The 144,179-nt window shown below is 41.0% G+C and overlaps 4 protein-coding genes across 5 annotated transcripts; 2 read left to right on the top strand and 2 right to left on the bottom strand.

Annotated features, from left to right (window-relative positions):
- Window positions 1–532: 532 nt before the first annotated feature.
- On the top strand, window positions 533–48,317 carry slc4a3 (solute carrier family 4 member 3). 2 transcript variants are annotated; one of them, XM_079358474.1, is made up of 22 exons: window positions 533–709; window positions 10,737–10,920; window positions 12,463–12,716; window positions 12,906–13,093; window positions 15,276–15,505; window positions 24,407–24,552; window positions 25,652–25,832; window positions 26,094–26,229; window positions 32,729–32,915; window positions 33,694–33,799; window positions 34,294–34,478; window positions 35,210–35,429; window positions 36,192–36,407; window positions 36,494–36,642; window positions 36,732–36,926; window positions 37,079–37,270; window positions 37,961–38,050; window positions 38,132–38,298; window positions 38,393–38,646; window positions 39,965–40,134; window positions 43,638–43,811; window positions 46,117–48,317. In XM_079358474.1, the coding sequence occupies exons 1-22, from the start codon at window positions 656–658 to the stop codon at window positions 46,192–46,194; spliced, it is 3,756 nt and encodes a 1,251-aa protein (XP_079214600.1). In that variant the 5' UTR covers window positions 533–655; the 3' UTR covers window positions 46,195–48,317. The 2 variants fall into 2 exon arrangements, with proteins under 2 accessions (XP_079214600.1, XP_079214601.1); XM_079358475.1 differs by lacking the exons at window positions 533–709; window positions 10,737–10,920; window positions 12,463–12,716; window positions 12,906–13,093; window positions 15,276–15,505 and adding an exon at window positions 20,051–20,585.
- A 2,807-nt stretch (window positions 48,318–51,124) lies between these two features.
- LOC306833312 (receptor activity-modifying protein 1) lies at window positions 51,125–59,441 on the bottom strand. The gene is made up of 4 exons (XM_079358477.1): window positions 59,224–59,441; window positions 58,261–58,309; window positions 56,880–57,018; window positions 51,125–54,552 (listed from the first exon to the last, which is right to left on the bottom strand). Exons 2-4 carry the CDS (start codon window positions 58,304–58,306, stop codon window positions 54,294–54,296), a joined length of 444 nt encoding a protein of 147 aa, XP_079214603.1. The 5' UTR covers window positions 58,307–58,309; window positions 59,224–59,441; the 3' UTR covers window positions 51,125–54,293.
- Window positions 59,442–64,009: 4,568 nt separating this feature from the next.
- On the top strand, window positions 64,010–81,816 carry igfbp2b (insulin-like growth factor binding protein 2b). The gene is made up of 4 exons (XM_079358476.1): window positions 64,010–64,388; window positions 73,080–73,231; window positions 77,195–77,335; window positions 81,298–81,816. Exons 1-4 carry the CDS (start codon window positions 64,034–64,036, stop codon window positions 81,454–81,456), a joined length of 807 nt encoding a protein of 268 aa, XP_079214602.1. The 5' UTR covers window positions 64,010–64,033; the 3' UTR covers window positions 81,457–81,816.
- Window positions 81,817–89,859: 8,043 nt separating this feature from the next.
- igfbp5b (insulin-like growth factor binding protein 5b) lies at window positions 89,860–103,856 on the bottom strand. The gene is made up of 4 exons (XM_079357211.1): window positions 103,133–103,856; window positions 94,112–94,326; window positions 93,762–93,881; window positions 89,860–93,192 (listed from the first exon to the last, which is right to left on the bottom strand). Exons 1-4 carry the CDS (start codon window positions 103,464–103,466, stop codon window positions 93,049–93,051), a joined length of 813 nt encoding a protein of 270 aa, XP_079213337.1. The 5' UTR covers window positions 103,467–103,856; the 3' UTR covers window positions 89,860–93,048.
- Window positions 103,857–144,179: the final 40,323 nt, after the last annotated feature.

Raw genomic sequence — 144,179 nt, forward strand, 5'->3', positions numbered from 1 at the left:
CAGACACGGGCTCTCGTTGCTCGTCAACGCCCTCTCTGTCGCCATGGCAGCTGATAAAGACACCACTGAGAGCGCCATGATTGCACGATAATAACTGTGTTCATTAAAAAGAGCCTCATGTGGGAGGAAAGCGGTAATAAAATGATGTATCAGAGATTGGTGTTACTAAGCGTAAAGGAGATGGACGTTTTAGGATTTCTGAAATAAATGTATTTAAATGAAACAACATTGACTCTAAGATGCGTGTTTTCTGTTTGTGAGTATGTGCGTGTGTCGGTTTATGTTTCAGGGTGATTTCATTATATGTTTCTCCTGTCGATTGTCTTGCAGGTTATGCCACCCCAAAGGCTTCCTGGATCCCCAGCCCTGAAAGAGAAAGGCTGATCGCCGCCCTCCCCCAGGTTCTTCTGCACCCAGTCCTGCCTCTCTTCTCCTGCTCACTCCGCTCATCCAACTGTACATACCACACCCAACCCCGTCCATCCTTTACCTCTAAGACTGTTCACCCTTTCACACCCCTCTCCCACAAATCCTTTCCCACAGCCGCTCCATCTCCAGTCTCTTCTTATTCCAGCCACACAGGCCTCCTTCCCTGCAGCCCCCCCTGTCCTCACCACAGAGCTATTCTTCACCCACTGGCTGAACGCCGGGACCCATGGCTACAGGAGGTCATGCCCCAGAGATAGATGTGTTAATCAATCTACAAGAGGTAAGAGTTATTTTAAGGGGTTCATTCCATTTTAAAGTGTTTTACTGTATGAGGTTGATATAAGATCCCCATAGAGCTCGGGCCAAAGAATACTTAACCTTACATTTTGTAAGCAAAGACAAAACTGAGCTCCATTGCTGAATGACGAATTGGTTGTTTGCACAGTGAGGAGATTCTGTTGCATTTTGGCCAGCAGCTTTTTCAGGATGTTAACTATCCAGGTAAGTAGTTTGAGTGGCCCAATTATGTGAAAACGCAAGCAGCTTTCAGAGTGATTCGAACTCCTATCAGAGCGTGGAGGCCTTTCAGGAAATTGTTGTGCTTGCGTATGTGCTTTTTTTTTTTTTGAAGATATTTATTGTGAGGCCTTTATTAGAGAGACAGCACGGCAGATAGAGTGAGAAATCAGAGTGTGTGTGAGTGTGTGTGTGTGTGTGTGTGTGTGTGTGTGTGTGTGAGAGTGAGTGAGTGAGTGAGTGAGAGAGAGAGAGAGGAGGGGGGGGGGGGGGTCATGCAGAGAAAGAGCTGCGGGTCGGTTTCAGACCCGACTGCTTTGAGGACAACAGCCTCTGTACAAAGAGTACATGGAGCTTGATCTCAGTTTATTTGGCTCTCTGCAGTTCTTCATGGTTTATACCTGTGTTTGCAACATGCTCCTTATGACTGCAAAGTTAATTCCCCAAGTCATTCCACTTAGCTGGCACTAAAAAAAAAACAAGGGTAGTGTCGTGGATTTTTGTCTTTGAATGAAGATCTGAAAGCAAAGTCTTTTGTCTCTGTTTATTTTATTGCATAGAATAACTTTGTGCAGAAAGGGGTATCATACAAATCACAGGAAGTGAGTGCCTCGCAGAATCCCGGACAATCCCGTTTGCGCTGAAGCTTTATAGTGTTAAACCAGAGTTGTACATGTAGATGTTTCATTGCATCTCTGTGATTGGTCTTCTGTAATATTCTGAGACACCATCCCTGTCTAGTGTGCCCTGCAACAATGACTTCATGAGTTGTTATCTGAATCGAAACTGGAGTTGTTTCAAGAAAAAGGAGACAAGGTTGTTGAAAACAGGGAGTCGAGGTATGTTGAGAACAGGAAGTCAAAGTTTACACATCTGATGTATCTCAATATGAAGCACCTGTGAAACGGTTACATTTTGTGCAGACAGTATCAAATTGTATTTTTCCACTACAGTAGCGATAGCTGGCTGAAGCTTCATCTGACTGCATCTAAATGGAAAATGAAAGCATTTGAATTTTTGTTGCATTAAAGTTTGACTTTGGCCAAGCGTCATGTTGCATCAACTATAAAATGGCGGTTAATTACACAGGCCTATTAAGCTAATAGACTGGTAACCCACCGACCTCATATTAAAGACTGTGTCTCTAATAACAGTAGTTAAGTACTCTAAAAAAACATGTTCATATGTTTGTTAGATAATTACTTTTCATTACAAGAGAACTATCACTTGATCGAGTCACAATGCTAACATGAGCTAATCCCCTTCAGTTCCAAATGTAATGAAATAAAAGTGTGATTTATTCTTTTTACTGCATCATGTGTAGTTTTGCATTACTAAAACACAAGCGGCCGCCTCCTTTATTGAAAATGGAGCACAGGCAGATGTGCAAAAAACACTGCAGTTTCTCATGTGTCCACTTGAGGCTTGATCCAAAAGCCCCAGAACTCCCATTTACACCCATTTTAAAAAGTCTGTTTTGAGAAATAAATAGCTCATGTCTTCATCTGTACACACTGTACAGGGGTGAGTAAAAAAAACAAAAACACAAGTGATCTGTGTTGATCATATTAAGGCTAGGAGTTAGATAATTCATGTTGCTGTGAATTGTAGGTGTAAGTCAGGAGGATTAAGGCTCACCAGTTGGTGTTGTCACTGAGACAACGTCCATGTTTCCTACAGTCCATGTTAGGGGGGAAGGGAAGGAAACGGATGAGCTTGGACAGTGAATGCCACCAAGGACAGAAAAACTAAAGTTCTCTCAGACGGCTGAGAAGGAGAGTTTAACTTTGCATGAAGTAAGCAGTATGCAAAAGAGCTGCTGCACATGAAATCATCTACGGACAGTCCTTTTGGGGCTTTAATGTTGGCAGTGTGGTTGAACACTTGAGTGTGAGAAGCGTTCACGAGCTCGTCTAACAGACAGCCCTGACAAAATGCTTTGTGTCTGTGTGAACTGTGAAATCACACCATGTCACATTTTCATACCACTGAGCTGCTAATTTGGCGGTTCATATCAGACCAGGGTACAATGTCACGGGATCACTTGAGATTTTTTATTCTGAAACAGAATAATTCTTGGATGTGGTGTTTCCCGTTTCTAAAATCTTGTTGTTTTTTTTTTTCTCAGCTGGGTCTGGGATTTCAGAAAGAAGAAGAATTTGGCTTTATCCTTTTTATTCTCCTCCCCTCAGGTCAGAGCTGCCCTTTGAAACAGCTCTTGTATTAGAAATGTGCAGAACAAAAGGGCTGGTTATGTTCTTTCAACCGGCACCTTCAGTATTTCAGAGTAAAGTAAAAGAGGCTCTGCTGCATGCTCATGTGTTTCAGAAGAAGAAGAAGATATCCTTTGTTCATCCTGAAAGGATGTTACACTTTGTTATTGAGACATCCTAAATACACACACACACACACACACACACACACACACACACACACACACACACACACACACACACAGAGTTGTCAGAGGGATGGGGATGTTCCTGAGCTCGAGGTGGCTCTGGTGCCTTGCTCACCGAGAGCTGAAAGAGGGCTTAACCCTTTAAAATCCAAAGATAGAAAAACATTAGGATTTTTTGTTGACCTTTCAGATGTTGTTTTAGGAGGCCTACAGTACCAACATGGTGTTGATGCGTCACATTTGAACATTTGTTTGTTCAGTTGTGTATGATCTTTTCACTTTCAAAGTATAAGAATCTTTACATTTTACTGATAGATGAAGCAAAATGGAGTTGAAAAATCCTGCAAATAAAGTTAAAGTTGTGACAAAGTCTGGACAAAGGTCATAATCATTCTTGAAAAGTTGTAGGTGTATTTGCAGTATATAGCGTAGTTCACGTTTGTTACTGATAAACAAGATATTTGTATATTTACATGTTTCTTAGTGCAAAATGTACTGCCAGATTTCATTTAATACAAACAACATGTTTGTTTGTTTTTTTCACAGAGGTTTAACTACAACTCAAAAGATGATATGACCAGTAAAGATCTCCTAAATAAGGACACAGTTGAAAATGTCCTTTAGCATCACAGATACTTTTTTATGCCTTTAAAGCCTGTTCATCAAACGGAAATCTACAAGTACATGAATCCCCTGAACAACACAGTATTGAAGCACATCATTGATTTGCAGACAGCCAGGCCAGCTTTGTGAAAGAGATCTTGATCTCTATGGGTAAATGATCTGGTTTCATTTCTCTCGTTGGTGTCCCAATAAAAGGACGAGTCGCTCATCTGTCTGAAGAAAATCTGCTGCTGAAGTCAAATACTGAAGATAAGTATTTGTTTTCAGACAGAACACAATCTGCCAACCAGGTGGGTGATGTGTTATTATGCACATCAACAGTGTGCAAAACAGACTGTGACGTGATTGGAGGAAACAATAATGTAAATGCTAATGCTTGGCTAACTGAATAAACCCGCCCTCAATGATGGAGACAGTCCCTCATGAACTCACACAGCCTTAAGATTAATGGTTGAAGATGTGTGGCTGCTTCACTTTAGTTTAAATATCTGGGGTGTATTCCTAATTATTTCTTAATGATCAAAATGTCCTTTAAAAGATGAATACTATGCTCAGAGTTTAAATTTAGATGTTCAGAGGTTCACTCTGCGTCTTGATATTTGTAGATTAGAAATAAAGAGCAAGCCACAGAAAACCTGTTGCTGTGTTCGATTTTACTCATGCATTCATTCAACAGAAGAGAAGGACAACTTGCTCAACTTCGATTGTACATATAACATGCAGGAATAATGCCTGTATTTTGAAATAATTGCTCATAAACATCAGCTGTGCAGCAAGAAGCAAAGCTAAACAGTGCAGCTGATATTTATGTTAGTGGTGTTTGTTGGTCTGGGAAGTGGGCCAGCTTGCTTCTATCAAAGAGGAGAGATGAAGCGAGTGGGAAGCAGCTTTTAAACAGCGAAATAAAAATCATGAGGCAACAGAAAGCAGGCTAATCACAGGCAGAGGCAAACAAACACATTGTATTTTCTTCAGCATCAATTGTAATAAGTGAGATAATTAGTATAAGAATATGTTTCATATTGTAAATGGATTCTGTTCACTTGGCACTGGACTTTATGGTCTAAATAATAAATCTGCTGTGACATATTGTTACATGCTGTAACATAATGGAGCCTGAAGGCATCAGCTCAGATAGAGGTCTCAGCGCAGAGACGGGGGACAGCTCTGGGATTTAAAGGGAGCATTCATCGAGTTATTTATCGTGATGGCAGAGCATTTAGCTCGGATATCAACAGCTAGAGTTTAGATTTGTTCAGAATAAAGAGTATCTTTCTTACCTTATGAAAATTATGTTGTTCTGCTTTATATCCATTGCATATTGAGATGACTCTATCTAAGGGGCCGACAGGTGCAAATGCTCGGCAAACAACTTCTATTAAGTAAAGCATGCAGCAGCCTAATAGTTATGTCAATAAAGAGGCTGTAGTCCACATCGCAGCGGTCCTGGGTTCCAAGCCAACCCTGGCCCTTCTGCTACATATCCTCCCCCTCTCTCCCAATATGTCCTGTCTCTCTTTGACTGTCCTATCCAATAAAGGCGAAAAGACCCCAAAAATATAATAAAAAAATATATATACAGCAAATTCAGATGTATGTTTCAAATACAAAAGCAAATGCACACTTACAGCAGCTTAAACACTCAAAAAAAGCCAAAACAACTGCATTAAAGGTCACTATTTTTCTCTAACCCTTATACGTCTTTCTACAAACCCCCCCAATGATGAGAAAAGTTCATCCACTCCGTCCTCTGCCTGCTCCACTTTTCAGTAAATGTGTGCTCAAACAGGCCATTTGGAGGTTTTCCCTTCATGACATCACAAAGGGCAGTGTCTGATCAAATACAGGATCAGAGTAGATTTACAAAAAGAAACTTCACATACATGGTTTGAGAAGCTCTGAAACTGATTTACACAGTTTGAAAAGGTGAATAATATGTGGCCTTTAAAATCAAATACAATGTTCAGAAAACAACTGCTAAACAAATGCTAAAATTCAACCTTTTCTACAGATGTGCTCCAGGCATGTGGACACAGTTTCTTATTGATAGAAGAGTGTGAGGGACACCAGGCATTGAATGGGAAATTCTCATATTTGAGACAGAATAAAGTCAGTGTGACAGCAGCAAGCGGCCTGAATGAACTCCATGTTAAAACAGTATTTCACCTCTTCTACTCCAAACGAAAAAGAAACAAATGAAGGTTGTCCTGATCACCAAGGGCATACAAGGCAAACACATGAAACACACACAGCTGCTTTCATATTAGTCAGCAGCTGATAAATATTTAAATGCCTCTCTCTGGCTCAGCATTCCATTAGATATGAAATATTAATGTTGCAGTAGAAGTTGGGCAGATCACAGGAAAAGGTGAGGCAGCAGGTTTTTTAACTGAACATTGACTCGGCTCAGGGAAAGAAAAAAAAAAGGCTTAATAATAGTAGCTTTACTCTCCCGTAATTGATTGGAGGCCTTGAAGCAACCACACATTTGAAACAACATGAATCAAATATCACTGTGTTTGAGGTAAATGGACACCACCACCACTTCAGGTCTCACTGTAATCAGACAAGCTTTCATCCTGCCTTCATTATAGCGATATTTATATAAGCAGATTAACATCCCAATGATGGCAGGACACAGTTGAGTGGAATTAGTTCACTCCTTTGTGCCTGAGCTTTTACACACCACATCAAAGGATTCACAACAGTGACTGCAGGTCATTTATTTTTTAATTTTTTACCTTGCATAACAATCACTCAGGCTATCAAGTGCCACCTAAAATAGTGACAAAATGTCCACACACTTAGCCCTCACTTTCAAATGTGACATTCATGAATCATCCCTCTGCAGACAGATCCTGGGATTACTCCTAACATAAATTCAAATCTGCAATCTGAAACTGTGTCCATGGTCAGTGTGGGTCAACTTAAATGATTATTCTGGAAATCACAAAATAGTTCCTTGATATGAAACAAAGAATTTCACAAGACCACTTTAAGCCTCTATGTAAGCCGTTAGAACCTCTGAAATATACAGTAGGCTCTTCTTTCAGAGCAGTGGAGAGCTGTCCCCCCCACCCTCCTCCTTGCAGCCTTCTGACTGTTCGTCCTTTTTAGGGTTTGTAATAGAGAATGCTAACGTTGAATGGTTTATTTATGTGAGGATTGTTAGCCAGTGTCCTTTGTCGTGGTAGTTTCAGAGGGTGATAATAAATGACTGAAGCAGAGAGGGTCAGGACCTCCTGTCTGTGTCAATGAAGCTAACTCAATACACAACTCAAGCAATGACTGGACTCACCTCTTCCTGGTTGTCTTTTCAGCAGGTGGGGGCGGAGTCTAAAGGGAGGGGGTGGGGCTTAAAAGCTTGATGAGGGAGGTAGAAGAGAAACAAATAAACAATTATATTATTCACATTTTAAGTGTTAGTGTTGTAGTTGTAAATGTTTACTGAATAATTATTTCTTGTATTCTATTTTTGAATTAGTTTGACATGAATGTTAATTGTTCCACAAACCACCTCAATGGTTTGTCAGTGAGAGTTTATAAGGCAGCTGCCTTCTTTTAGTGTAAGTTTGGTGTCGGTGTCTTACTGTGCGTGTTGTCCTGCTGTACAGGAAATCTTGAGACCTCACCCTAAGGAACAGACCCAGACCTGCTCTTTCATGCATGTAGCACAAAGCAGAGGATTTTCTGTATGAGACTTGTTCAAAACTACTGTGAATACTCGTATTGTGTGAGGCATGGGAGGCTCAAGGAGAAGAGCGTGCAGGAGGAGGAAGACTTTTCTGTAATGACTGCTTCTGTGTTGATATCACTTCAACATTTGTTTGTACAAATAGTCACGAAAAGAGTGAAAAGCAATTTACAGGTAAGCAAATATCAGTCTATATTTGCATAGTGCCAATTGATACCACGTATTATCTCAGGACACTTTACATAAAGAGAAGGTACAGTATAGACTGTGCTCCTTGTGATGTTATTTACACAGAGCCAACATTAATCCTCCATTAGCACAGCACCTGCAACATTTAAGTTACAGAGGCAAAGAATAGTCTTCCTTCAAACAGGCAGAAGTCTTGAGCACCAGGCCAGACTCATGTTGGACAGACATCTGCTGCAGCTGTTTTTAGTGTAGGATAGGATTTAGGATACATATAGAGTCAACCATGTCAGGTTGAAGTTACTTTATTTGTACCAGGGCTGTGACCCCATTGGTAGGCCTCAGAGGAACTACTATACAGGGTGGCCACTAGAGGTTATCCAAAACAATAAGTATTCTTTCATATTTCCTTTTAGTTTCTCTACTTATTATGCTTCTTAAAAAACAGTTTTCGCTGCATTGCCATAGGTCCACTTTACTATAGAATGTATATATGTTCTCCTCGTTGGATATAGGCCTTTCCGTGTGCAGTTTGCATGTTGTCTCTGTACTTCTGTGGCTTCACTCTGGGTACTTTAGCTTCCCCCCACAAGCTAAAGACATGCTCGATAGGTTAATTGGGTTAAATGATCTGTAGTTGTGACTGTGTGTCTCTAGATGTCAGCCCTGTGATTGGGACTGCAGGTGGAAATTAGCACAAGTGCTACAACCTGGTACAATGCATCTCTCCTTTTTGAGGTTAATGTATATTGTACACTGCCCCTGTTCAAATAAATAAATAAATGAAAAAATAGATGAAATGACTGATGAACAGTCCAGAGTGTACTCCGCGTCTCGCCAAAGGGGCCAGACCTCCACTTATCCAGAAAAGCCTCATCTGGGTCTCAAGTGTTGATCAGAGGAATGTCCACTGAGGTCATTTTGTGACCTTAAAGATTTCTAGGTTGAAAATTGGGCGTCATTCTAAAGTCTCCATTTAGGTTATTAACAAAACTTAAATGCCTCAAAATAATGAACAAAGCTACAGCCCTCAGTGCAGCATACTGTCCCCCCCTTTCTACTCTCCAATATTCCTGCTCACATCCTGACTCCACCACCTGGGCTGGGGTCGGCGTCCTCCTGTGTCCCTCCACCCAATCTGACTTCAAAGCTGAGATGAAAGAGTTTAGAGTCATCGGCTCAAATAGAGCTGCAGCAGAGCATCACCAGGTTCAGCAGAAATCCCCTTATTGTAATATTTCTCTCAGCTCTCAGTTATTATCATCAGTCCCTCAAACATTACATGAGGAGTATTTGAGTCAGGCTCTTAAACCGTGCTTACAAGAACAAGGTGAGACCAGAAGGGTGTCAGAGGTAGAAATTAAAGTAGAATTGGTTTTCAGAAATATAGGGCACCTTAAATAATGAACAGAATTGAGCTGGCCGGTCATTAAAAAGCATGCTTTTACATCTTGCTCCATTCTGTCCTTTTATATTCTGTCTGGCTTCTTCTGCCTCGACTCTGTGCAGATAGGTAGCTGAGATCATTAAACCCATCCTGTCCCTTCATCCCACTGGTAATTAGGGAGTAATGGAGCCTTGGCACGGAGAAATCAGAGACCACAGAGCCAGAGTGCTTACCGTGCCAGCACCACTCTGAGGTGGAGGAAGCCGCCTGTCGTGGTGATTTGACCTATCAGAGGTACCTAACAGCTCCAGCAGGACACGCCCACCAGCCCTGACTGTCTCCAGGGGCCGTCTAGTGCATTAGTTCTTTGCTGCTTGGCACTTTGTTGTATTGATTTCATGTCCTGTATACATAAGGTGGAGGATGTACAGACACCTGATGCCTATTGTACTCTATAGGAGGTATTCTAAAACTCAAATTGTCGATGATCTATGAAGATATAAAGTGGAAACAGGTTTGGGGCAGATATTGTTAAAGGCCAGATTTGCTTGAGATATTTACAGTCGAATGAAATCCAGCTTTATTTATAGAGAACTATTTTAAAACCATTCTTTTTTGTCTTCAAAAACCGTGGTCACAGTTAAATAGGTAAGGGACAACGCCCGACAGAAGTGTCCATCATCATTAACGGTCGACGTTATGGGACAGAGCTGAAAAAACAACGGTCTCCTGTTGTCTTCTGCCTCGTCTTTAGTTAAAAACAACAACTTTAGGTGGCGCCGATAGCGCAGCGGCAGCGCGCGCGCACCATGTTGCGAGGCTTTGCTCCTCGCGCGGGCGGCCCGGGTTCGCGTCCGGCCTGTGGCCACTTTCCCGCATGTCTCTCCCCACTCTCTCCCTGTTTCCGACTCTATCCACTGTCCTATCAATAAAGGCAAAAAGGCCAAAAATAAACCTTTAAAAAAAACAAAAAAACAACAACTTTAGTTTTCCGTGCACTTTGAATGCTTTTTTGAACTTCCTGTTTGACCAGTCTCACAGTAACAAACTGAACATGCGTAACAAAGTTGGTGATGAAGCTCTTTTCCATATTTGCTCCTTCAGGATCATTCAGGATTATTGTTATTAAGTTCCTTTAAGACCCAATCTTCTCCCTGTGTGTCTCTTATTTCTGATGTCAGAGTCAAGCTGTGTCATGCTAACAGAGTGGCTGCTTGCATTTCCAACTATAGGCCAGTGCTACAATAGAGCAATCAAATGACAAGTCATGTAATCATGTGGTCCATATTCAGCGGCTGCTTTCTGCTTTCACTGATTTCCTCATTCGTCACAATGAATAAGATGTCTCCTAAACTGTATCAAAGATTTGTGAACACATTGAAGCCCTTTGTCTCTCAATCTTACTGTACATATTCTCCTCATTGCCCTCAGAGTTGACTTTCTCCCCCTATACTTTGGAGAGTGTGGTGTAAAGATCTCTTGTTCTCTCCCTTCTCCAGGAGAAGGTGGAGGATGATGATGATGAGGAAGAAGCAGTGGAGGAACATGAAGAGGAAGAAGAGGACGAGGAGGAGAACTGGGAGAAGGCACTGTCTGTGGAGCGCTTTGGAGACATCATCAGTGACTCCGCCTGCAGCAGTGGAGACAAGATGGGCCGCCACTACACGGAGAAAGACTTTGAATGTAAGCAGAACACATTTGACCTTCAAGGACGACTCGAACAAATGTGTTTTCATGAAGTTTTGAATCTCTTATTACCAGAGTTTTCCACCAAAGTAGTATCCTGACTGACACTTGAAGAAGCTCAAAGAAAGTTGCAGGGAAGAAAAAGGAGCAAGATGATTTTTTAGATAGATTTAAAAAAGCTTCAAGTCAGGTCAAACAAACAAGAGGTGACTAAAGGGCTTCACAGACAAAGGCAAAATAAAACAGGCTAAAAAAAACAGTGTCAGTGATGATTTTTTACTCAGAGAACGTAAAAACACATAAACGTGAAAATTTATGAATAAAACAAAAAGCAACTAATTTCAAAGGATGAAGAAAAAACGACAGGCTGTTCATATCATAATCTATTTACAAGTGTATGTCTTTATATGTAGTATGATAAACACAGCCATATATAATCTTCTGACCTTCTCTGTCACTCACAGGTTTAGTCTGAGAGCGGCACAAGATGTCGTTCCTGAGAGTCTATCAGTGGATTAGTATGAGGCAGATCATCACATGCTCTGGTTGGAGATAACAGAGGCTATTATCGGAGCGCTTTCTTTTTCATGTTTATTAAACAGTGCATCTCTATCATTGTGTGATAATTAAAATCTAAAGCCTTTGTTTGTGTTGTGTCTTTCAACTATTTAATAGGGAATTAAGGGGGGGGGGGGGGGGGTGCACATCTCCTCTGGGAATAGCACCCTGTTTATATGAATGGAACTGAAGGGCTGCAGTGTTTGTTAGTGTACGTCAGCGTTAGAGGAAAACTCAAGAAAAAGGTTCTTGAACTATTAAATATGTGTGCATGTAAATATTTATTTGCAGGGTCACTTCTGAACTGTATCAACAGACGATTATCTGCTGTGTGTTCACAGAAATATCAATATCATGGCTGCCCTCATACTCATTTAGAGGTGCTTTTATGTATTTAGAGTTTCCCCATTGGCTTTGGACTACTATTATGAAGCCTTGAGTTTTATGATCTAACAGTCAATATTTTGTGATGAGAATATCATTACAAAGTTAATAAAAAAAAAAAAAAAATGTTATGGGGCATTTTGACCTCATTAGTTGGAGAGAGACAGGAAATGTCTCTGACAGGACCATGGCTGTGTGAATGCAGACAGAAAAAAAGTCCCCATGGTGCGTAGTTCTCAGGGAACTTCGTGTGGAATAATTCCTCTTCAAAAAGTCTCCAGAACGGTTTGGTCTGAAAAAAGCTACGTTTGGAGTCGACTTAACACTAGTGGTTAAGACCATTGGTTTGCTAGGAAACTGTTTACCAAGGTAGTGAATGGTGTTCTGCAGACTTTTTACAACCATGAAGTTTTTCTCTGCTGCTTACTCCAACTTCTCATATATATTCCATGCTCACACGCTTAGCCTGAAAAGAGCTGAGATGCACCACAAAGCAGCAAAGAATCCAACGCTGTATGACACCGTTGACAAATTGGTTTGGTGGAATTCGAACATTCGAGGTCATAATGGTCTCTGATTTTATTCTTCTTTGTTTAGATCACCGACACACATTTCATCATACGCACCACCCTTTGTCCACCCACCTGCCCCTGCCCCAGCGTTTACGGAAAAGGGTACACAGCTCGGACAGAAGGCGGAAAAAGAAACGGAAGAAAAAAAAGACCTCCTTGCCTCCATCTGATGTTACACCCACAATCCACGAGGTAGACGAGGAGGAGGCGGAGTCTGAGACCGACAGACAGGGGGCGGCAGCTGCCCGGAGCACGGAGCCACCTGATCTCCAACCGCAGGTAAAATCACACAGAGGGGAAAACATTGGCCTGTTTATATCGTTGCATGCAAAACATGAGCATGTCTAACTGTGATTGTGAAAAGTTCCCTATTAAACATGACAGCTAGCTCTGGTTTTGCACACCCTGCAGGTAGAACCACCTTAAAGCATATCCCTCCCTTCTCACTGCTTTTCCTCTTCCTCTCAGTTTAGTTTGGGGAGCCAAGAAGACTTGGAGGAACCCCTCCCGCTCTCTGCCTTCCACATGGAAAATGAAGAACATCCATTGTCAAAGGAAGGCACACCCACTGTGATAAAGGGAGAGGCTTGTAATGGGGGAATTGCTGTTCTGGAGCAGGATGAGGAGGTGGATGGTGAGGAAGCTTCCTGCAGCAGGTACGTTATTGTGGTTTCTGAGGTGGCTCTGTTTGTCAGTGTGGAATGACAACAAAGACAATGCTGCACATAGAAACACACACTGATGTAGTTAAAATGAATGATTTAGGACTTGATGCAACAATCCAACATCAACACTTCAATCAAAATGAATCCAATACCCGCTGTTTTTTACATGAAAGGTGTCACCTACAGCGACGACCCATAGGTCTGTGTGACCTATAATGAGCGCAAACCTCTCCTGCCAAGCATCCTGCAGCTAATTGTTTTGATTTATGGCCACCAGAAAATGTAGTGTCACACCCTCCTTTTCCCAGCAGCAGCAGTAGATTTCAATTGAGAACCGGAGGGTCTAAGGTTCAAATCCCGGTGCGGACGAAGTCTGGAAATTGGTCTGGTAACTGGAGAGGAGCAAGGCACCAAACCCCCAAGAGCCCTAGCGTGCTCCCCTGTGTAGCAGGCCCACTCTGACATTCTCTCCATTAGTGCACGTGTACACGTTACTGTTTTTGCAAATGTGTGTGTTTCAGCCTGAGTGGGTGTAGCATGTCTCAGTAACAGAGTGTAAGAGTAATTAATAAGAATATCTTCTCTTCTTCTAGAGAACTCTTCTTCTTCACAGCACAGTTTAAAAAAATCACTAGAAACAGAAGTCGGGATGAATGCCAATGTTTCTTAAAGTTAGCTGGACGTAAAATAATACAATATTCTAACATGTTTTCAACTTTATGAGACAATAATGAGGCAATATTTGTTTGGGCTGCAGAAGCAAGATTGAATGTCTGCTGTGACAATCAACATTAATGCTTTGAAACTGCAGTGTCTGTTCTGTTAGCGATAAGTTGCTTGAAGTAGTTTTGATACATTCGATAAATGTCTATCTTTTTAATTCAGCTCCTTCAGGTTTTGATCTCCATAAACTCTTGTAGCTGTCAAAAATCCTCTCTTAAGCTGCTTAGTGCTCATTCAAGCTCACCTGCTAGCTGCTAACTACTAGCTGCTAACTGCTAGCGGTGTCTCTTTTCTGTTGGTTCATGTTGAGCTACTGTAAAGCAAAGCTGTGGTCAGTAAAACAAAACAAACAAACACGACCAACCTAAAGACACTTAAAATCCTTGTCGGGCTGATAGAGTTGGAGGATCAGTCTGGCGGAGTTTCACAATGAGCAGCCTCGCTGGTCAGCTCAGGCTGATATTAAAAATATTGATCCAGCAGCTTTGTGTGATGTTTTTTTCTTTCTTTGTTTCACTCTTCTGTCTTTTCACCGAGGAGTGTTTACTGTTACTGTGAAGGGAAGCAACATAACACAGAAGTGTGTTGCTATGGTTACCCACAGTTTATTACTCTGCGCCATATGAGCTACTTTAATGTCTCATTCAGTATGGTTACACTGACAATGTTTATGGTGGGGGGTTTTTTTCAGCTGCATGCCAGACAGAGCTGTGTATTTGTCAGATGTGTTATGATGGACTCGGGAGATGGATACCAAAGCTGGATCAGGAATGATTCAATTCTCATTTAAAGGTCACCTTGCTTTCTAAATTCAGAGTTGACCCTGTGCGTCGAAGGCATCTGTTAAATATAACACAGGTGCTGTGGCGAAGGAGCCGAGCAGCAGGCTGGAGCAGCCAGATGTTGTCTCTATTTGCACACATATAATCCAATACCATATGCATGTTAGCTCTACATTAGCAGTCTTAAATGTGTCATTAGGAATGTGAACGTCAGGCAGACCCGAGACCCGTTTATACGGCTCCTTAGGCTGTAATGATTCAGCGATGGCTCCAGCTGCTGTGTTTTACATAATTATAAAAATAATCCAGGTTTGGAGGTTAGAGGCCCCACAATGCTTCAGGTTTCTGAGTATGCAAATAAGAGCACACAAACAGCATGGAGCATGTGCCATGTCGGATTACGTCGCTGTGATTGAGTGACCACAGCAGTGGATGATGACTCAGAGGGTTTATGAGGGGTTCCTGGTTTGCTGCTGTGTTGTGAAGCCCTCTGCTGGTCAAGTGACAACATTTCAACCAGAAGGGGCAACACAGCTTTTCTACCAGCAGCAACAATTTAGTTCTTTTTTTTAAACACTTTCTGAATTTCTAACAGCCGATAACAGGATTCTTAATGGTATATAAGCTCACTTTAAGTGAAATACATGTTTCTGTTCTCTTGTTGTCAGTGCCAGTACCGAAGAATCAGATCCCTCAAGTTCAACTTCGACCCGCGGCTGGTTCCGCAAGAAGCCTGTACACCATCGTCTTGCAGCCACCCAGCGGAGCAACTATGACCTACGAGAGCGAATCTGCATCGGCAGCATGACCGCTCATGAGACAGCCGTCTATCAACAGGTCCCCACAGACGAGGCCGAGGCCCAGATGTTGGCCAGCGCCGATCTGGATGACATGAAAAGTAAGGAACAAAAGTACCTCAGGGCTTTTAGGTGAATGGAAGATCTCATCTTTTTGGTGACAGAGGTCTTTCAGATTTTAATAATAATATTTTAGGACCTAGCATCTTAACTCGTAAGTAATTGGTTCTTTATGTTTGAAGTTGACAGGGATGTTGTGTTTGTGTGTAACAAGGGGCAGGTTTCTCAATATTTTCATAAACTATGATACAATATCAAGGCCTCAAAGATAGTGCACACTGAAAATACTAATGCACTAATACTAATGACTTATGTCAGCTCGTGCATCTGACGTCATCAATGCTTCTTACCATTCTTCTGTCATTATGATGTCTGCATGTGGCACAAGAAGATGATCGTCCGCAGTCTCAGTTTGACCTCTAAACCCTGACTGGCTCCGCCTTTTTCCCAGCAAGGGAGCAAACACGTAATGTGCAAAGCCCAAGATTTTTAGAATGTTTTGAAACACTGAAAACAGCAGAAATGCTGGAAGAAATTCAGCCTCCAGAAAGACGCCTTCCTGTAGTCTGCCCGAGCCGTCACTGCCTGAATACTTCAGATTATCAGAGAAGGTCATTTGTAAGACAAGTAATGTGTTCGCTGTAAACACATTGGTAGCGGCTGTGGATCAGTGGTAGAGTCGGTCGTCTCTCACCAGAAGGTTGGGGGTTCGATGTGAAAAATCAATGTCTGAAAGATAACACAACACATTCCAATCTCTGGGAAAAGGTGGGAAAGGCAGATATCCATATCTGAAATGTATCAGATAATTAAGAAGGCTGCTGATAAGAGTGATTGTATTTTGAACCTTAATCAAATGGACGAAAATAGATCATGAATTAGTTTCTTTGTTGTGTTGTATTTAGACTTCAGAGTGAAGACATCTCTGGACCCCTCCACTGACTCATTTATCTGTCCTCACTGCTACTGAGAAAGAAAAAGCTTTAGAGCGTGGAGATAGGAGATGATTTCAACTGTTGCTAAAAGTACCTTCATAGATGACTCAGGTTCACTCTTCACCCACGCTACAGCACTGTCGAGGGATCATTGTGAGGTGTCTTTTTCCTGCACGGTTGTTTTAAATCAGCCACAGACTTCTATACTAGAACTCCTTTACAGAAGCAAATTGAAAGTGTCACTGTTGCTCTGGTATTTATGAAGAGAGTGCAAACACAGGTCTATGTGTTTGCACTGAGCATGAACATTTCTCTGTCAGAGTAAACCATGTGGAAAGTCTCTGGATTTCCAAAAATCAGATTACAATACAAATTTGTTTTTGAAAAAAACAGCTGCAAATTGTATCCAGAAAAATGGCTTCATGCTGGTTTCAGCACCCTCCAGTGGCACTTTAAAGAAATGCAAGTCAGTCTGTTTAAGCACAGACAACACATTAATAATTCAAGTAAATAATGGTGATTTAAAAAGGTGCAATTTATTTCTCACCTATTTCCTTCAGTTTTGTAAAATTTAAGCCAACATTTTGTTTCTGTCTCACTTCATGGTTGTTTTTCTTAATGTTTTTTAATATTAGTTATGAGGTACTCATCACTTTCCTTTAAGGGGTTTGAGTCGGCAGCCACTGAAATTTGCTCTGCAGCTTTTATCTGGTGAGTCTCCTCAAAATACCTTCAGCGCTGATGCTAAACAGTTCAAGCTTTAGTTAATTACAGAAACGTTAAATATAGAAACTGGCTTTAAATATTACTCGCTAATCTGACAGGACAAGAATGTTACTGTTTGATGTTTGGAGAGTAGGAGACATTGGTTGTCAAACGGCACTTGGAATATCTCTGACGGTAGAAATCATAAAGGTAACAGATCTGAACAAAAATTAGATTAAGGATTTTTTTTTTTAATCCTTCAAATGTTCGATTATCAGAAGCATCTTTTAAGAAGTTTCTTCATGAGGCTCAATAAAAGAAACATCAGAAAATCAATATCTTATAATATATAATAAATATCTGATGTAAGTTAATGAATGTACTGAAAGATGTGTAAAAGATGTAAACTTGGACATCATCCATTGTCAGTCTGGCAGCCCTGATGTTGACACTTGACAAGCTTTCTTACTGCTGCTGAAAAGTTGGCTTCACTGTGTGCGTCCAGCATTGTGTCTCATGAGACGAGTGTACACAGTGCCTGGCCCATGCGCACACACACACACACACACACACACACACACACACACACACACCTACACACACTCACACTGTTAAAAAAAGCTGCTAACACAAAAGCTGAAAGGAAGGAGGACAGAGAACCTGCAGTATCTACACACCGTTTCTGTAAATGATCTCATATTTACAGAATACTTTTTGCGATGAGCTCTAATGCATCAACACAATGTAATACTGAACGTGTTCAATGTTTGGCTTGTTGGTGTATTTACATGGATGGGGAATTAGCTGCAGTACAATGGTGATTTTTAACATTTTTATCAGATAGTTCCCATAGGTCTCCCAACACCAGACGTTAGGCTTAAAGCTTAAAGCCAAATATTTGTAAAAGGCCACAATTAAAAAAGGATTTCTTTTAGAAGCGCCGTAGAGGCTTCAGCGCCCTCTGCTGGACACTGTGTTTCATTTTACTTTAAAATACTGAAACATTTAGTACATCAGGTTCTGTTCATTTTTGTCTGTTGGAAAAAGCTATTTAAAACATGTTAAATGTGGACAATAAGATAGAAATAGTTTCCTGGCTAAGATCTATTTTGGGCCTTTTAAGCTTTTATGTGATGCAGTGGAGGGAGTGAGAAGTCACTTTTTTTTTTAACTTGCGCTGCCTGTTTGGAGGAGGATAGCCTCTCTACATGGGGCGCACCTTACCGCTAGGCAATCTGCGGCCCCACTTTACATAAAAGTTAAGATGCTCAATAAAATTGATCACAGCACATGGATGGAGAATCATCCAATTATATCGCTCATCACTACAAATAATCCAAAGAACTACAAAACAACCAAGAATGAAATAATGGACCCACACAACAAGAGGAAACCAAAACCTTGCCATAGCAGGACACATCAAGTAACATCACAAAATATTATGAATAAGCTGTTCAATTAATGTTAAAATTAGTGACTTTCAGTGTTTACTTGTGTTTCAGTTTAAATGTCCTGTTTCTTATGGGGTAAGGTTTTTCTTCCTCACATGCTGTTGAACATGTATCCATGCTGATGTTTAAAAAATCAAGTATTAATTCACAATCAAACATCCTAGACATATCTTTGTGAGAAGAATAAAAATCTGTGAGAAAAAAACAAAAAGAAAAAACAAGAGAAGCCGAGGCAGAAAGAGGGAGGTAAGCCCTCATGTTGCCAGACAAAAAAGTCTCTCCCAGCATCCAGAGGCTTTAATTAACAGGGGCTGCAGTCGATTCCCCTTTAGCAGCGACCCTGCCTGTGGCTTTTCCTGATTCACCAGAGCAGAGTAATCATTGACTGTTTGGGAACCACAGGGCACCTACAGTCCATCACAATAAGCTATCGGATTTGTAGGAGGTGATGGGTAACATTGACAGGCTACATACAGTAAATCCCCTCAGTACAGTAGATCCCTCTGTTTCAGTTTAGTCAAGGGACTCCATAGACTCATAATTCTGCCCAATTTCAAATAAAAATAAGATGCCAAAAAAAGTCAAGTTAAAAACGGTAAGAGTTTTAGCCAGTGACCTATACAGGGTGAATCGTTAACAGCCAGTGAAAAGTAAAAATTCTTAACTTTCGAGATCTATGAAACTTTATCATTTTGTGCTAAGTGACTGACTGATCTCATTGGGGCGACTGTACAAGTATAATCACATTGTTTTCAACATTAAATTCAATGTTTGTTCTCCTTCTTAGACTGAAAAGAAGTGCAGGATTTCCCTAAACATGTCTGCAGCGCATGCAAACCCAAACACATTCGTACACACACAGAAATGCACGAATGTCTGTGACACACACCAACACATTATTCAAGCAAGCTGAAAGCAGTCCTTTGAGGGTCTAAGAGGAGTGCACTTGATCTAGACAAGTCAGACCATTTACTCGACAGAGGTTTCCATGGTGACCAAGGGACAGAAAATGTGCAGCATGCTCTGATATTTATCAGCAGCATAATAAATCAGTACAATGAGTCCCGTCAGTTACTGTAGGTTACTCTGGTGATGTTTACATATGAAGGGCTCTCAGTGTTTGTCTGTCCTCTTTTTGTTCACTGCTTCTTTTAGTTGCATGTAATTCAGGGAGGACTACAACCATCAGAACTTGACTTTTACCCTTCTACAAATCACATGATGGGGATGTGATAGTGGACTCTATGGAAACAAGAGGCATGAACTCCTCTTGCCTGATTCACTTAGTGTTGGTTTTCCAATGGCCAGAAAGATCAATGGGCTGGGGACGTCGTTAGAAAAGGGCGGAACAGCCATTCAGCTGACAGGCTGGTCTCACAAAGTAGACCACCCCTGTCAATACCTGCTTTAGATGGTGCAGATAAAGTGTTTTTTGCTGCCATTTTACATCTCACCGATTGTGGATCTAGCAGGGTGTGGCTCCAACTTTGTATTTTTTATTTTTTTTTGCTTCATACAACTATTTCACATATTGGACTTTAACGAAAGTGTTTTTTGGATGTCAGAGGCACCAATACCATTTAAGACTTGGATGTTGGCGCTTGTTTTTGAGGTGTAGACAATTTTGTTTTGCTTAATCAGAGGTACGTTAGAGGCCACTGCCAAGACCCAGTCTCATTAGAACAGTGATCCAGGAGAACCATCGTTCATGAGTCGGAGCCCTGGATGAGCAGTGTGTCCACTTGGAGGAGGATAGGAGGAGGTACCGGCAGCGGAGATGACAGACGTTGAGGGACAGGAAAACCAGGGACAGGGCTCCTCTGATAAGAAGCTCAGCATTGAACATCATGGACAAGAACGTAGGTGCAGTACCCAGAAAGGCACCCCCAAGAAGCACCAACATGAGCCCCACAGCTCATCGTCCAATGCTGAGGGATTGGAGGATTTTGAAGAGTTTGTTTTGGATTTTGACGACTATGACTTGCTTGAGTCAATCCAAACTCAAGTGGAGTCATCAATCGAGCCTATCCGTAAGTTTTACATAGTTGTGCTTCTGTTTTTGATGGGTAGAATTCTCATTTTGTTCATTCAATAAAAGAGCTTAAACCACTGGAGATTTGACAGTCGTAAATGTTGTGTCAAGCTGTTGATGACTACGGTTGTTATGTAATCAAAAAGCACCCAGATCTCCAAATGGATGTGCATTATATTCTGATTTTACATGTATAATCAATGATGGGGGGCTGCTAGCTTAATTAACCGCAATAGAACTCATTCATGGCCACACACAGAACAAGTTTGTCCAAAGTATTGAGTGAATTGACATGATGCCCGACTGCTGCTATTTCCTGCTTTCCTATTGATCCAGTTGCCCCCATTCTGCAGGTCCATTTGTGATCAGCCACTGTTTGTGTGGAAAGACATTTCATTGACCAGCAAAGTGTAGTTCAGCAAATCCAGAATAAATGAAGTTAATCAGCCCTTAATACCTATGATTGCCCTCAGAGTCTTGCCTAAAGTCTGTCAAGAAATATAATCCATGTGTATTATTGCTTTCAAAAACTAAGTCTGCTGAACCTTTGTAATGACATCACTTGGTATGAAATGGTTTGGCGAAACTCAGTTCTGATTGGCTGCTGGAAAAAAAATTGATTCCTCAAAACGGATATCCACACTTTTGAAAAACTGCGACGGCTACTCAGTCGACATCTACAACTGGTAGAAATGTTGGCATCTTAACTGGTGTTGAAATGTTGGCATCAGAATTCGGACTGATATTTGTTGTCTCTCTGATCACTGTTTCAGTTGAACCCCATTTAGAGTTATTTTACAATGGCCTCAGTGAATTGAAATAGCTGCATGGTGTCCATTTCATCCTGACAAGGGACTTATCAATTTCACTTAAATTTACAGTTCCCTGTTTTTATTATTGCAATGAATAAACAATATCAGCATCTATAGAAAAAAATCATAGAAAAAAAAGGCAAGCAGTCAAAGCCTCGATTCACCATTTATTTCATTTAGATAATAATTTTATTAATTGGCTGGATAGCTTGCTAGTTTTGTTTTGCCATACACCTAATTGATCTTTAGAGTGTGTCAAATGCATACAATGTGACTGACTTTGGATCTTGCTTGCGTCCCTTGAACTATCCAGCTGAGAGTTGAGCCAAAGTGCTGAGGGGTATGAAAGTATGAACTGAGGGGGCTCTCCCATTGTCACTGCTGTCTCAGACCAGTTGAATGTAAGCGCAAGAAACTGTGGTTAGCATTAGCTTTGCTAGCTTTGAAACTGATTGTTAGACTTGAAATTCGGATCTTTATTTTCAATTTTTTGGCAAGTGACAATAATGGAAGTAAGACATTGTTCTTTAAGGTGTCATTGATAAAGGCATGGGGCCCAGAACTTTAGCGTACAGAGAGTAGAAGGGTTACTTCAAGTGATTCCACTTCTTTAACTTGGATCATAAGTTGGTTTAATTTGAGTGATGCAATGAACTTGTGTCACCCTGTCTTTAACTTGCTCAGAGCTTTTAATAATAAAACTGTTTCTCCCCTGCCATATCAGATCCCCTGCTGGCTCAACCCTCGAACTCGAAAAAAGACGGGACAACCAACTCTCCCAAGAGCATAAAAGGGTTAGGGCCAAATTGAAGGCCAGTTGGGATGCAACTCTGTTGACCAGAGCTGAAAGCAGTTATTGTGAAAGTTAACTATTTTGGATCAGGTCAGTTAGTACACAAGCAGAAAATAGGCATTAGCCTGTTTAAAGGAGGTGACACAATTTGAATCGTACAAACGACTTACTAGGAAATAAACATTTGGAGACAGATTCACATAGACAAAAATGAATTTACGGTGGTTTTTCAAGAGCTTTAGTGTTATTACGATTAACATTGATACTTGTGTTTTGTATGCTGTTTGAAATGCAAATAGTTAGGAGATATTTAACATAAAATTCAAATCTAATATATATTGCCATTTCTGTCATGCATTTCCCTTTAAACTTAGGTGTAACTCACAGGTCTTTACTTGGTGTATACATCTCTTTTTAAGTTGCCAGATTCCCTTTCATTTGGTACACATTACAAGTAAAACAATACAAATGATTATTTGTATTACAGAGAAGCTACTAAGGTTAGTATTGCAGAAACAAAAACTTTTGTTGTCTTCTTAGATTTAATTAGCAAATGAGACATGTACTATGATTGGATACAACTCTGAAAAAGAGCCAATAGGAACACAATTTGTGGACAACATGATACCTGGCACTGGCAGACACATTTCCTTGTGGGATTTTAATTATGGAGGGATTTTTTTACAGGGGAGGTCATTGTTGGGATATATTTAACTTCTGAAATCCACATAAATCAGTGTTATTAAAATGGGATGGTTGGTTACACAGGGATTGTTTAGTTGAACTAGAGTATAATTATTCTAAAGAAAAAAGGTGGCTTGTCATTGACCCAGTTTAACTATCAAATTGCCCAATTAGGTCCCATCACAGTGAAGCAAAAGGATTTGCTGTCTGGTTTACTGTCCAGAAATAATTAACATTCCATCAATGTCCCAATTAATGCCTGGAAACTTTGAGCTGCAGATCAAATTATATATTTTTTAGACTTGTTATGGGGCTTTTATGCCCCAGAGTAGGAATATATGATCCAAAGGTCAAACAACACTTCAATGGGAGAAAAGTCAGTACAATCGAGTCCCTTTCAACTACATTTTATTTACCTAGTTCATGCCCTTTCCCTGTGGCGAGAAAAATGTGCTCATCAGATCAGCTGGAGCAGTTCACCAAAGGACAGTCTTAAGAGCTTTCCCCTCGGGAGAGTCTGAAAACTGAAACACAGCATAACTTCATCTCGATTTCCATTTCTCTCTGTTTCCCTGAGGAAGGCATGACGCAGCAGGACGGAACACTTTCTGCAGTTATTACACACACACACACACACACTTAGTCACTCTGTCACCTCATGTAGGCCCGGCCGCTCATGTAGAAGATTAAAAAAGACAGTGTTTATTTAGTCAGAAAATTAATTCAGTGTTCGGCTGCTCAGATGGGTCAAGAGCAGTTCTTTCAGTTCACAGTGAAATGTCAGTTTCAAAACCTGCCAACAGATAGTTTACAGTTACCAACCCAATATTACAACTTAACCTCACGTAACCTTTTACATACTGTGACTTCTACTGCCCTGCAATGCTTCCTGAGTTACAACATATTGCCTAAATTTTCCAATTGACCAACTTTGAATGAAAACACACCGGCCCTCGAAATGGTTTGCAACAATTTGACTAAATTATTACCGTTTCCTCAAATCATATGAAACCATATGAAATTGCCACCCCTAAAACACATTTCCACACAGGTGGTTAACCTTTTCTCGTTTCCGAGTTAATTTATCTAAATCAAACAACTTCCTGAGCTACCCACAGTTAAACAGTACACATGGCAAGATACTTTCTCTAATTTAGAGACCTCCTTGTTGCGCTAAACTCAATAAATTATGATTTGTGGAAAAGGAAATTGCAAATGAAATCACTATTTTTGAACTGACAAATGTCTACGAAAAAAAAACGGCTCTTCTGTAACAGTTTCCCATGGCGAACATACAGCAGACTCTCACTCACCCAAGGAGCTTTCACCTTCAGTTAGTGAATATTCCTCTGTCAGCTGGAAATTAGATTCTTGATTTTCCAGCACGGAGCACATTTCCTGAGTCAGAAAGCACGTTTATTATCTGGTTTTCTGTCCTAAAAAGATTTTTTTTTTAATTGAGTTTCGGTCACACTGACCCAGCATCTTTTGACCTTTTGAATTGGACTTGAAATACATTTTGCTTTTCAGGTCACAGATTTGAGGACAACCCCGGGTTGAGACGCCACCTGGTGAAGAAGTCGTCCCGGTGTCAGATGAACCGGAGCAGCAACAGTTCCACACCACTTTGCAGCTTAAAAAGGAAGAAGAGAGCAGCAGATAAGAAGACTCATGAGGTTTGCTGTACACTTTCTTTCCCCCAAAACATAATGAAAAAACATTTAGATAGCTAAAAACCGTCACTAAGCTGACAACATACAGTAACAACACACATTTTCTGTAGTTTATAAGATATTTTATTATCTTTAAAGCAGTGTTATGGGCAAATCATTATCGGTTTACATGTTGGGGAGACATTGACATTAAAGATCTCATATTCTCCTCATCTCCACCTTTCAGTCTGTTGAAGCTACAGAGTATAATTGCATGATTTCCAGATTAAACAAAACTCCTTATTTATTTCTACTGGCATCTGTAAAAAGCCTTATTTCAGCCTCTGCCTGAAAAGGTTTGTTCAGCTGCTGTCCCTGCCCCCCTCCCCTTGTGCCCACTTTCTTCTGATTGGCCAGCTCTTCTGGACACTGCAGGGCTACCAGGAGATGGCAGCTGTGCAGTGCTGGTAGAAGAGAGCCTTTGTAACAGGTTTCAACCGCTTAGATAGAAGCTTAAAGCCGTTTCTTGAAATTCTTAGTTTCATATCCGGGATATAATGTGTGATTTGCAGAACAAGCTGTATAGGGCCCTCTACTTATCTGGGGATTACTCCAACGTATGTTTATCTCTCTTGCTCATGTTTAATGTGGCCACCCTGCATTATAACACTTAATGAGAGTTTTAAAACAGGTATCTATGGTCAACTTTGAGGGAAGTACTTTGGTCTTCATCAGCATCCTTGATAACTTTCTGTTTGTTAACTTCATCATCCATTTTGGTGCTTGGGAGGCACTGAACAGAGATATCAATAGTTTTTAGATTAAAAAAAACGACCTTTAGCCTTTCTTCTATCCTACTATCTGTCTGAAGAAAATAAAAACAAGAGAGTCGACAAATGTCTCTCCAGACCATTCGCTAAAGCACTTTAAACTGGATCCAAACCACTTAGTTAAGTCAGTCCCCATAAACATGTGTGGACTGTGTCATTGGATTAGCTACCTTTGAACTCGGTTCGCCATCAGATTGTGTTCTGCTTGTTTTTAAACAATGGATACATGAAGTTTTCCCATTTTATTTTGACAAGCTGTATGTTCGAACTACCCTGTTCTACTCTATCCTCAGCTATTTGTTGAGCTGAACGAGCTGATTGTGGAGAAGGACCATGAAATGCGTTGGAAGGAACGTGCTCGCTGGATCAAGTTTGAAGAGGATGTGGAGGAGGAGACGGACCGCTGGGGAAAACCTCATGTGGCCTCACTCTCTTTTCGCAGCTTGCTGGAGCTTCGGCGCACCATCACTCATGGTAAAAAGCTCCAGAATACATGCAAGGGATACAAAATAACTCACAACACCATTGTTACCTCTACTATTTCCACATGAAGCTAAAAGATAATCTACATTAATAAACATGACATCAAACAGACATTGTAAACTAACAACCCAGTGTGTTTTTGTCTGAATTTCTCAAACATTAAAACTGTCTAGATTTAAATCTTCCTCTTCCTGATTGTATCTGGTATGAGCAATGAGTTTAGCCCTTTGTCGTATTGTCTTCTTTCATTAGGTGCCATCCTTCTTGACCTTGAGCAGAACTCCCTGCCGGGCATCGCCCATCTGGTTGTGGAGACGATGATTATCTCTGATCAGATCAGAGCTGAGGACAGACCGAGTGTTCTCCGGGCGCTGCTTCTCAAACACAGGTTAGGACCTGGCTAACTATCACTTTCATATTCTAAAATCAAATTTGATGTACCCACCTCACAGAGAGCATTTTTATCATCCATTTTTTTGAGCAAAGTTATCGAGTTATGCCTCTAAGCCAGGGGTGTCCAAAGTGCGGCCCGGGGGCCATTTGTGGCCCTCGAGTGGATTTTTTGTGGCCCTTGACTTCAAATAGAAGAATCAGAAGATTTTGGCCCCAGGCCTCATCAGATGGCATATTTCGTTCTTTTTTTCTTTTTCATGTTAGAGTGGGAGACCTATAAAAGCCTGACTATTCTTTCCAAAAAATTAGAACACAACAGTTTCCCACTGCAATTAGTTATTGTGTATTTACATTATTTTTTGAAGAGGTCAAAGTACAAAAAGTTCCTTCAAATATTTAAAAAACAAACAAACAAAAAAACCCTGTGGCCCGTGAGCGATTCTAAGGCGACAATTTTGGCCCGCAAGAAAAAAAGTTTGGACACCACTGCTCTAAGCAAACAGTGTGGAGAATTAAAGGCCTCATATGTCAATTTTGGACAAAAACATTGACACACATTTACTCCGTGTTCATCATAAAGGAAAGCAAAACAGACCAACAAATGAGCTAACCTCTCTTATGATTCAAGTCCAGTAGCAAATTATTTTAACGTCACACATTCTCCTCCTGTCCAACCAGTTTAAATAAGTCTCAGATCTACTTAAAACATATGTGAAATTTATTGTTCTAAATCCAAACTGATCCTGTATTTGATCATGCCTATAAACCCCTCAATTTCAGCCCTGCTCTGAACAGGCTGTTTCTGTGTCTGTAGCTTTAAATATGTAAATGAGTTGTGTTTAACCACACCCCTCTATGGAAGGGCTCGGGTGGCTCAGGCTTTCCTGCTCTATGTCCTATTGTTTACGGTGAGAAGGTAGACTAAGAGGGCAGAACAAAAACCTAGCTGTGGGAGTGTCACCCACCTGGGGGAGGGGCTACTGCCCTTTGTGATGTCATGAAGGGAAATTTTCAAACAGCCTGTTTGAGCACACATTTTCTGGAAAGTGGAGCAGGCATAGCACAGAGAAGATGAACTTTTCTCATCATTAGAGGGTTTGTAGATGGACTCGGGACACATGCTAGTGTTAGAGAAACATGGGAAAGTGTATTTTGCTGAATTTGTGTCCTTTAAGAAGTGCTGCATAGGTCTGGACTGTATTGATGAGTCACCCCAAAAGGGGTACATTCATGTAAAATGATTCTACCAAAGATGCTTAACTGATCCTGTTTCTGACAGAGCTGCTGTGATTCATTTGATTCATTGCTTATACTGGCAATTTTATCTGCCATTAAAGTACTTTAAATTAGATTATGCAAACTATTCTATCCTGCAGCCGCCCGTGGGAGAAGCTTTTTCATCGGTTTTGTGCGTGCCAAGGTTGATTTCCAGGACTTTATTCTTAAATTATATGTTTGGTGGAAGTCTGCGAAGGAACTCCTTGTGGTTTCGGTCTGTGGGATTGTAACCATGTGAGCAGATCTTGATTAATCCACAAAAAATCCCAATCCCATTTAATACCAACGTTAGAGACATGTCTTCTGAAAACATCTTTACCTTTAATTCAGCTTGTTTCTGTTTCATGCATTCAAAAACCAGTCAGTGTATTGTGTCGGGGATGCAGCTTTGTTTACATTATGCACATACATTTCAGGTATGGAAGGTTGAAGAACAAAAAGCACATCTCTCCTCTTCCTCCACGTGAATCATTGTTCTGCTGTTGAGTCTGTTACAAACGGCAAACTCTGGAGAACTGAGAGGGGAATTTCCGTATTGTGACATTTAACAACACTTGGCTCTTCATGGGGTGTACTTCCCCGGGGTTGACTAAGATTCAGATGGCAAGACCGTGTTAAAGCTGTACTGGGTCCTAAATCCTACACCTTTTGAATTAAAGTTTGTTGATGAGCAATTGTGTAAACCACCTGGTCAGTTTGATGTCTATCTTTGTAAAACTTGCTTGTCAGGTCCATTTTTTTCTGTCAGCTTTTTCTTTTATGCACATATCAGCGACTGTTTCGGTCCGATTCTAATAACTACAGAAGAAGAATGAGATCCTCTCTGAAGATATCCTTTATTAACCGCATGAGGGGAAATTACATTCACACTTTGTGACTGGAACAAGCCACACACTCATGCACAGACAGGAGCTTATTGACATGCACTAAGTGAGGGCGCATGAAAATACGCCCGGGCAGTTGGAGGTTCAGTACCTTACTCACCTCATCAGTGCTCAAGAAGTGAAGTGGCACCTATCCAGCTACCAGACCAATTCCTAGACTTGGTCCACATCAAAACTTAAACTGGCAACACTCTGGTTCCCAACCCAAGTCCCTACAGACTGAGCTACTGCTGTATTCTGCTTTAAGGTTTAAGCGTGAACAGGTTCATTCCAGTCAGTCAAGTCGAATAATTCAATGCACTGTCGGTGAACCAGGAAAGTGGATAGTTCTCACTGGATACCACTACTAGCTCAGGTGTCTGGATCTTACATCAAGCACTTGTTTACGACAGAACATTCAACCATTTAAAGTCTCACAAAACCTCGTAGGCATGGTTACATCAGATCCTGCACACTGCTACTTTCGAAATCAAATGAAGCATGTGGATGTAAAACATGTGACATGGCATCCTCTACGCCGGTCCCCTCTTATTGATTGGCAGCTGCATTGACATGCCAGCTAAACTGACCTAACCCACACAGCCAATGGAATAATGTGCTCCATGTAGTGTGTTATAGATCTGTCAGAGTTATATAAGGAAAAAAACGGTCAACTAAATGTCGACTGTCAAGTTGAATTACCAAGAGGAAAGATAAGTCATGCCTGCCAGATGCAGATGTTGTTACCATGCTCACTCATTCTCCAGCATGTTTTATTCAACATTACTGTGAAAGGGATTGGGAAGACATTTAAAGTCACGTAGTTGAAGTCGTCTGACTTGGTTTATAATCTTTTAAAAAAGCAACATAATTAACATAATGGAAGTTCAAGATGGTCAAAAAATTAAATTCATGCAGCAAAGACTGGAAAGACCCACCCTCCCCACCCAGTGGTTGGCTAATGCTATCCAATGTCACACCTCTTGTTATTGGGTTAGCGAGTAACAGAATTCGATGAGGCTCAGACAGTTATTCACAATTCTCTTTTGACCAAGACTTAATCTGATAACTCAGCTGGAGGGGAAAGTGGCGTTTCACCAATAAGGATTTTTAAGAGTGTATTGAGTGAGAGCTAATCGTAAGGTCCAAACAGATAAAGGCAGCACATCTCAGATTCAAAGTTCAGGAAGACAAAACTTGTATTTCACCAGTTTACTCCTCTCACATCACAATAAACTGAAATAAACATAAACATAAACTACTGTTTTTTCCTCCTTAAATCGGCATTATTTTTTTTCATCATAATTTGATTCATTTATCTCAGTTGTAGAAATTGTCTACCTCAAACCTCAAACATGCCAATGACATCAACAAAAAATAAATGACCACTTAAAGCCCATTCAGCTGGGGAAGGACCAGTGTGCTGTGTTTAATGTCACAAACACTTTATACAGCAATGAAAATCTATTTCCAAAATGGAAACATTTGACTAATCTATTCAGAACTCAAGGTGTTGGCTGAGTCCAGAGTGGCTTACCTTTTGGTCCAGGTGTGGATGTTGGTGCAGGCTGCTCAGACAGCTCATGTTTTTTTTTCTTTGAGTGGAGAGTTAGTGTTTGTGTCACTGGGTTACATTATGTTTAAACACACTTATTGATTACAGATGTGCTTATTGAGCTGAGTTCAGGAGCTTTAGATTGTCTCAGCCACATTCCTCTGAAGGATAAAGTTGCCACAGTCAACAAACATTTGTTCTGATTTTTTCTTTTTTGAGCCTGAACACTTCTGGGCCTCTCCGTTCATCTTGGCTTAAAATGTTTATAATTTCATTTGATCAAAACAACCCTGGGGTAAAACTGTGTTGACAGAGGCTTTTGTCAACAATAAATGTTCACTCACACATGCAGAAGTTTCATTCTGAGAAGAATTCATTGTATGCTCATGTCTCTGTGTTCAGCTCTCCTGTGCTGCTGATGCAGCAGTCTCTGCCTGGCTCCCCTTCTGTTAGGCCAGAATGGTACAGCTCGATCAGAGACAGTAATAAACAAATGCATGGATAATATTTGGTGTGATGATGCTTGAAAAGTACATTACATATCACATACAAACTTTGCAGTGTCACTAACATGCATGGATTGAATTGGGATGGATTCTGCACACTCAAAGTGACACGACAGATGAGCATAAAATAATCCAGCCATCACAAATTTGTAGCAGAAGGCCTTTATGACTTTGTACCAGCTCTAACAGCCTTTTCACATAAAATTCCCAGCATGTCACTGGCTGCTTCCAAAGGGGGGGAAAAAACCTCTCTCAGTCATCATCGGAGTCATCACCAGTGTGAGATATCCGATTTACGACGTGGAAAGAAACACACTGAGGCGACGCTCAAATTTAGCTCATCGCTTACTCGGAACACTTTAAAGATCCTTTGGAAACATCCTGAACACAATTCATTTCAGAGTCACACCTCGTTCTTTTGTCTCGACCACTGTCACGTCCAATTTGGGGCGCCGTCTTATTGGACCATGTGGGCCTAATGAGGGAGGTGATGTCACCATTGGGCTGAAGAGGAATAAAGCAGTGTTAAACAGGAAAAAAAACTTGGCGAGTGTGACATAATAAATACTCTTGGAGTGGAAATGTACTTACTCTTAAAGTCACATGCATAAAGTAGAGATAATAAGCCTTCACAGATTAGTGTCTGACTGTTTTATTGCTGCTCTAATGCAAATGTCCCATTAGGAAAAATTACCGCTTCCACTCAGGCTTTGTCATAAGTGCTTTATAATGAGCTTGTTTTGAAAAGTGGATTAATTTAAGAGGCATTTTGCTGATGACTTTCCTAAATGTATGACTTGCATTACAAGTTCATGAGGTAAAGCTCCGAAACATGTCGAATTAATGGGAGGTAGATTACAAGAACAGGACGCACAGCTGTGCTAGTCAACAGCACTGTAGTCCAGACTTCCTGCAGCCACGTCAATTCAAATGATTTATGATAATAACTTTATCTTTTTTTTGTAAATGTGATTTTGGACTTTGCCTTTATGTGATAGGACTTTAGCATCCCAACTTTTTCTGTCTTTACTGATGAGGCTGCATTCCTCTTGAGGCTTCTAAAAAAGAGGAAATAGTACAGCAGCTGATCTCCATGGCAACTAAGCCAACTAACCAGTTATTCCTGAAGGCAGAGAGTGGCACTATGTTGTCTATGAGAGTTCTTTTAAAACTCTTTACACGTAACAGAGTTCTTACTGCCACTCCATCAAGCATCCGTCATGGCGTGACATTGGTGCCTGTGCGTTTTCAAGTTCCCTCACAGCGTCTGATAGCACACAGCAGGAGCGCCACATACACACTCAAGACACGCACACATGACGTCCTGCCCTTTTGTTTTTGTTTTGTTGTTTTGTTTTACCTCCCATGACAGATAAGGAGGAGAGCAGATTTTTTTCCCCACAGTTCAGCCTTCGTGTGTTACATATTGCACGTGAGGCGTAACAGGGTCGTAATGATCCCGCCTTCCACCGGCGATGAGTTAGCACCGATAGTCCCCACTGTACTGTGATGTGATTAGCTAGTCTACTGCCATTTGATTCTATGGAGAAACCAATGACGGCTAGATGGATGTATTTTGTTGATTCCAAGCTGGGAAATTATTGTGTTTCAGCAACAAGTCGAGGGTGTGATTCTCAATGCTGTGGTGTCTCTCGTAAGAACACGTTGAAGGTTTGAGCAGTCACACTTCATTTTTTTTTTACGCCCAAAAAAATCCAACCCAAACATTGATCGTTTACACGACACACAAAATCCACTCTCCTGAGGAGAACATATATCCTGCAAAAGAAGCCCAAACCTCGAGTCAAACGGTACCAGACGTCCAGGGTGGAGTTCAGCAGAAAACAGGATGCATGTAAAAAAGGCGAATAAATAGAATATATCTCAGGAAGACTTTATCAAACATATTCTATTGAGAATATGTTGATGTGTGTTGAAGATAAAATACATTATAGTTTTGCGTTTGTTTATTATTCAATTATAGAGGCACTATTTAATCCTATCCTAACTTTATTATTCCTCTGATTGCTCGTACTGCGCTACATGTGTTTGATTGTTTAGTTACTAACAGATTTGATTGGAGTTCAATATTTTATCAATTATAAATGCTACAGATATGTAGCATTTGATGATCTTTATTTTGTTTGTGATTCCCATGATCCTCAGCTTCACCTTGAAATGCCAACGCGGTCCCTCTCAGCGTCGTAGCATGTTGTTGCGCCGTGTCCAGAGATGGCCTCAAAAAGCTGCTCGTATGAATTGCACTTGTGTCTTTCTCTACTTCTCCCACAGCCACCCGAGTGATCTGAAGCATCGCTTTCACCGCCACCACTCAACCAGCAGCCTCGGTCATGGCAGCTACAATCACAACCACGTCCAGGACACCAGCCTGCCGCTGGTGACAGAGGACCACGACGAGCACCAGGACGGCAAAGGGCCCGTATACGACCCGAAACAAGACGTGTTTGTCAGCCTGTTTGTAAGATTCCGTTCAATCTGGCATTCTTTTCACCTTCACTCTGCGGCATTTCTCATCCTTCACACGTCCTTTATTCTTCACGTCCTGGAAGTGGAGATCTGAGAGTTTTGAGAGCTGGAGGGTGATAAATTGTGACACAGTAGAGCCAGTGCAGGCAGACAGCGCAGTGCATACGATTCGCCAAAAGCCAGAGTAACGAGTTTTGACAAGAATCCACAAGGATAATTGAACTCAGCTATCTACGTGGACAGAGATAAAAGCGATCTGGAGGTGTCTCGTTCGACTTTATGGTTTGAATTAAGTTCTAAGAATCAGCAGTAAGCAGAGATTTAAGCATGATTACACTGGAGTCCTGATGTGAGGCCTGTGGCTCTCACATTGTTCTTTGAAACCCCCTCCATGAGGTCAGAAGTCGTGTAGGTAGTTCTTGAAGTCAAAGAAAGTAAGCCTCTCTGCGCCACATGTGTTGAATTATGTTCTTAGTCAGCTTACAGGTGCTCCTAGTTAAAGCTTCTTGATGCATTAACTGTGAAATCTTAATGTTCCCCACAGCTTCAAATGTTGGCAAATTTAAAACAGCCTATGAAAATAATTCTGTTCAGACATAAAGAAGCAGTCATGCACTTACTTAAAAAGAATTGTTTCGGGCCATTAGATTATTATTGTTTGAACATATATTGCTCTTTTCACATTATTGCTCCCATGCTATATAATGGTGTCACATCACGTTGGTCGGAACAATAATGGGGATAATCCTGCTTCGGTTGCTTTTTCCAAGAAATCGCTCCACCCTCTGCCTCCTGAGAGCCATCCGGCCGCAGCCAGATCCATGAAACTGCTCGCCAAGATTCCCAAAGATGCTGAAGCTGTCATTGTTTTAGCTGGTAAGCTCTGTTAGTTTTGACAAAGTTCATTAATCGGAGGAATATGCCTTTTATTTTATTCTTTTTTTAGACATGTCCAGGGGATAAATCTGTTTGTAGTAAATGTTACTTTGGACTTTGCCTCGAATGCAAAATAAAAGAATATTTCATGACAGTATAAAACTAAAATGTCATGACATCGTCACAACTGTTGTCGATCTGTGGACATGGAGAGATACTTTTCCCCCCGTTTAAAGTTGTTCCATATTGTAGCTTTAAGGATATGAAACGTTTCACTCTAAGCCAACAGGCTGTCTTCATTGAGCCTTGAAAGTTAATGACATGATTAAATAAAACATGTCTGTGGAAATATTTAGAATTATCAGTATTGGAGGAACAATCAGCTGAATCGTCTTCAAATATTTTGTCAACAAAAACAAATCAGCCAGCATTCTAGGAAGTGAACGTTCTCCATTCTGTGAACCTGTTGTGGTGCTTCTTGGTTTCCTTCTCAGGCTGTGTGGAGTTTCTGGAGCAGCCAGCCATGGCCTTCGTCAGGCTGAACGAGGCCGTCCTTCTGGAGTCAGTCCTGGAGGTTCCCGTCCCTGTTCGCTTTCTGTTCGTCCTGCTTGGTCCGAGCCAGTCCAACATGGACTATCATGAGATCGGACGATCCTTCTCCACTCTCATGTCTGACAAGGTAGCTGTGAAGCCTCACAGATGTCACCTTACACTTCAAGAAAGGCATTGACACTATCTTTTGAGTTTATTTGCTCATAAACATGTTATTATATTTCAAAATTACGTCATTTAAAATAAAAATAAAAAGATGAAAAACGAGCTGAAATCATGACGAGAAAAAAGGAACAGGGACAACGAGGAGTAAGAATCAACAACAAACGTAAGCCTCGTCATTTCCCTCAAACTGAAAAGGTCTCTAAAAGTGATCAGCTCAGAAAATTAATCTGATAACAGAACTCCTTAACCTGGGGCAGCAGTAATCCAGTCTGTAGGGACTTGGCTTGTAGTGTTGTAGTGAAATTGTAGTGCGGACCAAGTATGGAAATTGGTCTGGTACCTGGAGAGCTGTCCTCTGTCCTAAGTACTGCACCAAACCTGTCCATAAGATCCTGTGTGTGCCTATGTGTGTGTGTAGCACGTCTTAGTGTAAAGTTAAATTTCCTCTCCCAGGATTAATCAAGTATTTAGAATAGTAAATCTTCAGGGGTGAGCTACATATTCAGTTTACACAACCTTTAAAAATCACCAGAGAAGTTCAGTCAACAGCAGTACTTTCCATCCACTAATAAGGCACTAACTCACAGTCTGTCAACTGTGACTTTATATATGCACAGTTATAAATGACAGAGCATCTCCATACAGCTTCGCTTTAACCTTCTATTGATGATGTTTAATTGTTCCATGTTGTAGAGTTTCCACGAGGTGGCCTATTTCGCTGACGACAGACAGGACCTCCTGAATGGTATCAATGAGTTCTTGGACTGCAGCATCGTCATTCCACCCTCAGACGTGGAGGGCAAAGACCTCCTGAAGACGGTGGCAGACTTCCAGAAGCAGATGCTGCGCAAGAGGAAAGAAAGAGAACTGAAGAAGCAACAATCGTCCGCTGGAATCGAACTGAACAACAAAGGTAGTCTGTTAGGTCTTTAAAGAGCCCCGTTTTCCAGCCAAGGATTCAATTACTTCTTACGTTTCAACAGTGCTAGCTCTAAAAACATGGATTGATCCCTGAAGTCTGACTGCTTTAAAACTGTGTTTAGACCATTTCTCGTGTTTGCAGTGTGAGAAACTGAGCTGTTTAAGGTTGATACAGTTCGAACTGTGACCCACTTCATTCGTCACATGAGGGGGAAATCCTTTTATACCGTGCTGTTGAGATATGCAAAGAGGTCAGAGTGAGGGGGGGGGGCTGCACAGAGTTGTTAGGTGATCGATTCTTTGCTCAAGGGCACCCTGGCAGAGCTGAGGATGCAAGTGGCATCACCAGTGGCAAGACCAATTCCCAAACTTGGTCTGCGCCAGGAACCCAAAGAAACCGTGTTTTTTTTTTTTTCCATTCAAAAGTAGCTTGAACATGACCGTGTTTTTATCTTTAAGAAGTTTTATTTACATTTTCACAAATTTTCTGAAATAGTATAACACAGTAGGAAGTGACACTTACTCCTTTTCTAATGTCACTCAGCCTTAAACACACCAACGACAAAGAAATGCAGTAAATCAGATCGCAAATCAGTTTGTATGTTTGTCCTTAATCACTCTTCAAAATCCGCCGCTCTGCGGTGTTTAAAGTCTCTCTCAAATGGCAGCAGGTTGTGTACATGTTTAGAGGCTGACATGTTGCCTTTGAAACAGGATATGGAGTATTACGGTGTTTTCTTTCTCTACCTGTTAGAGGTGAGTCCAGAGGAGGAGGAGGAGGGGGACCAGGAGGTGGACCCATTAAAGCGCTCAGGGATCCCATTCGGAGGCCTCATCCACGACATCCGCCGTCGCTACCCGCAGTACATCAGCGACCTCAAAGATGCCCTGGACATGCAGTGCCTCGCCGCCGTCATCTTCATCTACTTTGCCGCCCTGTCGCCAACTATTACCTTTGGAGGCCTGCTGGGTAATCTGACACGACAGGACAAAGGTGTCTACAGGTCATGTGATTCTCCAACCTGTGCTCTGAACGTGTTCTGTTCTGACATGCAGGAGAGAAAACAGAGGGGATGATGGGAGTGACGGAGCTTATCGTGTCCACTGCCACTCTCGGAGTGATCTTCTCGCTGCTCGCTGGTCAGCCCCTCCTCATCATCGGCTTCTCAGGTCCTTTACTGGTGTTTGAAGAAGCCTACTATAAGGTACTCCTCTAAAATCATGGACGTTGTAGCATGTAAGCAATGACTCGGGCAACATGTGGCCACATCTTTTTTTTTCTTCTTTCTCTCAGTTCTGTCAGGCCCACAACTTTGAGTACCTGACCGGGCGGGTGTGGATCGGTTTCTGGCTCATCTTCATCGTTCTGGTGATCGTGGCGGCAGAGGGAAGCTTCCTTGTTCGCTTCATCTCACCCTTCACCCAGGAGATCTTTGCTTTCCTCATCTCCCTGATCTTCATCTATGAGACTTTCTCTAAGCTCTTCAAGGTACCACATGTTGGCAAAGTCGTGTATTCATTATGAAACCAAAGCACAGAAACATATAACATTCAAGAAGCACTTGTAATACTTAGAGTCACATGGACATAAAAGCCAGTACGGCTTGTAAACACTGGGTGAACTGTTCTGCTTGTCTGCAGGTGTTCCATGAACATCCACTGATGGCCATATATCCCACTGACTCCACCCCCGCCACAGAGCTCAGGGACTACGAAGGCCCCGTCTTCAACCAGCCCAACACTGCTCTCCTGTCTCTGGTCCTCATGATGGGCACTTTCTTTGTCGCTTTCTTCCTCAGGAAATTCAGAAACAGTCGCTTCTTGGGCGGAAAGGTAACGCACCTACGAAGTCACTTTAAATACCTGGATTTAGGATGACATCCTTCTTCTGGTCATTGGAAGGCACTTTGTTGAGTTTCAATGTGACCCAAGTGATGTTGACGATTTTTGTCCCAAACTGGAGTGCATCCTTAATGTTGCACAAACATGTTTAATGTGTATTCTTTCGTACAAAACGATTTCAACTGCTTTTCTGATCATTTGGAAACCTGCGTTGTTCACAGTGGAGCCCTAGTTAAACAGAGCCCTCTCACTGTAGGGCTGCAAGGTGCTGCAGTGGTTAGCTCTGTCACCTCACAGTGAGGAGGTCCCTGGTTCGAATCCCCGTCTGACATGAGCCTCTCTGCGTGGAGTTTGCATGTACTCCATGTGTGCGATTGTGAGTGTGGCTGCTCGTCTGTTTCTACATGTCAGCTCTGTGATTGACAGTCCAGCGTGTTCCCGGGCCTCTCAGCCGATCTCAGCCAATGACAGCTGGGATCGACTCCAGCGCCGCCCCCCCCCCCCTCGGTAAAAAAAAGAGTTTGGAAGTTTAAAAGGTTGTTTCAGTGCTAGTTTCCATCTGTTGTCCCGAGGCAGGTAACAGAGAAAGACACATTACAAATAAGAATACAAAGGCACAAGTGACACTAGACAATGTGACAAGAAGCATGCTGACGTACGACTTTCTCTTCAAACCTCCAGGCCAGGAGAATCATCGGCGACTTCGGCATCCCCATCTCTATTTTATTCTCAGTGCTGGTGGATTATGCCATCACAGACACTTACACTCAGGTGACTTTAGTCTCAAATATACAGCTTCAATGAATCGGGACCATGTTTGACTTTGATCACATTACTTCTCTTTACTTTTAGAAACTCGATGTGCCGTCGGGCTTCTCCGTCACTTCCCCGGACAAGCGCAGCTGGTTCATCAGTCCGTTCGGGGACAAGCAGCCGTTTCCTACCTGGATGATGGGCGCCTCTGTTGTACCTGCACTTCTTGTCTTCATTCTCATTTTCATGGAGACTCAGATCACTTCGTACGTACACAAGATTATCTGAAGTGGTGATGCAACACTGAGGTTCGTTCCTGTCTAATTACGCAAAGTGACCTGTTTCGTCCCAATGTGTCAGACTCATAGTGAGTAAGAAGGAGCGCCGCCTGGTTAAAGGCTCGGGCTTCCACCTGGATCTCCTGCTCATCGTCATCCTCGGGGCCTTCTGTCCTCTCTTCGGCCTGCCATGGCTCACCGCCGCCACCGTACGCTCCGTCACTCATGTCAACGCCCTCACCGTCATGAGCAAAGCCACGGCGCCAGGCGAGAAGCCCATGATCCAGGAGGTGAAAGAGCAGAGGCTGACCGGTCTCTTAGTGGCCGTTCTTGTTGGTAAGCTAACAAGGAGAAATGGAATTGATCTGCACATGATAATGAAAAGGTCTATGTTTAAGACTTTTTTAAAAAGAAGGTTTTGTTGGGTTACAGGTTGGTACAGAAGATAGATACATAAAAGATAAAATAACTCTGAGAGTGTCTCACTGCTGAGTCATGACATACTTCTTTACTTCCTTTCCTCCACTACTGAAACAGGATGGATAGGAGAGAATCAATCACAAGACAGAAGGCGGGACATAACGCAGGGATGCATTTGATTGGATTGCTAGCAACGACAAAGATCTTTAATTGGTCAAAATGATAAGTATTTAACTGACAGGTTCAGGAGGAGTCATCAGACAGAGACACCACAGTGATTTGGACGCCTGACAGCGAGGGAGGTTCCGGGTTCGAATCCGCGTCTGTGGAGTTTGCATGTTCTCCCCGTGTGAGCGTGGGTTCTCTCCGGGCATTCCGACTTCCTCCCACAGTCCAAACACACGTTTGTTAGGTTAATCAGTGAATCTCCAATTGGCCATAGGTGTGAAAGAGTGGCTGGTTGTCTGTCTCGACATGTCAGCCCTGTGACTGACCGGTGTTACAGATCATGGATGGATGGATTCAACGGAAAAATGTACATGACTAAACAAAAAGATATGATAAGAAGATCATGTATCTGTTCGTGCGTTGTACTTCTCCACATTATCACAATGCTGGAATTAGAGGCCGTACTGTGTCTGAAGCAAACAGGAGTTCAAAGGTACAACACGGCGCCTCTCCTGCTTCGGCATGTCTGGGCTTTCAATCTGCTAAAAGTACAAAAAAAAGATTTTAGATTCTGTTTATGAATTCTCATCAAAATGAACCAACATCAACGGTTAATTTTCCAAATGAGAATAGTCAAAGTGAGGCAGCTCTGTCTGACATTTCCACATTGTTTTTCTCCTTTGGCCTGCGCTGTTTTTCCAGCAGAATATCTTGTTTCAATTAAGGTGGTTCCCAAAGTCATCCTTAAGTATAGCCTGATCCGGTTTGGGTACACAGCCGTAATGACTCATCGTGATTGTTGAGCTTTTATTTGATTGAAATGCTGTTCGGATCAGGAGTAAGACCTTTTGGATTAGCTCGCGTAGTGTTTCAAGCGAGGCAGCTGAACAGTGGATAGGTTTCAAATAAACAGCAATTACAGGCTGTTTATCAAGAGGGCTGTTCACATCTTGAAGGAATAATGCTCCCCACACTTGTATATTATTGTACATTCTTGTATCATCTGAAAAAGAATATCTGTTGTCATCCAAAAAAACCTCATCGTTAACCACATCCCATCCGTCAGGTATGTCCATCGTGATGACAGACGTGCTCCGCCTCATCCCGCTGGCTGTGCTCTTTGGGATTTTCCTCTACATGGGGGTCACCTCTCTGACCGGCATCCAGCTGTACGAACGCATCACGCTGATGGTCACGCCCGCCAAGCATCATCCCGACCACATCTACGTCACTAAGGTAACGCAAGCAATGCGAATGTTTACGTGCCCTGGTCTTCTGTTATTAGTGGTGAGATGGGAAAGCCAAACCCATCAGAGCGGTGACGGCAGCTCAGTTCAGGCAGCGTTTGGTTTGAGCTCGGTTTGATCAACCAAACTAATTCTTCAGGCTGTCTTCTACATTACAGATCATTCCTCAGGTTTCTACGGCGACGCGAGTTTTTATGCTATTTACGTGCAGCAGATGTCAAGTCTTTACCGCCAGAGGAAAAACAAGCAGGGCAGACGACTGGAACAGAAGATGAGAGATTTCTAAACTTCTCCATGTTGAGCATGAATTATGACCTGAATATCTTTTTCTTAATTTGGCCCTCATAAGGTTTGGCTAAGGTATGTATGAGGTGTCAACCCACAGCCGCGGCGATGAGGACTTCTGCCTCTGATTGAGCTTTCAGCACCCCAACATAGTTTTGGTACGTAGCCTAGTGCTGTAGTCAAGATCCGAGACATTTAGGGGCGTGTCACCTACTCAGACTGTAACAGCAGGAAGGTTGTGGCTGAAACTAGGGGATAAAAATTAAAAATACAATGCACAGTAATGACTTGGAAAAATAGCCAATCAGGGATGGTTATGGATCAGTCTTGACTTAAAATCCGGAGTCTGAGAAACAGTAAGAAAGCTTTCCATTCTGAGACGAGACCTTCAGTAACAGTAAATGCACTTGAGCTCGTCGAGATCGTTTCTAGTCTCAAAGTGCTTTTCACTCGGCAGGTCACATCTACACATTCACACACTGAAGCCAGAGGCTGCTCTGTATGTAACTAACCCCATTCACACACATCGATACTCCACTAGCAAATTAGCAGGAGCAATTCAGGGTTAGGCGTCTTGTCCAAGGACATGTCGGACGTGTAGCGGCAGGAGCCGGGAATCGAACCAGCTGCACGCCAGAAGCTGAACACTCCTCCTCCTCGAGAGACGATGACTCTACCACTGATCCACAGCTGCTGGAAGTGGTCCTGAGACGTGTGTGGAGGCCTTGACTGATTCCGAGTACTACAACACTAACTTAGCGTACGTTAATAAACAAGATGTAAAAATGGAAAGGCTGGTTTGCACTTCTCCCGACATCACTGCCAAACTAAAGTGTGACGTAGAAAAAAAGTCCCCGAGGCAGGTTTTGTTGGCGTTCATCGTTCCTCAAAGAGTTCTGTTGTTGATGAGCTTGAAGTGTAAGTTATTTAGACTGAATCCAGTGTTTTTGTTTCTCAGTGTAAAACGTATCCCTCACTTGATGTAAAGTCAGACAGATGATGTGGTTTATCCACAGTTAGTGATTTGATTATAAAAGTTCCTCTCTCTGTTGTTGTCGTTTGACTCGTACAGTTCAGCCAAAAAACACTTTCTATGGGAACTCAAGGAGGGAACTGAAAAAAGATTCGACACATCATCTTCAAATAAACTGATGAAAACATTTTTCCACTGCTCAAGAACTGAGCCGTTCTTTCCGGATCACTCCCATTGGACGCCTGTTCAAAAAGGGATGTTTGTGTTGTTTATACGGACCGTTAAAGATGAGTCTGTTGTTTGAAGATAATACAGTGTGCAGAGGGACAGTTTTAATGAAATACTGAAACTTTGAAAGGCCATCGATGTTCAGTCAAAAAAAGAAGACATGTGTTTTCTATCCTGCTGAAAGTCCACAATGTCTGGGCTTCATGGAGGACGTGACTCACACGTCAACAGATAATACTTTTAAGGTAAAAGTATAAAATGTAATTATGAAGGAATTTAAGTGATTTGGTCTTTCAGAAAGAGGCACACAGATGGCGTGGCAAAACAGCCTGTCAGCGGTGGTCTTGATATAGAATCTGCAGTCTGCCCAATCTGAGACCGAGACAAGGTCGAGTAAAAATGTTTTTGATCCTGACGAGAGCGAGACCTTCAAAAATCTGTGGCGAGACCATGACCGTCTCTGAGTACTACAACACTACCACACAGTAGCACACGCGATATGGAAACATGCCCATTGTTTGGGTTTTTTAATCAAAGAAAAAGAAGAAGAATGGGAGGATGTCATAAAACGTCAGCTAGGAAGTTACCATAGTAACAAACGTCATATACCAAGTATAGGAAGGGGAGAGAAGGCCGCACACTATTTCAGTTACAAAGAGGATTTGTTAGACAAGGTTTGGGCCGGTCAGGCCTCTGTCAAGTCATGAGCGTACTGACAGGATGAAGTGGCTGATAAAGCCCTCTGTGAGTATATGCACACCTGATGTGTGTCAGCCACTAATTAGCAGCAATCAGTCATTTGATCACATACAAGCTTGGAGACGGAGAGAAGCTCATTTACATGGAGGTGTATTTTAAAATCTAAGAAGCAAAGTGAAAAACTTTTTTTTTTGACATAAAGTAACCAATGACAAAGAAACAATACAACTTACGGGATAAGAGGAAGAAGATCATATCCAGTACACTTCCCTTTGCAAAGTAACCATCAGGAAGCCTGCAGCGAATTCAACAGGAATGTGTATCACTCTCTTCTAAAGTGAGCCAAGGGAAAAACCAATCAAGTAAATGGACGTGATCTTGTCTGGCACTTTTCTAGACAGCTTAAAGCACACCTCCACATTCACACCCTGATGGCTTTGTAAAGTGTCCATCAGCATTAACTCATCCAATCGTACACACCCAGCAGTGGGAGTAATGTAGAGTTAAGTGTTTCGTCCAAGGACACGTTGACGTGTAGCTGCAGGAGCTCGGGTTGGACCTTCCGGTTCAGAGCCGACCGACTGAGTCACAGATCCCCTGTGCTGCTCTGACAGAGGGTGTTAAACATCAACTTCCTGCGGTTCTTTTCTGAGTTTACACATGAGCTGAGTGGAAAAATATCACCAGCTTTAGTTTTGAACGTGGTAACTTGAGTGAATAGAATCAATACAGCTGCCTGATCCCTGCTGTAATAACGGCCCTGAACGAAAGGCCACAGTGGGAACTCCACTCTTGTCTTACTCTGTGTTATATTCTCTGTTCTGGGTTTGTTTGTTCTGTGGTGGGACTTGTCTGTTTAGACAGTAAGCGCTGCTGTGAAAAAGAATTTCCCTATGAGGACAATAAGTCAATTCAATTGTTTTCATTCCCTCAGGAGTCAGATTGAAGATTAGGAAAGTTCACACATCTGAGCAGTGAGCAGAAAATAGTCACGAGTCAAAACCAGTTTGATTGCATTCATAAATGTCCTGTTAATGGTGTTAGAATGTAAATCAATGTGCATATGTCTCATTATAGACACATTTTGTTAAATGTGAATAATGCTTTAAACAGCAGAAACAATTTAGAGAATTTCTCCTGCATATTTCAAATGAACCCTACAACACAGAGTTTGTCCACTAGATGGAGCCAAAAACACAGATGATTTCCTTCCTGCAGGAGGGAAACTTTTTCTCTTCCATGTGTCTTTTTATTCCAGGGTGTATCATTTGTCTTCTCATGAACTGGCAGTGACTGTGTCTCCTCAGGTGAAGACTTGGCGCATGAACATGTTCACCATCACGCAGCTGGCTTGCATCGTGGCCCTCTGGGTAGTGAAGTCGACCGAGGCGTCGCTGGCGTTCCCCTTCGTCCTCATCATGACGGTGCCGCTGCGTCGCCTCGTCCTCTCCAGGATTTTCGAGGAGCGCGAGCTGCAGGCGGTAGGTTTGGAAGCAAGAACTGTCCAGGAATGTTTGAATCTCTGCCACAACTCTCTGATCCCACGTCGCCTCAGGATGCTTACTTTACAGCAAATTTAACATTAGATGGATGTTGGCATGTGTCTGCCTAACACTAACAATCCATAAAGAAATGCTACAAATGATTTCCTCCCTTATGATCATGGACAGCTTTCCCATCCAAATATGTTCCCAGGATATGCAAATATTTTCCTTTTCTTCTCTGAGTTTTAACCAGAGAAAGCCTCACAGTCCATCCTGAGGCAGCGCTTCTTGTTTTCCTGGTTAGATCGCCCAAACCCATACATGTCAGCACTGTGACATTAAAACCTTCCCATTCCAAAATGTCAATTTATTCAGGAGCTAGGATAAACAGCCTGCTTCTGCCCCGACCACCATTCATGGCGTGTTCATCCAAAGGTCTCATGAACCCAGTGTCGCTTTACACAACCATTTCCTACCTGCAAATCGTTCCCGCTCTACAAGCCCAACTCAGTTATCAGCAGACGGCTGTTCATTACCAGTCTGGTTCTGCTCGAGGTTTCTTCCTCTTCAAGGTGTTTTTTCTTTGCTACTGTAACTTTTCTAAAATCTGCTTAGTGCTCATGTTGGAGAATGTTGTGTCTTTTATAGATAATATAAGAAGGAGTAAGGTTTTTAACCTGCTCTTTTGTAAAGGATCACGACTTATAACGTTTGTTACGAATTGACACTAAACATGATGATGTGTGTGTCCCATCAGGATATTTTATCAAGTATTTATTAATAGTAAGTTAACTACACCCAGTGTATCACAGTCAGTACAACCGTAGTGTAGAGCAGCTGGAGATTCAAAATGGACGCAAAGCTATGTACCTCTGCAGACCAGTCGTGAAAAATGTACCGTAAATTCCGTACTATTGAGCGCACCTGGATATAAGCCGCACCGGCTAAAAATAAGTAAATAAATGTATTTGTACATATATAAGCCGCACTTGATTATAAGCCGCAGGTGTCCACGCTATAACAAGAGCTATTTACACAGACGTAGGCTACCGGTAACATCCGCAAATACTGTAGCGTCCGTAAAAGGACGACGAGAGCGTTCAAATAATAACTTTTAATAACCCGATCACTGTCGGCCGTGACCACGCCGTTTACAGCAGAGAGCAACACATAACTTGCCGTAACAATCCAACTCTCTCCCCCAGCGTTCTCTCATACAGCCACTCAACACGTTCTCGCTGGTGCATTCACTGACTCTCCACATAATCGGAATTATGAACACATTATCAACTACTGACTTTACAACATGAACCGTTACAATACGAAGCCTAGCCGACGGTGTCTGTAACACGGCTGATGAAAAAGATGACCGTAATATATTTCACAAGAAAAAGTCCATCCATTCACTGCCTCAGAATGACTTCATTACTCACTTCCTCAGTCTCTGTTGTCGCTGTCAGTGTCATCTTAACGTGCAGCAGCTCTGTTAGCTTCTTTGACAGCCAGGTCGATCGCCTTTAACTTGAAAGCTACATCATATGCATTTCTCTGTGTGTTTTCCATCATGAGGGTGCGTGTATGATGCGCAAAATGACTGATATTAAGATCCGACGTGACGAAGTCAAATGTTTTTGCGGCAGAAGCTCATTGTCCCCCATAAAAAATCCATGCATTAGCCGCACCGGAGTAGAAGCCGCAGTGCTCGAAGTGTGAGAAAAAAGTAGCGGCTTATAGTCCGGAATTTACGGTACTTTAACCACTAAATCAAGTCCGACATGTAAAACAATGTTGTAATTTTAGCGTATGCTGCACTTGTGGATATTTTCACAGCCTCACGTTGTCATTAACGTGCCTTTTCTCTTGGGACTGTGTTGTGTTACTCCAAAACAGTCCTATATTCTCACAGGGAAACCTCACGCGACCCCATAACCTCAACTGTCCCTTCAATGTTTGGTGACCTTCGACTGCAGACTCTGATTTCTTACAATAGACTGACTGACCTCCGCAGCTCCTCACAGCAACAAGAGGCCATCAAACTCAACCTTTCACAATTTCCCTTAACTTTTTTTTTCTCTTATGGTAACGTTGCCTTTCAGCTTCTACAACACGTCCGTTAGAAGAAAATGTTTTCGTGTCACTCCCATGTCTGTATGCTAAGAAGGAGGCTAATGCTAGCATTGTGCTAGCAAGGCAACGTTACAGCAGTTTGGTATTGAATTGAACAAACACAGTGTGTGTGTGTTAATAAGTGAACTGGGTGTTCCTTCAGCTCCCTGCCTGACGATGATTTGTCTTTCCACAGCTGGATTGTGACGAGGACTCTCCCAACTTTGATGAAGATGGACGGGATGAGTACAACGAGATCCACATGCTTGTGTAAATTTAAATTGGACCTTGCCTGTTGGACTTCCTCCTCCGTCCTCCACTTCTGACCAATCAGAGGGGGCCTTTTTTGGAAACCCCAGTGTCTCTGGGTAGCAGTGACAAAGATGGAGGAGCTGCTGAAATGGTGTTTATAGAGTACTTCAAATGTTCTGGATCTCTCTGTCTGGATAATCGCTTGTTCCCCCTGTATAGTCCAGTTTTCCAAAAGAGCACACCTGATGTTAGATCTCTGTGATGTTGTGCAAAACTCCCTGAAGATTTCATTGTGTCAGAGGCCATAAGAACACTAACCCTGAGTACCTAACTATACCTAAAGTGGACGATGCAAATAGAGCAAAAAAGCTTTCCTTATAAGAATATTTTAAAGTCTTTTTACCCTGTCTATCCCTTTAAAGAATCTGCAGGTTGTGGGCGTAAGTGCAATGTTGATGGGGACTATATGAGACTATATGGAGTGGGATCATTTAGCCCTTCTTTTTGCCTGAAGGTGAGAAATAAGGGTCAGTTTGCTCTCATTTAAGCAGAATCTCATGAAAAGTTGTACATTTTCTGGCTAATTGACCCTAAATCTCAAAGTCAGGAATTCCACTGCCTATGCAGAGAAGCTGCCAGATTTCCTATGTAACACTGCCGCTGCCTGCAGGTTGCAATGATGTGCAAACAAGGAGTTAAACGGTCCTTTTCCTTTCTGTACAGACTTCAAGTAATGAGCACTTTGACTGGGCAAAAGTTCACCTTTGTCGCTGCCAACAGAGCTCCCTGGCACAAAGCCTCCTCCCTAAATGTAGTCTCCCCTCCAAGCCAAAATCTCCACAGAGACTGTGCAAGCCTCTTCACGGGGTGTTACTGTACTTTGTTAGGTGTTTAATGCCCAACATACCAGTACTCTGACCTTATTATTGTGACCTTGGATGTAAACTGTAAGTAGATAGCTAACATGGTCTAAACCTTATTTTTCTACTTTGTCGTACGTATTTATTTTGTGACCTTTGGATTCAATGCCGGTTTCTTAGTGGTGTTTAGATTCCAAGTACACCATAGCTAAACAAGTATAAAATAAAAAGATCATTGTGTAGGTTGACACATTGAAAAACAGAAGATGTCATTTTTCAGCCAGTTCTTTCATCTCTCCGCAGTGTTTCCATGGCGTGGTGCATTTTTCACACATGTCATGAATAATATAAGAACACACCGGAGTGGAAAAGCATAGAAACAAGGCAAACACACACAAGCACTGAAAACGCCAGGGAACAGTTGAGTGTTGGCAGAATGTATGAATGATGCATTGTGCAGTACGACTGTGAGCTTGGAATTATAATGTACCATCTGTGTTCAGAGCTGTTTTGAAATGCCCAGAGATTGAGTTTTCACCTCCTATATTTTTGAGCCCACTATAGAATTTTAATAACCATTCAGCTGTGACACTTCAACCTTTTCAAAAAAAAAAAACTCTCTATGTCTGCTACACAGAAATACCAGTTGTAAGAGCTTGTGTACATAAAAATAAAGATGTTTGAAATATAGTTATTCATGAATATGTAGAGTATAGGTTTGCAACAGGCCTATGCATGAGATAAGCAGACAAACATTCTCCTGTAGACTGGATATAAAAAAGGGGACTTAGCCTCTGGGTTTCAGAAGTGAAGTCATTGCTGAAGTGCCTTAAACCTGCATTCTTTCAAACTGCCACCAGGGGGAGACTCCACTGGTTGCAAGATAAAGAAGTCTGGCTGCATTGAAGTCTTCTTCAGGTTTGATTTATTACCTCAGTGCAAAGTCTCATAACAACAGTTCATGCTCTCAATTGATATTTTCAAGTCTAACATAAACTTAGAATTTTTAAATTACAATCTGATGTGGTGGAAAAATAAACTATAACGCAGAATATGCTTAAAGTCGTGGCTACGTTTGATTGACAGGCCACTTTGACAGCCAAAAGTAAATTAGGATAAAGTCATAACAAAGTGTTTTCAATCTGTAGTCCAGATGTGATTCTTTTGGGGCATTTAGTGAGGGGCATGGCTTTTGAGGGAGCACAGAGCAGAGGAGTTTGGGTGTATACGGAGCACTGAGGGAATGCTACTAAAAATCATGCTAGCAAACCTTGCCTTTAAGAAAGGTTGGCTTTACATTGGCTTTAAGTAAAATAAAGGGGCTTTAAGTAAAATGAAGGGGTTCATGAACAAAATGTTTAAATCATTTTGGCTTTATGCACCTCTTTTATACAGCTTGTGAGTGACACAGTTAAATCCTGAGAACAGGAAACAGTGAGAGGAGGCTTGAATGAAACACAACACTGGGGCAATCGGGTGCACTTAGACGGAATTGAGCGGTGACGTTGAATACCCGGAAGTGCAAAAGATCACTGAACTTTCAGATCACTGTAAGAGCAAACAGAGTGTACGGTAGCTCCTCAGGAAGCTGCTGGATTTAAAGGATGAATCTGTTAAAAAATGGAGGAATCTTCCTGCACAAATGTAAATTGAAAGCTGAAAATATTCTACCTTGTATGCTTACAGTATTTATTTTTTTCTGTGTTTCACCTCTGCACTGTATCTGCTGTAAGTGTGGCAGCTGAGGATTTTGTAAATAGCTATAAAATATGACAAAAAGAACTTATATAGTCATATATATTTGTATCTACCTGATAACCATGATTACTCCTGCAGACATACAATCAGAGAAAAAAAAGATGTGCTTCAAAGCAAAGTACAGATTATGATGTTACAAAAGTATAATTAAACAAAACCCGTTTCAATGGTCAGCGGTGTAGCAGCGTTTTTGTATTCAAACCACAAAGATTAGAATATCTCATCTCATGTAACCATGCCCTACATTACGAGCCATGCAAGAATTCTGTCTCAGGGGAAACTGACCTTTGATCTGTACATATTGATTCCCAGCCTTTCAGTTTGTTGCCTCTTTTGTGTACATAAAGCGGTTAAGGCAATCCAACACTTGCAATGTAAAAATATGTGTCTTACAGTCCGGTCTTTTGTGTTAGACAAAGGAGGGTTAAAAAAAGGGTCAAGTGAAGAGAATAATGTGTTTACTCCAGTGCAGTCACATGGAATTCAAACTGTAAATTAAAACCTTTATTTACCCTCCATTGTTCTCTGGAAGCGTACATTTGAAGCTCTTCTTTGATTTGACACACGCACCTGCTGCAGTCTGCATTTCAATCTGCAGCTCTCCCAGTTAATGAGTTACTGAATGTGCTTTATATTAGGTAATGGACCTTTTCAACCACATGTTGATGTTGCAGGGCATAAGACGACTGGAGTGTTCTCTATTATATTTAGCCACACTGTGTTCATGGCATGAATGAATGTAAATGTTCAGGTGTCTGTATTTGGGTTAGCTTGATAGATTTAGCCATGCAAATTTTAATTCATGCAGCTCCATAAAGGACTAAAGCTTGAGTGATAGCTGACTGTTACTAATGCTTTATGCACGCAGCACAGATTATGTGTTAGATGTCTGTCAGCAGTTGTACTAAACTTCTTTTGAAACACGATGTTGAGCCAACCTTTAATCCTAAACGGAAAAATTGTGAACCTATTTACTGTCTTGCCTCTGTATTTATTTTAAGTATACAGTATGTCACAGAGTATCCTTACTCGAGTGTCTGGAGTTATTGTTGTTTTTTTTTAGGAATTATATAATAGTCTGGAATATTGTGTTTTTATAATATTTGCTGTATATTTTGGTAAGATTATCAAATTTAACAGAAGTTCTTAAACATATAATATGCAACATTCAGAGTAAAAGTCCTGCAGGTGTCACTGATTCGGTTAGTTCTTGGAAGTAGTTTAGAATATTCTGAAGTCTAATCAGACAAACGTAGGCGGGTGTTTTTTAACGCAAACAGCATTTTAGGTCTCACCCTTTGGGAAACTCCTTCCATTATTCACCATTATGCCTCCACAAACAGCGTCCCTCAGCGGACACAGAAATGGGTTATTGTGAAAAAAAAAAAACATCTATGAAACATGTTTAAAGACTGATTTACACTTCTAACTTCAATCTACACTGAAGTTACACCATAGTTGCAGTTGTTAAACGCTAGTTGGCAGTGGGATCAATTGCTAGTTGTATCGCCAGTTTCTGGATCTGCCACATGTGCTGTTTGCTTGTGAACAGGAAAAGTGACTGACACTGACACAAAATAACAATTGTTGGAGTTGAAGCTGATGATAAATATTGAGCTCCCATTGAATATGCAATACTGCCATTTTTGGGAAAAAGAAAAGCGGAGACATCGAAGGAGATGAAATGTAAGGCTGCTGAGTTGAGGAAGAGGACGGGGGAATCTTCAGAGTACACGATATAGACTGATGATGAGGCCCAGTAAACCAATCACATGGCTAGAAGTATACAATGTTCTTTTTAGGCACATGTCAAGCTACATTATGTAAATAGTTTTTGCATAGGTACAGGTGTATGTGGACTTACAGTGTAGATTTGAAAGCAAAAGTATAAATCAGGCTGAATCCTTTGAGTTCATCAGTTAGCTAAAGGAAGCTCCATCACATTAGTGTTAACACAGAACCGAGAACAACAAATCCATAGTATAGGGAGTTTGACTTCTTTTGAACAGTCACTACTCAACAATATCTTTGGATAGGATATGTTTTATATCTGTGATGATAATGTTTCAAATGTTGCAGGAATGCTAACAACAAGCATTCAGACATGACCTCTGTACAGAATCAGTGACCTCCATGCAGAGTGAATCCTTTCAGTAAGCAACACGCTCTCTGTGTTGTACCAGTTTATATTCCTTGATATAATGAAAATAGCCCATTGGAAATTACGAAGATATTATAGCTGGACTTCTTTTGAAACATGTACGCCACCAATTATTTACAAGCTAAATGAAATGTGAAAGTGTGACTAGCTTAGAAAAGGGATGAGATTTGGTAATGAAACATCAGATTGACATTTGACGTGGCTTTGATCAGTCATTCTTTGGGTCAAGAAGTTGTCCTCAGCCATCTGAAACCATTGTATTACCGTGGCTGGCTGACCCTCAGTGGTTAGAAGACTCAGGGGTCAACGTCCTTTGTTTTCTGAGAATACAAGTCTGCTAAACTGTTCAACACATCCACGTGCTCCTGTTATGACAAGAACTGGTGTGTCTGGGTCTGTGTAGTCCTGAGCCCAATGCACAGCCAGTGAACGTATCCTTAGCAAAACATCCTTCTAGTGTTTACACAAGGGAAAAAGTGGAATTGTGGGTATTATTTAAGATAATAAGAGGTATGGTGCTGCCACTATGTCCTGTCTGGGCCCTGGATGTAAAACAAGCAAGATGAAGAGAAAAATACTTCTTTTTTTTTACCATTCGAAAAGTTCTGCAGTGTCAATGGTCTGAGTTTCCCTCAGTTCGTCACCTTATACCACCATGGTAGCAGTGCGGACCACCCAGCCAATTCCAACACTGAGCTCTGTTGTTTTCTAACCTCTTTTAATTAAACGTCACTGGTTTGAGTGAAGTCGTCTGGTGATCCTGGAGTTCTCGCCCATGACATTTAGTGTTAGCTTTGCCCATTACACAGCTCTAAATCACATATGTAAAACTACGTCATTCATTATGGAGAAGGCTGCTCACTCTGATATTTTGTTGAAAAAAAGTGTGTGCGACGTTTTACACATAAATACAGCAGAAATCCAGACTGTCCATAATGAGTGTGACACCTGAGTTGCGCTGCCTGTAATGTTGTCTGAGCCGTATCTCCATCGTGTTTCATGGACGGGACAACAGGCCAGCTCCTCTTCTCGCCTATAGAAGCTGTTTAAGTGAGGGAATATAGAACTGTGCACACTGCTTATTTGTAATTGTTTTTAGAGCATAGTCATTCCGTGTAAATGTACATGCAATGTGAAGCAACAAGCAAACTAAAGTTACAGTGCGTTCCAATTTGATGTGATAACACAAGAAGTGTGTCGATGTGGGAGAGCAGAGGCTTCAGTATGGCAGAGGCGGAGCCAGACAGCATACATAGACTTTTGGCTTGTTTCAAGCTGGCGCTCCAGGGTGACGTCTATTGGATGGACAAGTCGCACATTGTTCTTTTATGCGAGCAGAGTTACAGTGGAAGGTATCTTTTGAATAATAAAGAGACACCAAATGATAAGTGATGATTATGACGCATGATTTTTTTTTCAAATGTTACATTGAGTTGATTCCTTATGTTGTAAATTGAAACAAATTTTTAGAGCGTAGCCGTTTTTTTATGAAGTGATACAACCATTAAACATAGGTGTTGTTTGAGTGGCGGGTATCATTTTCAGGAACACCTGAACCATATGGCACTCAATGAAAGCCATCATTTCATTTAAATAAAGAAAAAATATATTACAAAGATGCTATGTTTTAAGTTGTTTTGCAAGTTTCATTTCTAGAGGGAAGAAAACCACTTCACAAAAACTCAGTGGAGCCAAAGTCCTCAATTGTGCTATTAGTCTTGAGAAAATAGTGCACTCCTTCTTGGTTTGGTGCTCATCAATGCTCTCTTGTGTACTTGATCTCTTTTCAATATGCAGGTAGAGTCAGTATTTGCAGATTTGGGTGTTGATTTCCACTCGGTTTGGCCGGGCTCATATACGTAGGTAGTCATTAGTTTCAAACTGCACACAGAGCTTAATGGAGCTTTGTTTTGTTTGGATGATACACAGCAGGTCTCCATTCAGTCTGCCCATTAATCCATTGGTGTTTAATAGCCTGATGATTGAAAACAAAATGAAATTCAGTGTTTTTGCATTTGTGACGCAGACCTACTATGAGGTCTGGTGGATATTTGTTAAGCAGCTCCATCACTTTTGTAAAACAACAAAACAAAAAAACATTTAAACCAACTGTAAAACATTATTTTTTTGTCTGAAATAAATATTTATTATGTGTGAAATACAAACAGAATCACTCTTTCTTTTGGTCAAAAAATGGTGGTACAATACAGATCCTTCAAGAATCACATGGATTTCTGTGTGCAGTAAATCATTAATAGTGCCAGTGAGAGGTGCAGAGTGTTTAAAATATGAGAAGAAAATGATACATAGCCAATGTATGATTTAGCAGGTGCTTTAAAAGAAACAAAAGCATGTCCTGTATAGTGCACGTTTTGGCATCAAGCGACTCAAAATTGAATGTTAAAACTCAAAACATATTGATTCTTTGAAACACAAGTAGCATGGTCGTGAGACGTTTGCAACATTTTTAAGACTTCAAGGTTTGTATGTTAGCTATGATGGATAACTAAAATGGCTTTCTATACAGTTACTGCCAACAACTAAATCCAAGCAAGTAACAGCTCACTACAGAACTACAAAGCCTTTTTTTATCTTTTGAAATGTTTCCATGGCAAAGACTCTCGATGAGTGATATCGTTGAGTGTTTAAATGATTTTGATCATCTTTTTCTTTTTTTTTTAAAACACCAACAGATGAAAAAGACAGTCAGCACAGAGAGGTGGAAAACAACAATTGCCTTAAAATTAAACTACATCACATCTGTATTATTATCTAATAAGCCTGTCCATTAACCTTCCTTGAATCAATGTGGTTCAAGTGGTTGGCAGTAGCTCTGTCTGTAGGGACTTGGGTTAGGAACTAGACCAAGTCTGGAATTTGGTATGGTGGCTGAAGAGGTGCCAGTTCACTTCTTAAGCGCTGGCAATGTGCCATTGAGCAAGTCACATCCCACCTTCCCACCACCACTAGCCAAGGAGCGCACACTGTGGGCCCCCTCACTCATCTCGCCAATAATGCATATCCATATGATCCTGTTTGTGCATGTGTGTATTTCAGCCTATAGCAATCCAACAACAGAGGGAAAAAACGGAATTTCCTGTTGTGGGATTAATAAAGTTGATCTTCTTCTCCTTAATACTAAACACAGAATGACATGTCTCAATTAAAAGTCAAGAAGACAATACAAGACTGGTTGTTGGCAGCTTATTTGGTTAGCCAAACAGTTAGCTTTTTCAGAAAGCAACTATGTATTTCTCACTTTGTTTATTTGGTACACAAGCCTCACTGACAGAATGACCACTTTGAAAAAATATTACTGAGGCCTCCCGGCACCTCAGCAGCTTACAGCCCCAGAGTGCTGGCCATCTCTGTGTTCCAGGTGGTGAGTTTAACGCAGACAATTGGCATGAGGAGCGTGGTAATGATGACAGGTGCTATTAACATAATGAGAGTGAAAAGCGGGGGGTCTTGAACCTGTCCACATTGCCAAAAGTATTTGTAATGAACCTCCAAGAAGGCCTTGTCTACCAGAAATCCTTGACCTCTGCACCAGGAGGCGTTGGCCCCTTCATCCACGCACAGCTTCAGTGTGTTGTAGATACTGTAGAGGAAGAGAGAGAGAGAGAGAGAGAGAGAGAGAGAGAGAGAGAGAGAAAGAGAACAGAAGTTAAGATGACATAAAATACTCCCAGCAGGCCCTACAAAGTCACTACACATTTGAAGGTTTTGGTTCTGAAGGCTTAAGGAGCAGAACGGGCTTGGTGAATTGACTAGCAAAACTTTACTCCCCATGAAACAACAAGTTAGTTCATTATTAGAGACTGGACATGCTACAATACTCAGGAAGGTCAGTAAATACTCCACAGATAATGAAACATTGTTTTGAAATGGCTGTCAGGGTTTGCCAAAATATATTCCATAGTAAACAGCTTGGCATTACTCATAAATGTTCTTTGGAAGGAATATGCAAAGGAAACATTACTCAAACAGGTAGCTCAGAAAAAAAAAATAAAAAATCTGTCCAAAGGAGTGACTGCAGCTGCTCGCAGGGATGTTAAACTGCTCGACACATTTTTTAAAATATAAATTGTACTGCAGAAACATACGTTTTTTGCAAGTGGAGACAAATCTTTGTTTGCAAGTTACTTTTATACAAAAGAATTGTGTGAATAAATTACACCAACCCATCCCAATAATAGCAGCCTAAAGCAAACAGCAGGCAAAATCTCATTGGACAAAATACAAGAAATGCATGTCCATCATCTTCAAATGGTTTCACGCATATACACAGTAACTAACCCTATTCATTATTTAACTGCATGTGTTCTATTTGCATGGGTTTGTTATAGTTCCAGTAATGGGTAAGCAGCAGTGTTGATTGAAGTGTGCAGTGAATGCTTTCTGAAAAGTTATAGAATCAATTTGTTTTCAACCAGTGACCGAAAGTATGATATGAAATTGGTTATTAATGTATATACATGATATGAAATCAAAGAAAAAATATGAGCACTGGTGTGGTCCTTCAAAATGAACACTTTTAATGCAGGCGTTTAATGCGTTTGGATAAAATACTAAATAAGCCAAAAACATCCAGCCTCGGCGTCTCCAAGCTTTTTTATTAATGGAGAAATCACCCACTGATGTTGTGAAGACGACTTAAATTTCACTGTAATGTTTTGACGTGTCACGTCAGCTGAGTGGAGAAGCGACCAAAGCCTCTCTAAAGCAGCATAAATCACCTGAGAGGTTTTCACTACAAGGTTTTTAGAGCGGAAAACATCCACCAAGAGTCAACGGAGCCCGACAGCCAAAAGTCGAATCAACATGCTGGGCTCCTCGTGATGATGGACAAGACACACTTACACACCATTTGATCCGTGAAGAAAGTCCGCCCAAAACCATATTAACTGTAAAATATGGATTATTACAGCCATAATTAATAACTACTGCTGTCTACTGTAGGTAAAGCACAGCAAGAGCAAAAGTCTCCACAAACAACTCCTGTCTGGAAATTTAAGCCCAGGAGCGAATGTGAAGCTCTTTTTCATCACGAGTTGAGTAATTAGCACTAAATGAAGCCAGGAAACATGAAAGTAAGTGACTTTCCCATGACGATAGGTCATATATCTTCAATGAAAAGCCAGAGAAGCGTGTGTAATGTGCAACTCAATCCAGCCTCATTCATGTGATTTATGTCACTGAGCTCAACAACAATGAGCTCTGGGAATATTTGTTGGCGTATCACAAACAATTTATCATTTAAATGAAGATGTCCTTTATCAAAATGAATAATTAGCACAACCAGTTTTGGAAATTTGACTGTAGGCCTAGGTCACGTCGACCAGCAGGACAGGCTGTCTTGTCCTCTGTTCAATCTTAACCTGTTAATCAAAGCTGCACCATGGACACTCTTAGATTGTCATTATAAGTGTCTCAAAACAAATCAGAAAGTTTCCCTACAGATGTACTGCCGTTTGTTTTAGTGCGATACCTTTTTAGCATTTGACAGGACTACAAACCAAATAGGTCTTTATCAGCACACAGTGTACGGCAGGTGAAGAGAGTTTATATCTAGTTGCCTATAATATGTGGCAGCTATTATAACCCACAAGCTGCAGCAAGCTGGAGCAATTTCCAAACGTTTGTATCTATGAGTCCTTTAGATACTAAAGTTTGTAAGAGCAGTGAAACAGTTTGTTTTTTTTAATTCTGGAGGTTTAAAAAACCAAGACTACTGTGATACTTAGATTTCTTAACATTACAATGAAAAGTGTACGTCTGATCAATTAAGCAGCTGACTCATTTATCACAAGTTACTTGTTCCAAATACTTCAGGTTCTGGTTCAAATATGTTGAACTTCTTAGTCAAAATGATCATCATCAATAAAAGTTAAACTAGTATATTATTGACAACTAATGGCAGGTTACCCTTTAGCAGCGGGCCAGGGGCATCCATTCTTGAAGTCTCCAGTCTCCATGCTTCTGTTGAAGACCGACACACAGTGGACCACTTCACTATCAAACATGTGTTTGTCACATGGTGGAACAACTAGTTTAGCAGCTATTCCTGAGGAAGAGAGACAATGAGAGTAACAGTCTGGATCATTATTATATACATTGTGGTCACTCAATTTCAATCCTTTCCATAAAATGTCCTTTTATCTGGGTTTCAGGTCTAGTTTAAGAATGCAAAAATTAACTCCAGATTCTATTCATAACATTCGACAACCTCTTTTACAGGGACTCCTGGCCAAGATAGCAGCACAAAAAGTGCCATATAAATAACAAACAAAAACCACAATCAATCAGTCAAGAAAAACATGTGCATTCACTGGTCAAACTGATCCTGGTTTTAAAACCTTCCAGACTCATACAGTGCTTGAGTTTAAGGTGACCCTGCAGCTCAGACTGAGATAAGCGAGTTACAAACCATTTAAAGCTCATGTGGAAACTACATACATGATGTGCCCATGAGACTGAAGGCTCAGCTGGTGACATGTTTAGGAGTCAGTAATCAACACAAGGCAGTTCATGAAAAATGACCTTTTAAAGAAAAATGTACCAATGTTAAGTTCCCTCCTGCCTCCTGTTTCCTCAGATTGATTCTCTGTTTATGTTAAAAGACACATGCAGAATTTTCCACATTCTGTACTTTCTGGAGACCTCACTTTTTCTGGTGTAGACAATGGAAGGAAGAAAATGCATTTAACGTGTGTAGTGTGGAAGCAGCTGTTCCTATTTATATTAGGTGTAAGTTTCCAGTTGGGCTTTGGATGTTCACTTGTCTCACAATTTGATTCACCGTTTATCTTGTCAAAGATTCCATTCAGTATCACGATGCATCACAGTGAGTTGTATCCTGCACATGGCTTCTTTTACATCAATGTAGGACGAGTCGTCAGACAAACATGAACTGCTAAAGTGCTTTAGGAATAAATGTCAACGTCGATATCTTTACATGGTACTCCAAAATAAATAAATGATCCAGCCGGGAGCAGAAAATCTACAAGCAAAGTCCATACTCAACAGTCGATAATGTTCTGTGATTATATCGATGAAGAATCATTCAGTCTGCTACACAGAGTTAATTTCAACATTACACTTGTTTCCAGTGTAAACGAAGGGTCCATACAAACAGATACTTTCTGCTTTAGTGTCTTTAATTTTACATTGGTTAAGTGCATATTACAGCACACTAACGGTTCTCTTGACTGTAGAATTTTCTCATGACCATTTAGACTTCAAATTAAATAAATACGCCCTAATGATGTGCAATGACTGACCTTCTTAAAGCTTTGAACCCTCTTACCTGTCCAGATGAAGACAAGTGCCGGCAATGATGCAGTCAAAACCATCTGCTGTAAAAAAACAAAACAAAAAAACAACATTTACATTTATTTTAATGCCACATGAGACGGACCCAGGTCTGGATATTTTAGTGGTTGAGGAACAACAAGCACCTACATGAGCAGATTGACGTGCATACAGGATGTCTTATATCAGATAAAAGAGGATGGTGAAAAGTCAGTGTAAGTGGTCTCTGAAACAAAAGAATAAAACCTCATTTTCTGAATGCTTGTCCTCCCATCCTGTATTGTCTGTCTTGTCCAGGCACACACGGCCACTTTCATCTCTTTAAAAATCCATTTGTATTTGATTACATGCACAACTGAATCACAGAGGCATTACATGACCTCGACACAAACACAGTCTTCAGTGATGAGACGTAATTAAATCAACAATGTCACTTGCACCGATTATTCAAATCTATCATCAGCATTGACCAAACTTTACTTCTACCATGCATGCTTTTGAACATGTTGAACTCTGAACATTTTGAGAAGAGAAAGACATTTAGCTCTGTGCAAAACAGAAGTGATGACCATCTGTGTCCTGGACATTCCCTCAAATTAATGACTTTATCTCATGAGAGACTCTGAAAACAGATGTTACTGGAGGAAGCCAGAGGAGGACTCTTTATGGAAATATGCACAAATGTCATGTCTGCAGATCAAGAAAGAAATACTGTAGAGTCTGTGGATCAAGAAAGAAGTACTGTACAGTGTACTGTAACATCCATGAAATCTAAAAATGGGCCACTTATCTATTTATCAAAAAGGCAAGTATCATTGCAAAAACAGATTGTATCTATTTTATTATATTTCCCTAATAAAACAAAAGTTAAACTTCAACAACCATATGATATATTGAGATACTTTTTATCCCTACACCAAACTGACGTGCAAAGACAAAATAATCTGTAAGCACGTACCCCAGCTGTCACTCTGCTGTTTGAGGAACAGTTTCCGTGTGTATTCCTGGAGAAAGACCCGATCACAACCTGTGCTTTAGATGCTTCAAATCGTAAAGCAGCCAACCAACAGATGCACGACTGGTCACAAAAAAATCCTCTGTGTGATCTGGTCCAGTTTGTTATCGGTGCAACTCAGGGCTAATTGGATTGTGCAACAGACATGGACAGCCTGCTTCCTTTCCCAGGCTGAGGAGAGCTGTTCCCATGCTACCCAGAGATACAGACAGCCCCCCCCCCCCCCTCCTCCCCCAGAGACCTTCAAACTGAGAGGCCTCAGTGTCACAAAGTCTGTGTGGTAGAAAGTCAGTTATTTAAAACTCTACAGTTATTTTCATGTGAAAGAGTTTATTACTATCAAAGTTCAGATGGGTGAAGAGATCAGGGGGTGGACTATTTTATGCTTATCCTGCATGCACTGAGCAAAAGGTGGAAAAAAAAGGAGGTTGCCAAGCTGTGACTGCAGGGCTAAGCAGACCATCGGAGAGAAAGTCAGACATTCACGAAAGGCCCAAATGTACAGAAAAGCCTTCCTTTTCAGAAACCCCTGCCTACGTGTGGACTGGACCTTAGTTCCTCCTCCTTCAGGAACGTGACAGCTGTGCTTTACACACACACACATACAAAATGGAAACAAAGTTATGAACACATCACTTAGAAGCAATTTTATCTGAGAACTGTTGAGTCCTGTTTATGTCTAATACAAGCCTAATGATGTTTGTAGTTTACCTTTAATACAAATGACACAGATTAGCTCATAATTGTAAAAATACACGCAAGAGAAAGAATCTCTTTTTCTTCTCTTCCTCTTTCAGAAAAAATAATTTTGTCCTTTTTTTGATGGTACTAATCCTGCAGCCTCATTAGTCTCTTGTTCACTGCTGGATATCACAATCCTTCCAAATAAAGACCTCCTTTTCACTCCTCTCCTTTAAATGATACCCATGACTGAGGAAAATGAGTGAGTGTGGAAAATGTGACCACCTTTCTGTGGTATTCCATTTGTCTCGACTAAATGACTCTTTGAAAGGCGGATCTTTCACGAGCCCAGTTAAAATATCTCTCAGCACTGCACTATCAGGTCGTTCCGCTTTAGACTTAAAATTAAACGTTCCAACATTGTTCAGCTATTGCCCATTCATTTGGAGTTGCTGGGCAACGCGTACACATAATATAATCCTAATGGGTTTGTGAATGGAGGATTGGTCATAAGAAAACATTTCCATTTTCTTAAATTGGAGGCATAACGGTGTAAGCAAACAAGAGAACACAGCAGATAGACACAGCTCAGTAAACACCGTCTGACAGAAAGTCAAAGCGTGCACGTGCTGTTTGGACAGCGTCTGTCTTTAAAAGTCATGGAAAATATTTCTCAGGTAGGAACAAGAGAAGAAGAGGCGACGTATTACAGCTGGACGTTTGGAGGAGAAAGATGAGTGAAAGATGGTTTTAACGCTGAACGAATTTCAGGCAACACTTCCTTTTTCCGTGCAGCTTTAAGGTCTGCAATGTAAACATCTTTATTTTGTGGTCAGTCAACATCCCTGAGTTACGTCTGCTTTTCTGTTGAATCTCGTATCATCTGTAGAATATTTGTCATAAAGCACCAAATAGTTTGTGATCTTGAATGCCTGAACCGATTGTACTGTATTTAATTGTGAGCTGCACTGTTATGATATTTGTTTAAAGAGTTAAAGTTATAGGAGATGGTAGGGTTTCACCTGTTTTTCTGCAGTCCACGCTGACTTGTTTTTCCTTTCACATGCTAAAGCCTGCTGAGACGTGATTGGTCATTACAGCTCAGACTACAAACGTATTACAACACCACATTTTATACTCAAAATCCAGATTCCTGTGTAAAGACTCTACATGTTAAGATCAGGGACCCCCCCCCCCCATAAAACTTTGAAAATGTAACAAAACAGAGTGTCAGTGGGTCTTTTATATCGTGCCCCTCTCACAACATTCAGACTGTGTGACATGTAACAGACAGCAACCACAGGAAGATGGCTCAGTTAAAAAAGGATTTCAGAAATGCATCCTTTGAAAAGAATGCCTTACTAGCCTTTAGAGGCTTAAGGATGAAATTTCTTGCAGAGTGCCAGCAGTCCAACAGAACAAGAATCTCCCATCACCATGCAGCTGCAAACATGGGTGGGGAGGAAGTTGCACGTGCCTTGAAATGTCACTGTGTTGGAATTTTCCTCCGAAATGGAATATGGACTTGAAAGTTTAGTATCCAACTGTAAAGATATGCATAACCAATGATTATGTTTCTGATACAACCTGCAAAAGTAAGCAGCTCAACATAAACTGAACTGATCTTTAAGCTCAAAAATGCTAACCTGCAGCTCAAAATGCACAAAAAGTGCCAACACTTTTTCTCCAATCATCAATGATTTATTTAATTTGTCAGTAACTTATCTTGTACATTTGAAAATGAGAATTGAAAAAATCTATCCAGAAAGCTCTTCTATCCCCTCTGGACCTTCAGCAATCCTGTTTTTTCAGCCTTGAAACCTTATGCAGGTGGCAGAATCGGGCAAAGTGAGGATAGACAGACCTGACAGACATTACTTCATACTCAGACCAGCTCAATTTAAGCATGTTATACGGTGAGCTACACTGACATCACACTGGAGCAACTCTGCGAGGCTGGAAAACCCAAACGTGCATCCTGGGGTCAGTCAAACATGAGGAAATATCTGCCTGGTGCAATGGGAATGAGAAGCTTCCTGTTAGTACACCGTCTCCAAGAGGTGTACTTCATCATATGACTGAGTGTTAATCCATCATTACATCATGTCACGACGTCATCTGCACTCATGCTCCTCATTCATACTGACAGCTAAAGCCTATAATCCAAACCTTTCTGTTTCAATTAATGAAAGCTAACTGAATTATTGCAAATCCATTTCAACATTAATTATACTTTATTGTATTGCACATTTCTTAAGACTTTGTAATATAATTGTGTTTTTAATGATAGAAGAATGACAACAGGTCAACGTTACAGGAGGGCAGGTAAGGTCCACAAAGCATCTGAGTAGAAAAGAGTTACTGAATCCAGAAAATGAACCTTTACATGATTTGCTACTACTAATGAGAGGGAGCAAGCCAGAATAGACAAATAGTCACAGGCTCATGTCATTTTTATTTAAAGCAGCTTTAAGGAACAGTTTTGTTTAAGGGTTTTAGGATTTTGGCGCCCCCTATGGAAAACACAAGTATTCATTAAAAAAGATCATTAAACTCTTAAACTTTCACGGTTCATTATGTCAGTCTTTGATACCTAGTGAGCGGTGTTGTGAGATGTGTAGCTCAACAACCTTGTTATTTAACTGATACTGTCTCTTTAAGGACCCCATGTGCCCACTTTCCTCCAATTGGACAACTCTGTTTGAAGTCACAGCAAAATTTGAATGAGCTTACGGATGGGCTGGACCTTGACACAGCTCCAGCTTTGGTTCATCCAATCTGCAGAACCTGACAACAACTGTGCATTTTGTTTTATATATTATATATATATATATATATATATATATATATATATATATATATATATAAATAAAACTAGACAGGCGTCGGGAGCCTCATGATGTTTTCTGACCCAGGTGCAGGAGCACAGGGGAGGAACATAGACACAATAAACAAAAGGGTAATAAAACGCAGGTAAGACTTCAGTACCATGACACAGGTGAAAATAATAAGGTTGGGGCACACAGTTAAACAAGAAGGAAACACACAAAAGGACAGGATGTAAAATAAGACATGACACACACATGAACACAAAAAATTCTTTCCATACCGACTTATATCAGAAATCTGCCACAGAAAGGCAGAATGTGTGACTTTTTGATCCAGTAGATGTAGACGTAATCATGTGTGAAATATCTAACTATAAAGTTATGAAGCGGAATTAAAGAAACCAGATAATGAGTTCAAGCCAATGTCACCACTTTCCAATATTCAAAGTGTACCAGTCGACAGCCACTTATTCGAGGCTCAGCAACAGTCGGTTCTGCAAATGTCAACACAGCACATTATGTTGACTACCACTACTCGGCAAAATAATTGGGCTTCACAGACATAGAGAGTAAAATGTCCCCCAAGCCCAACCCCGGACTCCTCACCTTTCACTGAGTGCCAGCTGACATGAAACAAATGAAGGGGCCACATCACAAACACTCAGCACTCCTTTTAATATTCCCCATGTCAGATCTGCTTTGCTATGTTTTTCCCTAAGTTGAACTTTGTTTTAAAAGTGAGCGTGCATGCTGCTGAGTCAGTTGCATGTGTTTGCATTTTAGCTTGGCTAAGACTTGAACAAAAACAGACTCACAAAAAGGAAAAGCAATCCACCTTCCTGCAGCCTCTAAATTATTACACTGAAATAAAGCCATGAATGGAATAATAATCAAAACTACATGTGTTTACGGCAGCATATATTTGTACACAGTCAGACATTTCTCCCTTAGCAGGCAAATCTGGATCAAGTATTTCATTTTTCAATTCTATTTATTTTGCCTGTATAAAACCTGAAACAACACCTATGAACAAACAATCCAAAAGTCTACGGTGTATATGTAATATGTAATGGAGAGACTAAGTGGCTCCCTGGTTTCATTGGTAAATGATGAGAGCAGATAGGAGCCTGCCAGTTGCATCACCGTGTTTACTCACACAGTTTACTGTGAGGATTCTGAGGTTCTGACTGTTCAGTCCTTCCAAGGGTCATTTTTGGCTGTCAGTCGTGCTCTAAAGAGTTAGGATGGTCATATATTTAAACCGTGGGCTGCTATTTGCATACCTGGCTTTGCCCGGAATATTACTTGGAGATTTGGCTTTCAGATGTCCGAGTTGCACCGCCGAGCATCAAGCAGCTTGCCCCAAAGTCACACCACTATGTACAGAGATTGTGAGGGAGCCGGTCTGTGGCTGCTGCCCGGTGTGTGCCAGGCAGGAGGGCGAGCTCTGCGGGGTCTATTCCCCGAGGTGCTCCAGCGGCCTGAGGTGCTACCCCAGCATAGAGAACGACTTTCCTTTGCAGCAGCTCATACATGGTTTAGGACGATGTGGACAGAAAGTGGACTTGGATGTCACGACTGATCTGGATGCTACGAATGGTGAGTTCTTGTCAGGAAACACACTGACACGGATGTAAATAATAATGGAACCCATGTCTGTGTGTTTTGTGAAGGAGGTTGATCAGGTATGAACCAACACAGAAATCTAGTCATTATTTGAAGCTTTGCCTTTTCTTTCACTTAGTTTTCACAGCCCCGAAATGAAAGTCTACAACTCACATCTATTTTTGTATTACAATCATTTTTTCCATTTTCAGGTGGATAAAAACACACCAAGCAAAGTTAAAAAGTTATAAAATGTGTAGTTCACTTATAGAAGCATTATGGCTTCCTGGTTGGTCATTCTCTTATTTTCTCTTCCTCACTTCATCCGTCACTGTCCTCTTCTGTCTCTTCACCTCAGCCTTCGTCTTAAACAGAACAGAGACGGGCAAACTTTGCACTTCTTGCGAGACAACTGTGGGCAGCTGCCAAACGTTCATAGTGCTATAAGCAGGAGACCAGGGTGCTATGTGAACGTTTTTGACTTTGAAACTCCTAATTTAAGGTGGAAAAGTGACATGTTATGTCTTTGGCCATTTCAAAATAAAATGCTTTGGTGTTCTGAGCATTTCCGGGAACTGTATTCTAAAATTGTTGTTATTTTACTTTATTGCTTCTTTTTACTCCAACTCGATTGAACCTGGGCTCCCATGACTCTGGAGCACAGACACAACACACAAATAAAAACTAAACTGAAAACATGATCTTTAATTTGACCACTGTTAGCGAACATGTGCTAAAATACAAAACTACAAGTTCTACTTTGGCAAATGTGATGTTATGGTGATGGTATTTTACTCACTCACAAGGTTTTCAGTCCCATTAAAAGGGTTTTGAAACTGTTTCGTTACATGACTCACAATCATGGGATGCAGTGCAGTGTACTGCTTTGACCCCTCCCTCTGTTTTTGACAGTAACACGAAAAGAGTCCAGCTTTTTCCCAGTAATCTACTAAATATTTACCAATTGTCCCAGGAACAAAAACTTTGGTAGATTTCTTTGGGAAAATAAGAAATTTGAATAAGTGAAGACCTGTAGGGTTTTCTGTTTGTTTCAACTCTTGGAGATGCAGCATTAGTGTACAGTAAAGAACCAGCTGTAAGCTACAGTAAGGTAATCTCTTTGAGTTGAAGTCTGGTCCTCTGCCAATGATGTCTACCTTTCATTTAACAGTATTCATCATAGATGTCACATTAAGATTGATATTCTGCAAGTGTGCCAGCATCTCCCAGTCTGCTAGTTTTGACCTGCCATCACAGCAGGGCACGATACTTAAATGAAATACCTTAAAGAGTTCATGGAAAAGCTTCACTCTTACTCAAAACAACATTTTTACTGCAGGACTCTTTCTGTGTCATCAAATCCACTTCAACATCAAACGTTTACTGTCAAAACAACTATCCCAAAGATATATCCCAGAAATCCTGGAGGGACATACAAACGTCAGCCTCTCTTCTCCCACATTATGGTTATTAAGGCCAAACGGTCACTATCGATTCCTGAAAATGAATGTTGACATATGCAATGTGTTTGGCAGGCAGTGGCAGTCCCACATCTGTGAGTGCAAACAAGACGGATCCCCTCGACGAACCCGTGACACGTCTGTAACTTGCATATCCTGCGTATCCTCAAAGAGCTTCTATTGGGAGTGTCTTATTTTGATGGGCTATTTTTACAGTGCTTAAGGGAAGTGATTTAGTACACGTCCGTATAAAACAAAAACAAAAAAACGTAATTGAACTTAGGAACTCAGAGGAGCTGTAAAAATGAAAGATGCAGATCACAGACAGCCTTCAGAGGGGTGTTGTAAAGGACAGATTAGTTCTCTCTCAAGTTCTTACATCATAGAATAATGTAACTTTATTGAGCTTTCAGAGAAACGTATTTAAGAAGTTGTGATAGAAATATTACCATATAGCCATATTACAATAAAGAAGCAGCAGATATGATCTTAGTCTTGGAGGTTTTGTTGATCTTTGAGTAAAGAACAAACGCTGCTCCGGTTGGTCTACTTTAGCAGAGCATGATGGACTTTTCTGCACTCTCTGCTGTGATTTACATGTCTCTAGTGTTCAAACCACTTAAACCCCATGAAGGAAAATCTGAAAATGAGCATCAGATCATTCTGTGGTTTGCCCCGAGTTCACTGTGTTATGCTTGGCTTTCTAAGCATGAGCGACTGCTGGCTATCAGATGTCAACATCTGTCTCCTTCTTACCCATTAAAATTCACATTTTGGGGGCTTTTCCTGTAGCTGGTGAAGATTATATTTTCACTCCTAAATATCCACCATGGTGAACATGAAAGAGGACAGAGGGTTGCATTTTAAAGTCATTTGTCATGGCCGTTTGTTTTCTGGTCTGTTTTCACCTGCAGAACTAAACTGCATGGTCGAATAAAAAGTATAAAGTTTGAATAATCCACTCCAGCTTTGTGTGAGCACACATCTCCCGACAACTGTTTTTACAACATTAAGCTTCATTATACTACTTGTTCCAATAATGCTGCATGTACCGCCTATCTATACTTAACCCTATTTAGTAGCAACAGGACATGAGCACATTTTGTCTGTCTGTGTGTCCACCTGCCTGTTTCTATCTGTCTGTATGTGTCTGTCTGTGTGTCTATCTGTCTGTCTGTGTGTGTCTGCCTCCTTTTTCTTGTGTTGGCGAGGTCCAAGACTGGCCATGTTGCCCTGCAGGTGATCTCCCTGCTGAGACATGCTCCTGCTCCCTCACTCGCTCTCTCAGCTCTTTAATTTCTCTTCGTAGATGTGTGTGCAGGAAAAGGTGAAGCCTTGAGAGATCACTTTGGGTGGGAGCTGCATGTTGGTGCCTGCTGTTCTGAGAAATCTCCTCCTGAGGTGTTAATAGGAAGCCTGCATGTCTGTCTTTATGGTCTTAAAACAGTTCATGTTTTATTTTGTATTTTATGAATTCAACCTTAATGAGACAGCATTTATTACCCAAACAGACAGAGTACATTTACTAAGCTTAAAACATTACTACAGTTTTACTTCTACTTTAGGAAAAGTCCTTTTTAGCTACACTATCCAACAAGAATAAAAAGAAACATGTATAAATATGTATTTGAAATATTATTTTTAAAGAACAGTCTGGCTAAAATATAAATAAAGAAAGTAGAGATACAGTTACCACATTCATAGAAAACCCCAATTTATAAAAATCAAACTGGGGACAAGTGTGCCTTTACAAAAACGCATTCCTTAAAGACATGAGAAGTACATTTAATGAGACGTCTCTGCAGGGTAACCCTGATCATTCAAATCTGTGTAATCGACTTCACTATGGTAATTAATTACTTCTACAGATTTACATTTTCAATAGAAACCTTCTCAGTTTATCAAATAAACTACTCTGTAATACTCGAGGCAGTCCACTAACTCGTACAGTTACAACTTGCTTATTAGGTCTTATTTTGCTCAGTGTCACAGGCTACCGGGTAGAAAACAGGGAGGAGGACCCATGTGCAGAAAAAAACACAATTTCTATTCACACAAAAGGCAAAACCAAAACCACAAATCCAAAAACCAAGTAGAGAAAAACAAAGTACATCCAGGGCGCAGAGGGAACAAATGACAGGCAACAGACTGACGACACAAACTACAATGAACCCAGAGGGTAACAAAGACAGAGACTAAATAGACATGGGAATAATCAGACACAGGTGAGACTAATGACACAGGTGAGACTAATCAGGGTCATCAACAAGGCGGGAAACACAAGACACACAAGTACAAAGTAAAACCAGACACTGAAAACACAACTTAAACAAGATATTACAAAATAAAACAGGAAACACTTAAAACTAGACTAAGAAACATTCAACTAGCAATGTTAAAACAAAACATAGGAGGACACAAGGAAACACAATAAAGACTAAAGTAAACACAAGACTAGGAAACATTAAAACACACAAGGGAAACAATCAACACTAGGAAACAAACAGAACACGAAGGAAAGAATGAAAACTAAAACAAGACAAAACACAGAACCAAACCATGACAATCATGACCAACAGTATTTCAGGGTTAAACTCTGTTGGATCATCAGCAATAGTAAGGTTCTTTGGAGAGGAACATTTTGATTTGAATTATACAAGTACCTCTTATGGGGAATCAGGAAGCCATTTACACAGCCATGAAAAAATAGCGCCTTACAAAGTCAACGTGATGGAAGTGTTTCCTCGGGTTTGGACAACTGAGCACAATTAGCATTCATAGGGAGTTGCAATTCTGAACCGGAAAATTATGATCAGCCTTTTTCAGACTACCGTTTCCACCCAAGTGCTTTAACTTAGCTCAGCCGTCACTACGTCTTTGCACAATCATATTGACTCTGTGACTGCTTTGCGGAAGCCCGGCACATCAGGAGCTCCACATAGACACAGAGTCAGGCATGTACACATGCACGAGGTTCCCTGCTCAAACAGTCTTTCCTCTGTAACACCTGTTACCACCTCCAAAAAGACAGTATAGAAGAGGGAACACTTCATCCCACCCCCATTACACCTCAGCGACACTCGGAATGAAGGGCGAACGTCACAGGGGCGTAACTCCCGTTGCTTGAAACAGCAGTCTGAATCGGGCTACAGATACATTAACTCTATGTGGGTTTCCACCTCTCGATGCCGTCTCAACTGGGGCTCAGTTGGTAGAGTCGCCTTCTCTCAAAATGGAAGGTCGAGGGTTTGATCCCCAGCTCCTGTTAGCAACATGTCAGATGTGTTCTTGGGCAAGACACCAAACCCCGAATTGCTCCCCCTGCTGCCTCAGGTGCATATGAATGTGTATAAAAGGGATTAGTTACTTGATGGGCAAAATACATAGCTACCAGCCATCAGTGTATGAATGGGGAGGTGTGACATGCACTTTAAAAGTGCTTTGAGAAGTCTGAAGATGAGAAAAGCACTATGCAAGCTGAAGTCCATTCACCGTTTCAATTTAATGCCCCACAGCGAGCTGCTAACTGTGTTTGTCTGAGGAGAAGGGGTGAGGTGAAAACACAAATTGCAAACCTTAGAAGAGAAAAGTGAAAATTGTGGGAAAGGACTTTGTTTACTTGATGCAGGACAGATAGAGATGTAGTCACATGTTATAGACTGGTGAAGGAACCGCATGTAAGAAGAAAAAAAACCTTATTTGATCACACAAAGTATAAAACAGGCACTTGGTTTGTGCACTACAACACTGGACGGCCACTTGAAATGATGTATCAGTGAGCATTATGGTTAGAGTGTTATAAGATCAAATTCATATAGACCTTAAAGTGCACTATTGTCTTTTAAGTCTGACAAACAGTCTCAGAGCGCCAATTGGAAACAGTTTTCTCTTTAAACTACAAAGGCAGCGTCATTTGGTTAGGATGACACACTCGGCCACATGAAGCAGAGCAGCACCAAGAGTTGAAAGACAGAACTAACCGTAAAAGGTTTGAAGAGGACCTCTGGCTACGCAAAACCTTCTTCATTATTCAATTCTTTTTTGTCCGTTTGCCAGCTGTAAAGTGTTTGAAGTGGCCGAGCCTTGAGAGGAACCATTTACAGTGACAATGGTTTGAAGTAGTGCGAGGACACTCTGGCCTGTGGAGGCACACACAGCCTCACTGTATATGATAACAGAGCAAATATATTAACTCCAAGCAACTCTGGAAAGACATTACTCACTCTGTGCCATGAGAGAGTTGTGAAAGTATTGCTCAAAGGCAGTACTCAAAGCCAACACTCCCAACAGCTCGAGACAGGTAGTTTCTATGGCACTGAAGACAGAATCAACAACACAGTATTTAGATGACAGCTGTTGGCTAACGATGTGTTGTTTTTTCTACCTGGAACATGCTGTCATGAGTTCCTATAAGTGTCTATAGAAACAAGTCCTTCACACAACTAGCAATACATTACAACATAAATAAAGGCATCTTTATACCCTCATAGCAAGCTGCAACCACTCTCCTGCTGCATTTAGAGTTTGACATGTGTCAATGGAGTATACTTGCATGGAGCAGGAGATAATACAGTTAGCTCTCTCTTCAGTGTTACCTGTTGACTCTATCATGTGTTGGAATATGGTTTTACATGCACGCAGACCAACCTGGTCATTCATATTCCTGTATACAGGATGAATACTATTACCCCTGTTTCCAATTACTGCCTCTTATTTGGGCAGCAATCTAGATTCCAGTGTCCACCATCCGCTGTGTTAGCCAGTGGACAGTGACTGTCGTATCGAAGATGTTGTAAAATGTGAAAGTTACTGGATCAGGTCTTGATGTTTGGTCACTTAGTCATGTTTCTTCAGTACTTTCCAACATGACCGACCTTCTCCCCTGTACGCGTTTGGAGGCCGACGTCATGTAGCTGGTTAACCACAGACTTGAATAGATCAGAATATGAATGATCTCTCCGGTCTAAAATTCCTGTAACATTAACGAAAGACAACACCCAATTTCTGAGTCCAGAAGTAAGATGCTCTTGGCGACGCCATAATTTTTGATTTGTTGATACGCCACTTGGCTAAGGCCGTGCCAGCGTAGGTAGTCGGCAGCTGTCAGAAACCGGGTAAGACGGAGCAACGCTGGAGAAGCCTAGTGCTGAAACACGTTTGTTGTGGATGTACCCAGATAAACACACTTTGATGGATATTTAGTGTGCTGACTTTTTCGTCTCTCCTTTAGTGTTGTTACAGCTGTGCACCTGAAATATTGTTGGACTCACAATGGGAGAATTTGGGTTAGCCACTAGCAGACCCTTAATGCAGCCAGGATTATACTGAAGAACTGGAAACACATTTAAGCACATCTAGTTATTAGGACTGCATTTAATTTATGACTGTTACATCTTCAGATGAACTGATGTTAGCCAAGCTGAAAGAGTCCTTGTCAAAATATCATGAAATGTGGGGAGGCTTCCTTAGATCAGTGGTCGGGACCAGTGGATAGAAATGTGCTATTGAAAGTCTAACATATCATACAAGTTGCTGAGGGGAAGGAGAGAAGCTGTGCTGCTGTGATTGGATTCTGTTTCTGTGTTTTTGTGTTTGTTAGTGGTAGACGCCACAGAAAATGCTTCAGTGTAACAAAGTGATAGTGGAAAACAACAACATTCATATGTAAATGACTAATTCAAACAATGACCAAAGGTCAAAAATCTAAAACATTTTGTCAACGTGCAAATGTTAAAATGTGTGGTTGGCAGGTCACCCTCGCAACCCCAACATAATGTTTATTTGGCTTACTTCTCTCTCTTCTCTGACTCATCATCAAGGGCATGTTTGTTTTCTGCAAAATCAATTAATAAGGACTTTCCCCAATCTTTATTCTTATCCAGTGTCCTCGGACACAACCCTAAATAAAAAAAAAACAAGTGAACAAGTTTAAGGATAACAACAACAACAAATCATACTTTCTCATTTAATTGGTAAAAATGTACACCTGGCACCAAAATGCCCGTGCGCGCGCGCACACACACACACACACACACACACACACGCACACACTTCAGATGGTGCCAAAGCATGTGTAAGGAGCTTGCAGGATTCACAGGGGGGCCTTTCCCTCTCAGGTGTGATTTACAACCTCAGTGTAAGACTGCTGTTTTTACAGTGCTAATTACAGACACACACACACACTCTCTCAGTTAGAAACACACACACGAGCAGCCTCAGGCAGTTTGGTAAGCTACCAAAGGAAAAGTCCTTACTCAGCATAAAAAGGCCTTATCAAGAAGTGTTTCACGAGTCAGGACTCAGCAGCAATGACTAGCTAGTTGAGCTCAGGTCTTTAATACAATCACTTTTTCGTCTCAATTTTTGAACAGCTCCATTTAGTTGCATTTCAGTAATTAGTGGCATAAAAAATGCCACTTTTATGACTACATTTCTGTATTAATCTGTTGTCATACTTTGTCGGTGTCTGTTCTGAATTAACTTGTTAGCCTGTTTGTGTTTTGTCTCTCCTCTCTTGCATAAATGAAGACCATACTTTCAGTGTAACAAGCAGCAGGAAGCACACTCCGAGTGACCTCGCTGCTCAGAGGAGACCTGTGTGTAAACTGTGTGCTGAGCCCAGCATGACGGCTGGATGCAGCACTTACAGCTATTTCACAGAGAAAGATCTTAGCGGCTCTCTTCACACTGTCGCCGTGGTAATTACAGCCATTGAAACGGCTGACTGTCCAGCATAGAATTAGTGACATGAGGTAGGAGGGACACAGGATGCCCCGAGGACCTAGCATGACTTGATCTTCTAATTCCAGGATTAAGATGACTTGTACAAGAGCCTGTTATTAGAAAAAATGTTGGCTTTTAATAGCAGCTTTGTGATTAAAGAATAGATAAATGTAGATGAACGTGTGTGATTATATTAGAAAGCAGCGGAGTCTTGTGTGTGAGTGGGTGTGTGTAACATCTGTCCATTAACCACATACCTAAAAGACAGGACACAGATTACTTTCAAGCTCAAAGAACTGACTCAAGCACTTCAGAGAACCTCCACAGTATTGAATGTTGCACTTGTGATTAAAACCAGAGAGTAAACCAAAAGGTTGAATAATCTTTGAATAGGTTTCTTTGATCACTATGTCTGTTTTCAAGTAGAAGAAGAGGCCACATTTAAAGCACAGATGCTGCAGATTAACAGTATTTCTAAGCAGGTTTGTATTTTTGGTTGTAGAGGTGCACGGGACCGAGAATCCGCTCACCAAGAGACCTGCCTTAGATGCGTGGTTTTGGCAGGAGTCGGCCAGGAAACAACACCTGAACGAGCGCAAAACCAAGATGAAGATAAGTGACCTGGAGGACCCTCGGATCCCGAAAGTGCATCAGGTCAGAACTCAAGAAATCCAACTAACATTGAGTAACATTTCAAGACCTACTTCCTCCCATCTTTATGCAGATTCTCAAAAGTTGTATAACAGATATTCTTTCGTTTGAGTTATTCTCCGTTCCTCTTTGCTGGTTGTAAAGCATTTCGTGAGCAAAAACCGAGATACAGGCCAGTGAATTAAGTAGAATATTTCCTTCATAAGAAATGAAAAACTAAGGTCTGACCTTATTCTGAAAAAGGGGTACCTAAGTTTTCGAGACCCAAAACTGACCCCTGTCCATTCTGCAGTAGTAAGTGTGTCACACAATCTGCATTAGCATTGTTTCGCCTGCATGGAATAAGGCTCGCCTCCCTCAGAGCCCTGACATACATGCTGGAATCAAATATTTTTACCCTCGTTTTTATGTTTTGTGGTAACAGGAAATGTGGGGTTACTTCTTTGAGGAGGTAGTAAAGCCCCCTCTGGGAGGAGAGTCAGGCCCCCGCAGATCAGACTGAAACACTATAATCCTTCATCTGTGCTGATGTTCTTTAATGTTCTGAATAAACACGCCAAGGGGCTGAATATGTCAATATGTCATACTATAGGAAGGTGTTTTATATACAGTATATGCAACTGTTACATGTTTGGTATAATCTCTATTTATGTTTTGTTTTTTTAAACTTTTTTTGAATTGCAGGACAGAGTTCAGGACACATTTACTTTTAGGGACAATGAGGTATATCTTATCTTATCTTGTGCTAACTTTATTTTGGGTACCCAGAAACATCTGAAACTTGTTGATAAAAGCAGGTGTTTTGTCAGGAGTTGGGCTTACATCAACATGTGTGGATGTCCTCCTCTCCTCTGTTATCAGTCCGGCCTAAGCCACATACTCTACTGCCTCAAAAATCAATCCGAATGTACTCAGTCAGAATCCAATTTATGCCAAGTAGGTTCACATAAACTGTAAGTGGGATTTGTCCGAGTGTTATCAGTCCATTTTAATTGTAACATTTCAATGGAGCACTATCTGCTTGCATGTTCATCCTATTTATCTCCCTTGAAATCTGTTTCTCTGATGTTCTGTTTTGTCTTACAGCAGTTACATGTGATCACGTTATGTATGCGTATCAAAAGCAAGAAGTGACAAATGTTTAACAACGTGTGTCAGGAACATTGCTGTGTAAATTGGTGCCCATCCAGCTTTGGGCCCATGATCCCTGAAGCAAACGTACGTGCATGTACACACATGCCACCACGCAGACACTCATTCGTGATCACTAACTTTACATGAACTTACATGCACCCAAAGAGTGTTGCCAAAACCTTGATCATGAGCCAAGTTTCTCCTGAAAACCTGCTGGAGTGTTTGGGTTGAGCTGCATGTGTGATCACAAACATTCAGACTTTATCCAAAGTTTCTCCTGCCTGGCCCCTCGTATTTTATCTGCAGAAAGTCCAAGTGAGTTGATTTGACTCCACATTAGAAGTTATCAGGACAATTCACCTGGATAGCGTGGGAATGGTTCGTTCCAATTATTCCCTGCTATAGCTCCCTTACAGTAAATAAGATCTGCATTATGGTTTCTGTATATGTTCTTCTCCACTCTTTTGTTGATCGCGTAATGGCAAATATGCATTATAGCATCATATTGCAACACTTTTTCTTTTTATGTCATGCCCCCAGTCTCATCCAGATCAGGAGGATTTTTAGGGCCAGTCCTCCTGAAACTATGTAAACAAATATCAGGGTGAGAAAAACACTCTTACCCTTATTCAACCCTTGAATAATACTAATTCTGCGGTACTGGTACCCACAGACTATGCACACCACATGTACGGAGGTTGTGGTCCTCCAAGTGGGACAGCCTGGATTTGAATCCGACCTTTTGTTACTTTCCCGCGTCATTCCCCACTCTCTCTCTCTCTCTCTCTCTCTCCGCGTTTTCTAAATCTATCCTCCGTCCTTATAAAGACATACAAAGTCCAAAGCTTGTTAGGGAGTTTCAAGCTCTGAAATATACTACAATAAAGATGTCTCACTACTTTGAAAACATTCAAGCACTTTTTGGTGCATCTCTAATTATGAATGTAGTCGTTCAAACAGCTTGAGCGGCATTCACACTGAGTTATCGTAGCTGCAATAATTGCACATAATGAGCGTCTTGATAATGTGAAGATTGTTTTGCAAGTCACAGTGCAATGCGTGTTGGCAGTTTCAATGTAGTCTATAGATTGAAACATTCCATCTTCCCATTCTTTAACACTCACTTAACATTTCACAGATTCAAACATGAGACGTACTCCATAAAAACAGTTTGATGCAAATGAGCTTGGGTCGTGGGGGCTCCACATACAGAGGCCCACATACGACTCAGCCTGGCAAACAATTATATGTGCATTTGCTCATTTTCTCCCTCACTTGACTCACTCGCGAAACAAAACAAAAATAAAACAGAACGACAACATAAGTGGGAAGGGACAAAACAATAGTCAGGATCATTATAAGGAACAAAAGAAAGAATTCTCTACAAGGGAGTCATGCAGCTGCAGGGGAAGAACATCAGACAGCTGGTGTCAAGCATGGATGCACTTCTTTGTGGGTGGTCCTGTGAGGTCAAAAACTGCCCACAAAGTGGACGTTTCTCAGTCACAGCTGATGTCATGTCAGTTTGTTTACTACCTTGATTTTGTGTTTATATATATATATATATATATATATGTGTGTGTGTGTGTGTGTATATATATATGTGTGTGTTTATATATATATTATATATATATATATATGTGTGTGTGTGTGTGTATATATATATGTGTGTGTTTATAAATATATACACACACACATATACACACACACATATATATGTGTATATATATTCCAACCCGCATTGTGTGCCACATTGAGGACTAGCCTACATACCTTGGGCACATGACACAACTCCATCTATCCAGCGCCCCTTCATCAGCTAGTTAATTTAGACTAAACTGGTTACTGGTGACTTAACATTAAAACATCACTAAAAGGAAACTAATAAAATTGAAAATATATAGCATTTTCACCTGAGACCATTAACAATGATGTACGAAAGAAAGAAAGAAAGAGAAAGAAAGAAAGAAAGAGAAAGAAAGAAAGAAAGAAAGAAAGAAAGAAAGGATACTTTCATCCATATGTTCAGATGTCTGATAAGGTTCATGGCAGACTGCACCTCCTCCTGCCCTTCTCTCTCATCCTCATCCAACTAATCATAAGACTGGACCCCTTTGATCCCACTGGCAGCCTGATACACTGTGTGTGTGTGTGTGTGTGTGTGTGTGTGTGTGTGTGTGTGTAGGTGTGTGTGTGTGTAGGCATGTGTGCCTGTATTAGTGTTCACTCATGTGAGTGTATCCACCTGGATATGGTCAGTGTTTGTTCAAACTGTAACAACTTGTGTGTGTGTGTGTGTGTGTGTGTGTGTGTGTGTGTGTGTGTGTGTGTGTGTGTGTGTGTGTGTGTGTGTGTGTGTGTATGTGTGTGTGTGTGTGTGTGTGTGTGTGTGTGTGTCTGCGTTTGCATGGGTGTGCATTTGTGTGTTTGGCAACGGCCACCTGCTGAGTTGAGCAGTCCAGCCACTCATGTTCCACTGCAGCCGACTCACATCAATGATATTGGCTGAACTTTCTGCTTGCCTAACCACACCTCATTAAAAGTTATCTATAAAGGTGTGTGTTTGTGACATTTTTACAAATAATATAGAAGTATGTTATCAATCCATTCTTCTTCTTGGACTGACCATAAATTTGTCTTCAACGCAAGTTACACTTATTCATACTGTGTTTCTTCCTTCTTTCTAATTGTTTTAAATAAACTGGAAAAAAAACATGTTAATGTATTTGTACATCTATATATACAGTACACATGTGTATGTATACACATATGTTCTAAATTGTTTCTTCTTTCATTCTTTTTATCGTACTGGTCCAACTGTCATGGTTTCAGACCGCCTGTCAGCTGGAGCTGGAAAAAGTCCTAGAGGAGATCTCCAAAATGACCTCAGAGGATAACAGAGGCCCGCTGGAGAACCTGTACGAGCTCAAATTTCCAAACTGTGACAAATATGGACTGTACAACCTCAAACAGGTGAGCCACGGATAATGGCCTTATTCATTTTACCGTTCTATCATTAACACTTTGTGATGTTATTGGGTCCCTAATCGCTCAAATATGGCAGCTCGATTGGTGGTCCATTTCACCAGAACATGACGATGTAGGTTTTCCAATTGGGACATTTCTGCAATGCTCTAATTATTATTACTTTTAAAATAACATTGAATTCAGGAACTGTACAAAGGAGTGTTAAATCCAGACTAGGGGGGAAAAGTCATAAATCTACATAACAAGCTAGCCCTTAGTGTGAGGTGAGGTTTCCTGAACTGTTCTCACTGTCGGCTCAGTGGGTCAGCGTTCCACCTGAATAGCCAAAATGTACAGCGGCTGGTGTTCAATACCGCACATCTTTTTGTTCCTTGTGAAGAAACTTATCGTCTATACTAAAGAAAAACTAAAGTCTTACAAACCTATTGATGCATACAAGTTTGCACTCCGCTGTTATGTCCAAAAAATTTGATTAAGGACATCAAACGTAGCTACACAAGAAGTGTCAAATGCTGACATACTGACAGTGAACTGCACACCCAGGCTAGTACAACCTCTTTGTTGATTATTTGATTAATTGTTGAATGCATGTTAAGGAGCATTCTTAAAAGTACAGCTTCTCTCTGTTACGCTTTACTCTTAATCTTACATGATTCTTGTTTTGAATTAGTAGCTTGATTGGTTTAGGTGTCAAATTGACCACCTCCCACCTTATTGAACAAAGCAGTTTCATCAGAAACATAAGGGGCAAAGTGTAAAGGCAACAAATATAAGAGAATTACAGACCATTGACAGACTTTGGAGGGATTAGTGACAAAAAGAGAGGTTAAAAAGAATGACCCTAGATCAAAATACTTATGGAGACCACCAGGAGGAAAAGTCTCGAGGACATAAATCCACAAACATTCATGTTGAAGAAGCCATGTTGCACAGTTGTAACATAGTTTCACCCATCAACACTCTGAATGTTGATAACTAATAATGCTACGAGGTCATGTTGTGCCATCTTACAAGAAACACCAAACAAGACAGGTCCACATAATGACGTCATTTGTGCGATGCATACTTTGCCTTTAGCAATTTGTAAGACGAAAAGTTGCATGAAATAAGCTTTCCAAAGAACTCCAGGGGTCCTAACAGCTCCTCACTGATGTTTATGATCCTGTCTTGGGCCCCTGTCCAAAAGACATCCAGTACTTAAATCAGGTTTTTTTTCTTAGGAGGAGCCCGTGCCTAAAGAGGCTGAGTAGCTCATGTCTGCCCCAGGCCTGTCCTTTGTTTAATCCTGACAGTTTTTATGTTTAAATCATGGTGAGAATGTGGCCGACATAACAATACAATTCATAGTGCTTTGTGTAATGGGGGGAGGGTTCACTTTATTGACTGCTCCTTCGATATATTTTCTTTTAAAACAACTGGATACCATTTAGAAGTAAAACATCCACTATTTTTTTCTTTAGTCTTGTGTTTTATATGGGTTCAGGGTTGAGATGCAAGAAAGAAAAGGGGCCATTTTTTTTGGGGGGGGGGAAATAGTGTGACCTGACCAAACGAGATTTCTGGGGCCGATATTGATATTGGGGAGAGAACAAGTTGGTCAAAATCTTCCTTAAATCTGTTTGATCTGTACAGGTGTAGATAAAGACACATGTATTGTGTTGATACCTCAAATGCAGTTATCACACACTGGTGGAATAGATATGTAATAAACGTCAACTCTCAACTGGAAAGTAAATGCATCACTGCTTGGCCCTGTGGAGTGTTTATGCTTGTTTTAATCCAAATACCGGTGGTGACAGAGAGAGAACTGCTGGTGTCATACAATGATACTCGAATGAAATTCTCGAGTAATATCGGCATATATCTGCGATGAAATGTCAGTGGATGTGCCAATATTGGCCAATATTCTTGGCTGGACAATAAATTGGTCGAGCTCTAGAAAATAGCAAGAAAATGAAACTTGTCATAATCTGTCATGTTTCGCCTTTCATTAGTCAAGAGAGAATAGCTCGGATTAGGTTGACTTTTGTGATCTATATGGCAAAAAAAAAACAAACAAAAAAAACTGTGACCCTATTATACTGGTAACTCTGTGACATCACTCATTAGGGTTATAGCCTATATGTTGACACATAAGATGACCCAACCATGAAGACCAATTCAGAGGTGTACCACACATAAACAGACATTTTAAAGATTTGACAGAAGCTTATATTCGATGAAAAATGACAACGATGGAACATGTCACAGATTTCTCATGTAAATACCTCTGTTATTGTTGGGCATACGGGTTATATTTTAAACAACAACATGTCATTTTGCACTGACATACCAGTACTAAAACGTGTGTACAAGTGCTTTGGAGTGTTTAAAAAAACTTGTGAATGTCTCCTTAAGGACTGTGTAAGTTGGTTTTCAGAGGACATTTCATCTGAACATCATTTGGTAAATGACACCAGTTGAGTGCATATTTCACACACTCTTTAGCCATGACCCTGAATAAAGTTTTCTGTGTGTGATTGGCCAATCCATTTGCCTCCAAACACCATCCAAATTGGATTTTCTTCATTCGACCTTAGACCTGAGAGAAAAGATTCCAGAAACGATACAAGATATTTTTAATCGTCTGGCAACTGACGTGGATCGTGTGTTTGATGAGGTGAGAGTGAGAACAGGGTGAATTAGTCTTTCACACACACTCATGCATAGTGTATCATTTTGTTCAGTTCCCCTTGGATTTCCCCTCTCTTCTCTTTCACACACGCATAGTACACACACACACACACACACACACACACGCACGCACGCACACACACAAACCTCTGTTGTATCAGCCTGGCAAAATCACCCTGAAAAAAATATAACCTCCCCCTAACTCCCACCTGCCATCCCTTTCCTCAAAACTACCCCTCCTCCTTTTTTATAAACTTGCACACACCCTCCTTTCCCTTAACACTTTGCCTTAGACACAGACACACACACGCACACACACAGGCAAGCACACGAGAACACACAAATGTGTGGGGAGATGTTGTCATCATGAATGAGGCAACAGCTTCTGAGCTCAAGGTTACAAGGCAATAAAACTGTTTGGCGTACTTCATGGGAAGACTTTTGTTAAGCCGAGGAACGAAGTGTTGTTCCGATCGGGGCTTGAATTTGAATTCTGCTCATCCATAGAAATCAGAAAGAGGAGGACAAACAAGGTCACATATCCAGTGTTTTCTTACGAGGATAGTAGAGCAGAAAAGAAGATTTGAATAGGTGCCACTGTTTCCGAAAGCAGGGCTCTCAACCCCTCAGCCAATTTTCATCACTGGTCACAAACAACAGCATTGTTTCGGACTGGAGTCCTCAGTTCCCAGGGAGGAACACTGTACGTCCTCAACACTCGGCTCCCTTTTAGAGTTGTCCCTCCTTGTCGCGGGGTAATTACTGTAACTGTCACTTTTTTTGTTCTTTCTCATCGAAGGAAGAAAATGGAAAGTCTTTTCTTTCCCCCCAGCTCTTCATTCTTTTCGCTGTCCCCACCGCTGCTGCCCCGCGTGCGCGGCGTAAACTGTGTCCACTTCAATTACGACCTCGTTTCTGAGAAGAGGGGGGCTCTGCGGGGGGGCTGGTCTGCTGGCATGCCTCTGTTTGTGTATGTGTGTGTGAGTGTCTGTGATGGCATGTGTGTTTGTGGGTTGTGAGCTGGGGGCATGACCTGAGGATTGGCTGTTATTGGGTGAGTGTTGTCCCACCCAAACCATGGCCCACTCTCTCATCCAATGGCCCGCCATCAGAAGATCCAAAAGTACAAACACACAGACACACATCTCAAGCTGTACGCCATGCTTCATTAATGCCCCCCCCCCCCCCCCATTTCCCACTATGCATCTTCACCCCTCCTCTTTCTTTCCAATGTTTTCCAAATTCTGGTGTGTGTTTTTCTTCCCTCTCCCCAGTGCAACATGTCCACCCATGGCCAGCGGGGCGAGTGCTGGTGTGTTAACCCCTTGACCGGGGTCCAGATTCCGGCAACGCCCAAAGTCAGAGGGGACCCCAACTGTAACCAGTTTCATGAGGACCTCAGGGTGATGCCCACCGCAGCAGCATTACAATAACACAGTCCAGCTCATGTGACAGGGCTGTGTTTCCCTCCAAATTCTAGGAAGACTTTTCCCTTTATATGCTCATCCTCACAACACGAAAAGAAGTCTGAATTTTATAAAGCATCATCATGAGGTGTGCTTAGTGCATCATTTTGAATTTCCACGACTTTTAAGGTTGAATCACAAACTAAAGTAACAAAACAAAGGCATTATTCACTTTTTTTCAAGCTGTCAATACGTCCCTTTAAAAAAAACAAAAGGGCTTAAGTATGTATCTTAAGGCTTTTGGCCTTCCACTTCTTATGTTTGGAACTCATAACCAAGCCAATTTATTCATCTGAGGATGTAAACCTTAAAAATAGAAGTAACATGTTGTTGTTTTTTGTTGTTGTTGTTGTTGTTGTTGTTGTTTTTTTTTTTGGGGGGGGGAGTTCAGCAACATGTTGTTGTTTTTAAGCTACAATGATTGGTATAATTTGGATGCCAGTGTTAGCTAAAGAAAAAACATAGTTTTGTGTAGTTTTGAGAATATATATATACACACACACACACACACGCACACACACACACACACATGTATATGCATATGTATATGATATATAAATTGAAGAGTAAATTTTTAGCTAGCTGTGGTAACAAATTGTTAAGCCACATATACTGTATTACCATTCCTGCTTTTTGGTTTATTGCAATCAAGCCCTGATGCTCTAAAGAAGTGTTCTTAACGGCTTCCTAAAATCTGATTTCTCATTTTGACCAGTTTAGTCGTCCTGTGCCCGTCCTGTGTCCTCTGCCTGTGCAGATTAACGGCAGCTTTGACTTTACTTTTCGACCTTGGATATCCCTTTTTGCAAAAAAAAGTACAACAATTCATCAACGTAGGGGATGTTACTAAAACATCTGTTCTGGAGCACCACAGTGGGAATAAGTTATATTAGTTTGTTTTTTTACACCCACAATGATGGCACGCATTCAGCAATATTAGCATTCCTTTATGTTTTTATGTTCCTTTATATTTAGACTCCCTGAAAAGTGTAAAATCCTAAATTCACTTGACGATGTTTTGATCTCGACCATCTGCTGTGAAAAAAAAAGGCCTTCCACAGTGTTGGATACTCAGTGTTATATCAAATCTGGATACTCATTCCAGATTTGCTGCTATATGCCAAGGTGAGGGTGGGGCAGGATCTCACAATGCTTAAGGCAGACAGGTCTCTAGTTGTTTTAAACTGAGGTTTAAAACTCATAGGTGCTGCTTTATATCCTCTTTACATATCAAACAATCTTAATTTAATGTTAGTGTCATACACATTGTGTCACCTTGTTTTTATAAGTCAAACATGGCAAGCAGGTAATTAGATGTTTAATCACTGTCATACTTTTGGTTGATTACATCTTGTAGAATTCCTTGTTGATGCACAAACTTTGCTTCCTACATTGTGAATTAATTAAACTCTCTTTTACTCAGACATTCGCTGTAACGTGCTCTGGTGTTGTTTGCAGTTTTCTTTTTTGATTGACATATTTACGACATTTCACAGTAAAAGCAAAATGTTAAATTAGCGTCAATCAGCTCCATCAACTCTGTTGGCTGTTGTTGTTGTTGTTGTTGTTGTTTGTCAGCAGTTTTCCCAACAGCGCGTCAGCTTCGAATCAGTGTCGCCAAAGAAAATTGCACTTACGGTAACAATGCTAGAAAATGCTGCGTGAATGACTTTTCTTATTACTGCTGTGTTTGCAGACATGCATGTGTATGCGTGAGAGGGGATGTGTGTGTTTGCGTGTTTGTGAGCGTATTGCTGGGGTAACTAATGAAGTGTTGACATAAGGAGGGATCAGTTGGGGGGGCTGACTTTGACAAATGTGATACTAAGTGGGTAAAGGTGTCTATGAATAAACCTTACCAAGTAAGCAAATGCACGCAATTGCACAGATACACCCACAGACACGTAATTGCATGCAGGTTGTGGTTTTTAAAGAGGTAACCCAACAGATGGATTTAGGTGTATTATTCATGACAACGAATTTCCACAATAAAAATGCATATTGGAAGTATTGTGGCAATGTGTTCAAGTTTGTACTTTTAGTAGCTTTGTTGGAGCAATTCTTCCATTCCTGGGCTGTAAGCAATTCACTATTATTGTCCCTTAGACAGGCGAACCCATCAAAATGAGTTATGGATGACATGGAACGTTTTTTGTCATATTTGAAAAATGTATCTGTAATCCATTGCAGCCACTTTAAAAAAAAAGTACACAGTAAGTTCATCATTTTGCAGATGCAGCATAAACAAAGTTGTCTTGTATAGCTTTATTCCTGCTTCAATTATTCAAATACATGTGACTGAGAAAAAGGAGTTTCATAACCTTCTGGCAGGTACTCAGGTTCTTGATAAGTTCTTATAAATCCAAGCGATTTTAATTGATTCCGGGAAGTTTTTTGCATCATGATCCTTCTGTAAACCTCAAAGGGATTTTGAAACTGTGCTTAGCTCGAGAAATAAGCTTTCATGGATGTAATTCTTAATACTGGTTCTTGCATAAGCGGAGAAAGGGTCTGAAAGGTGCAAATTAGCATATGAAAGAAATACGTGTTTTAAAAAAAACCTTCTGTCAAACTGAGCAACAAAGGTTAAAAGGTCGAATTGTTCTTCAATTAATTGAGATGCTTTACTTTCATGTGATATCTTTGCCTCCTATGTTCTGCCTTTCTTACAAAACTAAAACAATCAGTTTCAAGAATAATGTTCAGAAATTCAAATTTTGCTAAATTCAACTGATTGCTCTAAATGTTTTCTACTATAGCTTTTTGTAGATTGAAGATATTATTTTAAGGTTTTAGCTGCACAGAGGAGCACCAAAGAGGCCTTCAGTACCTGATGTTTGGACACATGTTGCACATCTTTCTATGTACATATGGCATGTGAGCAGCGTATTAAGTCAGACTTTCTATTCAGTCAGATCACTTAAGCACTCCCAGTCAATAAAGTAAACAGTGTGTCTGGTAGATTTTCCACTAACTAATAAAGATTTCTGATTCTTCAGGCAGCACATGTCATGTTGTTTTTTTAATGTTAGGAAGCCTAAGTATATTACTGAGTATATTTACAGCTGAAATTGCAAACACTTGCAAAAGTCACGATTCATTTGCAATCAAAATGATTCAACACGAGGGTGTAAAGAAACACCTCTTTGAAGTTCTGGCCAAACGTGTATCATATGAGACCACTCCTGACTGACTTTGGCCTTGCAACCTTATACATGTGCCAGTGAGCTGAGCACCAGCCCCACAAACGCTCTTTCAACCACAGCTTTGTTCATTTTTTTGTGACACTCTGCTTTTTTCCTTGAAACTCTTCTTATTTCGTTGTATTAACGCTGGGTTTTTGGCAAGGGGGTTACTTTTAAAAATTTGACAGCTTGGCTTGGTGTCACACATGGATCTCAGGCGTCCCCGGGCACTTTTAATGCGAGTTTGATGCTGGCCTTTTCTGAAAACAAATCAAAACAAGTGTCTTTTGTTTTGGGTTTGATAGATCAGGCACAATGGGCTGAGGAGGGTAGTTTCGCAGTGGGAATAAGAGTGGGGGTGAGTATGTGTGTGTTTGCGTGATTGTGTCTGTGTGTGTATGTGCAAAAGCACATGTGCGTGTGCTGGCCTAAAGAGCCCAAGATCTGCCCTACTTTCAGGCAAGTATTTCTTTTGTTAGCATTCAACAACTTCCCTTGATATGTTGATGGTGGGTCTAAGACTCACGGAAGCTGCACTGTGTTGAATGTTAACAAAATAATTGTTGTTTTATCTTTGTTCAAATGACAAGGTGCTCCAGTGTTAACAGGAAGTACACCAGCTGAGACATTTAGCTTTGAATAAGGACAAAGGAGCATAGTGTTATGTTTCAACATAGGAAGACTGGTGAAAAAAAAAGTTCATGCAAAACATATTGTGTAACTTACAAGTTCCCAAAACGTCATCTGCCGCGCCTCGTCATGGCAGATGACATTTTTTTCAAAGCCCCCGCAAACCCCAAATCCCGAACCCCTCACCATAAAGAAATGCATACACACACACACCATCAGACGCACTCTTTGCTTAGAAAATTCTTATAATTTTAGAATCTATCTAAAACATTGGCACCAACCATTCAAGAATAGCTATTTAAATTGACAACATGAAAGACTCCCAAGCTACTTCTGAAGAGGAAGCATTTTGATGTGAAACTGTATCACAAAACTTCTAAAGTCAGATTGTTTTAAAACCTGAATTTCTGAAGATGAAAACCTACCTACGAGTAGGGCAATGGGGAAAATCTTTCTTTTAGATTCATATTTTGAATCCTGCATTATTTAAATGACTTGTGTGGGCTTGTTTCATGCTGCAAATCTTGGGTGTAGCTCTGAGATTCATTCACAGTTCATTTTCAATGTCCAGCTTTGAACTGTATTTTGTGTTGATTAAGGCAATGGCAGAAAACATTTCTCAAACAGCATGTAGCAGAAGAACGGAGGGCAGGATAAGCTCGTGGTTACCTGGAAGTCCTCTCGCTGCCACTCGTCACCTCTTTGTTCAAAACTGGCTCCTTCGGACTGGAGAAAGCGGGGATTGTGGAACACAAGGTAAGGCAAGACTTTAGCTCCCAAAGTCAAAGAGTAACAGCTGAGGTGTGGTTATGTATTTTCACTATGCAGAATTGACAATAAATTGCATATTTTTTACCAAATTGTTAAGCTAATAAACAGTTGATCCAGCCTAGATTCATAATCATTCCTGGCTTGAACCAGAATGTCCCCCCCGGGGATTAATAAAGTTTATCAAATTCAATTAAAAATAACATAGTTGATTTTGAATTCAACCATACCTTCTGTTTTTGCCTCTTTGGTAGTAACTTTGGTCTTCATTTCTTGTAGTTTATTTAGCATTGTACTGAATAAATGTCTTGCTCAGACTCCAGAAACACTGGAACATCCCTGAAACTGTGCTGGACAGTCAAACAATCAAGAGTGTTGACAGGCTTTCATTTTTTAATGTGTCCAGCATCTTCTCACCTGGCTTGGCCCTAAAAGGTCATGCATCCATACATTTTATTTCCCTCAGTTTTCCTGTGATAACAAGTAGACTTGGCTTGATTACGAGAGACCCTGATTTATACGGTATATCTCTTTATCTTGGCATAACAATGCTGGTTTATCCCGTGGTAATAAATTAATTTCAGTTTTCCAAAGATGTCGAGAAATGAAAGGACGTATGAGCTTATTGTTTTTGTTACTGATCAGTCACCATGGACAAATGCAAATACCAAAATCAAATTCCATGAATAGCCCTTTTTTTTTCGAAAGGAAACAAGTAAACAGTAAGGATCAATACCCCATGGCAACTTTGAAAATCGATCCAGCAAGTTAATCTGTAATCTGTGAAGGATGTTTACGCCGAACTGCTTTCTTATTTTCTAGACTGTATTGATTTGCTCTATAAAGTGGTTCGTTTACAACTTCTTTAAACTTGTGTTCTTCTGGCATAGCAAGACAGTGTACTTGTGACAGTGTACTGAGGTTGCATTTGGAGGCCAGAACTACAAGCCAACAAAAATGAAATAGCTGGTTTAAATTGCCCACATTTTGATTGACATTTGTCCTGATGTCCTCTTTATATATAGCATTACCGCCATTTCCTTTTTCAGATCAATGTAGTGGCGAAACACAGAGCTTGTTCATAAACGATTGCAACACTTGGTTTCCAAAACCGAAACATTATCTGTGCTTTCAACTGTTCTTTTTATTGTTTGTAGGATGTCAAATCATAATCTCAACGTTTGTTTACCTAACATGCAGTTGTGGTTCTCACAGTCACATCCGATCCGCGCCGAAGAACCCTCCATTTGAGATTCCAGGTCTAAGTCCATGTTTGATGAAAGGGTTTTGGATGAAAACTAGCAGACACTTGTCTGCTGTCTGCTACCACCGGCATCGGAGGATTCTACCACTAAGTCAAGTGATTTACTCTCAACCGCTGTAAATTCTTTCAAATCTCCTTTCATCTTCATCCTGGTGATGAAAAGAACCACCATTAGCTCTTTAAGAGATAGCATTATACACAGCCAGTGCAAGCAGTGATTTGCAAAGATCCCAATTATGCAGTGTAAACATCTGCATGCCATTTGTACTCCAAATGCCCCATCATCGGTTCTAAAAGTCACATTTAATGATATGAGCCACGGGCAAATCGATGCACAAGCAAGTGAAAACATCTCCAAACCAGTGCATAGGGCTTGACAGAGTAAATTTATTGCATAAATAGAAATTAAGATGGGATGAGGAGGTAATCTTTTTAGAGATCTGATTGGCCGATCAGAACAGCAGTTTGACTGGGATTGGGATGGATAGAGGTGCGTGAGTTGATGTCAGATGGAGCCATACAATGCTGTTGGCCTCATTATGTAATAAAAGGAGCATAAATGCTTTGAAGTCCTAAGTGCAGTTGTCAGTTTCTTTGAAGGCAAATAGTAATTGTCATGTTCACTGCCTCACAAATCAAATCTTCTACACATGTTCCCTCCTCCCTTTCCTCGATGTTAGTGCCCTCCCAACTACAGGCAAACACACGTGCACATACACACCACAACAATCTTTACGGCAGCCTTGATCTGCTCGCTATACAGGAACTGCAGGGCCCTCCACCCTTTCATGCCCTGCATCAGTCACCCACATCTGGAGTTGGTCAAAGTCCTGAAGTCCCCAGGGAAAGATTTTGGTGGCCCCCCAAAAAGAAAAGTCTCATTCTGTCACTTCCTGGAATTTGGGAATGAATAAAAATGGCCAGACACCCCTCTGTGGCCATGCATGTAGATCCTTAGATCTCTTCCATATTTTGTCCTTAAAGGCAAAATTGCTGTACTATAGACTTGTTACTGGGGTTCGGATTGTTCACATGTCAATGATATTTCTTTATGGAAATATTGTAGGCAGTATTTAATGAATTATGCAGCATTCTGAAACAATGATTTATTGGCATTCCCGAATATCAAATGAATTTATTATTTGCTTAAACGTTGGACAACAGCAATAATATCGTTCAGCCACCACTAGCTACTACTACTATAACAGTAGCAATTAAAAACTGATTACAGGGAGAATGTTCATATGATAGCAAACAACAGTGGGTAATACTAAAGCCAGCCTGAGTCTGTATCTTTAGAAAAAGCTAGAAAACTGTCACTAAGCATTTTCCTGTTTTTATTTAAACATTTGAAAACTAATATTATGTAAGATAGTTTGTTGTTAAAAACTGCTTTTAGGCAGAAACAAGATGTCAAAAGGCAACTAGGTGTTAAAATTTAAAACAAGCCAAGCAACTTACAAACTGCATAAGCTTACTCGTCTTTATTTTACTCAAGCTGCAAAAATGCTAGAAATCAAATGTAGATCTGTAGAATGAGTTATTGAAATATAACATGCAGTGGTATCTGATGGATTGTGAGTAATGGCAACACTTACACCTGGGAATAAACATTGTTAATGGTAACGTAAAAGCATCTCTTCTTGCTGTGTAATAGCAAGTTGTTATATTGACCAAACCATGTGGACCAATCTTAGCTTAATTTCGCCACAGCTTGTGTCTCTGTACACTGCAAAACTCTTACACTTTTTATGAGCCAGCTAGTTAAAGCAACATGTAAGGCCTACATTTCTGTAAGAAGCAATCCTCATATATCGTATTTCAAGACACTGAACCGGTGAAATGTTCTTGTCCGATTGGCAGATTTAATTGCTGATCAAACAATGCAGGCCTCATTTTTGGCTCTTTCATATTATCTTTAAATTAAGATGTTTGTTTGGATTTGTCAGATGTATATCATATAATTAGTGTTCAAATATTTTTGACAATACATTAGACAAAAGAGTCAAGTTTTTGCAGTGTATGCACTGAGAATTAGCAGCCTGTGTACGTCTCTGTGATAGGCCGTGTGTCAGGCGAGTCCGTTCTGCCATTAAGTGCTAATAAAGGTAAGGTTTCCATAACATGATGAAGCCTCCTCCAGGCTATAAATCTCTTCTTCCCAGTCATTTGAATAGTGAGCTGGTCCTGCTAGATGTTATCCCCCCCTTGAAGTTCAAACTCTTGGTAAATGACTTCCTTGTTCCTGTGCAATCTTTTTTGACTATGGTGTTGAAAACCAGGTGACTTGCCCTCAGGCGAGGCTTTATAAAGTCACATCCTGCATGCTGCATGAGATCCTTGTGGGCTAGCCTGGGTGTCTCAGACTTATGTCTAAGAGGTTTATCAGCTCGTGCCTCAGAGATTAGTCAGTGCTTACTATCAGGATGATTCCGCTTCAAACTGTTCTTTTCAAGCCAATTTGGTGGCTACTCACCTCCTTTTCAAAATGCCATGCCAGAAATGAAAACCTTGCAAGAGAGCTTAAATGAATACATAACTTTATTTAAATAAATGCTTTGTCATAACAAAAAAAAAGACAAAGGTTAAAAGAGTACATAAATTACAAGTTGAATAAATATTACACAGTGATATTCACTTTAATAGTTTGAGATTGTTTGTCTTTTTTCTTATTTGTTTTATGTAGTTCCAAATACTGACCATTTTGTTTCCCACTATCCTCCTGCCACCGATGGGTCTATTTCACAAGCCAGTGAACACCAAATTATGCAAACCAATTGTATTGTCTTATTACATCCAGAAAGTGTTATGTACTCAGAAAGATAGCTGTTGTAACTGTGCTACTCTATTATGTAACGTGAATATGAGTTTAAAACCAAGTAGGAGATGTGAAACCTGAGGAAGACACTACCTTGACGTCGGTGTGGGGAACAGAGAGTCAATGAAATGACTTTGTTGGAGCCTGAACCTCAACCTGTTATCCAAACAAAGTATTCAAATACACCATGTATGAATGGTTCTGGATATTCCATGTATCATTGCTTTTTAGCTCAACTATTAAATCAAAGTGAAACTTGATACTCTGCTGATGGTGCTAGTGTTACATTCCCCAGATTTCCATGACTCCTGGTAACTGTCTTGCTAACTGTATCTAATGTCATGCAATTGGTGGCCCCGGTGAGGGGAAGTGGCTAGGCCCTGATTATGATCACTGCCCATGGCGCTTGCGTTTACTCTTTTCCTATCTCCTCTATCCATTTTCCCCCTTACTACCTTAACTCTCATCTCTGTGCAATTTGCCATAAGAACATCTCTAGCTGTGTTACTTTTGATCTAATTTTCTTCCCTAAAAGATGTTGCTGTAATGGAAGTCCCAGGCATGGACTGCAAAGCCCCTGTCGACAAATATTACCTCAAAGCACCACCTTTGAATGGTAAGCACAAGATAACACAACATTTAGCTTTTGTGGCTGTTTTTTTTTTTTTCATAATCTTTTTTTTCCACTAACTTCATGATACCACATCGTAGGACGTCGTTGTGTGTCAATATCAAAAGTGAGTAACTGAAATAAGTGCAAGCTGCTTTTTTTTTTTTTTCGAAAGTGGTAGTGGGGATTTCGGTGTTGGAAGTGGGGCAAGGAGAATTGATAATATATTCACAACTGGAGGCCATTTAGGATGTGATTTCTCTTTTGTCGCAGCGAAGGAAATGCTTGATAAACCTCCAACCATCCGTTGGGCCTCCCCTCTCTGGCAATCATATACATTGGCATTCACATGAAAAAAGCAGAGTCTTAGCTTATTGGTTGTCAAAGAAAAAAACGAGGGAGTCCCTCACACATCATTCTTGTCCAGAATTGCCCCGAGGTACAGGCAGAGATAATAAATGCTTTTGCAATTTGTTGCTGATACCTTTTACAAGATCTACCACATTCAATGTTCTTCTTTAAACAAGAACTAAACCGACACTTATCAATGTATCAAGTATCAGCTCCAGCAAAGGGCTGTCTGAGAAAGGAAATCGCCCCATAGGATATCCATGTCACTTTCACGTCGCTATTTAAATGTATTTGCATGTAGGAAGGCACTGTGACTTGCACACAGAGAGAACAACTCTTGTTAAATGACCCTGTTATAACCTGTAACCTTTTTGTTTTGATCATGCCCACCTTTAGATGTAGTGAGATAACATTTGCATGGAGTCATGAAGCAAGAAGGGTTCAGAGGGTTAGCTTCTTTGACTGCCCTGTCATCAAATGACTCAGGGTCATTCTCCCGACAGGCTACAAGGACCTATTCAAATTCTTTACAGACTAAAATCTTCTTTTTTTTTTATGTTCCAAGCACAATTACATTGTTGTCATACTATGTTTCTACAGGAAAACAACATTCAATAACTATATTTAAAAGTAATGTAATACACCATGGTTACACTGTAGTAGCAGTACTGAGGGGAAACCACTTGATCAAGGAACATGGCTCAAAAGTGGGCGGTCTTTACTTCACTGAAGGCAAAGAAAACAGCACAAACAAAACCATACAAAACTACACTTCACACAAATGAATCAGAGAAGCAACTGGCCTGACTGGCAAGTCTTGATTATGCACTCAACTCGAAAAAGATCGAAGTCCACCTTGAGTCCCGTCAGTTAAGCTGAAAACACTTTATTTCACCGGTAGAGTCAGCGCTCTCTAAGCTCTGTGTCGCCCTGCATGGCAGTGTCTGTTTAAATAGGCACAGTTGGCATATCAGGCTAGCTTCTTTGTCGAAGAGCCACTTACATAGGTTCATCTGTGACGATCTGCTCACTCTTTTGTTTCCAAACACTCTGTGTCCCGAGACATACTTTACATCGGTTATAGAGAAGGCCAGCCCCAAGACCACTTCAAGCGCTGGCAATACTTTGTTCTGACAAAATCAAACAAAAGAGAAAGAAAAAGAAATAGGACATTCTTTTTGTAATAGGCTCACTCCGTCATACACCAACACCGGCTGATACATAACACACACAAACTGTATACATACACACATTCATGCACGCGTCATTTTGCAAAGATACACATTTCTAAACAGGATCCCCTATTCATAAGTGCTCTGACAGAACCACATATCCAGATAGAGTCAACTGTTACAGCATTTCCCTATCGATTGTTTCTTTTTTTTTCTTTTGGAAAACAGACAAAAACCAAATTACTCTGCCAATCGTCAGTTCCACAGTGGCATCATGTTCTGATCTGTTTTCAACCAATGTGCCTGATTATTTTTGTTTCCTCACAATTACTTTTTTTTTTAGTTAATCTGACATTATACAAAGTGTTGCGTTGAAACCCCCAACTTCTATAAAAATGTATCCATCGTGTGCATATATTTTCATGGATCTGCAGCCAGCGGTCCCGCCTCATACAAGGGGTTCCATGAGTGACAGTCAAGGGATCTAGCAAAATCTTCTGGGACTTTTACCCTCATTCTGAGATGAGTGCTTGGTCAACAACAGAAAAGAAAAGGAAAAAAAGTTACAGGTGTCTTTTTTTTTAGCCTGTCCTTTCGTTCGCATTTTTTTCGTCCTTTTTTTTTTTCAATTTGAAAAAACAAAACTCTTGAAGTGTATAGAGGGCGGAGCATTCAGGTGTGGTTCAGAGAGGGGGCATGGGCCCTGGGTCACGTGGTGATTTGGGGTGGGGGGGTAGGGGTCGAGGGTGGTCCTCCCCCATTCACTCATTGTTGTTGTTGTTGCTGCTGCTCTCAAGGTCTTTACACTGAATGTCCCCTCCGCTGTAGTCCGTGCCAGGGAGTTGAACACCATACTTGTCCACACACCAGCAGATGCCTCGTTTGCGTCCGCGTGATGGCTTGCACTGTGGGCAAGAAACCAAGATTTTAGCGCTCATGACAACCGCAACCATGTAGGTGGGAAGTTGTTGAACTGTAGAAGCTGGCAAGTTAAAGTCTAACACATAAAGAAGAAACATGCTAGCATTAGTTGGTCACAATTGCAACAACAATGGAGTTAGCTAATTTGAAGAGCCTGCTAGCTAGTTAAATGTTTAGCTTAACAAGTTAGTTTGACTCAATCTAGTAACAGACAAAGGTGGAGCTTTGCAAGGGCCTAAGCCTCCTGGAAAATAGCTTCAACATGAATACCTGTCAGTCAATGTGTAAATAACTGTTGTGTTAATAAAATCAAGATGGATGAATTATATGAACGACCGTCCTCCATAAAATCAAAATTTAGATATTTTGATATGCTTGTGTTTGCATTGCTGTAATGGTTTCATTTATTGGCAATAGAGGTTGCTACTTGCGTCACAGTAAACTAATCTTCTCAGTTCAATTGAAATTGAGTTATTTTTCTACCAACATTTACCTCTTCAACTAACCGTTTGAGGAAAAGCTGGGTCACTTTGGCCTTTTGAATCTATCTCACCTGCTTGCGCTTGAAGAATCCTTTCCTGTCACAGTTGGGAAGGTACAAAGACAGCGCCATGACACGAGAAGTATCCTTCATTCCCTGAATGATCCCATCCAGTTTTCTCCTGCATGGTCCCTATAGGGCAAGACAGCACAGAGTCATGATCCAGCATCGGTCATTCGAGTTCATCAAGTGTTGTGAACTAACATTTAATGTAATTGGTGTTACTGTGAGCTGTGAAAACATTTACTACAAAGGACTGACTTGCAGTTATGTTTTTGTGCACTACCACTAAGTCACCAAGATCAAAGGTTCTCCACACACTGGTCTAAAAAAATGGCTTTATATGAACAGCATGTACTTACAAACTCAGGCTCATGCTTGTCGATGGGCAGGGGGGAATAGTCCATGGGGGACCCCATGGAGCGCTGCTTGCCCAGCTTCCTCTTCTGCTCCTTGCGAAGGGCGTGGACTTTTTTACTGTTCACAATGTCTTTGGGAACGATGGGCACTTTGGCTTGCTGCAGATCCTCTGTAATCTCTGTGGTTATGGTGTCGTCATGTTCTCGAGACTCATGATCTGTAGCAGGGAAAATAAAACACAGATTGCTCATGTCAATTTGGAGCCAATAATCGAGCACCTGCCCTCTATTAATGCTTTATCCACTTGTGTTTAGTTAATTATTGGCAGCTTGTTTATAATAGACTTTTAGAATATGTCTTTTGGCAATGGATGGCAAGTTGTCCCTGCCCTCTACTGGAAACCAAGGGAAGTGATTCTTTCATTTAAAGTTCTGATTTTATAACAAGCTGTTCACCACAGTGACATATTTTCACCACCTACAGTGGCAAACATCCCTTTTGACAAACCCAATCTCCACTATCTCCTGAGAAAAACATCAGCCTCTTTTGCTGTATTAGGGACTAGGATAGATGAAGACGCTCAGGGGTTTAGAGATTTGGGATTCTGTAAGGGCAAGGCACATTAAAAGAGAATGCTTAAAACCTTTTTAAAAAAACAAAATAGATGTTTATAAAATCCCTCTAAAGCTGTATAATAATGTTGATAAAATGAAGGGAAAGCAGCCCACTGAGCAGGGGAGACAGACACAGCTCTATTGCTCATTAAACTCCTCCAGTGCCTCTGAAACCAAAGGGTCAGGGTTAAGGTTAGGGTTAGGCATCAAATTGGCATCCCCATTATTTCTTATTTGTTTGACAGCAGTTTAATGCTAAGCAGGTAGTATTCAGCAGAAAAGAAAATATTTGCTAAAACCAGCTGCCGGTCACAGCTTGAAGCGAGATTGAGTAAAACCAAAACAAGAAGAACACTAAAATAAAGTTGAGAATGAGAAATGTTTTGTTCGAGAAAATCCAGCGAATGATACATTGGATCAAAATTTTACAATTTAATATCGCAGTGTTTTTTTGTTTTTATGTTGCCAAATTGTAATATGGTAACTGACGACACCAACTGACCATCGGTTACTAATTGAATTATTTACATCAAACATAGCTGCATTTTAGAGGCTTTTAAAATATTCTTTATTGTTGAAAAGTGACTTAAGTTCTCTTTTGCGTTGCTTATTTACAGTATTTTTACAAGGTTTGTTATTTCATAATAAAAACAGCTGTGAAACTTTATTTGGATGAAGCGTGACGTCAGGAATGTAAAGTGTCTCTGTGAAAAGCGTCTTTATTACAATACTTAATGAAATATTCACATTCTGCATTAATCACATTCTACATCTTGTTGTTGTTTTTGTTGTTTTCTCACTTAAGTACAATAGCAGGTGCTTTTCCCATGGCTTGTGCCACCAACTGTTTCTTTCCATTTGTTTATAGATGAGATCTGATGACAGCTGATGAACTCTTAGCACCAACACAGGAGTTTAAACAAAGCTTTTCCCACACAGCCAAACATTCCACACACTTCTTCTTTACATGTAACTGAGTAATGTAATAACCATAACCATGTAACATCCAGTAGTGTAAGACAAATTTGAGTTTATTTGGATTGAAAGAAATAGGTGACAACAGTCTACGACCAACTCCTCCAGTGTCTTTTAATGTCCTCAATGAAAGGCGTGACACAAACACCAGAAAGCACATATTTCTCAGCTCTCCAACTTGGGAAAACTGCATCACATGTTGCCTCCACCGTGCCTGGAAAATTTGCTAACACGTTATCTGGACTGCTAAACTTCAACAGGGACTGAAGGCCTCCGAGTGTTGTTAACTTTACTGCGACGTGTCCCACATTAAACTGATTCAAATGTCAGACTGAGGAAAATCCGGTTGCTCTGCGGGCTCGTATAAATGCTTGTTCATATCTGTCACAATCTTGTGCACTTATCAACACAGTTCCAGCTCCCCCAGGGGGCACTGCAGTCTCAGAGACCTGAAAGTCCCCTCAAGATAGGAAGTTCACAGGTTGAGGTCTTTTATCCTTAACCTAGCCCCCCTCCTCCCAGCCCTGGTCCCCTCCTATCTTTGGGGCTCAGCCTCTTAAGCCCGGACCCCCAGCCAGAGGTTCTTTGAGGCCACATAAAGAAGCCCTCAGCTCCCCCCTTGGCTTAGCAGTACCATAAGTACAGAGTTATTGTGGGGACTTTGCCAGGCCCCAACTGGCCGGAGCGACGGTGCCAGTGGATGACCCTGGTTATATTTATCTGACAAGGAAACCCGCCATGGTGCTCACGGCCAGACTCACTGAACCAGAGAGGAATGTTGGCTCCTGACTGCAGGCCAACTGCTGCTGAAAGTCAAATCAACTTCCTTACTTGTAAAGCGGCATGGGAGAATAAGTTGGAAAATATGATTTTTAACAAGTCGCCATAACTTCCTCGACTGGCCTGTTAGTACACAGCCACCGCAGAGAAAGGCAGTGAGACGTTACAAGGACACAAGCTCTGAGAAACTGATGTTCAAAGAGCCTGACACAGCATGAGCGTCTGGAGTCTCTGGGAGGGGAAGACGGAAGGGTGAAGGGGAGGGGGAGGGCGATGGGGCAGGGTGATTACCAGAATTGGGTCTTTGGCTTCTGCGCTGCACTACCGTCTCTTTGAAATTAATCTCACAACTCATGACTTGGCAGGCCTTGGTTTGTGTTTAGATATGTCCTTGTGTCTCCCCCGCTCAGACTACGAGGCTATGACTCGCTATAAATAAATATGTCAAACAAGCATTCCTATGAACACCATGCATGTGACCACTGTGGAAAAACTCTTTATTTCTGCTGTACAGACCAATAGTTTCTCAGGGCACTTGATTAAAATGCCACATATTTGGCAATAAAATATGCCCTCGAAAATAAGGACTGTGAGTTTTAACGTGCATTCTTGTTTCATGTGTAATCTCATTTGAGCATATAAATGGCCAGATTAAGATAGGTCTAAGCCATGAGACAATTATATTCTACTTACAAGTTAGTCACTTTGCAAAATATGTCTCTTCAGAGTATTTTGAGGAGAAACATGGGATATAAATGGTTATTCAGCATTGTAGCTTTTATTGAGACAGCTTCTTTTCTCTGCTCCAGTCACAAAATCACCAGATTCATCTTTTCTGAAGTGGGCTCTTCGGTGCAGCCACAATACTCAGTTTTTCCATGCTCAGGGTATCCAGCTTGTAAAGGAGGCTCAGAGGGTCTGTGTTTAACTCCTGAAACGTAGCCAAGACGCTGGACACGAGCCAAGTGAGCCAAGTCATGTGCAGCTCTTCCATTCAGTCGAGCCCAAAGCTCTGCTGCCATCTCTCTCTCTCTCTCTCTCTCTCTCTCTCTCTCTCTCTCTGTCTTTCTTTCTCTCTCTTTCTTTCTGCTCGAGCTTAAGATTTCATTAGGACGAGAGGAGTGGAGTAGCCAAAGGAGGTGCACCTGATACTTCTCTGTTTAAAAATTAACATCTGCACACAATTATGCTTCATGAATATCCCAAGTTTCTTACAGGCAACAGTCCAAGCATGAAAGATAAGTTACCTCTTCAGATTTCTTCCCTCCTCTTCATCTTTAAGACTATAATAATAACGTTTAGACTGCAAAAAAAGGAAGAACAATAGATCCCTCCCACCACCTTTCATTTGATTTCCCAGCATTACCACCACATATGTTACGTCCTGCCTTTGACTAAGTCTGAAATTACACCTTTACAAAATGTAAGAGGGTGGTGAATAGAGATGCTGTGTAATCTCAACGGGGGATACAACAAGATAATGTAGGGATCACTGGGCCTGAGGGACTGTGTCACATAAAGCACGACATAAGTAAACCATCCGTCAGCCTCAGGCTGCCTCTGCTACTTAATATTTGAAGGGAAGGCCATGGCCTGATAACCCTGCAGTTTCTGGAGCAGAAAAGGAGGTGTGAACTAACCTGCAGAGTCGTGCAAGCGCTGGGTGAACGTGTGCAGCAACACAAACAATAGTTCTTAATGAACACTTAAATATTGGTTAAACAAAACAACAATGTTTGGCTTTTGAGAGAATTTGCAGATAAAAGGTACAAGGTATCAGTGGAGACACAAGCTTTGCACATGACTTGGCAGTGCACAAACCCTTGTTACATGAGAAGACTGAGACTGGTGACTGAATAATGCTCCCTTCAAACGCAGATTAGAGAAGGAAGAGAACGTGTCCATGAGTTGGTTTGAGCACCCCCAAGTGTAAGGGATTTATGTTTTGACCCCAATGTCCTGTTGTTAGGCTGGAATTTGTTGTTCTAAAAATGCAGGAAATAACGCTTCCCATGGTATTGTGCACACAGAATATGTTCAATGCAATCAAAAAGTTTCCTGCTTTTCTGAATGCATGGTATAAATAGCAACACGAACAATTCAAGGATTGTAAATCGCAAAACAGAGACTTATGAGAGGATGCAATATCCATCCAAGAGGGAAATGCTGCCGTAGGTAAGCAAACCTTCTGAACTGTTTACAGCTTCCGCAGTGTAAATAAATTCTCAAGTCACACTGAAACCGGACATGAAAAAGGACATTAGCAGATTAAGCGCTTCTACTGTACATTCCTAGTTCTGGTCTGAGGTCCAATCCTACATCTGGGTGTGGGTTTGCAACAAGCCACATGGACGGACGCAACCTCTCTTTGGGTCATCATCACCACAGCACAATTGCTGGGTGTGACGATGTTCGAGTTCCCCAAAGACAGCAGCAGCAGCGTTTATTTTGGCGAGTCGCGCCTGGATGTAGTGTTAAAGCTGATCTTCAAGCAGCATAAAAAGAAACATCACTGTGGTTGAACTTCAACATTATTGTGGTTTGAACACATTGTTTAATTATCTGTAAAACCGCCTCAATCACGGCACGCCCAAGAATGAGCGAATGGGATGTCTTTGTAACGCAATGCATGAATTGTTCAGTTCAGCATAAATTTTACGACAAAAAATGTTTTTTTTATGCTTCTGAGTGATCAAAACTACGAGTCAACAAGCAAGTATTTAGGAGGAACCATTTCTTAATTGCCAAAGATGGTTTTATGTAATTGGACAGGGAACGATAAAAGGTCCATGAGTCTCACATTCTCATAAACACCAACATTTCAGAGAAGTCACTGAAGCTTCTATTGTTCTCAAATTATTTCACGAGCTTGCAAATGGAATTAAAAAGAAGTTATTTGTATGCACAAAGAGATGATTCTGCTTCTTTCCGGCACTCTGCTAACATGTAACCAGGTGTTTGAGGAGAGCTTACAGTTCACAGGTCAAGTGTCAACACATGTGACATCATTTTCCAGCATGTGGCCATCGCTGCCCTGTTTTTTTAGAATCCCACGCTCCCCGCTTAGAAAGACTACAGTGAGCGCTGATTTCTTTCACAGCTGTCGCCACCAGCAGGCTAGGTGTCAGTGACCAATAAGCTGTACAAATACCACTGTAAAGTTTTATAGGGAGAAATCAGGCAAGTGTGCCAAAGAGGTTATGTGCTTCCCAGTGACAGCCTCAGTACTGGGACTGTCCCTGTGATCACACTAAAGCTACAAAATTTTACGTGAAGACAAATCCACATCAAACCGTATCAAAGTGGCATCAAAAAGTCTGCATCAGATATTCCATAATTTGCACGTTTTTTTTTTCTCTCAAACCACATGCAGTATCTTAACTAAATGTCTTAACTAAATGAGCGTTCTAATAGTTCTACCTCCCCGTCACCTGCAACAGATCAGCTGCAGCATGCAAAGCTTTCATTGCACTCAGATGTTCAAGGTGAGACGGGTGGAAAAGAACATACAGTATTTCCTTTCGCATGAGCCCGTCATGAAGCTGTCAAGCAGCTGGCGCGGGCACACGTGACCGAAGCTATATCTAACATTGCATGTCTGTATGAGCATGAAAAATCCAAAGACGACAGTGTATGCTAGCTGTTTTGTCATTAGCCTGTGTGTAGGGTTGATGAGAATCAGCGTTTTGCAGCAGTTTCTTGGCTTTGACCCGATAACCAGCTGTGTCAGTGACGCTGGAAAGCAGAAAATGGCTGTTCTCCAAGTTGAGTGGTCCTCTAAAAGTATGTGATGACAAGCGATTCTGTATGGTGCTTAGAAATGCAACAGTGTGACCGTACATATGCTGAGTTCTCTGGCAAACATTAAGCATCAGAGGCCTGCAGTTGCTTGGCTTACTCATGACTGTCATCAATGACAGAGACGTGACGTGTGAGAAATCACCAACTCTTCAAATAACTGCTGTGGCTCAAATAACTCTGCATCTACACTCATGCAAAGAGCCACCATGAGTCTATTAAAGATGTCAGTAAAGGCACTAGGTTTTCTGTTGCTATGCTAATAAGGGGCATAGTATTTCCGTCCATGTGTGTATGAGGAGTATTCTGGTTTTTGGAACCACTCCCCAATCATCTTTTGTTTCTTGGCAAAGAGCAATCTGCTAAAACATAAGTCCCTTTCAGGAGCTTGAAGGACGAGGGGCCTGCTGCCATGAAGTCATATCTGTTGGCAAGCTTTCCAGGCTCTGATTCACTGAACGAAGGGAGGGGGGGGGGGGCAACAAAGTCTGAGTGCCCCCAAAAGCACACACCACCTCCTGTGGCTTATAATTCGAGCTACTACTGGGATCACAGCGCAGGAGCAAAATGTGAATTAATGCACCGCTGGGACCAGGATGCAGAGCTAGGATGGCCAGGAACATGAGCAGTGAAGGGAGTGGAAGGGAGGGAGGAGAGGGATGGGGTTGTGGGGCGGGCGGGAGTGACTGTAGGATAGCAAAGATTCCTCTTCCCCATTGTTTGGTTGCCCCAGTCAATATTTAGCAGAGCTGCAGCTCTCATGGCCTCTTGAGTGTTGCAGACACTTGAGCTCCTCCTCCTCCTGTGTGTTTGCCTTGCTCAGCTGGTACAGCACACAGACAGCTGCAACCCCACACCGCAGGAAACCAGAGGCTCACCTCACCATTACACCCATCCACCGAGCTGTTTGACACAAGGCCCTTCAGAGGGGTGGAGACACACACACACACACACACACACACACACACAGAGGGAGTGAGAGAGAAAGCCGGGGGCATTCTGCTGAATCACTGCCTTGTGACTGAGCGCCCATGCAATGAATGCAGCGCCAGAGGCAGGAAAAGATGCTCTGATTACCTCTGTGGGCCAACAAAGAAGTCGGGTTCTCTGTGTGTGTGTGTTTGTGTGTGTGTTAAGCCCCAAGTGAGACAAAACTGCCCGAGGTGTCATCACTCACAACAATCACACACAATGCACACCCAGACACCCACACAGCCCCGCCCAAGCACACACACATACACGGACCCTACCTTTACTTCGTTCACTTCTCTTCGCCGAACACAGAGTATGTTGGATACTTTAAGTACAAAAACACTCAACGGAAACCGCATTCTCCTCTAATATCATTAAAAGCAGAGGTGAGGGCTGCTCTCTGTGTTCAAACACCCTAATGACTCTGTCAACAGCCTAAATGAGCCCAGTGGTAGCCCCACTTTATAGAATGAGGCTTGTAGCCAAAACCTCTGTGGTTCCCACCTACTTATCTAGTTGTTGACAAGCTGCTAAAACTCCTGAGTGACAGCGGACTGCTCTCTGCAACACTAAGAAATGTCTTAAATCATTCAGGGCTGCTGGCTCCACTCTCTTTCTCTCCGTGTCTGCCTGTCTCCGTGTCTTTCTCTCTTTTCTCTGCGTCTCTCTCACGCACAGGCTGCAGATTTAGTGGTAATCCGACTCTGAACACAGAGCTAGGGTGAGCCTGCAGACCTAAATCTGTCTCAATTCTGATCTATCAGGACCCAAAGTGGCACCTCTTTGCATTTTTTTCTTTTCATGCCTGGATAGATATAATGACATTAGAATGTATAACAGAGGAAAAAATCTGCTCTGCCATGAGGACTGAAAATAGTGGCTATGACATACACTTGTTACAGGAGTGGATGTTGAAGGCAGTCCTTTGCACTAAGATCCTCTGAAAGAGGTTTCCACGTTTTCCTCCATACATGTTTTAAACAAAGTTTGGATTATTTCAACGTTTGTGTGTGTGGTTTTTTATGTTTTATTTTTTTTATAAAAACATTCAGCGAAATGCATTAAATAACTGGCGCTACCTTCAAAATGCACATGTGAAAATAGACTGTAAATCCTTGTCAGCCCCTCCTGGCTCTGCCTGGACCGCAGTTTGACAGCCACGCACTAGACGCTCAAATCAGCCGGGAAATGGCATGTACCTACGTAACCGCAGTGGAGCGTCCAGCCAGCCCGCAACAGCTTAACAGAGACAGGGGCGCACAACCACAAAGTATCGCTGGATCACCTGATGTTATGTTGTTGTTTTTTTTTAGAATCTTAATGATGTAGCACAACGCAACAGTGTCATTACAGCTGGATGCTGAACACAAGACAATCAAGGTGCGTATCTGTCCCAACATTAAGACATGTGTTGAGAAGGAGAATAAGCTCCTGCAGCCAGTTTAATCAAGGCAGTGGATAAAAGTTAATGAGATGGCACCTCATACCATCTGTCAAACAAACGGTCTGTCAGAAAGCAGTGGTGGCGGCTTTTCGTGCTCCGAAGGAGTTTGAGGAGAGGAAACTACCTGGGCAGCCTGCGAGGAGGCAAACTGGATGAAAACAATCGAAATTATAAAAACTGTTCAGAGAAAAGACTGTGTTATTATATTAAAAAAATAACAATACACTGACGTTTGATACTTCTATCTAGTTAAAACCTTCAACACATAAGCACATCCCCACATGGGACAAGACCTGGTCAGATACAGGGGACAGTGAAGACCCTTCGCTCCTGCAGCTCTGATAACTGCAGCCGCACTTCTTTTTTTTTTTTTTTTTTTGGAGTCACATTTTGGTTCCATGCATGCATTGAGTCAGGCAGTCAGCCGATGCGCGTCTTACCTATGGGTGGGTGGGCAGGTTTGTATCCTTTCTCGTTGGTGCACACTCCCCTGCCGTGGAGAAGGGCATGCAGAGGTTTCTCCTCCCCGCTCCTTGGCAGGCAGCGGAGGCCCTGGACGCACGTCCCGGTGTAAACGCCGCACGCCTGTCCTTCGGACAGGGCGCATGTTAGGCAGCAGCCGCAGCCCGGCTCCTTGACCAGCTGGCAGGCGACCGGGACCGGAGGGCACATGGACAGCGCCTTCTGGTCACAAGGCTCGCACGGCACGTATGAGCCCAAACACCCGGACAGCCCCAAGATAAATGTCACCAAGAGGCAAAAACTCAGAAACATTGTTGGTGTTCTCTTCAGTTAGTATGGTATAAACCTCAAATGCGAAGAAGAGGGGGGGGGAAAGTAGACTGGTCTAATGAGCACAATGCCTCAGTCAGATAATCCGATTTTTAAAGCTAAAGCCAAGAGTCTTTATCCAGGAGTGTTGCTATCTTTAAAAAAAAAATAAAACAACATTAATTACAGACTTTGCGCCGTGCACCGCACACAAACTGCTCAGATGTACAATTTAAAATATGTATGCGCTATTTTCCCGGAGATGATGTCTTCAAGGAGCAAGGCAAGTCTTTGCACAAAATCTCAACTTCTCTCCCCTTCAGTAAGGACTCCAATACTTTCTCCAGCAGAAGTTTCCTGAGCAGACTGATCAACTTGAGAGCTGCCTTGCCTTTTTAAAAACAGCCGAGCCCAAACCCCTAACTATGAATACGCTAAACACCAGGGAAGGGAGGCGCACTTGTTCCACGGCTTGGCAGGCGGCCAAACATTTTTTTTTTCAGCAGCAGGAGGATCGCTCTTTCACCCTGAAGGCTGAACTGATGCCGAGGTGCAGGAGAGCAACTCAGCCCTCATCAAAACATTTCAGCAGACAAATCCTCAAGAAAAAAAAAACCCTGCAGGCTGTCACTGTCTGCACATCTGTAGCTTCAAATTCTCCCCAAAAGATCTTGAAAGCGTCCCACACTGCAAAAAAAAAAAAAAGACCTTCCCAACAAGTCATTTATGCACAGCAGTTAAATTTCACTCGCGTGTCATGCTGTTTTTACTGTGTGTTAAAGAATTCTCCTGGAGATTCATGGAAACAATATTGTCCAGGATTGGAAAGTGTCTTTCCACTTAATTCACCCACACAAATCGTGAACAATGTCTCCCACTTCAGTCCACTGGATCACTGTGTAAAATCAAATGCAAAATAAGAAATACATTTCAGATCAGTGGATTTGAAAACATCAAAACTTTGCAACTTTTACTCAAAAAAACATTTCTGACATCACAACTCTTCCGCAACCATGTAAAAGAAATAAATCATTGGTAACCCCCTACTTGACTCACAAGTACTTCATTGTCCTGGCTTCAATGCATTATACTTATTTAGGAAACGTAGGACGGATGGGGCTGTATTTGCTCCTTCGCATTCATGGCTGGAGCAGGAAAAAAAAAACATGTTTCACTCTACACCACATGGGAATTGAATCCTTTACTTATAGAAGTGCTGCAACAGGAGAGTGGATGTTCAATTATTATCCTTGTAAAGTCAAAATTCACAGCTTTCCCAGACTTTTTTATTTTGGTCACTCTGACAGGGGTACCTGCTCCTGTCTTAAAGTCGCCTATTAATCCTGCACCTGTTGCTTCAACTGGATACCATTTGTGTCACAAATGGAGCCAGAAGGCAAATACAACGGCATGCCTCCTTTTTCTGCCAATCACATACAAACACACACACACACACACACACAGGTAGAGTCATATGCACAGAAGAAAAAGAGAACATAAGGGGTGGCTGTCACGCACACTTGAGGCAACATCCTGACAACTTAAGTGCAACTGGGCTCTATTATTTTATAGCCTGTGTGCAGAATAATGCCTGATGGCTTCAGCGTGTGCTCTGCTTGCACCACATATGCACTCTAAATCAGCCCGGCAAGGACTGTTATTCCCATCTTTGCAGTTTTCAGGGTAGATTTGTCTTCCTTAAGTAATAGCGTATAGTGTCAGGAAGCTATATCAGCTGTCTGTCTCACATCCACTCACTGGTTGACAAACGGTCTTTTCTATAACGTGGCAATCGTTTTACCTATATGCATACACAAGCAGGAGATCCATAGAGAAGTGAGTGAGAAGTGAAGTGTTAGTTTAGCAGATGACCACTAGAAGGCACTGTTAACAATGATAAACTCCATAGAGAAGGCATGTTTTCTGTACAGCACCACAGGATTGACCACACTGACTTATCAATATACAATCACTGACATAAAGATAATACAGAGTCTCTGTTGTATCCTTTGGATGTATTGCAAATCACTGCTGCTTGCGTTTGTTATTAAGGCACATTTAGTTTTTTTTCTTAACTGCAGTTCATCCATAGGTGTATTAGATTTGGTTTACAAAGGGTGTAAAATGATTTTTCTTCTTTCCCACCCTTTGACTATTTTGACTGTTTCTCTTTCATGTTTAACTTGTGCCTCCGTTTATGCCATCAGTCCCTTTCTTTACTTTTACAGTCTAATAATCAAAAAGAAAAAGGAACAAGTCCTTAAAAAAATAAATAAAGGAGATGACTTGTAGAGTGACAAATTAACCCAGCAGCCGCAGAAACTGCTCAGAGTAAACCGTGCTGGTTACACTTCTCACCATCCAGCTCCAGAGTTCAGAGGACTGTGGTGAGTCAGTGTTCCCTCCAAAACCAACAGGACCAGCAAAAGCCAGCAAGAGCAGAGTGAGACATAAATCTGAGCTTCTTTGGCCAAACCCGGAGCAGCGATAATGAACAGGATTAAGACAGTAAAGCAGAGTGGATTAATGCTGCATCCAGCAAATCTCTTGCTGGGCATGGGCACGCTGGATGAAGAGGGAGGCTGGCGAATTACAAGGAGAGCATACTGGTTCAAGCTTCAGTTAAGGATGTACATATTATAAATCTGATCATCACTGAGGGGATACACTGTTCTTTTTCCTCTGTGCTCATTCATTTATTAAATGTGAAAACTAATTCTCCAAAGGCCCGTTCCCCGAGATGCATCGGTCCACCTACTTCTTCTTTTGCCTCGCTCTTCTTCCTCCCATGAATCTTTCTCATTTTGAGGAACAATAAGGAAGTTTAATGCCAAAGTACAAACTCTTTATAATAAGACTTTGAGCACTCACATTATCTATGACGTAGCTGCAGTCCAAGTCATTCATTTATTTTATTCACTATGTGTGAAGTGTGCAATGGCACATTTATACAATAAGAAGTGAAAAGACGGTTGCACCAGATTTATTGAGTTGTTAACTTCCATCTGAAGTCACAAATATAAGAGAGGCAAGACAGACCCCACTCAACAAAGGACACTGCAGTAAATATAGTTCAGGAAGAACATCAACAGAACAGTCACTATTGAAAACAATATGTACATCCTGCTCAGAAAAAAAGCATACAAATGTCATGAAAACACAATAAAGACATTTTTGAGATGATCAGTTCCAGGTCAGAAAGCCTTACACACTTTTGTTCTGCTCTATGGATCAGCTAAGAGAGAAGAAGCAGAGGATCTGAGCAGGGCCGTCCTCGTTCATAAAATCCTCTCTGGCAGGCAGTCTGGAGCCAAGGCCACATATTGCTTTATTAACCAATAGAATCATTTTAAAATCCACATGGAAAGTAACAGAGCTAGGACTTGAAAAAAGCCCGACAGCTATCAAGTATCAAAATGTTACATTAACTGCAGCTGATTTATTGTATTTTTACAGAGACCAGAAAGGAGAGGTTCACAGCGAAGCCTGTTATTTATTCAAGCATGAATGAGTCTCTCTGATCAGCTGCAGCAGCTCTTTGATACAAGCAGATGCCTGGACTGTCATGTCCAGCTTTGTGTCTCTTTGTTTAATTTGTCTTTGTATTATTTCCTGTTTTATTTTGGGTTACTCACCTCTTCTTTTGTTTCAGATCCTCCACTTCCTGCCCTCATGTGTGATCGTCTGCCCCGCCCTGATTGTTTCCAGCTGTGTCTCGTTGTCTCCTCCTCACCTCAGTATTTAGTGTGTTACCTTCCGTCTGTGCCAGTTCGTCTTTGTCCCCTGTGTCAAGCGTACAAGTCTTTGTTTCCAGTGAATGACTTTTGTTGGTGTATTTTCCACAGCTCTCCAGTTCTCTTTCTGTTTGGCTTTCCTTGTTAAGTGTTGACTCCTCACCAACACTGTATTCAGGAGTCCTGAGTCCTATCAGCTGTGAAACACCATGAAACACTATGAAGACCATTACAAGATTTTTTTTTATTGAATTTTGAATTTAAAACCAATGCAAAAACATGAGGAAGATTAAGTTTTGTTCAGACAGAGAGAGATGCAATGGTCAAGCAGGGACGAAACAAAAGCAATAATCTCGGGTTCAGCTGTAGACAAAATGGGCTTATGTTTGGTTATATTATTACAATTTTCAAATGAGGAGCAATAAGAAACCCATTCACATGCCAGACTCAGAGCCTCACCCTGTATTTAAAACATAGTCACATTTATTGGAAGTAAAGCAGGTTGAAAAAACACAGAATACCCTTTATGTTTGTCGCACAGCTGGTGTTTGAGCCACTTCCTGTTTATAAATATATATATATATATATATATATATTTTCCCCACAAATTTTATTTGTAAGTCGTTTGTCATCCCTGATATGCTCAGGCGTTTCTGGAGCGGCCGTGCCTAGGGTGACATGTCTCTGTGGGATCGGGCACTTTCAGAAATGTTTGTATATTGATTACATCATAGATAAATTATTCTCCTTTAAATAATAAAAAAAACAAGTCTTTACTTGGCCCTTGTAGGCTGATAGTTCAGTTTCAGTAACACAGGACTGTGTATATGTTTGTGTGTACTCGTGTGTGGGGGTTTTCATGTGGGCTGACGTTTTTGTGTTTTATGTCCTTGTATTCTCCATAAACGGAAAATAAGCATCAGCAGAGAATGCAGCTTGCAATTTGTCATGTTCCACTTCATCAAGTCGTCTCTTTACACACACACACACACAAAAGGAATGTGTGATACACAAACACTCTCGGGCACACAAACAGTCCCATTTCCAAGGACGTAGACAGAAAGGTGTTGTTTTGTATAGAAGCCGAGAGCAGACAACACGGCTCCAGGAATGAACCTGTTGGCAGTCTGCGTTCTGTCACTTCGAAAGCTGAATAAACCTCCGTCTACTGTGCAGTCGATCATGTGCATCAAAGAAAGACGCGCCTTTGTCAATGTGAGTGTGTCAAGACAGAACGTCAACAATAATACACTTTATTGATACAGCACCTTTCCAAAACAGGGTTTACAAAGTTGTGTCTGTTTATCTTTAAAAGATGAACAGAAGCAACAACGGACCGCTTTCATGCATAATTGACCATGTCGGTTTTATTCTTTGCAAGGAGCAACCTTTCCTAAAGCCAAAAAGAAACCTTTACGTCTGTCATGAGCACCCCAAGTCAAAAACAATGTTGTTGATACGCTAAAGTGATCTCACCACCACCACCTCTGAAATGACCGTTTCATTCACAAAGTTGTCCATTCAGATGTCTTTGTTTATCACCATAGTCGTAGCACAATACGTGTATGTATGTGTTAGCATGTAAAGAGTCCAGTTACTGTAGCAACGTTAACACTAGCGCTAGTTTAGTCACGTCTGCTGTCATACTAATCACATACAGACAAAAGTGACAGTGTCGAACACTGATGTCAGAGGAGGAGAAAATGTCCCCCAGTTTAATGTTAAAAGACCAAAACGGTTTTCGTCGTCTATACACAAACACCTTAAACTAGGTTTCTAAAAAATCTTTACTCTGGAAGGATTTTTCCAAAAGGTGCGTTTTCAGTCACCTAAAACACAGTTAGTTTGTGTGTGTGTGTACAAAAGGTGAAAACACACAGAAAAAACTGTTTTTAAAAATACCTGCCTTCGTGTGGACGAGGCCTGAGTCTGCCTCTCGGAGATCACCAGGCAGGGAGTCTCACAACTGTCGGGATTGAACTGTAGAGGCTTGGTCATCAAATCGGTCAGCTCCTTTCACCACGCTCTCCATCCACTGTCCTACCAAATAAAGGCCAAAAATAAATCTTAGAGAAAATTACCTATACGTTGCATGCCTTTTTGCAAACTTTATAAGACGTTATTGATAACATGGCCCTGTGTGGTAAAATGTGGTTAAACTGTAATAGGCTCTGATACAAAAACCCTGATATCAGTATCACCTCTGAAACATTTCAAATCTTCAAAAGTGTTTCATAATTGACTGGGAAGAAAGTACTCAAAGAAATTAATCCCCAGTCATTTCAAAGAGGTAAAAAAAAAAAAGAAAAGAATCGTCAGGCTATTTGGAAGTGTGCACAAAACTTTAATTCACGACATAGTGAGAAATATTCAGCTTGCTCCTGCTTGGACTGCATCTCCCGACAGTTGATTTTGTTGCTATAGTGGCATTGTCAACAGCACAGTGAACTTTGTGGTGATGGGCACCCTGCGGGTTTCCATTAGCATCGAATCACCTCAATGTGACCATGAGAAGACCTGCATGATCTAGTAACGTGAGCCGGTGTGAAGGCTTATCTGAGCGCTGTGATGGAAACTCTGCAGATCGAGATAAGCTGGCTGTTAAGTGTAAAACCTGACACGAGTGGTAGTCTTTTTATAGTCTATTAATGTATGGTTGGCCTAAAGCATTTCCAAAACAAAGTCCATTCAGACGTGCATCTAAAAAGGAACTCGAGAGTGAGCACCAGGGGGATGGTTTTGCTTTGAGGCCTGGTCTCTGGCCAAACTTTTAACTTTGAATGGCTAACGCTGGGTTTTGTTAAAAGGTGATGTATTTGTGGTTTCTCTTCTCGCTGTTTCACGAGTTCAACCCCAAAGATGATTAACACAGAGCAACATTTCTTTTGGTCTCCTTATGCAATCAACCTTACAAAATAGTTGTTTTTTTTTTTTTTAAATTGTGCATATTGTGTTTCCCCTGAGTCTGCAGGCCAGGTCAAAAGTGACAAATCACAACAACTTTTTTATTGTCTTAATCATCAACTTGTTTGCTTGCTTTTTTAAATATCCAAATGGAGTCTTAATTTGACATTTAAACGCACAATATGTAAATTCCACCACCAGGGGGCTCTCAATCAAAACAGTAACGAAGGGAGCGCCACTTGCTAATAAAATTCTACATATCGAACCTTGAAGGTAGTAAAATAATGCTCTCCTCCACAATGTGTTACACTAACATCAACATTTCAATTCCTCTGCTATAGATTATAAAAAAGCCCAAAACTGGTGACAGTTTTTGTACATTTTTTTAAATTTATTTTTACAATTTAAATGTTTAAATTTTATGTTATATATTTGTAATTGCTTCTTATATTTTATTCAAGTTATTGCTAGTTCTTGCAGGTTTATTTCCTTTGTATATTGTTTAGAACCAATACACCAAAACTAATCCCTTGTGTGTGTAAATGTACATGGCAGTGATTCTGGAAACCTTAGATTGTTAAACTGTGATTATGATTGATTATCAGTGATCAACTTAAATTTAGAGATAAAGAAAATAAACCATATTTGATTTCTTGTTCAGTTTCTGCAGCACATGTCATCAGTCCAATAGATTGATGCATTTACATAAACATGTCACTCCAGTTAATTTAATCAATAGTTCAGGGGAAAAGAAAACTAGGCTCCTGTGATTTCATTTTCGAGCTAAAGCTCTATTACACTATTTCAGTCTGGGGTTTGCCAGCATGCCCTTGTCCGTGCCAGCTGCTGCATGGTACGCTAACAGCCCGGAGCAAAATACTTTGATACGAGGCAGCTCAGGTATGTGCCAACCTCTGGGTATGACAAGCTGGCAGAGGAGACCTCAGTACCAGGACTCTGCAGGAAAGCAGATCAAACATACTGACATACAAGAATGATATGCCAGACTCTGTGTGTGTTTTTATATTTGCTATCCAGTTCAACAGCGGACATTAGCGGCACTGCACCATCACCTTCAGGGGACCTCAAAGCCAGAAGGGCTTACTGATGGAGATCCCCATGTTGGCCATGTAATAAAGAAACCTTTATTAGTCGTAAAAACAACTACAGACACAGAAATTTAAGGTCCCCTCTTTGCTTCTGTTCTACTTGTATTCCACTGTTTGTAATGTTGGAGTGCATAATAGTCCTTTTTCACAAACAACATTTTTCACAATACATTTGTATCCTGCAACAGGCGTGCGAACTGTGCGATACGGAATAAAACCACTTTATTATGTGCTCTGCTCACTGCTTTCTCATTGATACTGTGAATAGGTCAAACTTCACGTTGCATTGAATTATCATCATATAGTGCTTTAGACTTGCACAAAACTCCTGAAACATCGAGGTGAGCTGCATGCGTCAAAGCAAGCCAAACCACGTTTTTCCCTTGGACTGTATCTAAAGTTTCTCCTGCCAGTCCGAGAATGTTTTCTGATCAGTGCATGATGTTTGTGATCTGTATGTTCTCCTTGCATGTAATGAAACTGTGATCTCTGCTGTTTTGTTGATATTTTAATTCAGCCAAGCTTTACCTACCATAGCATTGATATAAATGCTTGTCATCCTTCCTCTCCTCTGTCATGTCCTGCCTCCCTCTGCCATCGAACAGGAACAGTCTCCTGCTGCGAGGTGCATGTGTGAACAAGTGATTTAGGAAGAGGAGAACATGTGTGTCCATGGGCCTCAGCGTCTTACATATAATGTATCTGACAGAATCATCACACCTCAACATTAACCACTCAGACAAAACGTTAAAAGTCTGGCTGATTTCCAGTTCTGTTCAGGGAAACACAATTGTTTTGTTTAGCAATATTACTTATTTTGGCTATGATTGAGGGATATTTCTTATTTCGTGCTTTCTTTGGCCATTACCAAATCGTTTTACTGCCAACGTAAAAGATGAGATATGGGGACATCAGGAGTCACTTGGGCAGTCAACTAAGCTCTCCGACATGTTTTGAGCTAGTTTTGTCCAATTCTCCCTCGGTGTTTAACTGTCTTTTAAATCATCACATTGTGTCTAAAGCAATCGTATAATTGCTGTATTAACTTGGTCCATCTCTTTCACTGAATGGAAGCTATCAACCCGAGACGGTCGGTTTGTTTTATGGCTGCAGCATTCTGTCAAATGGAAAGATTAGAGATGTAATCTGCATTGGTTTATTTACATTTTCCCATATCTATGGAAACATGGGATATTCACCAGAGCTTAAAATAAGGCTTTGTGGGTTCAAACACAGTTTTACTGCTCAGCATGAGCTTGTAATCATTGACACACCAGCAGTTCAGTGGGGTTTAAGAGGTTACAGCTGCCAAGTTTTATCTAAACCACCTATCTGCTGGAGAACTTTTGGTGAATATATAACTGTATGGTCCTGTATGCCCTGTAACTCTGTGTGCTGGAAATCATGTATCTGCCAGAAAGTTAGTCAAATTAGTTGATTTAATCAGAAAATAACTATGCAAAAAGCAACACTTTGGTTTTTAATTTCAACATTGACTCTTTTTGGCTTTTGGGAGGAGGAATAAGACCTAGAAATTGGGTAACAGTCGCTCAGAGTTTTGCTTGGACTGAATGGTAAAGAGGGTCAGTAGTGAAGAAGTTTTTTACTACTAAATGGTAACCCTCTCGTTGTGCGACCTTACACAAACGCGAAGTGGACATGCATCAATACATTTTATGTACTCTGTGATAAGGGAAGAGAATGTTTTCTTTCATGATCTGGACTTATTTATTTATCTTGTATTCTCAGGGTTGCAAAAGCAGAACAGGCTTAATGTGAGCAAAGGCAGCATGCCATGTGGTGGTCCGATGTGTGTTTAGCCAGTTATCAAATGAAACCAGCTTTGTGCTCTCAAAATATTGACATGAACTGATCTGTTATGATAGAATAACCAGATATGTCATAATGATAAATAGATAAATAAGTTTAGACCTCGAGAAAACAACTGCAAGACTCCAAATAGCAACATCCAGTGTCAAAAAGAAGCCAATGTGGAAGTGCAAAAAAAAACTGCAGTTCCTTGAGTCTCCACTGGAGGCAAGCTATTTAAAAAAAAAAAGACCCAGAAGTCACATACACACAAGAATAAATATGTTAACAGCTTGGTAAAAGAAACAACAACGTGGTTAATGTGATTAATGGGGACATATAAGTTGTGCATTGATGTCATGAATGATAAGAGTTATTCATATTAAGGGGTGTGGCTGATCAGACTGACAAACGGGCTTGTTGTAACTGTCTGTCAGGAGGCTGAAGGCTCGCCTCAGCTCCACCTATTCCCCTGTAACTAGGTTGACTGACAGTTAGTTTGAGAGCATTTTCAAATTGGTGAAAGCCATCCTTAGACTTTAAAAGTTTCCTCCAATAACCTATGGGGGACTGAAACTAAGTTTGTTCAGTCTGTGGTTGGAAGCAGGAAGCACGTTAGCAAGGATTTATTGTATAAACAAACAAGTATTTGACTCTTCCTCTTAATCAGATTGTAACGCAGTGAGTAAAATTACATTTTGGCAGGGAGAGAAAAAATAAGGTGCATGAAATGTAACACCAGTATAGAAGTGATCACATGGTGAGGACAATACTTTTAAATATCCATCCATCCATTTTCTGCCGTTTGTCCGGGTTGCAGGGGCAGCAGTGTAAGCAGAGACGCCCAGACTTCCCTTGCCCCAGTTACTTCCTCCAGCTCTTCCAGTTGGACCTCAAGGTGCTCCCAAGTCAGCCGAGAAATTGTTTCTCCAGCGTGTCCCGAGGTCCCAGAGGGACATGGCCGGAACACTTCCAGAGAGAGGCGTCCGAGGGGCACCTTAAACCACCTCAGCTGACTCCTCTCGATGTGGAGGAGTAGCGGCTCTACTCCGAGCTCCTCCCTGGTGACCGAGCTCCTCACCCTATCTCTAAGGGTGCGCCCAGCCACCCGACAGAGGAAGCTAATTTCAGCCGCTTCTATCCGGGATCTCATTCTTTCGGTCATGACCCAAAGCTCATGACCATAGGTGAGGGTAGGAACGAAGATCCACCGGTAAATCGAGACCCTCGCCTTTCGCCTTTAGCTCCTTCTTTGCCATGATGGAACGACACAGCGACCGCATGACCGTGGACGCTGCACCGATCCATCTGTCAATTTCAAGCTCCATCCCCCCCACTTCTGAAGACCCTGAGATACTTAAACTCCTCCACCTGGGGCAAGGACTCCCCACTGACCCGAGATGGCATGCCACCTTTTTCCGGTCGAGAACCATGGCTTCAGATTTAGAGGTGCTGATCCTCATGCCAGCTGCCTCACGCTCGGCAGCGAACCGCCCAGTGCACACTGAAGGTCCAGTTTCGATGAGGCCAACAGGACCACATCATCCTTAAAAAGCAGAGATGAGATCCTGTGGTCCCAAACCGGCACCCTCCGGCTGCTGGCTGCACCTGAACATTCTGGGCAGCCCCGACAGAGTGTAACGCGCTCTGGGAACAGGTCCGACTAACTGCCAGCAATGCGAACCAGACTGCCCTTAGCAAAGGGCCCCGGACCCCATACTCTTGGAGCACCCCCCCCCCCCCCCTCACAGAATGCCACGGGGGACATGGGTGAACGCCTTCTCCAGACTACCAGTGTTAAATTTCATGTTACATGAGCTTTTTATTATTCTCTGTATTTTAAGCCTGGGTGACATCCCACAGGTGCTCTGTTGTTCAAAAATCTATAATGTTTGTTTGTTTTGTTTTTGTCAATAAAACTCCCCAATGAATGAGCCCCAGATAACCTCACAATCTGTTGTGTATAAAATCATTGCATACATGTGTTAATCAGCAACACTAACACTGGTGTTTTTGCACTCCACATTACATGTGCAGTAGAGATGGTATGATTTAAACCCCTCCACGTTTGATGATGTATTGCAGATCTGTGCATGGCACACAATGGAGGCAGAATGCATGAAACTTTGAAAGTTGTTCCAGTTGTGTTTACGACTCAGTCTAACACTCAAATACGAGAATATGCTCCTAATTATTTTTTTTGCAAAAGGACATTTGGAGTGATGTTCGCTGTCCCTTTACCAATGATCATTCATATTGATGCTCCCTGGTCTCTGTGGCTATGAGCATATGGTTGGGAGCATTAATAGAAAGTGGTTGCCTAGCATCAACAGCAGTGATAAGTTTGCTGCAGCATATTGTAATCTCTCTCAGCAAAGCCCTTGCCAAGGTGAATGATGGTACTTCTTTTGCTAAAGCTCTGCAAAGACTGCAGCGTCTCAGCTGAGTATTGTTATGCAGTAGTTTGAAGAAGAGAACAAAAAAATTGGCAAAGCTGCAAATCAGAAATTACAACCCAATTGTTGGTGCAAGGGTATTTAGCAAACATGCAGACATAAAACTTTGCCTGTGGATGTGCGTTTTCCATTCTTTTGATTAGAGAGTGGGTTGAAGTTTTGATTTGGTCAAGGCTCTGGTTGTAACTGCAATGCAACAGAAAATCCCAAATGGGCCCGAGTGGACACAGAGGCTTTTGCAGAGTATGTAATTACATAGTAAATTATTCAGTGGGTCCAAACCAAAACATAAAGGCATTCATTTTCAAAACCAGCTTACAAGGAAGCCTCTGGCAGTGCAGAGCCATACTGTTTGAAAACAAAAAGAAAAAAACAGTCGTCAACGTATGCTGGAACCACGTACCTGGATGTGGTTTATTGTTTTTGTAAAGAAGGATGAAGTTTTGCAGAGGGGAACAGTGAGCCATGTACTGTATTGGCTTGAGAAGTCAAAATTATGGTGTAAATTCGTTCCTCATGCAGCATGATGCGCACCATAAAAGTGACAGCAGAAGCTCAGTGATGACAGAAAGAGAGCAAGAGGAAGAGGGAGATATATTACGTGACTCTGATGAGATTGGCCATGATTTGGATTCTGTGTAAGCAGATCCAACCGCTGTGTTTGTACAGGCAGCAAGTATCACTTGGATCCTGTTTTATGAAAGACAAAAGAGTTCAGAATTCCCCTTCATAGGAACATCTTCTACCTCCCAAAGTCCTGATTCTTGCTGGATTTATTGCGTCTTATTATGTTAGATTTATAATTTCTTCCCCTGGTATGACCTCAGATGCTACCTGGTGTCTAATATCTCTCGTTTTTGTTTTAATATCATTAGAAGTAGCCACTAATAAAAGCCTTGCAATGATTGAAAACAACATTTCAGTTCAAGTGTCTTCCATATTTTACTGCTGGGACCAGATTTTGAACATGAAATACACATATGAATAATCAGGACCTCAGGACATGCATAATGGAAAGATGTCAAACCGGGACTGCTACACACTGCTACACAGGGAGTGCATCAGAACTGTTGAGGGTTCAAGGGCTCCTCGGCAGTACTCAGGCAACCAGACTTTGGTCAGCACAGGAAATTGGACCAACAATCCCCAGGTTCCCAACCCAAATCCCTTCAGACTGAGATACCGCTGCTCCACATTTACACAGTACGCTCACATTGTTACGTATGCAGCACACCGTATCAGATCAGATGTTCAGGTCAGGGAGGAAGCTTTGTTTTAAATGGTGAATCGCAAATAAAAAAAGTTTCAAGTCACGCATTAAAATGAACTCTGAAACAGTTTCCCATCCCTTCCACGCTCGTCATCTCTTTATGGACATGTTTCAGCTCTGAATGCATGTGCGTGCAGCTCTGCCTTTATAAAGGCTTCATGTTGCAGGCACTCAATACTCTTTCAAATAAAAAACATGATCTGAAATTCATCCTGACTTCATTATCTGGGTCAGCTTGGATTGATCTTTCTCTGACATGGGCCACATGTCTTGGAAAATGTGTGTGAGATGCACACCTGAGTGTGGCTGTATTCGGTGTTGGAAAAGGAGCCAGCCTTCACTAAAGCTCCAAAAGTATCATGTGCTATTCACAGCACTTTCATTGTCAAGAGTCCAAAGGAAATCAAAGTACTAACATTATCACTCTGCATCAAAGCATCCGGAGTTGACTTAGCTAATGAAAGTAGAGCTTATATTCCCTCTTTACACACAGACACAGATTACAAGGATGATTATGGCCTCATAATGCTTCAGTCTTTTTTATGTCTTTTTATTTAGAGATAAGACAGTCGATCGAGTCTGAAATTGTGCAGGGAGAGTGGCTACTGACACGCAGGAAAGGATTCACAGGTTGGATTTGAACCCAGGCCCTTCTCCTTGGACAAATATAACCTCCGTACATGGGCCGCACAAACTCATCAAAAGTTTGTGCGCCCCCTTTCTTGAAGATTTATATCAGTCCCTTCCTGATCTTTGGGTACCCTAATATTTATTCTTTCACATGTTTCGACTCAAAAAGAAAAGAAGAGAAGAAGGAAAGAAAAGTAGAGTCATATGTTTGAAGTTTATGCACCATTCTCTGATGTTGTTACCATGCATTTATGTGCTTTGTTACACAGTTCTGTGGCAACCCTGGCTTTGAAAGCACTTCATAAATTACATTGACTGGATCAGGCATCTCTCCCTTTGAGCACTCTCTGCCATGTGTACGGCTGGAGATAAACTCGGGTAGGTGCAATCAGTCCAACAAATAAAGTGGCTCCGTCTGGTTTTGTGAGGACTCTGGTGTTGACATTATTAAGTCGGTAAAGCCTCCAGTGTGGTGGGGCTATTTTGAAATCTCTACCGTGCATCTGCTCTGCTTCAGCTTGAAACGTACCCAATAGATTTGTCACAAGACACCAAACTTTTGCTATATGTCATCTCGGAGTCCCCAATTAGTGGTGAATATGATTCCAATGAATACATATGTGCTTTGGAGTTTATATGCCAAACAACCAAAGGAAGAGCGATGGGAGCCAATAATCTAGCTGAAGCTATTTAGCAATCGTAATAAGTTGGAAGCCAAGTAGAAGTCACTTAAAACAATTATTAGGTATTGTCAGGAACCAGCCCAGGTCCTATATAAATGTGCACAAATCCAAGTTTCTCTGATCGTGGATGTAGAGCTCTACTGTTCCCTGATCTCATTTGTTGTAAAATTATGCCAATAAACTGAGATAAGGAACAACTTTAGTTCCTCTAATATTATTGAAAGAAAAACTGAAGCATATTTAACTACCGTTGCAAATCAAACCAAGCAAAATAAAAACTCCTTGTTGAAAAGCCTCCCCACAATCCTCATTCCAGGTTGGACCCAGGATTTTGTAATTGGTTCCCTTAATTACCCAGAAGCCTCAGGGAGTTGTTATCCCAGGAGAGTCCCAGCAGCCACACGTCATGGTCGTGGCGGAGGGGGGGGCTGGGTTAAGGCGTCAACATGTAGGCCTGCTTTCAGCATGTGACTGCTGACCCATGCATTGTATCACATTGCAGTCATTTAAAAGGTCAAGACTTGTGGAACCTGGTGCCTTTTGCCCAACCTGACCCTCGACCTGCTGCGGGCACTTGCTCCATTTCATTCCCCAACAATAGGTCCCATTCAGAACGGGGCAACCTGTAGAACATCTGTTTCCTTGGTCTGGAGCAGACCATAGATCAATTGTGAAGGAGGGAGGTTAGAGGTGCTGCTTTATCAGAAACATTTACTCACTTCACTTTAAGTGCTCAAAGACTCGAGGACTTAAAGTTTTAGAGTTAGAGAAAAAACAGTAGTGTATCTGTATCTTTTGAAACTGTTCAAAGTTTTCTTGTTAGGATGCCAAACAAATTCTTTTTTTTTTCTCTCTTTTAGCAATTCATCATTAAGTCAATCATGAGTCATGTGCAGTGTTGGGATGTTACTATAACGCCACTATTTGCAGAAACTAGTAAAAAATTGTTACTTTCCAGATTCAATACCCCCTTTCCATTAACATTTTTAAAGTTCTCGTTACTCCTTACATTATGTGAAACAGATGACAAAAAGCAGGCAAGGTCACACTAACGACAGCGCAGCAGCATCCTGGGAGAAAGAAGGTTGTGTGCGCTTCAAACAAACTGAGAGAAATACCAACATTATTTTCCCTGCTTGAGTTAAACGACATGTAAGTCGTTGTCTATGTTGTAGTCTATGTGCAGAAGAGAAGCTCAGATAGATAGATAGATAGATAGATAGATAGATAGATAGATAGTACTATCCTACAGATAGATGAACACTATTGCACTCATTAACTGGGGGCAGTAACAAGTTAAGGTAACAATTAGAAAACAAAAATGGCCAGTTTTGCATAAAAACACTGTTTTATGAGAGAGAAAAAAACATTTATATGACATTGTCTTCAATTGGCCATGCAAACAGACAAACAGAATGCATTTTTCATAGATGGTGGATGAAGGACGTCCTCATCTGCTTACGAAATCAGATCACAGCCTGAAACAGCTGCTAGACGTGTTGACTATCAGAGATAACTGAAGAAAAGTTTGTCATACCAGAATGTGACAGACAGCTGTCAGTTGTTCAGGTTCGTGACAATGTGACGAGTTACTGATTTACATGATGTCCAGCCTCCTGGTGCAGCCTCTGTCTTACTATTTATCTGCTGTAGTGGCATTTTAATTGGGCCAGTTAATATGATGTATTTACCATTGACCGATGACCACCTATGCAACCACCTGCTATACCTTGCAGCATGATGTTTTCCCAACTTTATGAGACGGAGAGAGGACTGCCGGAAACACACCGTTAAAGCACCGTTTTGGGGAACAGGGGGACGAAAGATATACGGCAGGCATGTCCTGCAAAGGTGTGTATGTTGCTGCTTCCCTTACCCTGCATGGCTGAGTGATGGTAGTATTTTATCTTTCGTTGCTGTGCAATTATTGAAGAAATTACTTGATGAATTTATCATCGATGTAAGCTTTACACCATCTTACAAAGAGCACATGAGGCTTTATATGAACCAGATGCTTCTCAGTGCTGTGTTGAAGTAAATACAGAGCTACTGTCTGCAAATCTCAAGTGTTCTTAACATACTTAGCAGCTATGGACATACACTTAGTTGGTAATCCAGAGAAGCACAGCAGTATCCACCCAGTATAGATCATTCACACATGCAACCACATGTTCAGGCTAAAATTAATTCTACATTTATTATAATTAATAGTTTGGTAATTTATAGTTTGAGGTCTCCTGCTGAAATTAATTTCCATAAAAATGTCTATCAGTGAGGAAAAAAGGCGCTTTTTTTTTGTTTTTTTTTACAAACATGCCATTGCAGATGCATGTAATTAACCCAGCAGCAGCATACTTGTAGACTCTGTGCCATGCAGATCCAGTTACACATGTGCGCCACTATCTGCTCCTCTCGTGACAGCCTAACAGCACCTCAGGCGCTGCAATGTTGGCAAGCCACAACAAGATGTGATGAGCCTCCCCAGCAAAAAAAAAAAAAAAAAGAAAAGTGCTGACACACTTACTTCTCCCTGCCGTCGTCAGTCAGGATGAAAAAGACCTCATGCCAAAAGCTGTCTTTGTTGTGTTTTAAGGATTCCTTGAACAGTCATAACTCTGTGGCTGCTGCATTTCTTTCGGAAAGATTTCTTCTTTTTAAATTGATCCAGTGATTGTGAAGAAGTTGGCTGCTTGACTGATTCAAAGGGCATGAATAATAGGAATATATGCATTTCTCTCCAGCAATTATAGTAGAAATAACAAGACAAACTTCAACCAGTTTTGGTTTCCCTCCTTCCGTGCACGGAGGACCATGGCAAATTAAGCCACATGGAGCTTAATCAAATGTCACAAATGATTTTAAGCACAAAGTTTCCCATCAAACCTCATAACCTTCATATTTATGTTTTTTTTTTTTTTTTAACTTTAGTTTCATAAAGCATTTTTTCGATTGGCCACTGTTAAGGGCAATGCAATAAATACAACTAACCAAACCAATAATAAATCTGTGGTTGAAATAAAGATGACGCAAAGCCGAAGACAAATGTTTACACTATACTGCACTACGAAGCTGTGCAAGCCTACAGAAAAGCTTGTCTGCGTGATAAACTGTGCATTTCTGAAGTGTGTTCTGTTTATGTGTGAGAACGCCAGCATGAGGTAAGACCAGTGTTTCACTCCTGCTAAGTTTATACATATTCTGCTGTCTTTGCTTTAAGCATCTGTATGGTAAGATGTTCCATGTGTTCGGAGGGTTGTTGAGCATTTTATCAAGTGAAATGAAGCATAGGTAGCGTGAGGTAATGACACATGATTAGCCCTAATAATCACCCAAAGGGGACGAGGTATATCGCAATGATGTGCGAATGATACTTGCAGGGATTGCCTCATGAAAGATTGGTTTCCCTTCTGACTGAGATCGAGTTTTGATAAACAATAACTCCAAAATGTGTGAGGAGGGAGGGGTGTTTGGTTTATTTCTTTTACTTTTCACAGTAACAAAAGCCGTCATGGTTTTCTGGATATGCTCCACATTCCTAACGGGTGTGCTTGGGTGACGTGATGCACGCAGTAAAAGTTTTACAGGGCTGATCCAAATTCTCCTGACTTAATTTATTAAAAGACAAAGAATCGTATATATACACAAAGGGCTTGCTGAGCATGCACGATGCTTTCCAACAACATCCTGTTTGATTCACATTGATACGATTATATGCATTCACACCTGGGAGTCACGCTGTAAAACCTCAAACACTTAATACTGGGCAGTTGGAAAGCTTACATGCTACATCTGGAGGTTAAAGGCCTGTCAACAGTCCTCACCAGAGGGATTCTGTTTTTCCCCTTCTTTTACTGCTATTATACGTACTGTATGTCGTCAACACAGTTTGTATTCAAAACTTCTGTATTGTTGCCTCCATGTGGTTTGAGGTTTCATAAACATGAACTGAATAAACGATGCTTGAAAGATTCTCCTCTGATTGAAACTGATGTAAGCACTTTTTAAAAACAGCATATGCTCAGAAAAGTGATTAATAGTTTATTGGCAGAAACTCAAATCCACTTTTGTATCTGTCTTTTTCTTGGCCTTTTGCCTTTGCTTAGATAGGACAGATCGGGAGAGAGTTAGGGACTACATGCAAGAAAGGAGAAGCAGTTTGGACTTGAACCCGGGCTGCCGACTTTCAGGACTAAAACCTTTGCTTGGGGCTCGACCTCAGGTCGCTGCTCCTCATGTCGCTGAAGATCGCCTGTTAAAGGGAAGTTTATGTTTGCCACACTATGACAGATTAAGCTGGGCTCTTGTAATATACCAATAACGTCTTTAACCTGCTTTTTGTAAAGATCAGCATGGTCCTTTACCTGCTAACAAGAGTCACACTTGTTATGAATTGACGCTACCGTATACAAAAAAAGATTAATTGATAAAGTGTTTTGCGATCCTTGGATCCTGTACGCAGTCCACCTCCATTGATTTTGTGCTTGTTATCAGGGACAAGCTGGTGGTAGCAAGCTGAGAAAAGTAACATCCACTCTCCTCACCCTATTCCTCCAGCTTCTTCTTTCTGGAACCCAAGATGTTCCAGGGCCAGATGGATAATCCCTCTAGCATGTTCTGGGCCTACTCCAGGGTCTCCTTACATTTTGGCATGCCTGAAATATTTCCACAAAGAAGCACCCAGGGGGCCTCCTAATCTGAAATCAGAACCACCTCAACTGGCTCCATTCACTGTAAATGAGCATCTACGAAGTTTAACCGTATGTCCAAGCTCCTCTTATTTCGGTTTTGAGGATATGCACTGGGATCCCCTTCCAAGGAGACCAATCCTGCTGGTATCTGCGTCTTGTCACTTTGAGCAATAACTTCCCACCAAACAATGAAGAGGAAATCCTTGTTAGTATTGTATACATGTATACAGGTCTCAGAATTGGTTGCTGTAACACAGGGGTTCCCAATATGTCGATCGTGATCTACCAGTCGATCGCAAAGGCAGTGTGGGTAGATCGCACAGCATTATAAAAAAACGGTTCGGTGCTCCGTGCCTCGGTACTTTTCTCTTAAGTTTAGTTTTTTGAAAAATGAAAGTAAACACGGTCAGAACATGTCAATCCCCTCTCTCTCCCGATTTCCGTCACTATCCACTCTCTCTCTCTCTCTCTCTCTCTCTCTCTCAAATAAAGGCAGAAAAGCCTAAAAACAAAACAAAGACAATTAAATGAATTGGAGTGAAGATGTAACGTAGTGTTAAAAGGCTGCATTAATCAAGTTATCATTTGTTGCAGTAAGAAAGGCAGAGGATCATCAGGCAAAGAGGAGGAAAGGTGAGAACTGTAATAAAAAAATATTTGGATGGATAAGTGATAATGTGACTAACATGGCATTACAGTTATAGTAATCATGAATCAATCATCAATCATTTAAAAAAGTCAACAGATGACGAGACAGGAGAGAGAGATGAAGAGGTTGAAGGGACAGAGACGGGGGGGGGGGGAGAGAGACAGACCAGGACCCAGTTACATACAAAGACCAGGACACAGCCACATACAAAGACCAGGAACCAGTTACATACAAAGACCAGGACCTAGCTACATACAAAGACCAGGACCCAGCTACATACAAAGACCAGGACACAGCTACATACAAAGACCAGGACCCAGCTACATACAAAGACCAGGACCCAGCTACATACAAAGACCAGGACACAGCTACATACAAAGACCAGGAACCAGTTACATACAAAGACCAGGACACAGCTACATACAAAGACCAGGACACAGCTACATACAAAGACCAGGACCCAGCTACATACAAAGACCAGGACACAGCTACATACAAAGACCAGGACACAGCTACATACAAAGACCAGGACACAGCTACATACAAAGACCAGGACACAGCTACATACAAAGACCAGGACCCAGCTACATACAAAGACCAGGACACAGTTACATACAAAGACCAGCACCCAGTTACATACAAAGACCAGGACCCAGCTACATATAAAGGAGTCTCTCTCTCTCTTACTCACCATAGCCTATACTAAATACTTATACAGTTACAGAGCTAAATTCTAAACAAATATGCTTTTGCACGTTTATATTAGAAAGATCATAAGTCGCTCACATGCCAAAAAAGTGTGAGCACCCCTGCTGTAACATTTCTAATTGCACCATCAAACTCAAACCAGTCTGAACCCAAATGTGTGTTCACACTGTGAGTGTAACAGGCGGCCATTCATTGTCATCAACATCCTGAAACTTCTTCTGTCATTCAAGATTTAGACAAGTTAGTGTCCAGTACAGCCTGCAGATACTGACAAAGATTTATGTAATCCTCCTTTGACTCACAGGAGTGACGACCCAGACACAGACTCTGAGAGCACAAAAGTTTCCTACTTCCATTACGTATTCCACTCGAAAGAAATTGATGGAAAAAGACTTCGCCATTATTCAACCTGAAAGAATTATGTCAAGGTATTGGAAAAAACAAATCCATACAAAAACTATGGTAATGAACCATGTTATTGCAAGCCTGTATTGTCCCACATGATAAATTAGATGTTTAGTTAAAACACAGTCTGTAAATTAAAAATAACATGCAAGCTTCAACCAGATCACATGGAATTAACATAATTGTTCAACATGCACCCCAACACAAAGTCTGCTATATTTCCCACGTCGGTAGAATTTAAAACATAAACTGAATTATGTTATTTATATGCAACATCAATGTCTTGAATTAGCACATAGAGCTACAAAGGCCGCTTGTTGGAAGTTTGAGGTATTGAAGGAAATAAACAGAGAAGTTTGCTGAAGTGAAAATCAATGAATGAACCTGACATAAGAAGCCTCTTGATCAGAACACGTTTTCTTCTAAAACAACAGAGTTTCAGCTGAACTATATAATGTAAAAAAGGTGTATTAACACTGCTATTTGCACATGGACAGACTATATATTATACATCGTAGTTGCTTAAGGACTTGATCTTAGGAACCAAACAAACAAAGCACACGTTCTGTGTTTTGTATGATTGACATCAGGAATCCAAATGTAGGTAAAATGTAAACAAATAACCATGAAAAGCACATTTAACGAGATGGACAGTCAACTAAAATTCTTCTATCATTTCTCGTCATAAGCAGGCTAAAACACGCTTTGGAAACTTTTTTATCCCACCATGTTGTTAGGATACAGCCAGTGAGCCATGAAGATAAGCCGACACATTGCAGAAATCATTGGCCCTTCTTGCCCCTCTGCGTTTCAGCTTAAAGGTGAAAGCACAGAAAGGAATGGGATGGTTGATGGCAGTAGAGTTGACAGAGGGGGGCTATGGGGGCCGGTGTGAAAGAGATCAACTGGGGGAGGATGGTAATCTCAATCTGATAATGTTCATGTGCTATGTAACTGAGCATGGAAAGGTAAAACATGATGCCACAGACAACTACCACTCCCTTTTTCCATATCTACCTTTAGATGCTTTCCATCTCGCCATACGGCTCTCTGAAATAAAGAAAAATAAGTTATACATGGATAGGAAATCAAAATGATTTTTAGAGTGTCAATAATAAGAGGCTGGCTAATGACATCACTTCCACAGTGAATTAATCAGATAAAGTAGGACCAAGTATCATCCTACTGTGCATGCCTACTGAACAGTAGGTCCTAACAGTAAAGCATGAAGAGAAGGGACTGTCTACTGTCAGACTGTGTAGGCACTTTGCAATTTATGCACCCAGCTATTTCCTTTTTTTAATTGTCCAAACCATGTTCTGATCAGTTGTGACGGCCCTTTGGCCTGTTAGGTTGTCTTCGTTGTTGCAGGTTTCATGTATAACGAGTAGGTGTGGCTGTTCAATCAGCCTGACTGAGAACACCTGGGCCCAAGCTCACAGTTGCTATGAAATCTGCCACCTTCCAGTCTGCTCAGAGAGACTTTGTACATGGGCCTTGTTTGGCTACTTTATCATCTTTTTTGTCCATCACATGCACAGAACACTTTACGAGGCTTGGTTGACACCCAGGGGAAAGATGGTAATCGTACCTTTAAACGATTGATTTATCATTATTTTACATAAAACAGTAGATGTAAAGAATCTAATATATTGCGTCAAATAATACAAGCAATTACATTGATCCTATACTACAAGTCTGCAGAACTGGACTGGGAATAGTGTGGTTTCATCATTGATTCAAAGACGTAAGTTAATAGAACTTGTGTTCCTGTTTTTACATTTGTATGTTTTTGAGGACTTTGCGTGGGGACACGTTGTGCTGTAACAAGCTGTGAGTTACAAAGTACAAAAATACAACATCATGGTCCATGGCCTTGCTGTCCCACTTAGCTAAAAACAGCAGATAGGACTGGCGCTTTTCAAGGCTTTTGTTACTGTTGTTATTGTCAGCACATCTCAGAGAAGGACCATGTTATGAAAACTAAAATAAAACAACTGTCTGAGGGAATGAAAATGTTACCATTTTATTCTGTATGGGGAGGGGCGGATGTGTTCAATGGAGGAGTAAATATTTGACACTGTAAGAGACTGACAGCAGGGCCGTATGTTTGGCGGTTTAAACAAAAGGGCAACTTTTTAATAGAGTTGACTCAGTGTAAAATGTGGTTCATTAGTGTTTTTAATAAAGACATTGACGATATACATGGGAATCATTTGCCAATATGTTTTTTTTTTTTTTTTAAATCTTATATTCATAGTATTTTCACATGATTTTCCTGAATTAAGAAGATTTCTAAGAAAATTCAGGTCCTTCTTGAGGTCATAAATTGAAAGCCTTCTGATCCCGATTAGGTAACCTCCCACTGATGCCCATAAAAGGGCATGAGGGCAGAGACCTGTATACACACATCCTCGTAGAAGAAGTGAATCCAAGAATCTTTTTCAGAAATGTGTTCCTAAGAACAGTTAGTCAACGAGGCCTATTGTTGTTGTAATTTAAGATGAAGCTGCTTTTGCAACAGAAACTGTTTTTTGTCAGCTAATATATTTGGCTCCCTGAATTTGGCTTTCTGAGTATTCTGTTTCCATTGGCTGTTTTTTTTAAATAAGGCAGGAGGGTTTTTTTAAACAAAGCAAACATGAATATGAAACTCTTACTTGTAAGTGACAGACTTACTTCTGAATCAAATACATTTCAGATCTCTGAGGATGGTTACAACTTCTGGGCTCCTGGTCATAGGAATGCAGAGAACACAGGGGCCGTGACACATTATTCTAATGTGATTCAGTGGCTCACTCACTTTACGTCAGCAGCTCTCCTAATGGCTCTTTTGTTTATGGCCCAAACACTTTAGCTTCCTCGTGACGGAAGCAGGATCCTCTTGGTACAGGGGAGAAGTTACACCTCAATGAGGTTAGAAGCCTGATACTCTCTGTGGGTGCGATGACAAGCACAGGCCTTGTAGAGGAGAGCTAACACCAAACATCAGATCATCTGAGTGAGAAACAAAAGATCTTAAGCAGCCAAGTAAGGATATTTGTGCATCATGTCGACAAAGTAGCATGGCAATAAGGCCATGTCTTGGACAAGGCCCGGCAGATGACTACACTGTCACCCTTGCACCACTGTTAGTCATCAGAAGTAGTAATGGAAACACTGAGTGGAAATATGCACTACAACAATCTCTGAAGATTACTCAGCCACCAAACTTTAGAGAAAAGTCTGTTTTCTTTATCACGCTAAATGAAGCTGACCGCTCCTCTGTATTGTTTTTGGAGAGCACGCGTCTGCATCTCTCTGAAGCGAGGAGAGAAACCATGTTGCCTTTCCTTGAAGTCATGTCGGGCATTCTCACATCTCCCCTCTTGGGGAAACTGTCTGAAGGAAATACGGCCAAGGCCCATTGTTTTCCCTTTGGTATATATCAAATGTGTTTTACTTCATTCTGCAGAAATAGCACATAAAAAGGCAGCATGTACACATCACCGTGAGATGAATACATCTTTGTAATAAAGAAGAGAAGACCTGTGATACAGTGCCATTTTAGCCATTACTTCATTTGAAAGCTGGCAGGCACATGAAATAGTTATTGCCTGTGTAGATCAATATTTTAACCACTGCAGAGCAACCTGAGGCCAAGTGTGATTGTGAACATTTGTGAGTGGATTTGATGAAAATCACAGAGGAAGATTGACGTTTAAAAAAAAAAAAAAAGCTTTCTGCATTTTGCATTGTGGTTATTGGCAACAACATGGCGGGAGACAAATCTTGAGTCTGTGAGAGCCTGAGAGGGACGAACTCCGCTTAGGCTGGCAAGACACAAGACCATTTCCACATCCTAACTGGTTTGAAAAACTTGGGACACCACAGGCATTAAAACAGTTTCACCAGTTTCTTTGACACAATAATCCTGCAAACGCAGTAGACCACACACCTGCTGTTCGTAGTGATGATTTGCAAGTGGAGATTTGACAGACACCAGAGACAGAGACGCATATGGAGGACGATCAACAGTGGAAGTCTTGCATGAGCCGTTATCAATCAATCATTATTTGTTTAGTGCCTATTCATTACATAATGTTATCTGAAGACGCTTTACAGCATACAGGATAATATGCAGGCAGGATGTCTCTTTTGTATTCCTCGCGCTGCTGTTGTCCACACTTGCTTGCCGCTGAGATGGAGGCCATGCATGATTAAGAACGCCAGTGGTTAAGGAACGACACAATCCGAACGTCAGTCTACAAACGCACTCATGTTGATGCCATAATTCCAAAAGCTTGCTTCTCCTTCAATATTCAACTTGGCTCCTATCACAGTTGTATTTATGTTCATTGTCATGTGCCAGGTGGCCTAATCTGGAATCCATAATTACGACAATTTTGGGCAAATCAAAACAAATTTCCATTTGTTGATTTGTTAAGATTTCTAGTTTGCAGTCAGGAGGATGATTGTTTGTGAATGAATCTAGTTTGGTTTGTTTTGGTCACATTGTTGCCCTCCACATTGTACAGTAAGAACAAAACTGTTCCATCTAAAATAATGTGTCATTAAGTGCGGGGTCTCAATTTTTCAACGTCTAAGAGAAAAAAAAGTGTTCTAGTCTTTCTTGAGAATTTAATAGAACATAGTTTTAATTATCTAGAAACTTTTAACATTTTAGGATTATGCACATTTATTTGAATCATTTCATATTTCATAGAGTTCTAGCTGCTATTAGAAATGATCACTTCCTGGTTAGGCAAAAGATGTGGCTAATGTGGAAGTGCTCCAACATGATGGGGTGTGTTTGAGTTTAGTCAGGTAGTGAGGTAATTCAGCCTTTTTTTTATTTTTTTAAATCCATTGTGGTATTATTTGGTTCAACTCTTCTGATATGTTCCCCTTTCATGTCATCCAGTTTGGTCAGTTCATTTGTCACATGTTGAGGTGTCTTTTGTTCATCCTTTTTGTCACCTTTTTTATAAGAATCTTGATTCGCAGGTTCTGTATTCTTTTTGGGGGAAATTAAAAAAAAAAGTTTTTCACCAAGAACCTCCGTCTCCTTGTGCCTCTCTGCTTGGTCCCTGATGCTCTCCTGTTGCAGCCCTGCTCGAGCTCACTTTGATCACAGTTCAGGATAATCGTTGTGGCAAACATCTGGTCTCAAACCTATTTTCTAGACATTCTGGTCAACCACAATTCCATTCAGTGTGAAGGATAGCTTCTGTGGAGTTATCTGTAATCTTGTCAGTGTATTTTTGGTAGGATTGAGTATCACTTGAGCCAAACATGTGAGGCACACATGTGCTTGTCTAACTCTGTTGCCAAGTTTGGTTCCTTCTGGAGATAAAAAACAGATATAGATATATAAGTCATTAAAAAAAGTTCAGCAATTTCCTTAAACAAAAGGCCACTGCATTTTTTAGTCATTTCAGTAGAACTGCTGTAAGTATGGCACATTTTTACACAGTAGCACACAGATGGGGCCCTTGTGAATATGAATAGAAGTCCATGTGAGACACTGTGAAAATGTCTCAATTCGGAGGTGCCAGAATAGCCTGTTGGGCTTCCAATGTCATATTCCCATGTAAGAAGGCAGTAGTCCTCATTGCAGCAGAATCAAAATCAGAATCCACTTTATTGGCCAGGCATGCTTACACATGAGGAATTTGACGTTGGGGAACTGTGTTGTCAATGTGACATTAAATATCAACAATAAGCACACAATTAGCAAAGACTAATATGCACAAGACTAAGCCCCTTATTATTAATTAATTATCTGTTACAGGTGGTTTACACTGAGTGAAGTTTGAACAGTATTTACATGAGGCAGTGTGCGTAGATTGAAAGGTTTAAATTGAAGTAATATTTAAGTACAACAGAGACCATCCACGGCCGCCTCTTGGCCATATTCGTGAGTTAGAATCTGAATGCGGCTCCTTCCTGCATGACTCCCTCCTCTCTCTCCTCCCCACCTTTCCTGTCTCTCTTCAGTTGTCCTATCCAGTAAAGGAAAAATATAATATTAAACAAAAAGAAAAATGTTCACTCTTGCTCGTCTTTTATTTTCTGCCATGCTATTGAACAGCACAGAAACTGAGTAATGTGTGTGTGAATTACTGCTATAAAGCTATACACGCTGAGATGACTGCAGCCCGCTGCTAAAGTTTCATATAAGATTGACAGGCCCCGCAGTGGACATGGGAGTGTCCCTGTTAAAAGTCATTGTGTTATTAAATTGACTTTTAAAATGACTATTTTAAAGTGGAGAAGTTAAAGTGTATATAGAAGATGTTTGAACTAAAATTCTGCTCTTCCTTAAAAAGAAGCCAAAAAGGCAAGATCATATGTCATTACAAAAACAGGCAGTAAATCAGATTTAGAGCTGACATCTTGGAGTGTAAATTCATCTCGGCTGTGGTCTGCTTGCCTGGCGCTCTGTGGGTACAATGGTTCATTGTGTAACCAGACTGAGGGCAAATCAAGTGATGGTGCAAAGATAAACAGGTGGAGACAAGACCTCCATTATCAAGCAATGACGGAGGTTGGTTGGTCGTTAGGAGGAGAGCATTGTGGTGAGCACAAATGTTAACACAGACCTCATCTGAAGTGTCAGCTTTTGTTAGAAAAATGTGCTGCCAAGGCCTAACTTTCTTGTAACCAAATGAAGAAGAAAAAAAACAGAGTGAATCAGAGGTTTAAAGTTCTGGGGTTGTGACTCAAAAGAGAGCTATTGTTTTAAATTCATGCAGACCACAATGTGGCTATGAAGCCTGACAAAGCACCTGGCAAACACCATGGCAACAGTTTACCCATTAAAGCCACGTCATAGCATCAACTGTTAAAACCTGACACACAAAGAGACTAATGAACACATGAGGTCAGGTTGTAAAAACTTGCTGATTGTTTGTAAATGTTGAAAAAAAAAGTGATTGTACGAGACAGCCCTAGCTAACTGGCCCACACACAGACTTCCAAAATGTCCCTCAGACTGAACAATGCTTTTCTGTTTTTTTGTGTAAGACTGATGGTGTGGCAATGTGGAACCAGCCTGCAAGAATTAACAAGCTCTGACGGAGGGAGGAGTCAGAGGAGACAAAGCTTGGGGACAGCAGGAGAGTGACAAAGTCAAATACCCTTCATGTCGTTGACCACCGTTGACTAAGGAACACTTTAAGACTCACTGGACTCTTGAAGGATTTTCCCCCTGCTTGACTTCAGTGAAACGTTGATGTGTTGTTCTGCTTTATGTATGAGTTGCTGTGTGGTTGGAGCACAGCTATGGAGCCCATCTGATCTGTTAATATAAAGCTTCTCACTCATTTGGAATAAGACTTGGACACACGTTTGAACTCTGCCAGCTCAAGGAAAGCAGGAAAAGTTCCTTGAATTCCTTCAATGAGGCATTTACGTTTGGCAACAAGCCAAGAAGAAATCAGTCTGTGCCACCAACACACTTTGTTTTCCTTCAGATTTTATTTTTGTTCAGTTCAAGTCCCCACATTTATACAGCATTTGGGTGAATTTTCTGAAAACTGACCTTTTTTTCTTGGGAAATTTCTTTTCATTTCTGGAGTGTGGTTGTGGTGGCTTTGGTTTGTTTTCCCTTTAGCACCAAATTTTCATGTAACGCAACTCTGTCATAAAAATATAAATGTGGTTCTGTTTTTTTCTTTGTATTGTTTTAAATTCCATCTAAATGATTGTCAGTCTGCACACAGACACACACACACACACACACACACACACACACACACGCACACACACTTATTTTTGTATACTTGTCAATCTCAACCTGCAGCTTTATATTTCAGACCACTTCCTTCCATGAGGTGTCACTTGATTGATTTCTGGTTTTGTTTGTTGAATCCCTTGACATATTATCGTTTATGGAAAGGACACACTCATCAAAGTTTCTCACAGCACCAGACTGCATGAGGCCATTTTGTCCATTTCTGCTGTCGGCTCCCATCCATCATCATATTCTTCAGAAGAGTCCGCTTATGGTGACAGATCACAGAGCGAGTGGCTGACAGATTATTGGCAGCAGATTATAAAAATGAGTTTTTGTCTGTAAAAGCTTATGTCATAAAGATGATAAATCAAAGTAAATCAAAGTAAATGAGACAGTAAATGCATCTCTTCCAATATGATTTATCTTCACAGGAACTGAATGTAAATGTATTGCAGCATTAGGCACATTATCTGCTTGCTTGAAGCACTACTCAATCTATTTAGTGCAGCAATATCTAACCAGTGTCATGAGAACATATCGGTCTGAGCAGCTGCAAACTACATTAAAAACACAGAGCTGTTCTTTTTTCGGAATCACAGTACAAATTTAAACTTCTTAAACTAAATCCCATCCGTCGCTGTGCAGCATGAAGTCAGGGCTACAAAAACACAAATAGAAAGAAATTATACAATCTGTGCTCCAGGCCAAGTGTATGACAGTCTTCAGCTCACAGTTTGAGGAGCTTTTAATGATGAATTTTACTTTCTGTAACTATTTGTATTTACTCGTATTGCTATGTTACAACTCACTTATCAAAGCCAAAGTTGTTCAAGTCAGAACTGGTATTGTTCCTCTAGCTACAGAAGAAAATAAGCATGTGTGTGGTGTTAATTGGCAGAGGTGGGAAGGGGCTCTAATACAAGCGGCAACATTCAGTGACAAGAAATAAAGCCAATGAGAAAAAGCAATAAACTGCAGTTCCTCGATTGTCCACTTGAGGCTGGCTCCAAAAGACTCCGATACACACGGATGTTAAACTGTTCATTTTACAGCAGAAATAAACATGTTTACAGCCTGGTGCAAAAATAACTCACTCATTTTGTTTTTATGAAGGATAGTTACAGATAATTAGGGTATGAGAGATCTGGCTGAGAGCAGCCGTCATGTAGGAGGCCTAAAGCCCGCCTCAGCTGCCTGTTCTTAGATTGACTGACAGTTTGATAGTCAGCATTTCCAACATCTGGATGATAAGATTCAAATCACTTGTTTGACATTGAAACTTATTGTTAAAAGATAAACAAGGTGCTCAGTATAGAAGTATCCTTAAATAGCTTAGCATAATGACAGGAAACCTCATGAGTCTGTAATCAACCAGCATCTTTAGAGCTTACTACTTTAGTTTTGGGCAGCTCTCAGTTTGGACAAGTTTCCAGATTCAATGCAAAACTAACACTATCACAATATTTGTATTCGCACAGCTATTGAATGCACAGTTAGACTGTTAGTCCCTTTCTCTCCTTTCTCTATCCCCCCCCTCCATGAAATGTGCATCATGATTTTACTTCCTTTGTGTGCTGCACACCTGTATTTATTACCCTGACTCTCATTTAGTAAGACCACCTGGTGTATAAATTAAAGTCCTACAAACCCAGTTTTGGCTTTCTCATCTTGTTCACATTAGGGAGGGAGCGTGTGCACATGTGATTGTCTGTGCCAAGTCAGTTTCAAGTGGATGCTGCTTTTGTGATGCTACGTCTCTGGCAGAATCAGCAGCTATTACTTATCTGGACGAGTCACATTTTAATGGGCTTTGCAGCTCTCCCTTCACTGCCTTGTAAAACTTGTCCTTTCCTTTTTGGAATATCATGAGGTTTGGCTGGCATTAATGACTTGCTTCCTTTAGCTTGTTCTGTAATGATGTCATCTCCATAAACAGTGTTGAGTGTTGGTGGTTTGCAAAGGCAGAGATCACACAAACTTTTATATAAAGGAGACCTCCAACACAGCTTATTATATAATGTTTTGTATCCTAAAATTACACAACTGCCTCGCGGAAAAGGAAATGCAGGTACTTCACTAAATGCAGCCACAGGTAATGCCTTTCATGCCCTTGACCAATCTGAATGCTGAAATACTTTTAAAAGTCTAGCATATGTAACCCTCTCAAATATGAAGACAGTGGGCTGGATAAATAAAAAGCACTGCATCACTGTGTTGACGCTGAATGCGGTTGCATGTATGTAAAAACAGCAATATAAAAAAATTGGATGCAAAATCCCCCCCCCCCCCCCCCCCAACATCATTGCTAATTTCTTTTGTTAAAACTCATCCTTATTTAAAATTCCGGTGTTCATTATGACTGTACTGAGTATTTGTGATTGCCAGTTCTAAAATTGTCAGGGTGCAAAATATAAATATAAATAATTCCACATAGCTGAATTTGAGATACTACAGTAAACCTTTCTTTGGCTGGATATGCAAAGGGAGAAAGGTATTTGATTTTGAAATCAGGTTTTTGCCAAGAACACAGTGCACCTTTTGTATGATCCTCTTGCGAGCTCTTCGCTACACTGTATGCACACCATGATTTGACATGTCGTGAAATATTGCAAGATTGCTCAAATATTTTCCCAAGAAGGAGCCTAGTGCTGTGCTTGAGAAGAACCTGTTGCTTGCACCTCTTTTTCACTTGGTTTCCAGGAATGCAGTATTAACAGCATTATAGATTTGGGTGCGGTTATGAGTCCCACTTCGAGCAGAAGGCAATGAAAATAGGCCTTGGAATACACATCCATGCATTCCCGCATGAACATTTTGTCAGATTTTGTCAGAAGGTTGTCAGAAGATTTCACAGGGGATGCAAGGTCATGAAATTTTAGTGCAAACACATGAGAAGAAGACTTGTGCAGTCATCAGAGACACAGAATACTTCATTGCAAGGCTGGTGTTGCACAAGCAGACAATTAATTCCATGTCTGTGTTTTGCAGTTCTGGGAGTATGTGAATGTTTGTAATATTTATTGAGCTGACCTCCAGATATGAATGTTGTTTGTCAGACAAAACAAAAGGCCCTTGAACGGTTGGAGTCAACCAGTTCAAGTGGGCTAGGTCCGTTTATGTGCATGCTCCACTTGACGAATGACCGTGCAAACCGCAGCAATAATCCAAAAGCGGTCAAATCAAGTTAAGGAAGGCTAACATGCAGAATCATTCAGGTCTTTTTCAAGCCCAGTCAAGCACACAATGAAGATGATTGCTTCGGTTTATACAATGGCCCTTAAGGGACCCTCCTTTACCAGGAATCAGACCTTTGAATGTGGACAGACAAAGATTTTTTTTCAAGAAGTTGTAATTTGAAGGTTCAATTTGGCTTGAAAAAGAAATACAACAAAATGCCACCTTTCTTGCAGTGGTAAGCAACAGAATTAGAAGGAACAGCCCAAAGAGTTATTTTGTCAGCGGTATGTAAGGGTGTTTCAGCTGCAGACAACAACTACAGATGGTAGTAATGGCTATGTGTATTTTTCAGGAGGTTTTTTTTTTTTTTTTGGGGGGGGGGGGGTTGCATTCCTTGAGCTCTGGTTATTGCTCGCAAAACAAATGTGTATCCATTTTCATTATGGTATCTAGTAAGAGTCAATTGACATCTTGAGAAATTCATTATTGTGTACTCTTCTTCCATTTTACCATCTTTCCAACGAATAGTGCAATATATGAACGTCTTTTTGCTCACAAAAAATAAACTATGTGATCGGAATTCTTCTTATTTGCATAATTTCTAAAAAAAACAAAAAAAACTGAAATTATTAAGATTCGGCAAATGTGTAAAAAAATATACACAAGGAGTCCCCAAGGCTCCATCCTTGGGCCTTGTCTGTTCTCGATCTCCATGCTCTCTCTGGCTGAGATGAAGGAAATAATAATGTCCCATGCTGAGTACAAACAGTGCTGGATTTGACACAGTTGATGTTTATGATACGATTATTAAATAACATTGAAATTGTATTTAAAGTATGTGTTTATTTTAGGAAACGTTTTACATCTTTTTTTATCCTTTAGGGCAGGGTTAGGGTTAGGGTAATATTGAAGCGGCATTTTACTGAAGCAAAAACTGTACAGTACCCTGGTGATGTCATTTTATATCACTTTTTCATCTTTGAATAGTATGTTTTCACAGGATTGCAGAGTCATTGTGACTTAACTCATTGCTTTTAGAAATGCCACCTCTTGCAAAGACTACTCCACGTAGCTCCACATAGCAGTACAATGCCTAGATAAAATCCTGCACCCAAGATCTGAGAAACATGGCCCACTTGGTTCAAACAGCCATGAAATTGTAGGAGAGCCAGATAAGACCTGATTAGACTTGTCAGGTTTGCTGCTTCCCGGCACGTTCAGCGGCACCACCTGCATCTTCTAACTCTTTAACTTTCCAACTGTCTAACAACTCACCCCCCCCAACTGGAAAATGCTGAATGTGCACTTTCGCTCACATCTGTGACCCCTTCTCTTTCAGTGAAAGCTGTCTGCTCCCTCTATCTCCATCTCAACCACACATACACACACATGAACACACAACACAAACATGAACAATCATGCAGACACACTTACTTCTGAGCCTTGCCGAGTTTGTCTTACAGACATGAACCCACATGCACATGCACACTTCTCTCTTTTGCCACAAAACCTGGCCTTCCCTCCCCCCACCCGACCATTCTGCGGTTTTAAGTTGAACCTGTTACATACAAGTCCCAAGGGCTGTTTGATCTAAAAAGCCATTTTCCAAAGGCAACAGCGTAAAGGCCAAGTTCCAGCCTCGAATTATACATCATGATAATTTGTTAATGAAGTTAGATTTGGAAGTGAGGTTCATCATCTGCCGTGTGTTAAGCTTCAATTCTGAATTTATGGGAGTTCTCATGAAGTTTGGTCAGGAACAGCATACATGCAATTACAATTCCAGAACTCCCCTCCCTTGTTTGGACGGAGTTCAGAGCCACAGTGTGTTTTCCACAACACCGATTTATCCTGAATTAACAAAATATAAATCCTTAAATATACAGCAGCCTATCAAATAAACTGTTATAAATAGAACCCCTATGCAAACAAATGCAGATGTTTTAACCACAAGTGCTGTGGTTTCGCTTGGCTCCTTCATATATTGCAATATTGCACTTCTTGGTAAACAGGCTCTAATTAGGGGCCAGTGGGATGTCTGACATTAAACCCTAATTTCCTGAAGTTTGGTTTATCATTTCGATCGTAAGTTAATTCGCACAACTTCTTAAAAAATTGGAACCTGCAAAATACATGAATTCATTTATTGTACTTCTTATTCAGTTTGGGTTGCAGGAGGCTGGAGCTATTCCCAGCTGTGAACTGCAGAAATCTGTTTCCTATCATCAGTTTATGAACACAACTTTGTACATACATTTCTAAAAAATCTGAGATCATTTCATTCATGGAATAAACTTTTATCCACATTTCTGTCACAGCCTGAGTTTATAATTTAGTGTTTTTGTCATGGTTTGGTTTTGTTTAGGTTATATTTCAGAGTTTTGAGTTCTGTTTTATTTATCTCCTATATCTTTTTCCGTGTTTCCTCGTATCCTTCTCTGTTGTCTTTATTATTGTTGCCTGTTTTACTTGTGCATCATTGTTTCTTAGTTCAGTCTTTAGTGTTTCCTGAGTTTTTAGTTGTGTTTTTGATCTTCAGTGTTTTCATGTTTACTGTGTAGCTTTCTATGTTCCCTGCCTCTTGTGTGTTTTAATGTTTCATAGTCTGTGTTTACTTCAGTCTTTAGTGCGTTTCCCTGTGTCCTCCTATGTTGCCTGTACATTTATTTCCTGTGTTGTGTTTTAAGTCTAGTCTTTAGTGTTTCCTGTTTTATTTTGTAATATCTGGTTTAGGTGGTGTTGTCAGTGTATGCTTTTACTTTGTACTTGTCCTTGTGTTCTTTGTTCCTCGTGTTTCTCGCCTTGTTGATGAGCCTGATTGTCCTCACCTGTGCCATCAGTCTCACCTGTGTCTAATTACCTCATGTCTATTTAGTCTCTGTCTTTGTTACCCTCTGGGTCGGTTGATTGTCTTTTGTAGTTGTGTGGTCTGAGCCTATCGTTTCGTCTCCCTGCTTCTTTGGACTATTTTGTTTTTGCTGCGCTTGATTTTGGACGTTTCTGGATTTAATATTTAATTTTTTTTTTTTCCTTTTGTTTTATAAATATATTTTTTTTTTCTGCAATATTTTGTTTTTTTCTGCAACTCTTCCCTGTATTCTGCCCGCACCCTTGACATATTTTGTTTTATTATCCTCGTGTTTTATGTCTTGCGCTTCCTATTTCACTTTTGTTACTTACACAATCTCTCTTTCGGGTGTAATCATTCCTGCCCCTCCCCCTATGTTCCCAGTGTTTATGATTACCTAATGTGTTTCACCTGTCTCTACACCCATGAGTATATATTCTCTGTGTTCCCCTTCTTCTGTACCTATTCAGCTTGTGTCAGCGGTCCAACATGCCTTCATAGAGTTTCTGATAGCTTTTCACTCTTCCTTTGTCACTTTAAAATCCCCACTCAAAACTTTATAACTTCTCAAAGTCATGCTGTAACTCTGAGATGATGTCATCTGCCCAAGGCTCCAACAGTCAGATTCTTGACTCAATACCATCTGCGGGTTGGAAGTTCATTTCTCAAAGGAGTGTTATCTCATTAGCTACTTCTTGCTACACTAACAGTGAAGCACACAAAGCTTTGCACAACTGGATTTCACCAACAGCTTAAAACTAATCCTGCAATTGTAGATTGCCTGATTTTTTTTTTTTTTCTTCCTCTGGTAATTTTCTTGAGCTCCCTGAAGTGGGAAACCAGAAGTCAGAAGATCTGTGTGTTTTGGCTGTGAAGAATAATTAAATATTTGTAAAAGGCAGCTCATATTTATGAGTGGGAGATGGGCAATATTTCTTTGTAAGGCAACCTGATATACTTGTCCCTTTTTAGAACTTAATATAGGGCTATTCCAACTGTTTTTTTTTTTTACACTTGAGTGCAAAGTGATTAATTGGTAATTGGCCCTTGACACTTGCATGTTCAGTTAGTTATATTACTGACATCACTGATAAAGAATCCTTACAGAATCTTTTGTTATGTCAAAGGCAGGACCCTATTTAATCAGAAAAGGCTGTTTGCTGTAACGTGTAATTGGCTAAACTATGAGTTAATCGTGTGAAACGACAAGAGTTGACTTTCTACCCTTTTAAACACTTAATGGCAGTTTGGCCAGCACTGCATCAGTGCCACACGGCTCTGGTCCGCTTCAAATAGTACTGAGTCAAAGAAGCCTCTTCGAAGCAGGGGTCAAGCTGAACAGAGCAGATCAACAGGACAAAGATAAAAAAAACTGCAGCGGAGACAGAACTCCGCACACACCTGTGAGAACTACCAATGAGTTAGAAAACAGGGCAAACAAACTATCAGGTGGCAGCCCTGCTACTCCACTGTTCTGAATGGTAAAACAACTTTTTCATTTGGGTCCTGTGATCTTAAAAACACTGATGTAATGGCTGTTTTTGCATTTAAAAAGATTTGTATCCTGCTAATCCCCTGGTAAAGAGAAGTCCAGATATCCACATTGTCAATCCCTTAAATTACGATTTAGAAAAGGAACTATCAGGAAACTCCTTTGGTTTCACCAAAAAAAAAAATCATATGGGAAAAATAAATTAATATACTTTTACAACCTGCTGACCAGTCCCCCTAAATTGTCAGCCCAAAGGAAAATCTGAGAGGGTGCACTCTCTCTTCCAGACTGATATTGTTTGTGGACTTGGTGTATCCTTGCCAGAGCTACCCCTTATCCAAGGCCAGCACAATGCGACATAGCAGGGCAAAGTGCCAGAAAGTGATGTCATCCACTAAGAACCTAATCCATGACCAGGATGTTGAAGGATCTCCCCCTCCTCCTTCTTTTGTAACAGAATAAAATACGAACAAGGGCCATCAATGAAATCAGCTTTAAGAAAAAGAGATTAAGATTTCTTCTGAACACCATGGACTTAAATGAACTGTGTTAAGAACCCCTGACTTAAATAAGGGTAATTCCAAGGACAAGTAAGGACTGCATTCCATTCATTCATACAAAGAGCCATACAATGGGGCATTGCAACCAAAGTTTTGTTTAACAATATAAGATAATTGCTCACAAAGCAGTCGCATCCTCTTTTCTGCTTTGAACTACGACCAGAAGCAATATTTAATGTGGGCTGAAGTCAACTATTACAAGGAATGTGGACAAAAATGTAGGATCAAGTTAAGCATTACACTCGTGGCTAAATAAGCTGAATTTATGCTGTGAAACAGGCTACTCTATGTTATCTGTCAATGATTGCACTTACATGGACTTGAGTATTCCTATTTAATTGTTTTTAGACCATTATGTATTTTTGCATGTAAACATCATATCCCACTTTCTGAAACCAGTCTAAGCCCATATCCCAATTTTGCAGCATGCAGGCTGTAGAAGCCTGACCCCAGTTACTGACAGCTGCCTATGCAGGCCCGTCTATCCGCCAAGTGATGTATCATCATAACAAACATGGCGACAGCAACACAAGTGTCTGACATCTGGAGCTCTTTAAAATGTTACCAGCATCTGCACAAAAAAGATGCAGTAGTCATAATAATGACTAATAATATTTATCATAATAATAACAATAATATTGTGCCTTTTAAGGGACCAAATTGAACTTCAGCATATACAAAGAAAATAGCACAATTGACTAAAACCATTAACTGAGTTAAACAGGTGGGATATCAAACATGTTTTTGATATGGCCAATGATGTAGCATGGCGGATAACTGCCAGGGGAGAGTTTCAGAGGATGGAGGTTGCCACATTGAAGGCTCCGGCACCGATGGGTCCACAGGTTGATATGGGGAATGGAGAGCAAACCAGTTCCCGAGGATCAGAAGTTCTCGGTTGGAGTGTAGGGGTGGAGGAGGTCAGAAAGGTACTCAGGGGGGGGGGGAAAGGTAGTGCCGAGATTTGTAGGAGAGGATGATTTTGTTTGTGATGCGGGACATGTCCAGTAGCAAGTGAAGGTATGCAGGGATATAAATGAACCAGATCTCTTTTGTGCATGAAAACACCATATCCAAACTATGATTAAATCTAGGATAAGGCTTATGACTGGGATTCTTAAGTCCATGTAAACACACCACATCGCCACTACCCACTGTTGCAGTCCAAAGTTCAAATTAAGAGATGTAAATTATTGCGATGAGCAGGTCTGAAGAGCAGAGATGTGTCTCTGGAGTTTCTACCTTGTGGCCCCATGAATAGCAACATCATATGACTGCTCGCTCTGTGCAGGCTGAAATATATCAACTTTTGGAGGGGCAACAATGACATATTGGACATTAATGGAGAGCCCAATTGAAACCTAAACTTCCAGGCTACATTCCAGAAATAAGAAAGCCTCAGTAAAATCCCACTGACATTTGTAGCTACACTAATAGCCAATTGTTTAACCTTGGAACAGAGCCTTTTTACACAGTAAATCTTGCTTCATGCATTCCAAGATATTTGTAATAACTATGGTGACATGTCTTTTCCTATAGCACCATCAGCAGGTCAAGGTTCTCATTGGTGCTTATGACTGTGATGGTGACAACCACATATTGAAAGGTTGGAGGCCTCCAATCTCAAGGAATCATCTAGCATTATGTAGTTTGGTCCATATGTTAGGTTTGACCTGTGTTTGAGCCTGGATTTGCCCAAGATTTCGACCTGTTAAAAGGCAGTTTTTTTTTTCTTGCCAGAGTAACTTTTGTGAAAATGTTGCTAAAATGTGATGTTCATGATGGATTAAGCTGGGTCTTTGTAATATAGCAATGAGTATGGTGTCTTGAGATTACACTTATGAATTGGTGCCGTACAAAAAGACTGACTGATTGATTTCTCTTTGGCATTTGAGTGACCAAGCTGCTGGGCTCTGCTTCCTGATTTGGACAAACCATGGTGCTAAGGTTGGAGCTGGGCTTTCTGAAGAAGGACCATACCAAGTGCTCTGACAGTTTTGGGGCCGGAGAGTCAGGGTTATTATATGTTAGATCATAGTTTTTTTGTATGTAGTCCTACCCTGTGTTCCCTTTGTGGTTTGGTAAGCTGGTTTAAATATCAGCCCAGGTACTCTCTCTGTCAGGTCTGTTGGTTGAATTCACATCGGCCTCTGTTTGCATTAATGTTTTAGTAAAGTTGTGTTGGTGAAATGGTAAAAGGACTTGAGCTGGTAGGCCTATAGTGCTTTTCTTTTCTTCTGACTCCTTAGAGTGCTTTTGACATCATTTGTGACAGTCACACCTTACCACCATATTCACACCCTGATGGCAGAGGCTGCTAGGTAAAGTGTTTAACGTGTCCATCAGTCATGTGACTGTAGCAGCTGGGGATTCAAACCCCTGACCTTCTGATTGAGAGATAACCAACTCTACCTGGACACTAACCTTCTTTTTCATTAGTCAATCTCTGAAATCCAGTAGCCATTTGTTCTATAACTAAAATATTTTATCTTTCAGCCAAACTTACCAATTTAAAGTTCTCGTAGTTTGTTTCATCACACCTTCCACAGCGAAACATTCACAGAGGTTAGCACTGATCACAGGAGTGCAAGGTTACAAACTTTTATGGTCAAACATTTTGAAACAGTTAAGTTAGGATTAGAAAGTTTCAAACCGAGAAAATGGCTCCTTACTCCGGCTAGATTAGCGTCCAACACTTACTTTGAGGGAATTTAAGCACGTGATTAAAAAAAAAAAAAAAGTCATGTTACATTTCATTAAATCTGGGACTCAAAACTGCAGTCACTATATTAACTTGACCACCACTGTAAAACCCCAACCAACACTGCCTTTATTTCTCCAAACAATATGTCGCCTGGCTACTGTTGTAGTGATTACTCAATCTGATGAACTGATGGCCTCTACAGTCCTACATTTCTGCCACCCTCTTTTTTTTTGTCAAATATCTTTATTGATTTTTCCTTGGGATGGGTACAGGATATACAAAAATATTCCAGATGTGCAACAGTACAATCCCACATGTGGCATCAGCAGTAACAGTGGAGCATAATCATAAAATAACAAACCAAAATGCATGAATCCCCTTCCCTTGAAACAACCCATTCACTCACAGCCATTCACACCACAACGACAAAGAGGACAGGACAATCGGAAGTCAGAAAATATAAACAAGTGGAATAGTGCAATAGATTTCTGCCACTATCAATAAAACCTAACACTGCCTGTTGGCAAGCGTCCATAATTGATTTGTTCTGCTGTACCTTATCATCATTGTCACGGAGGTATACATTATTTACGTTATAGTTACCTGAGACTACCTTATCACAACTTTACAGGGTCCTGACATCATTTCTTCGGTTTGAAAGCAACAGCAGATCTTAATTTGAAAGGACACATCTGGATATGTGTGTTGAATAATTAAAACCTTGTTTCCCTCTGTGGGTCATTAAATCACCTTATCTGATAAACACTGAGTGCAGCTTGTGACCCTGATCTGAACAGGAGCACAAAGCATTTACTCCACTCTGTCCTCAGAGCTCACCTGACACGTGTTAATGTTTATTTCAGATGCAGACAGGGTCTATTGTCCAGCCAGTGTCTTAACTTACAGAGAAAGACCCAAGAATACAGGAAGGTGAGACTAAGATAACAAAGCTATTAAGAGTGAGGAATGCCGGGATGCTTGTGTAAAGAGCAAACTCACATGCTGAAAACTTGGGAGAGACGGAGAGGAGAATTCTGCATCCCATCTGTGAGTGCGTGGCTGGACTGAAGCTCTTTGACAATAATATGATTTAGTTCATTTGAGGTGCAAATGTATGAAAACAACAGCTCACTTCCCCAAAGTTATTATTTTCTGCATGACATATCCCAC

The sequence above is a fragment of the Symphodus melops genome (assembly GCF_947650265.1).
Source record: "Symphodus melops genome assembly, chromosome: 12".
Lineage (NCBI taxonomy): Eukaryota > Metazoa > Chordata > Actinopteri > Labriformes > Labridae > Symphodus > Symphodus melops.

Excerpts from the sequence above, each read along its gene's own strand:
- igfbp2b (XM_079358476.1), top strand. The coding sequence starts at position 64,034 with ATGGTCATATATTTAAACCGTGGGCTGCTATTTGCATACCTGGCTTTG. Across the intron at positions 64,389-73,079 it reads TGATCTGGATGCTACGAATG|AGGTGCACGGGACCGAGAAT; the intron begins GTGAGTTCTTGT and ends TTTTGGTTGTAG. Across the intron at positions 73,232-77,194 it reads GGATCCCGAAAGTGCATCAG|ACCGCCTGTCAGCTGGAGCT; the intron begins GTCAGAACTCAA and ends TCATGGTTTCAG.
- LOC306833312 (XM_079358477.1), bottom strand. The coding sequence starts at position 58,306 with ATGGTTTTGACTGCATCATTGCCGGCACTTGTCTTCATCTGGACAG. Across the intron at positions 57,019-58,260 it reads ACTTGTCTTCATCTGGACAG|GAATAGCTGCTAAACTAGTT; the intron begins GTAAGAGGGTTC and ends TCTCTTCCTCAG. Across the intron at positions 54,553-56,879 it reads CCCTGGCCCGCTGCTAAAGG|TATCTACAACACACTGAAGC; the intron begins GTAACCTGCCAT and ends CTTCCTCTACAG.
- slc4a3 (XM_079358474.1), top strand. The coding sequence starts at position 656 with ATGGCTACAGGAGGTCATGCCCCAGAGATAGATGTGTTAATCAATCTA. Across the intron at positions 36,408-36,493 it reads TACCTTTGGAGGCCTGCTGG|GAGAGAAAACAGAGGGGATG; the intron begins GTAATCTGACAC and ends TCTGACATGCAG. Across the intron at positions 36,927-37,078 it reads CTTTCTCTAAGCTCTTCAAG|GTGTTCCATGAACATCCACT; the intron begins GTACCACATGTT and ends GCTTGTCTGCAG.
- igfbp5b (XM_079357211.1), bottom strand. The coding sequence starts at position 103,466 with ATGTTTCTGAGTTTTTGCCTCTTGGTGACATTTATCTTGGGGCTGTCC. Across the intron at positions 93,882-94,111 it reads ACAAGCATGAGCCTGAGTTT|GGACCATGCAGGAGAAAACT; the intron begins GTAAGTACATGC and ends CTTGCCCTATAG. Across the intron at positions 93,193-93,761 it reads GATTCTTCAAGCGCAAGCAG|TGCAAGCCATCACGCGGACG; the intron begins GTGAGATAGATT and ends TCTTGCCCACAG.